This window comes from Chiloscyllium plagiosum, unplaced genomic scaffold (assembly GCF_037043375.1).
Source record: "Chiloscyllium plagiosum isolate Xiang-an unplaced genomic scaffold, Cpla_swu_hap1 HiC_scaffold_42, whole genome shotgun sequence".
NCBI classification, from domain to species: Eukaryota; Metazoa; Chordata; class Chondrichthyes; order Orectolobiformes; family Hemiscylliidae; genus Chiloscyllium; species Chiloscyllium plagiosum.
The window spans coordinates 10,034,538-10,167,181 of record NW_028270180.1 but is presented as its reverse complement, the minus strand read 5'-3'; the positions used below and the strand labels follow the sequence as shown (position 1 = coordinate 10,167,181).

The window sequence follows — 132,644 nt, the reverse complement described above, 5'->3', positions numbered from 1 at the left end:
GTGTTACTTACTCAGTTGAAGAACTCTTTTCCAAATTGATCATCCCATTAAAAATTATACAATTCATAACGTGAGATTGCTCAAAATGGAATATTGTAATAATGTTTTTAAGGAAACAGGTATTTTGGAATTCTAATGTGTTTTTGAGAACTGGGTGTTCCTACTCTCCAAAACTCAATGTATTCTTCGTTTGAAGTTTCATGCAGTCTGTCCCTACCCTCTACATTCACACCTAGCCAGCACTCACCTGCCAGTCATCTCCTTACACTCGAACAGAGTGCCAGTCCCTCGCCCAAGATTGTTGTCCATTCTTAAGACTCAATCCATAAGCATTTCTACTCTCACAAGTCTATGGATTCCAAAGCAGATGCTAAACAATCATGAGTGTGTCTATAGCTACGCTAATAACCCATAGAAGATAATCAATTGAGATTGTAATACAGCTCATTCAGGGGAGGCCATGGCTTAGTGGTATCATAACTAGAATATTAATCCAGAAACCCAGGGAATATTCTGGGAACCAGGATTTGAATCCCACCATGCCTAATGATGGAATTTGCATTCACTAAAAATCTGGAGCCAAAAGTTCATAGAATCCCTAAAGTATGGAAGCAAGCCATTCAGCCCACTGAGTCCATACTGACCCTCTGAAGTGCAGCTCACCCCCTATCCTAATCCCTGCATTTCCCATGGCCAATCCACCTAACCTGCACATCTTTGGATTGTGGGAGGTATCTAGAGGGAACCCCTGGAGACATGGGAAGAATGTGTAAACTCTACACAGATAGTCACCTGAGGCTGGAATCGAACCCAAGTACCTGGCACTGTGAAACAGCAGTGCTAACCACTGAGCCATTGCTCCACCCCATGTATTGCACATCCTTAATTGTTGCTTGAAGTGAGTGGCTTTCTAGGTCACTTAGGCAGTCAGTGAATAGTCAACCCCATTGCTGTGGGTCTGCAGTCACATGTCGGCCAGACCAGGTAAGCATGGCAAATTTCCGTCCCTGAAAGACATTATTGAGCCAGATGGGTTTTTACACCACTTGACAATCAATGATGGCTTCCTGAAGAAGGGCTCATGCCCGAAACGTCGATTCTCCTGCTCCTTGGATGCTGCCTGACCTGCTGCGCCTTTCCAGCAACACTTTTTCAGCTTCATTGTCACCTTGACTGGGACAGATTAATTGAATTTAAAATCCACTCTGGTTGGGTTGGTGGGATTTGAGCTCATGTTCCTGGAGCATTAAACTGGGTCTCTGGCTTCGTAATCCAATGCTTCCCCCCTAATTGGAATAGGGCAGTTTAAAGAGAGACTTCACAGAATCACAGAGCTATTCCAGTGTACAGTAGGAGGCCATTCAGCCCATCGCGCCTGCCCTGTCTCACCAAATGGGCATCATGAGTTAGTGACATCTGAAAAAGTGTTCTAAATCATGTCAGATTTAGACAGAGCAAACAGGGAGAAACTGGAAAGAGCCTTGTTAACTACACGTGACATATAGATGGTAGTTGGTCACTCAGAAGAGAGAGGAGAATTCCTACACACTCTCCGGCATGTGCTGCCTAAAAGGGCAGTGAAGCAGTTTCAATAATGACAGTTTCAAAGAGGTGTCAGAAGGGGATAAAGCAATGAAGTGGGACTAATTGGATATTCCACCATTCACATAAGATGTTAAATCAAGCCAGGCCTCTCAGATCGGCAGAAGTGAGGACTGCAGGTGCTGGAAACCAGAATCTAGATTAGAGTGGAAAAGCACAGCAAGTCAGGCAGCATTTGAGGAGCAGGAAAATCGACGTTTCAGGCAAAAGCCCTTCATCAGGAATGCCATATGAAATCCCATGGTACTGCTTTCAGGAAGAACGAGAAATCCTCCTTCATCTCCTGCATGTCCCTTTATCGGCATCAGTGAGAACCACATTGTCTAGTCATTATCACATTGCTGTCTGTGGGAGGCTGTGTGCAAGCTGACTGTGGAGTTTCCTACATTACAATATTAGCACTCTTGCCTCTGAGTCATGAGATTCTGGATTCAAATCCCACTCCAGGACTTGAGCACAAAAGTCAAGACTGTTCCTTCCACAGCAGCACCAAGGGAGTGCTGCACTGTCAGGGAAACCATCTTTCAAAGGAGCTATTAAACCAAGGCTTCATCTGTCTGCAAAGGGGTTCCCAAGACAGGATTTGGGAAAAGGATCTCCTGGCTAATATTCATCCTTGAATTGACATCACAAAGTGATAATCTGGACGACATCACATCATTATTAGTGGGATCTTGCTGTGCACATATTTGACACCACAATTCTGACATTACAACAATGACTGTGCTTGATTCCAGATTTTCAAAAAATTGAATTCAAATTCCACCATTAGCTGAGTTTCTGGATTAATAGTCTAACAATAATACCATTAGGCCATCACCTCCCCCTTAATATGGGTGCTGACTGTCGGGAGGATTTTCCTTCAAACACAAAGTGTCAGAGAGTCCCCGCCAGACAGTGACGTAATCTAATGTGTGTCTGGGACATTGTGAGTCTGACTATGGCAGGCTGTTGCTTAGTCTGTGAGACAGCTCTCCCACTGCCTGTAAAACATGTTGAGATGTCCTGAAGTCATGATAAGATGCTGTAAAAAGTGCAACTCTTCCAGTATCTCAAAGAGCTAGCACAGGTATGATGGGCTGAGTTAACTCCCTGTGTGCTGTTAGCTTGCAGATACTTTCTAATCGAAGTGTTCAGTGATGTGACAACGCAGCTCTGGAGCAGGTGGGACTTGAAGCCAGTCTGTGCAATTTGATTGTAAAATTCTTAGAATGAGCACCTCAGGACAGGAACAGGAGAAAATTGTAAATTAAGAGAGGGGAGAAAAAACACAGGCTTGGTGAGTCATTTGCCACTGGCAGAGGTTTCTGGCATCAATTACTGCTCTGTGTTACACTAAAGCCTTTATAGCTCGCCCACAGTGAGCTGTCATCTTGTACACATTCATCACAATTCCATTGAACAATCAAGCACATTAATAGACAGGAAATGGCTTGAACTGCCATGGAGACCACTGTGAATGACATCAATGCTTAAAGATCTTGCTGGGGAAGCATGTCATAAACTGATTGGAATTAATGAGCCCTTGTTACTGCATTAGCAGAGCAAGGGAGATTCACAGAGCGTTAGCCCTACTGCATCAGGGCTCTTGATTGAGCTGTCAATGTTCTATCCATTTGTTCGTTTCAACACATTACTGGGTTCAAATTCATTTCAATTACTTTGTAGCATGCTATGTTTGTCTGCGTCTTGCCTCTTGGCACTGTCCAAGCAGATAGCAAAAGTATTGGAAGTACAAAAGTATTGAAGGAGGAAGTCTTTTGAGCAATGATAATGTCTCAAGATGCAGACTGCAATAAACAGGTCAATACTTTGCATTCTGGTTCTATTCAGAAGCAAATCAATAAAGGGAAACTTCAGTAACTGATAGCATTAGTATCAACAGGTCTTTATTGATGTGTGTGTATGTGTATGTGTATATGTGTGTGCTACTGTGATCCCAGCTCATTAATAGACCAGACAAGTCAGATCCCACAATATATTCCATTTAATATGATGGCCAGTCATTGAAACTTCGTCACACCAGGCTGCAGAAGCTCCTTTAACACCAGGACAGAAGCTCATTACATTTTTAAAAAAACAAAATTAAAACAAAAACAAGCTATCTAAATACAGAACACAATTCAGAAAAAAAAAGAATATACTGAAGAACCACCTGATGAAGGAGCAGCGCTCCAAAAGCTAGTGCTTCCAATTAAACCTGTTGGACTATAACCTGGTGTTGTGTGATTTTTAACCGAAGATCAAAGGTTTCCATCTTTTCCGAAGACCATTAAGTTATAGGTATACTTATCCAGACGAAGTACATCACATCTCTCAATTCCTTAAGTTTTAAATTAACTTCCTCCTGGACGGGTTGGACCGGAGGGTCTGTTTCCATGCTGTACATCTCTATGACTCTATGACTCTATAACTCTGGGTCTATACTCAATGGAGTTCAGAAGGATGAGGGGGGATCTAATTGAAAATTACAATGGTCTGGACAGAGAGAGTGTTGGGAAGGTGTTTCCATTGGTAGGAGAGACTAGGACCTGAGTAGAGTAAAAGGAACACCTTTTAGAATGGAGATAAGGAGAAACGATTTCAGCCAGAGACTGGTGACTCTATGGAATTCACAGCCACAGAAGGCTATGGAGGCCAGTTCACTGAGTATATTTAAGATGGAGATAGATAGGTTCTTGAGTATCAAGGGGATCAAGGGTTACGGGGAGAAAGTAGACGAATAGGGTTGAAAAACTTATCAGCCATGATTGAATGGCAGAGAAGACTCAATGGGCTAATGGCCTAATTTCAGCTCCTATGTCTTATAGTCTTATGGTCTTAATTTCTTAGCTATGGACTGTGGAGACAATTTAATGGGTCTTTTGCCATCAACTCTTCCACAAGTCTGAAAGCCTAAGCTTTCTCAGTTATAAATCACCTGCAGATTTTGAAACAAACTCTCCAGGTTTGGAGGTTTCACAAACTATCTTCTGTGGGGCTAACTATTTCCTGTATTGTATTACTTTTAACTGTCCTGCACTGTTGTAGGGAGAAAAAGCTTTGAACATCAGTCAGGTCACCTCCAAACTGCTCTAAACCTTACGATCTCTGGGTTTTCTAAACAAAAATCACTGATTATATTGTACTTAAAGCAAGCACTGTCTTCTCTATCAGTCAGAAATCCCATAATATTTAAACTATATTTAATGGACATTTCAGGGATGTGCTATCACCTGACAAACTTTGGATTCTGTTCTGATCCAGGGAGGAATCTCTTACATGTCATTTTTAAAGAAAATCCTTCATGTAGTCAAATATGCCACTATTTTGAAATTGAAATTCAGAAATTATATCAGTATGCGTGTAAATTATACAGCTTTCATCACATTTCCCTCCAAAGAATGGAAATTGGTGAATGAACAGGAGCCATTTCCATTTCCATTTCCATTTCCATTTCCATTTCCATTTCCATTTCCATTTCCATTTCCCATCGAAAAGTTATTTTTAACACTTCTTTACATGCTGCGTCAGATCCAACCAGGGATCAGACTATTTTGGATCCAGTAGTGTGGCTTAATAAACGATGATGTGGAGGTGCCAGTGTTGGACTGCGGTGGACAAAGTTAAAAATCACATAACCCCAAGTTATAGTCCTACAGGTTTATTTGGAAGCACTAGCTTTCAGAGCGCTACTCCCTCATCAGGTAACTAGTGGGGCAGGATCATAAGGCACAGAATTTAGAGCAAAAAATTGCACGACAATGTAATCTTTTTCTATAAATTCTGTGTCTTATGATCCTGTACCACTGGTTACCTGATGAAGGAGCAGCGCTCTGAAAGCTCGTACATTACTTTCAGATAAACCTGTTGGACTGTAACCTGGTGTTGTGTGATTTTTAATGTAATAAATGATCTCAGAGTTAAGGATCCAAAAAGGTACAGTGACAATAACATAGCAGAATTTAGCAGTTAGTTTTTGAGCAGGAGAAACCTGGGTCAGAAACAACTATGTTAAACTTAAATAAGATGAATTACAAAAGATTGAGGGTAAAAAAGGCTGGAGTGAATTGGGAAAGGACTTTAGCAGAAAAGACAGTAGAGGAACAATAACTATCTAAAATAGGAAAGAAGGACTCTGGGAAGACAATAAATGAATCATAGTTGAAGAGAGGTTGAGTAGGTTAGGTTTATTTTCACTAGATAAAAGGAGTTTGAGGGGGTACCTGATTGAGGTTTACAAAATCATGAAGGGTATAGACAGGGTGGATAGAGACAAGCTTTTTCCCAGGGTGAAGGATTCAACAACCAAAGGTCATGCTTTCAAGGTGAGAGGTGGAAAGTTCAAGGGGATACATGCGGCAAGTAATTCTCACAAAGGGTGGTGGGCGTTTGGAACACGTTGCCAGCAGAGGTGGTAGAGGCAGGCACAGTAGATTCATTTAAGATGCATCTGGACAGATGTATGAGTAGGTGGGGAGCAGAGGGATACAAATGCTTAGGAATTGACCAACAGGTTTAGACAGTACATTTGGATCGGCTCAGGCTTGAAGGGCTGAAGGGCCTGTTCCTGGGCTGTAAACTTGCTTTGTTCTTTGTTCTAGTTAACAAGGGAAATTAAGGATAATATCAAGTTAAAATAAAAAGGCATACAGTGGAGCAAAAATTAGTGGAAAACCCGGAGACTTGGGAAGTTTAAAAAAGGTGATTAAAAACATAACCAAGAAGGAGAAAATAAGCTATAAGGGTAAAATAGCAAGGAATGTAGAAACAAACAGAAAGTGCTTCTTTAAACTTCTACAAAGGAAGTGAGAGGCCAAAGTGAACATAAGCATCTTTGAGTTTGAGATTTAGGAATTAGTAAGGGGGAAACATGAACAGAAGTTGAATAAGATACAAAATAATCAAAGGGCTAACGTAGGAGGTGAAAAAACACTCGGGAAATGAATTAGACTAAAGGCTGATAAGTCTCTTAGACATGATAGATTACATCTTAATATTTTAAAGAAAATAGCTGCAGAGATAATGCATGTACTGGTAGTAATCTTTTGAGAATCCTTCATTGCTGGGAAAGGTTCCAGAGGACTGGAAAACAGCCAAAATACTCCCTTTATTTAGAAATGGAAGGAGACAGAAATCAGGTAAGTATAGGCCATTTAGCTTAGCATCCTTCATTAGGAAAATGTTGGAGACTATTATAAAAGGATGTTATGGCAGAGCATTTAGAAATATGCATTCATTTTTTTTCTGAAGAATAACTGACAGGTCATTTGTTTCACTTGCTTGTAGTAAAGCAGCACTCACACAGATGTTACTGAGATCGACAGCTAATTTGAATGAACCCTCATAGTTTGTTGGTGTTTGCACAGCTTTCACGTTATCAAGTGCATTCTAATTCTTAGGTTCATTCAAATTTTTTGCATTTATCTAATTGATCAAAGGAGCCATTACAGTGCTGAAATTATCAACAAGCCTCCAACAATAATCATGCATGATAACATTTGAAAAAAAATGTTTAAGTTTCGGCTTTAGGGTTGGGAACAATTCCAGAACAGCCCTTACTTTCGCTGGTTGCAATTATTTCACCTTGTCCCACAATGTGGCCCAAAGGAGTCACTTTTTTTTTTTGGAAAACACACTTATAAACAAATTAGCTCCTTTTAACAAGTTTAGATGATGGAAAGGCTCTTATTAGGCTTGGTTGAACATAGCCAAGTAATTGATGTAAACCATGAAGTTATATAGTTCCTCGTTGACTTTAGTGATTACTGTTGCTGGTGCATTTTTCATTCCAAACAGCACAACTTTGCATCTAGTGTTACAAATACTGATACTACACTGGCTCTATCAGTCAATGAAACTTTCCAATATCCCTTCAACAAGTTAATTTTGGTGATCATGTCCACTTCGTTAAATTCAGTCCTCATCATGGAATACAATAATACGTTTTTCCTGATTTTCTCACTCTGTATTTAGAACATAGAACAATACAGTGCAGAACAGTCCCTTCAGCCCTTGATGTTGTGCCAACCTATGAACCAATCAAAGCCCATCCCCCTACACTATCCCATCATCATCCATGTGCTTATCTAAGGACTGTTTAAATGTCCCTAATGTGGTTGAGTTAACTACTTTGGCAGACAAGGTATTTTTTGACTGTGTTGACTTTGCAATAATCATTACAGAATTTATTTGATTTCTGTACATTCATGATAGGTGAGCACCAGTAACTATGACTCAGTTTAATAATTAAATTGTGCATCATAAGCTTAATCTTATCCTTCACCTGAGCTAATCTCTCTGAATTGAGTTAGTAAGGATGTTGTTTTACAGGTAATGCATCCCTTACATTTGCATCATGAGCAGCCAAAGAAATTTCTCTGTGTCTACTCCCACCAATTGATTTATGAGTCTGTAAGAGTCTTAGTCACTTGTACAGGCATCTGGAAGATAAAATATCATATATTTTAAGCATCTCTATATTATCTAATCCAAATGCTGGAAGATCAGAAATTTAGTTTTCAATTTCCCCAATTATTCCCTATTTAATTTCACTCCCTATCTTCTCCAGTTCCATAAATATGATTTTCTCTTGGCATTATAATACATATGTGAATATATGCGTACATCTACCATATATATGTAAGCCTAGGTAGGTTTGATGGAAGATTAACAAAAACCTGGTACCTGTGAGATTTTCCTAGGTTCTACAACAATGTTATGACATAGGATGAAGGAAGAACATGCATTTATATAGCACCTTTCAAGGCCAATTTTTTCCCCAAAGTATTATTGCAGCAGTTTTATAGAAAGTGTGGTACCCAATGTGTGCACAGCAAGTATCTACAAACTTCAATCTGACTCATTGTTAAGATGAGCAGGAAGAGTTGGTGAATAGACAAAGTAAGACAGCAATCACAGTAAAAAAGATGTTCTAGTTTCCTTTTTGCAATACCATATTTTGGGCCAAGATTTACAGGCCCTTCTTTCAGATAAGGATCACAAATCAATATATGTAGAATCTACAGCACAGGAACAGACCATTCAGACCAACAGTTCCACGTCAGTATTTGTATTCCATACAAACCTCCCCTCAGCTTATGTCATCTCATTCCATTGACATTTTCTTCAAATCCATTTTCCCTCATATTCTTACCGAGCTTCTCCTTCAGACACCTATTTAATTTCCTCAACCACTCCTTCTAGTAGCAAATTCCAAATTCTAACCATTTTCTTAGCAAAGAAGTTTTTCCTGAATTTCTCACTCTGGATTTAGAACATAGTACAATACAGTGCAGAACAGGCCCTTCGGTTCATGATGTTGTGAACCAATCTAAGCCCATCCCCCTACACTATCCCATCATTGTGTGCTTATCCAAGGTCTGTTTAAATGCCCCTAATGTGCCTGACTTAACTATTTTGGTAGGCACGACATCCCACACCCTTACCATTCTCTGAGTAAAGAACCTGCCTCTGACATCTGTCTTAAATCTATCACCCCTCAAATTGCAGCTATGCCCCCTCATACAAGCCGACGTCATAATCCTAGGAAAAAGACTCTCACTGTCCACCCCATCTAATACTCTGATCATCTTGTATGTCTCTATTAATTCCCCTCATAGCCGTCTTCCCTCCAATAAGAACAGACTCAAGTCCCTCAGCCTTTCCTCATAAGACCTTCGCTCCAGACCAGGCAATATCCTGGTAAATCTTCTCTGCATCTTTTCCAATGCTTCCACACCCTTCCTGAAATGGGACGACAGAACTGTACACAATATTCCAAGTGAGGCCACGCTAATTTATTTATCAGTGACTAACTTAAATTTGTGGTCCCTAAGTGCTAACATCTCTCGAGCTCAACCCTGTCAAACCCCTTCATAATTTTAATGTGGTCTACAGGATTACCCTTCATCATTCTCTTTCCTAAAGAAAAACATGCCCCAGATATTTCATCTGCTCTGAATAGTTCAAAACATTTCAGTTCTAGCATTGTTCTGGTGGCTCAATGGTAAGTTCTGCTGCCTCACAGCACCAGGGATCCGGGTTCAATTCCACCCTTAGGTGACTGTTTGTGTGGAGTTTGCAAGTTCTCCCTGTGTCTGCGTGGGTATCTGCTGGTATGCCAGTTTCCTCCCACAGTCCAAACTTGCTAAATTGCCCATAGTGTTCAGAGGTGTGTAGGTTAGGTGGATTAGCCATAGTCAAAAAGTATGATGCTGGAAAAACACAGCAGGTCAGGCAGCATCCAAGGAGCAGGGGAATCAATGTTTTGGGCATAAGCTTTTCATCAGGAATGCGCCATGGGAATTAGAAATTTTCGGCTTAGCCATAGGAAATGTATGCTTACAGGATAAAGGGAAGGGTCCAGGTGGGATGCTGTTCGGAGAGCTGGTGTGGGCTTGTTGGGCCGAATGGCCTGATTTCATGTATGGATTCTATTCTATGGAAAATAGGACGAAACTGAACTTGTCAAGACATATAAGTACAAATAGTTACATGTCTAAGACTGGGAATTCTGCAGTGAGTGACTCACCTCTTAATGGCCCAAAGCCTCTCCACCATCTATAAGGCACAAGTAAAGAGTGTGATGCAATACTTTCCACTTACCTGAATAAGTGTAACTCCAACAGCATTCTAAGAGCTCAACACCATGCAAGACAAAGGAAGTCCTGAGAGTTGAAGTTGGAAATCCTTGCACACCAAGGTGTGAAAACGGTTGTATAAAGTCTCTGGGACCCGAGAGCGACTTTACAGTGATATCAGAGAGCTGCTCTCCACTGGCCATAAATGGCATAGTGTGGGCGGAGTTAAACGTTTCTGTGAGATTGATTGAGAGAAGCCTATGAGATCATGCTCTTCCGATAATGTAAGATTACGTTAAGTTTTGAGAGTTTGGTGTATCTCAGATTAACATTATTTATGATCCATATGCAAGTTGTAAAGAAACCTAAAGGTGAGGACACTTCTTAACTTCCCTTGTCCTTGACTATTCTGTCTTGAACACCCACTTGTGGATGTGAGCTTAAAACCACACAACAAAGCATGGTCAGGATCCACTGAAGAGAAAAATCTGGAAATAGTGAGATTCAAAAACAAACCTGAAATTATTTGCAAATGAGAAGAACTCAAAACCATTTTCTCCAAAAACGAATCGTTGGTTCAGCTTTATGACTAGCCAGAAGAACCCCAAAGCTGAACAGCTCCTGAGAAGGGAACACTATGAACAGATAAAGCATGCAAGGAAATAATAAAAGATAGCGTAAGTCAGAAAACGCTTTTGTTTAACAGCCAGTAATAGGGGAAGTAAATTTTTAAAGGTAAAGAAAAACAGTGGGAGCAGTAAAACGTCCACCTGCAGGGAACAGGCACCCACAAAAAGAAGCAGATTACTAGATACTCAAAGCCGATTTAATTCTTTAGGGGAAAATGTTAAAAAAAACTTAGACTGAAACAAAGTTAAGCCTTGCCATTTAGCAGTTTAGACAAATTACTTGATGGTAAATTTGTCAACAATTAAGTTAAGAAAATTCTTCAGAATCAGGTTTCAGGTACACTGGGTGGGGAAAAATTGCATAAGAAACATTTTTTTTGGAATTGCCTATTTCAAACCTCTAACTGTAACGTTAGTTAAGTCTTTAATATTTTGACTGTTTAGAATTCTGAATTCTGAAGAAACTATGATGGACTCAAGATATTATATCTGTTTCTGTCTCCACAGATGATGCTGGACCTGCTGAGTTTCTCCAGAAGTCTCTGTGCTTGTTCCTGATATCCAGCTTTGCAATATATTGTCCTTTATAATGACTTGTGTGCACGTGTAAACATGTTTGTGCATACATTTGTGGGCATATTTGTGTGCATGTGCATTTGTACAGGATTGAGCATGTATACTTGTAGATGCATGTGTGGACAAAGGTGTGTACTAGTATGTGTTGTTGAGTAGATGTATATACACACACACACATATGTATATACATGCAAATGTATACATGCAGGCTGGGGGGAAGACTGGTCTATAGAACACATGTAGGGGCAGCATGGTGGCTCAGTAGTTAGCACTGCTGCCTCACAGCAGCAGGGACATGGGTTCAATTCCACCCTCAGGCGACTGTGTAGACTTTGCACATTCTCTCCTATTTCTGCATGGGTTCCCTCTGAGTGCTCTAGTTACCTTCCATAGTCCAAAGATGTGCAGGTCAGGTGGATTAGCCATGCTAAATTGTCCACAGTATGCAGGGTGGGTGGGTTAGCCATGGGAATACAGGTGTAGGGTAGGTCTGGGGGGATGCTCTTCGGAGTGTGGGCCTGGCCTCAATGGGCCAAATGGCCTGCTCCACACTGTAGGGATTCTAGGACACAGCAAGTTAACCACTTCTCTCAATATCTGACAACAATGAGGTATCTGGTGGAATATGAGTTATGTGTGAAGAGGAAGGACAATTGGTCTATCTCGACTTCTTTACCCAACATACACCCTGCGGAGATTAAAATGAAAATCTGAATGTGCAGCGAAAGGAAGTTAGAATTCCAATTTCCAATACAGCCCACTTTATATGAACTGTAATTCTAACACACCTCCTTTTCGAATGCTTTCATCCCTGTTTTGTATATCCATCATTTTCTATTTTATGCGCAGCCTCAGGCTACCTTTTTCTATAAAGAGTCCAAAGCCACCTGATTAAACAAACACCTCATGGACCAGCGTACCAAGCTGAAACCCTTTGTCGACAGCCTTCTGCAAAGAGGCAGGAGATAAAGGTGTGATTAATTGAGGTTAGAAAATTCATTCCTAGGAGGGATAAGTGAATGCGGTACTTTCTGGCCCCTACTTTTCCCATCGGAGTGTTTCCTCTGAGCAAAGGAGAGAATGGGTCGGGGAGAGGGTGAATCATACTTTGCTGTTTATCTAAACCTCCCACAGGTTTCTCCAAATCCCTGCTGTAAAAAGCTACTGAATGAAAATCAATTGGACACAGTCAGGCCACAACACCATGGTGATCGGAGGCACTAGCTTCTTTTGAGTTTGCCTCTGATACATCAAAGATATATTTACTCAGGGAAGCAGAGGTGGATGTCTCCATGGACTGGTTACCCCACCCCACCCAAGCATTCGCTGAAACTGCGACTTTTCCTTTTACATTGCATCGACTCCTGCTCAATTGAAAGCTGGAAGATTGAAGTTCAGTTAACTGCAGCAGCTCCTTTGCACCAACGATGAGTAAGTACCTGAACTTAGATTTCTGCTGGCATGTGCCTTAACTGAAACAGCTGAATTTTAAAATTCTGACAGATTTGTAATGACAGCTTGGGACCTACAACAAGCTAGAATTTCCATAACTTATTTGAGTTTAAACACATGTTAGCTGCAGTTCATGTGTATAGGGACATCGCTTTCTGCAGTAGTGACTATGTGGAATGTATGCATAATTATTAACCGATTTTGTGTCCTCCATAATAATCTATCTGCTGCTTCACAATATCTGTTGCAAAGTTCTGCATATTTAACTTTGCTTATTTGAGCAGAATTACAAGACTCAGTAAATTATGCATTATATTTCTAGTAATAGCTTTTAAGCCTGCATCTCATAGGTGACTGTTTTTTTCATAGAGGTGCAGTGTTTAACTCTTTCACTGACATCCTTTTTTACTTAGGCATTGTATTTAACTCTTACACCCATTTGGCTTAGTTTTTTTTTTGCTGTTGTCATTCAGCTTAACTTAAGGTGGAAATTTCCTGTTTGAACAAAGGCATTTGACCTGCTACAGGATAGCTGTTGTGAAACTTGAAAGGGTTCAGAAAAGATTCACAAGAATGTTGCCAGGGTCAGAGGGTTTGAGCTATAGGGAGACACTGTATAGACTGGGGTGTCGGAGGCTGAGGGGTGACCTTATAGAGGTTTATAAAATCATGAGAGGCATGGCTAGGTTGAGTAGCCAAAGTCTTTTTTTCCCACCGTAGGAGGTCCAAAACTAGAGGGCATAGGTTAAGATAATGGGGAAGGATTTAAAAGGGACATGAGGGGTAACTTTTTCACACAGAGGGTGGTACGTGTCTGGAATGAGGAAGTGGTGGAGGCTGGTACAATTACAGCATTTAAAAGACATGTGCATGGGTATATGAATAGTAAAGATTTGGAGGGATATGGGCCAACAAAGGCAAATGGGACTGGTTAAGTTTGGAATACTCGAACACCATGGACAAGTAGGACTGAAGGGTCTGTTTCCATGCTGCATGACTCTATGACTCCATGATTACCAGGTGCCAATTTCTGAACATTAAAAAAACGATATGCATTAAGAGTTGGAATAAATTTAACCATCAGCATTTGAAAGGAAAATGTGGGTTTGAAGGGAGGAGGCTGATATCTCTGATGGTGAAAGGGAGGGACGACGTGCTAAGTATCCATTACAAGCACACAATCTCCAAAAGATCAATGGTATTTTCAGGAATGGCATTAAGAAACATGTAAAACTAATAATATGTCAATTTTAAAAATCATGTGTCTGGGTGGCTTGATACATGAATCATAATACCTTAACATGCAGCAAGTGATCAGAAAGGAAACGAGAATGTTGGCATTTATTGCAAGGGGACTTGAGTGCAAACATAGGGAAGTGCTGCTACAGCAATCCAGAACCTTGATGAGACCACATCTGGAATATTGTTTACAGTTTTGCTCTCGTTATTTAAGGAAGAATATAATTGCATTGGAAGCAATTTATACAGGGTTTATGCAATTGTTTCCTGGAATTTAAGAGTTAATTTATGACCAGAGATTAAAGAGGTTGGGCTTATCGCTACTGGAGTTAGGAAGAATGAGAGATGTTCTGGCTGAACCATAAAAGATGCTGAAGGGGGGTTGACAGGACAGATGTTGACAGGATGTTTCCATTTTGGGAGAATCTAGAACTAGAAGACATTGTTTAAAAATTCGGGTCTCCTATTTGAGACTGAGGTGACAAGAATTCCTTTCTCCAAGTCAGTAATCGGTGGATTTCACTTTCCCAGACAGAAGTCGAGTCTGGTTCATTGAGTTCCTTCATGGTGAAGGCAGGGTCAATCGAGCCAAAAGAGAATCAGATGGTTACTTGAAAAGGAGCAATGTGAAGGGTTACAGCAGGAAAGTGGCCCAAGGTGAGATGTTCATTCAGGTAGCCGGTTTAGACACGATGGGCTGAATGGATGTTGTCTGCTCTGTAACAATAGGCAGCCTGGTGGCTCAGTGGTTAGCACTGCTGCTTCATGGAACCTGGGTTCGATTCCAGCCTCATGTGACTGGCTGTGTGGAGTTTGCACATTCTCCCCATATCTGCGTGAGTTTCCTCCGGGTGCTCTGGCTTCCTCTGCAGGAATTGGTGGATTGGCCACGGCAATTTTAGCCAGTCCAATTTTTATGTGTCCTAACCCAGTGTGACCACAGTGACCTGACTCCCCACATTAAGATCACCAGCTATAGAAAAGTGAGAACCTCGCTTTACATTCACTCGGACTGTAGCAGATTACAATGTGGCATGGAACAATATAGCATAGAAAGATGTCATTCAGCCCATCATGTGCATCTGTGCCAGCTCTTTGAAAATGTTACCTTATTTATCCCACTCCCCTGCCCTCTCTCCACCAGTCTGCTGAGTTAACCTAATCCTTTTTCAAAAAAGTATTAATTCATGGATGTGTGCATGCCTGGCCAGGCCAGCATTTATTGCCCATCTCTAATTGTCCAGTGGGTAGTTAAGAGACAAGCACATAGCTGTGGGTCCAGAGTCATATGAAGGTTTAGATTATAAGAGAAGGGAGGTGATAATGCAGCTCTACAAAACTCTAGTTATCCCACAGTTGGAGTACTGTGTGCAGTTCTGGTCACCGAACTATGGGGAGATGTGATTGCACTGGGGTGGGTGCAGAGGAAATTCACCAGGATGTTGCCTGGGATGGAACATTTTAGCTTTGGAGAAAGGCTGGATAAACTCAGATCGGTTCTTATTGTAGCAGAGAAGGTTGAGAGGGGACCTGATAGTGTGTACATTGTGGACTGGAAACTGATCCCTTTAATTAAAGGCTCATTAGAGGGCATAATTGTAAGGTGAAAGACAGAGGGGATTTGGGAAAAAAAATCATACCACAACAGAAGGTGAAGGGAATCAGGAATCAAGAGCATGAGAGATGGGAAACTTCGCAATCTTTAAAAAATAAATCCATGGATGAGCATTTGAAATGTCATAACGTTCAAGGCTATGGGTGGAATGCTGGGTGAGTGTGGATAGATGCGGAAAGGGCAGACCCAATGTGTGGAAGGGTCTCTTCTCTGCTGTACAATTAGGTAAGGATTGCTGATTTCCTTCCTTAGAGAACATCACTGAACCAGATGAGTTTTTACAGCAATTGGTTAGATGGATATCGTGAGGCCAGATTTTTATTCCTCAGTTTTTAAACTGAATTCAAACTTCACCATCAGTTATAGTGAGTTTCAGAACCCAGGTCTCCAGAACATTAGCCTGGGGTTCTGGATTTCCTGTTCAGTGATGTTACTACTTAATCAGTACCTTCCCTCTTGCAGACTGCTATTAAATGGTGCCTTTCAGGCAATGCATTCCAAACCATAAGCTGGCAGTAAGAAACACGATTCTCTGAACGTAGAGGCTATTTTCAAATTTGGAGGCTTTGTTTTAGCAGCTTTGACGTGAGCCTTGTGGTAAAATTAGTGTGCTTTTATACACTTCACCTTTTATTGGAGCGAGAGTCTTTTAGAGAAATGAATGAAGGAAATGTCAGAGGATAATTAGTAATTAGTTACAGAAAGCACACACCTTTGTGAGATGGAAATATCAAGCATTAAGGGATACGAGAATGGCTTTCTAAAAATAGACTCTATTCAGAGAGACATGTCTTTCCAATTGTTCCCGTCAATTATTGTAAAAACAGAGGCAGCTGTCAGAAGCTAAATTCCAAGGAAAGGTTTCTGAAGTTCTGGCTTTTTCTTTTTGGAACGAGATATTGTGTGGTTCAAGTTAAAAACTGTGAAGGAAATTTTTTTTGTTATGTGATTTAATGCCAACACTGAGGAGCTTAGATCCAAGACAGACTGATCGAAGAGAAGGCAAGAACTGTCTTCAGACTTGAGCTTATTTCTAACACTTTCCATAGAATCCCTGCAGTGTGGAAACAGGCCATTTGGCCCAACGATTCCACACCAACCCTCCAAAGAGCATCCCATCCAGACCCATCCCCATCTCACTATCCCATGCCTGTAACCCTGCATTTCCCATGGCTAACGTACCTAACCTACACATCCGTAGGCACTATGGGTAATTTAGCATGGACAATCCACTAAACTTGCAAGTCTTTGGACTATGGGAGGAAAGGGGAGCACCCGGAGGAAACCCACACAGACATGGGGAGAATGTGCAAACTCCACACAGACAGACACCCGAGGCTGTGATCCCACAAGCTGCTGGACAAAGTGCGTATATGAATGTTAGACTAGATTCATCTTCTCCATTATGCTCACTTGTCAAGATAACGGATCCTCTGGTGAGTAGCCTGAGCACTAGAAAGGGAACAACCCTTTCAATGAAGGAGAAATGTAACAAGGGTAAGATTATTCTTAAATTTAAAAAGTCACCATTGTTCCACTGAACCATGAGGCTCCTGTCTCATCAGAGAGAAGCAACTGATGGTGGTTTAGCCTGAGGGTCACCACACTACAGGTGAGGGGAGAGGTTGAGAAGGTGGGGACCTTCATGTTAACCTCAGCCAGTGCGGGGAATTGAACCCAGGCTGTTGGCATCACTCTGCATCACAAACTAACCATTCAAGCCACAATCCCCCTTGTTTAAAGATAAGCCGTAGGAAGTTATTGTTCAATGACAGCAAAGGATAACATTATTATGGAATGGATATAGGTTTACTCATTGCACTGGAAAGTTCATTTCAGATGTTTCATCACCATACTAGATAACATCTTCAGTGAGCCTCCGGATGAAGCATACAATGGTGTAGCCTGCTTTCTATTTATGTGTTTGGGTTTCCTTGGGTTGATGATGTCATTTCCTGTGGTGACATCATTTCCGGTTATTTTTCTCAGGGCGTGGTAAATGGGATCCAAGTCAATGTGTTTGTTGATAGAGTTCCAGTTGGAATGCTATTCTTCTAGGAATTCTCGTGTGTGTCTCTGGCTTGCCCTAAGATGGATGTGTTGTCCTAATTGAAATGGTGTCCTTCCTTATCTGTATGTAAGGATACTATTGAGAGTGGGTCATGTCTTTTTGTGGCTAGTTGGTGTTCATGTAACCTGGTGGCTAGTTTTCTGCCTGTTTGTCCAATGTAGTGTTTGTTACAGTTCTTGCAAGGTATTTTTTTAAATGACATTAGTTTTGCAAACTAAAGTGTAAAAGTGTAACTTATCTGTCCAACTGACTGCTGTATCTTCAGTGCTCCAGTATGTTAACCTATTAAACTGCTTGAAGTCAATGCTTTATAAGCAGTTAATCAGGTCTTGCTCAGCTTAAATGTATATTTGCTTCTGGCTGCACCTTTTCGCAGTCTGGTCAGTTCTGGTCTCCATCTTATATAATAGATACAGAGTCATTAGGGAAGATGTGAGAAAAAACAACGGATACACAAGGATGATCTTGGAAATGAAAGATTGAACTGACAATTTCAGTCAGTTGGTGCATCGAAGAGTAGGTACAGAGCATAATCACAGAAACATCGAATAGAATCCATACAGTATAGAAGCAGGCCATTCCATCCATCCCAATCCTCCACAGAGCACCCCACCCAAAGCCACGCTCCTACTCTGTCCCTGTCACCCGACGTTTCCTCATGGCCAATCCACCTAACCTGCACATCTTTGGACTGTGGGAGGAAACTGGATTAGCTACAGAGAGAATGTGCAAACTCCACACAGACAGTCACCCAAGGTTGGATTTGAACCCAGGTCCCTGGTGCTGTGAAGCAGCAGTGCTAACCAGTGAGTCACCTTGCCACCCTGAAAACTGCTGATCTAAAAATTAGAACCATATAAGAGTGGATTGCTTGGTGACACTGGGTTTGTTTTTAAGAATCAGAATGAGTTTTGAAGAATCAGAGGTGATTTGGTTGAAACATAGAAGATCCTGAGGGGACATGACTAGGAGGATGTGGAATGGATGTTTCCTCTTGTGGGAGAATCTAGAACGAAATGTCACTGTTTAAGAACAAAGTGTCACCGACTTTAAGACAGAGATGAGGAAGCTCCCAGAGAGGTGAGAGCCTTTGGGATTCCTTTCCCCATAAAGGAGTGAAATCTTTAAATAGTCTTAGGGCAGGGGTAGATAAATTCTTGATGACCAAGGGTATGAAAGATTAATGGGGATATGCAGGACAGAAGAGTTGAGGGTAAAATCATGATCTTGTCGAATGGGGCAGGAGGGTTGAAGGGCCAAGTGGCCTACTCTTGCTTCTTGTTCTTTCAGGATCCAAGTCAGGAAAAATTCCCATCCACAAAGCTCAGTGGTGGTCTGGAGCTCTCTTTTGAAAATGAGTGATATTAAATCAATTTTAAATGTAAGACCAATAGATTGTCGTTATCCACAAGTATTAAGGGCTATCGGGCAAAAGCAGGGCTCTCGATAGAGTTTGGAGATCAGCCATGTGAATAGACAACTCCTACCTTCCCATCTGATCTGACAATGGACAAGTTACTTAATCGAGTCGTGTCAATTAAGGGACCGTTGTTGTCCCTGGATGTCAGGGGGAGAATTCTATTGCTTTGCTTTGATGCAGTGCCATGTCATCTTGTATCTCCATAAGAGCAAACTAACATAATCAGCACCAAGCTAAATAAACAGCGACTTCAGTTGTCATCATCAAATCAGGACAAAATATGTGAGTAAATGGAGACACTGTGGATAGCATGGTAGCTCAGTGGTCAGCACTACTGCCTCATAGAGCGAGGTTTGATTTCACACTCGAAATAGGTTTTCACGTTCTCCCTGTGTTTTTATGGGTTTCCTCCGGGTGCTCCAATTTCCTACCACAGTCCAAAGATGTACAGGTCAGGTGCACAGGCTGGGAAGTTGCCCTGTCCAGGTAGTCCTTCCAATAACACGATGATTGTGTTCTTGTACGAACCTTCGCTACATAAAAATGGCACTTAAAATGTTGATGATGCAGTTGCGTTATAGCCAACACCTGTTTTAAACAGCATCCCCTATTCGTCAATCGCCTTCGAGCAAATTTGCATTGACGTAACGCGTGTTACAGCAGAATGGCCTGTAGTGGTTTAGCCATGGGAAATGCAGGATTATAGAGAGGGGGAGGGTCACCAGAGAGTGTGTGTGGTTTTGATGGGCTGAATGGCCTGCGTCCACTCTGTAGGGCTGCTATGATTCACATTCGTGGGTGGGTGTGTCATGAATGGGTGGGGAACTGTATGTTCGTACTGCAGGCTTACCTGCACATTGGCTCAAATGCATAATTTAGAGACATTCCCTCAACAATCATAAGCTGACCATGTATCAATTGTTTCAATCAGCTCCTGTTACGGATATAGATCATGGCATTTATTTACATGCTGCAGTTATAGCTCCTTTATGGTCAATCTCTGGTCACTAAAACTTCTAAAAGTAATTCACTGTAACAGTGTTAATGCTACCGCAATCCTACATATGACAAAATACACAGAGATTGCAATAGTGCTATTCAAGCCCATGACAACAAAAAACCCACTAAAGTTAATTAATTTTGAACATCGGAAGTGTGTATTCGTTTCAGATTCTGTATAAATCCGAGTACAAATCATTTAGATTAGATTACAGTGTGGAAACAGGCCCTTCGGCCCAACAAGTCCACACCGACCCGCCGAAGCGAAACCCACCCATATCCCTACATAACACTATGGGCAATTTAGTATGGCCAATTCACCTGACCCTGCACATCTTTGGACTGTGGGAGGAAACCGGAGCACCCGGAGGAAACCCACGCAGACACGGGGAGAACGTGCAAACTCCACACAGTCAGTCGCCTGAGGCGGGAATTGAACCCGGATCTCTGGCGCTGTGAGGCAGCAGTGCTAACCACTGTGCCACCGTGCCGCCCATTTCTTACCTTCTAGTTGCAAAGCAGAATTATCTGTAATTCAATGCTCTCCATCCATTTGCATGAAGAATGGGTTCTGAATAAAGGTCATTGGGCCTAAAACATTAACTCTGATTTATGTTTACAGAAGTTGCCAGACCTGCTGAGTTTTTCTGGTAATTTTTGTTTTTGTTTCTGATTTGCAGCATCCGCAGTTCATTTTTTTTCTTGTTTACACATATTTATGACCTGGTTCTTTGAATTACCCCTGAGTTATGATACGATTGTCTGTAGAGTCTCAAAACTTCTACATTAACAAATAATGCCCTTGATTAATTGATGATCTGGAATGTTGTTTTTGGCTCTTTCTGCCCTTCTCCAGTTGATGAACCAATTGTTTTCTGAGCAGATTGCTGACAGATGCATTTCTTCCTTGACTTTTTGGAATGCGAGCCATCCTCTTGGTCTCTTCCAGAACTTGGTTTTATTCTTGATGTTTAAATTGGCACTGCTGGCAGAACAATAATAATCAATTTGCTACACCATCATGTTGGCTTTAGTAGTAACAGCAAGGAGGTAGTGGACAGATGGTAGTGTACTCTGGAGCACTTTGCTGTCTGCAGTAATTTGTTTCTACATTATAATGATAACTACACTTCAAAAATGCTATAAACTGATATCCAGCACAGTTGGATAAATGCAAGTTTTCCTTCTTTTCCTATATAGTCATAGAGATGTACAGCACGGAAACAGACCCTTTGGTTTGACTCGTCCATGCCGACCAGATATCCAAGATTAATCTAGTCCAATTTGCCAACTCAGCCCATATCCCTCTAAACCCTTCCTATTCACATTAATCTCATCCCATTTGCCAGCATGTAGTCCATATGCCTCTAAACTCTTCCTATTCATACACCCATCCAGATGCCTTTTAAATGTTGTAATTGTACCAGCCTCTACCACTTCCTCTGGCAGCTCATTCCAAACATGCACCACCCTCTGTGTGAAAACATTGCCCCTTAGGTCCCTTTTAAATGTTTCCCCGCTCACCTCAAACTTATGTCCTCTAGTTCTGGACTTCCCCACCCCAGGGGAAAGACCTTAACTATTCACCCTATCCATGCCCCTCATGATTTTATAAACCTCTATAATGTCACCCCTCAGCTTCTGCCACTGCAGGGAACACAGCCCCAGCCTATTCAGCCTCTCTCTATAGCTCCAAACCTCCAACCCTGGCAGCATCCTTTTCCCAACCCTTTCATGTTTTACAACATCCTCCTGACAGCAAGGAGACCAGAACTGCACAGTATTCCAAACGTGGCCTAACCAATGTCCTGTAAAGCCAGAACATGACCTCCCAACTCCTATACTTAATGCACTTACCAATTGTTACCTATGCATTAGCAATTTATGAAGAGGTGAATTCCCTGTGGGTGATAATGTGCCTCACACTGTGACAGTTCTGATGGAGAGTCATCCAGATCCAAAATGTTAGCCTGTTCTGTCTCTATGGATGCTGCTTGACCCACTGGGATTTCAAACTTTTTTTGTTTTCAGTACATTATTCAGTTTTTCACTGACTTAAAAACCTATATTCCAGACAGGGAAGGGATAGTAGGATGATTTCCTCTTCCTTCCACCTCTCAACCAACCACAGAAACATGCATTTAAAAATGAAATTTTGAACCCTTGGGTGCTGTGACTCAAAGGAACAAATACATGACAGGTTTTCTCATTAGATTTTTTTAGAAAGAAAGAATGGACCTTTATTTCTAAACACCCGAACATATTTCCCACAGCACCTACTCACACTTGCATATGAGACATATGCACATAAGAGTGATTAGCACTTCTGCCTCATAGCACCAGGGACCCAAGTCTGATTCCAGCCTCGGGCGACTGTGTGTGTGGAGTTTGCACATCCTCCCCTTGTCTGTGTGGGTATCCTCCAAGTGCTCCGGTTTCCTTCCACAATCCAAAGATGTGCAGGTTTGGTGGATTGGCCATGCTAAATTGCCCATAGTGTTAGGTGCATTAGTCAGAGGGAAATGGGTCTGGGTGGGTTACTCTTCAGAGGGTCGGTGTGGGCCAAAAGGGCCTGTTTCCACTCTGTAGGGTATCTAATCTAATCAAATCAAAAAGAAAAGGTGATGACAAAAGAAATAACATGCAATGAAGTTTTCTGAATTAAAAAAGTCCTGTAAGTTCAGCCACAAGTTGCAAACATTGCAGGCCCAATAATTCACCTGGCCAACTGAGGATTGGTGGTGATGGATACGATTGGCTTATTCCTTGCAGCGGTCGGTTTCAATGTTGCTCCAATTGACAGAAAGTTATCCCCGAGATGGTGGCAGAGTAGGGACAGTTCCACTGGGGTTTGTCAGCTCCATCCGCTCCAATTCATCCCTTTCTTCTCTTCTTTTCCTCCTCTTCCCTTGTCTTCTCTGTACTTTTTCCCTCCATTCTATAATTTATTCCTGAATCTGCAATGCAGGACTTTTCTAACTTCTCTATTTTTTCCAAGAACTATAACTGAACGAGTTGTGCCTGGGGACCTTTGTATCTAAGATGGTGCTATAAGTGGCAACTTGCACACTTCTCACTGCACCTATTTGACACAATAAAGCTAATTCATTAATCGTGATGATTTGGCTCGGTTCTTCAAATTGGTAAGTAAATAGTTAGCCCCACTTCCCTCCTGTCAGTGGATTCTGCAGAGAGTTATTCATGTGATGCAAATGATCAATTATTCCATGGCCCCCTTTTCTCCCAGACTGATTCACATGGGTTTCTGTAAAAGAAAATCTTAATAAATGCTGTTGTTAAAAAAATTCAGAAAAGATCTATAAGGCTGTTGCCAGGATTGTAGGGTTTGAGCTATAGAGAGTCTGAATAGGCTTGGTCCCTGGAACATCGGAGGTTGAGGGGTGACCTTATAGAGGTTTATAAAATCATGGAGGTGAATAGAGTGAATAGCCAAGGTCTTTTCCCCAGAGTAGGGGAATCCAAAACAAGAGGGAACAGGTTTAAGGTGAGAGGGGAAAGATTTAAAAGGGACCTAAGGGGCAAATTTTTCACGCAGAAGGTGGTGCATGTATGGAACGAGCTGTCAGAGGAAGTGGTGGGGACTGGTACAATTACAACATTTGGATGGGAAATGAATAGGAAAGGTTTAGAGGGATAAGAGCCAAATGGGACTAGATTAATTTCAGATATCTAGTCAGTATGGATGAGTTGAACTGAAGGGTCTGTTTCGGTGCTGTGTATCTCTATGACTTGAAATGGCGCTCATCAAAAGTTGACCATAATTATTGGTGTTTCCATTGTCTAATGCAAGGTCATCATGTTAGGATAAGAGATAGCAGATTTAGCGATGAGGAGAAGTTACACCTCTTAAAGGGTTGTGAATCTGTGGAGTGCACTACCCAGGGTGTGGCAGATGCTGGGATATTGAATAAATTTAAGGAGGAGATAGACTTTTTTTAAATTAGTAATGGGCTCAGGGGTCATGAGGAGAGGGTAGGAAAGTGGTGTTGAGGCCGAGATGAGATCAGCCATGATTGTGTCAAATATTAAAGCAGTCTCAAGGGTAACAAGTTTTTATCACAACAAGTCAGGCAGCATCCCTGGAGAGAGCAGGTCAGTGTTTTTCATCAGAGCTGTGATGAGGAGTCATCCAGACTTGAAACATTAACCTGTTCTCTCTCTCCAGGAATGTTGCCTGACCCACTGTGATATCCAGCATTTTTTTTCTTTTCAGTCACGATTCCAGCATCTGCAGAAATTTGCTCCTCCAAGTTCTTATGTTGTAATGTTCCAATAATGTGAGCATTGAGACACATGGAGTTTGAACCTAGACTATTGCAGCATGGTGGCTCAGTGGTTAGCACTGCACCCACACAGTACCAGGGACCTGGTTCGATTCCAGCCTCAGGTAACTGTCTGTGTAGAGCTTGTACGTTCTTAGATTAGATTCCCCACAGTGTGGAAACAGGCCCTTCGGCCCAACCAGTCCACACCGACCCTCCGAAGAGTAGCCCACCCAGACCCATTTTCCTCTGACTAATGCACCTGACACTATGGGCAATTTAGCATGACCAATTCACCTGACCCGCACATCTTTGTGACTGTGGGAGGAAACCGGAGGAAACCCACGCAGACACGGGGAGAATGTGCACACTTCACACAGACAGTTGCCCGAGGCTGGAATTGAACCTGGGACCCTGGTGCTGTGAGGCAGCAGTGCTAACCACTGAGTTCTTCTCTTGTCTGTGTGGGTTTCCTCTGGGTGTTCTGGGGTTTCCTCCCACAGTTCAAAGATGTGCAGGTTAGGTGGATTGACTACACTAAATTGCCTTTTAGGAAATTCAGCCTCTCGTCTGACCACAAAGCGAGACACCCCGGTACCGACGGGTCAGACAGAGCATTACCCTCGCAGATGAAAGGGTGTGAAAGCACACGCCAGCCGAAACCAGCCGTGTGCGCGAGCTCAGAGGAGAGAGTGGGAGCTCCACCACTAAATTGCCCATAGTGTGCAGAGATGTGTAGGTTAGGTGAATTGGCTACACTAAGTTGCCCATAGTGTGCAGAGATGTGTAGGTTAGGTGCATTATTCAGGGGAAATGTAGAGTAAGAGGGTAGGTGAATGGGTCTAGGTGGGTTATTCTTGAGAGGGTAGGTGTGGCCTGATTCCACACTGTAGGGGTTCTATTGCATCTCCTTGTGATAGAACAGCTTTTCCTCATGTCCATGTTTTGGAATTTCATTCTGTGGCCACCGACATCATTGTGCCATGTGGACCTTTGGTACAATGGCAGCCAATAAATCCATGGGTGACATTGTCTTGTTGCATTTTTAACATTTTCTCTCAATGTTTCAAAAGGTAATTTACAATTTAATGTCCAACCAGATCAGCAAGTTAATTCCTGCCTCAGGGAGATTGCTATACATCGACCTTAGAACTGTATGACTTTAAATAATACTGATCGTGCTAATGTTGATTGTGACTAGAGCAAGTCCTGTGCGATGTAACTTTTGTACCTCTTTCTAAATGTTTTTCATCCTATGATCTGTATGTCCTTGCTTATTATGACCAGCCTGTACTGCTTGTAAACAAAGCCTTTCACTGTACTTAGGTACGCATGGCAATAATAAATCAAATGAAATCAAATCAAATATTTTTCATTCTGCTTAGATAAAAGCAAAATACTGCAGATGCTGGAAATCAGGAACAAGCACAAAGAATGCCGGAGAAAGTCTTGATCATTTTCCATGTTATTTTTAACTCAAGAAATGTTCACAGATAAACCTGTCTGGATGAGACACCTATCAGTGACTTCCTATCTACAATCAATTTGTCAACAGTTCTGTTTAGAAGGAATCAAATAACAAAAGTTACTCAGCCAGATTATTTGGAAAAAAACCCCACAAAAGTGCTGGGACCCTTCCTGTTCTGAGGAAGGGTCACTGGACCCGAAAACATTAACTCTGATTTCTCTCCGCAAATGTTGCCAGACTTGCTGAGCTTTTCCAGGAATTTCTGTTTGTGTTTCTGGACAAACTCAATGGGTCAGGCAGCATCTGTTGACAGGGAAGCAATTAATGCTTTGAGTCTGAGATGTCTCTTTATTGGAACTTAAGTTGAGACCCCAGCTTTCTCACTATATTTTTCAGTTATTAAAATGTGAACAAATTGATTTCCTACAGGGACAAACATTAAGCAATCAATGATAGTGAGTTTGCTTTAGTTACTCAGCAGAACTGTGGCAGTTAAGAGAAGGCTATTCCTGGCAAGGAATTAATATTTACAGGGAGTTCACAAGAGCATGCTAATGTTAACTGGAAACATTTGAAAGTAAGTTAATATTTGAAGGTGTATTCTAGACAGGTGTTAATATTTAGAGGAAGTTCTGGAGAATTTGAGAATATTTACAACTGGTTTTTGGGAGTATATGTTTGCAGTAAAGACTAATATTGGTCAGTACCCTGGGATTAGTACCTCAATTTTGCAAAATCATTCCATGAAACCTTTCTTGCCCGCCTCAGAATATAAGTAGGGCCCCAATGTAAAGTTTTATCTGAAAGATGGCACCTCTGATAATGCAGCACTTCTTTGGTCCTGCACTGGATTGGGTCTTGAACCCTCTAACTCAGTAGCAAATATTCAGCACAATGAATTCCAGTTAACACTATAATCCTTTCAGTTTTGTCAATCTGCTTTACTACACAGAGACTTCTTCCATTTCCCTGTCAGAGAACTCCGAAACAGTCACTCCTTCATTAATACAATGCAATTTATAGCAACTACTTTATCTATGGCGCTGCATTATATTTTGAGTTTGGAAAGTTCAGTTGGATTGTAATGTGGAGTAGCACAAACAGCAATGGGTTCAATTCCCGCACTGGCTGAGGTTACTATGAAAGATTCCCCTTTTCAACTTCTCTCTTGTCTGAGACATAACCTCAGGTTAACAACTACCAGTCGTTTCTCTCGAATAAATAAAGGAAAGACCCTTTAGAACAGAGATAAGGAGAAACTCCTTCAGCCAGAGAATGGTGAATCTATGGAATTCACTGCCACAGAAGGCTGTGGAGGCCAGGTCATTAAGATAGGTAGAAGGATAGGTTCTAGATTGTCAAGGAGATCAAGGGTCACAGGTAGAAAGCAGGAGAATGGGGTTGAGAGACTTATCAGGGAGGAGAAAGTGAGGACTGCAGATGCTGGAGATCAGAGTCGAGAATGTGGTGCTGGAAAAGCACAGCAAGTCAGGCAATATCCAAGGAGCAGGAGAATCGACTTTTTGGTCATAAGCCCCTCATCACACCTGGCCTGCTGTGCTTTTCCAGAACCACACTCTCGACTAGAAACTCATCAGCCATGATTGAATGGCCGAGCAGACTCGATGGGCTGAATGGCCTAATTTCTGCTCCTATGTCTTATCGTCTTATGAGCGAGCAGCCCAATAGTCCAGTAAGACTACAGTGACCTTACTTTTAATATAATAAAACATCAAAGACATTTCACAGGTGCATGAGCAAAGTCCAATCCTGAGCCATTTACTGAGAAATTAAGTCAGATGACCAATAGTTTGATTGAAGAGATAGGTTTTAACGAGTATTTTGAAGATGGAGAGGTGGAGAGAGGGGACTCCAGAGCTTTGGACCCAAGCAGCTAACGGTGTGGCTGACCATGGTGGAATGATTAAAACAGGGATTTCACAACAGTCAGAAACAGAGGAGCACAGAGATTTCAAAGCCCCATCACCAACAAACTGGGCCTTCATTAGATGTGAACAGAAACTGGACATAGGACCCAAACAAATGCTGTACTCTTGCAATATCTACTTCACGACACACAGTGCCATTTTCCAATAGTCTTATGTTGGCCCAGATGGAAAGAATAAAGACAAGAACAGGGTCTAGGTGAAGAGAACCCTGTCTCCTGCTCTGTTATCACCCTGTCTCAAGTGTCCCTTTCTTTCCAGTTGATGTCCCATTCATATTGTGACCTTATGCACCCCTTCGAACAATTCGCTCTGATTACTATATAAACGCTGCAGTGTCGGATTTAAATAGGGTCTTCTCTCAGCTCTGTAGGACTTGGAGTGATGCAAGATTGAGAAGTGTGTGGTCCAAACCCAGTGAAACCACTAACCTATGAACCAAATGGCTTGTGCAAGAAAATAACCTTTCATCGACAACTGAATACAAGGTGCACCATCAATTACAACAAAGCCCTTGTGGCTGACTTTAACCACGGAATAACTGATTGAAATAAAAATATATAAACAGTTGTTAAAACAAATTGATGGGTAATGGAAATGACTGAATGACGTAAATGTGACAGGGTAATTTACTCCTATTAGGGATGGTTTTGATTGTTTGTAATCGGTATGTTTGCACTAAGTTAGCCAAAATAGTTCTGATTGTTTGAAGACTGCAATTCCTTTCCATTTATAGGCAATCATGACGAGCATTTTTACGGCACCTCTTCCTTGCAGGACTTTCAGAGTACAAAAACAGCGGAGTTTATTGCTAGGGGGATTATACATAAAAGCAAGTGTTGCGACAGCATTATGATCAGCCTCTGACGTAAGCTGTAACCTCAGTTGTCATGAGAGAGAACGATTGTGGGAAAAATGGATCTAAAGAGCTTACAACAGAAATATCCGCTGCAAATTCCCGATGTAGGGTAAAGTTGCCATAGCCTTACTGGGCGTGGGGCAGACTGGTGGCGGTTTGACCTGGAGGACACCATACCTCAAGCAACAGGGAGAGACTGAGAAGGAGACACCTTTATAGCAACCTCAGTTGGTGTGAGAATTGAACCCACATTGTTAGCATTACTCTACATTAAAAATTCTTCATTGCTAGAGGGATGGAGTTTAAAAACAGGGAGGTTATGCTGCAGTTGTATAGGCGAAGTCACACCTGGAGTACTGCATAGTTTTACTCTCTTTACTTGGCAAAGGATGTAGTGGCATTGGAGGGGGTGCAGAGGAGAGGGAATATGAGCCAAATGCTTGCAAATGGGACCAGATTGAGGGGATGCAGAGGTTCACTAGATTGATTCTGGCGTTGAGAGCGTTGGCTTTTGATCTGAACAGCCGAACCCAATCTGCTGGAAGAATAATTATGAACAGTATAGTAAAACATGGCATGTTTGAGAAAGGCAACAAAGTTGATGAGCCTCTGTGACCAGCAATAGGGTTAAGTGGAGCAAGCAGCAGTGAGGAAAACTAGAGAATAAAATGATGCCTTTGTATAGTCACTCCATCCTGTGTACACCAATGCATGTCACACTAGTGTGCACCGTCTACACTGCAGAAGGCTCCTTAGGCAGCACCTTCCAAACGCACAACCTGTGCCTTTAGAGGGACAACCTACACTTCCAAATAAACCTGTTGGACTATAACCTGGTGATTTTTAACTAAGAGGGACAAGGGCAGCAGATACATGGGAACACCACTCGCTGCAAGTTCCCTTCTAAGCCACTCACCATTCTAATTTGAAAAATTATCGCCATTCCTCCAGTGTCACCAGGTCAAAATCCTGGAACTCCCTCCACCACAGCCCTATGAATGTACCTGCACCAAATGGACTTCAGTGGCTCAAAAATGCCTCTGCCAGCTCAGTTGGCTGAAAGGCTGGCTTGGAACGCAACATGATGTCAAGAGCATGGGTTCAATTCTTTCACGTAGAGGGCAAATAGTCAAGGTCTTTTCCACAAGATAGGGGAGTCCAAAACTAGAGAGCATAAGTTTAAGGTGAGAGGGGAAAGATATAAGATGGACCTAAGGGGCAATCTTTTCACACAGAGGATGGCGCATGTATGGAATGAGCTGCCAGAGGAAGTGGTGGAGGCTGATACAATTACAGCATTTAAAACACATCTGGCTGGGTATATGAATAGGCAGGGTTTAGAGGATATGGGCCAAGTGCTGGCAAATGGGACTAGATTAATTTAGGATATCTGGTCAGCATGGATGGATTGGACCGAAGGGTCTGTTTCTGTGTTGTACATGTATGATACTGAATGACTCCTGCATTGGTTGATGTTACCTTCTCAACTTTGTCAGAAGTGTATTGAGCCACGGGTTAAATTCACTACCAGACATCTAACTGATGACAGAGTGGAACTGTGACTTTACCTACCATTGCAGCAGTTTTAAACAATTTGAATTGATAAAAGCTAAACTTAGAAAAACTGTAGCTATTTATTTACCCATTCATAACTACAAGTTTGCAATGAAATCAATTTGGCTAACCTGTAGAAGAATATTTGTAAAGAGATGAGAGGATGCAGTATCTAATGAAGAATCTCACCCATCCCATGAAAGGCACGTAAACAATAATTTGTTTTATATTTAGCTTCTGCAGGATTCTGAAAAATTGGGATTTGATCCAAGGCTGAACTTTCCGTAAGAGATATGAGAAAGAAGGCAAACTTTGAAACCAAAAAGATCATGGGCTCATTGTTACTTGATTCTTATACAGTCTGTAATTTATGTAAAATTACTGTTTTAAAACAGCCGGCCTGAAATAATCTAGATCTCAAAATCTATTACTTTAGATGCATTACAGAAAGATGATGTTTCCTTTTCCTGTCCAACTTTCTCCCATTTCCAGAGCACCCTGACACAGTGCCAAATGGACCATTCTTTGTCTGTGAATTCAGTGATTCAGCCTTCATCCAGGCAATGTCTAATCTGTCCTCTCATGTACTTTATAGTTCCAGGTGGAGGATAATGTTGGCACTTCTCTCTGCTTTATGTTGCAGAGCTCTCTCTCTCTCTCTCCACCTCCAAACCATCTGAGGTGCTGCTTTGTCATCCTGTGTTTGTGGTGGGAGGGAGCTGAGCCTGTTGTCTTGTTCCTTACCCTGGTTGCACACAGCAGGACACAGTTGCCACTCGCTCTAACCAGAGCCCCTTATTAAATTACCTGCGGATACAGAGTCATTCAGGACACTGTTCCAACTCTCAAGTTTCTGAAAATGCGTCATCCGGAGGCTGGCTTGTCCTATAAATCTGGAGAGTTTTTTTTCTCCACATGATGTGTAAAATCGGGAACTCCATGCATCCAGCCTGCTCCCCGCTTTTCTGAGATTCCTTTCAGATGAGGATAATTCTGCAGAGCCTTTTGCGTGCGACAGTAAGTCTAACTCTCACTTTTACCTCGCTATCCTTCTTCAGGGCATTATCTGATTGTTTTTCCTTTAAGGGGTTATTACCTTACAGCTTAACAGAAATGTACACCAGAGAAAGAGGGCATTCAGCCCATCCTGGCTGTGACATCCACTAGCCACCTCATCCCACTTGGCTCCTTACCCTTGTAGCTTTTTCTTCGTTAAATATCCCTGGACCTTTTTTCTTTTCGCCCAAAAGTTTATTGCCTCCACCAACCTTTCAAACAGCTCCCTGCCATCCTCAAATCTTACAGTCTAAATCCGTGTGTGATATCAGGGAAGCCAAGAGTCTGATAATGGGGATTGCACTTTCTAAAATACAATCCTTGTTGTAAAAGCTGGTGGATCCTCATAGATCTGCCGAGAACACGCCCCGTGGTCCAGGATAATCGGTACAACCCAAGTTAGGAAGTTTCCGATGCTCCGTGGGCACTGCCCGAAGGTGGACCCTCTCACCCAGACCCTACTCCCTCAGTCTGAAGTCGTCCTTACCTGATTGGCTGGCCAGGAAATGATGGAAAAGTTCAAATCGACTCATAACTCCTGCGTAACTGTGGAATTTAGTCCCCTTAGCAGATGCGTTTCCTTCCTTTAAGTTTTTTTTCCGCTTGAGAATTGGTGTCTAGTTTATGCAAAGCTGCGAGAAAGGGAATTAAAGGGGAGATTATGACGATCAGAGGACAGGGACTGTTTGCCCCATGGAATCCCTACTGTGCAGAAAGATGTCTTTAGGTCCATCTATATCAACACCCCCAAAGAGCACCCCAGCCAGATCCCATGCTTTTACCTGGCACTTGCCATGGCTAACCCACCTAGCCTATACGTCCCTGCACGCTCTGGCTAATTTAGCATGACCAAACCACCCTAACCTGCACATCTTTGGACTGTGGGAGGAAACTGGAGCACTCAGAGGAAACTCATGCTGACACAGAGAGAACATGCAAACTCCATACAGTCTGCCAAGGGTGGAATCAAACCCACGTCCCTGGTGCTGTGAGGCCACAGTGCTAATTACTGAATCACTGCGCTGTCCACCTGGATGATGCTTCCAAGGAGTTTCATGAGCAGCAAAAGATTATTCAAACTGCCTATTAAATTATCTTACTTTTCTTTGCCTTCACCACCCTTATGAAGAAGGCTATGAGCTAGTAACTGGCTCAGTTGGTACAGCTCTCACCTTTGAACTCCAATGCTAGTGAGAATAAGCACAAAGTAAAGGTTAGCATTGCAGTGTAGTATTGAGGCTATTCTGGATGAGAGGCTATTCTGTGAGGCGCTGCCTCACAGCACCTGAGGCCCGGGTTCAATTCCCACCTCAGGCGACTGACTGTGTGGAGTTTGCACGTTCTCCCCGTGTCTGCGTGGGTTTCCTCCAGGTGCTCCTCCCACCTGGGTTTCCTCCCACGGTCCAAAGATGTGCAGGTCAGGTGAATTGGCCATGCTAAATTGCCCGTAGTGTTAGGTAAGGGGTAAATGTAGGGGTATGGGTGGGTTGCGCTTCGGCGGGTCGGTGTGGACTTGTTGGGCTGAAGGGCCTGTTTCCACACTGTAATGTAATGTAATCGAATCTAATCTAAAAAAACACGTACAAACAGATCTTAAACCGAGGCCTTGCCTGCTCTCCCTGGTAGGTGTACAAGATTCCATAGCATTATCTTCAAGAAGAGAAATTGTACTCAATATTTATTTCTCAGTCAACATGGCAAATGTTTGAACTTTCAACTTATATTTCATTATTTTTCTACTTAAAACTAAGAAGGTCTGCAAATTTAACCTTATATTGTATGTTTTACACTGTACGATAATTACTGCAACGTTTAACTTTTAACTTTGTTCTTCCTTGTACCTGCAATGGTGCCTTGTGTGGGACATTATACATTTTTCACCAGACTCCTGTACCTTGAGTACATGTTACAATAGAATCTAAATCAAATCAATCGATCAATCAAACAGATGAGACAAAAAACAGAAATTGTTGAAAAAGCTCAGCAGGTCTGGCAGCATCTGTGGAGAGAAATTAACATTTCGGCCGAGTGATCCTTCCTTCTAAGGAACTGAGGAAGGGTCTGCGTTCTGAGGAAGGGTCGCTGGACCCGAAAAATTAACTCTTGCTTTCTCTCCACAGATGCTGCTAGACCTGCTGAGCTTTTGTGACAATTCCTACTTTTATCTCTGATTTACAGCTGCCGCAGTTCAATTGGTTTTTAATCAAACAGATGATGTGGTAATTATATTGTTGTTTTGGGTGGTCCTCCTGTCTATACGTTGGCAGACTCTGTTTCCCATCTTACAACACCTCAGAAATAGTTTGTTTTGGCTGTGTAGTTGTGTTGGATGTCCTGAGGTTGTGAAAAGTGCTGCATTAATATAAATAATTGCTTCCTTTTTTACCCAAATATCTCAACAATCAAATGTAATAAATATTTTGAACCAGTGGGTGGATCTCTCCAGATATTGCTGTGTGTAATCAGGTAATTTTAGCCTTGTGTGTTATTTGTGTACACAGCACACAAATATAAGGAAATCATAATGCAGTCAGTGAGCAGTTTATGTGCTCAAAGGTACCCTGCCAGTGTAAAAGATTGTTTGACCTTTACAAAGGTATAACAGGGAAGCTCCCGCGCTCATTCGTTCATATGTTGAAGTCCACATTCTGTATAAGGTTCCAAAGAAGCTGGACTCAAAAATTTAACTCTGTTTCTCTCTCCACAGATGCTGCCAGACTTGCTGAGTTTCTCCTGCATGTTCCATTATTATTTCAGCTTTCTGGCATCTGCAGTATTTTATGTTTATTCCACATACCGTCTTCCTCTCTGACATCACTTCCCAGGAACTCCAAAATGTAGAATTCCGTACCTCCTCCAGTGTGTCTCTCGTCCTGGATATGGTGAAATACCAGGGAAAGGGGCTGGCCAAACCAACAAAACCTCCCCCCTTCCAACCAGCTATCCCATCAAACCGACTGTACGCTGTCCATTTGAAGACTCAGTCTCCTAGTGGGTTTAGTTATGACTATCTCTTGAAGGCAACAACACCAACATTGTCTGAACTCTATGAATGCTCTACGCACCACAGAATCCTTACAATGTGAAGCAGGCCATTTGGCCCATCAGATCGACACTGACCCTCCAGAGAGCATCCCCACATAGACCCAACCCCCTTGTAATCCTGCATTTCCTACAACTAACCCATCCAGTCTGCCCATCTTTAGATCACATGAGGAAATCCACACAGACGTAGGGAGAATGTGTAAACTCCACAGAGACAGTCGCCTGAGGGTAGAATCAAACCCATGTCCCTAGTGCTGTGAGGCAGCAATTCTAACCACCATGCCATCACAGAGACAAATAATACATCACCTCCCTTCATATAGATCACTAAGTCAAAACCTGGCACTATTAGGTAGAGCTCTGAGGGCCAAAGGCATCAAAAGGTATGGGGACAATGTGGGAGTAGGGGCTGAACAGGATAATAGCCATAATCCTATTCAGTCCTCAAGGGTCCATTGGCTTGATCTTGCTGCTATTTTCTATGTTTCCTATGCTCCTGACTCCCTTAGTGACAGCCTTGTCAGTGTTAGCCACATCAACTGGACTGATATGATTCAACAAGGTGGATCACCTCCTCAAGGACAATGAGGCCCAGCTGGTCTAGCCAGGGACACTGTCCAATTTTTTAAAACATCTCTTTCAGAATACATTCAACATTTTAACACCACATTCAGCTGTTGTTATAGAAGACAATGGCTTCAGGAACATAAATAGAAGCTCAATGAACGGCAACTAGATAAATGCGAGGTGCTGCATTTTGGAAAAGCAAATCAGAGTAGGACTTATTCACTTAATGATAAGGTCCTGGAGAGTGTTGCTGAACAAAGAGACCTTGGAGAGCAGGTTTCATAGTTCCTTGAAAGTAGAGTTGCAGATAGATAGTGAAAAAGGTGTTTGGTATGCTTTCCTTTATTGGTCAGTGCATTGAGTCCAGGAGTTGGGAGATCATGTTGTAGCTGTACAGGACATTGGTTAGGCCACTTTTGGTATATTGTGTGCAATTCTGGTCTCTCTCTTTTAGGAAGGATGTTGTTAAACTTGAAAGGGTTCAGAAAAGATTTACAAGGATGTTGCCAGGGTTGGAGGGTTTGAGCTATAGGGAGAGGTTGAACAGGCTAGGGCTGTTTTCTCTGGAGCGTCAGAGGCTGAGGGGTGACCTCACAGAGGTTTATAAAATCATGAAGGGCATGGATAGGGTAAATAAACAAGGTCTTTTCCCTTCGGGTGGAGGAGTCCAGAACTCGAGGGCATAGGTTTAGGGGGTGAGGGGAAAGATATAAAAGAGACCTAAGGGGCTCAGAGGGTGGTGCGTGTATGGAATGAGCTGCCAGAGGAAGTGGTGGAGGCTGGTACAATTGCAACATTTAAAAGGCATCGGGATGGTTATATGAATAGGAAGGGTTTGGAGGGATATGGGCCAAGTGCTGGCAAATGGGACGAGATTAGGTTGGGATATCTGGTCGGCAAGGACAAGTTGGACTGAAGGGTCTGTTTCTGTGCTGTACACCTCTATGACTCTATGACTCAATGATTTCCTCACAAAAATTATCTGATTTCCAGTGACATTTGCAGCATGCTTACTGTCCATCCCGAATAGAGAAAGTCTTAGAGATGAACACAGAAACAAACCCTCCAGTCCAACTTGCTCATGCCAACCAGATATCCTAAATTAATCTAGTACCATTTTCTTAAATATCTCCATATTTAAGAAAGGATATATCAGCATAGGGGGGAATTCAAAAGAGATTCACTAGACTGATTCCTGGGATGAAGAGGGTGATTTATCAAGAATGGCTAAACTGGTTCGACCTTTATTCATTAGCATTTAGAAGAATGAGCGGTGATCTTATTGAAAAATAGAAGATTCTGAGGGGTGTGTTGGGATAGATATTAGTCAGGGACATGAAACTATGGGATGTAGCTACACAATGTGCGGGCACTCAGTTAGCACAAAGATACAAAGAATTGTCTCCTCCCAGGTGTCACTGAATATCCGCAGAGTTGAGAAATTACATTCTGTATGGAAATAGATGGATAAGAAAATTCCAGGCAACTTTTCTGGAAGATCAGAAGAAAGACCTCAGCCAGTCATTGGAATTTTAGGAATAGGAGCAGAGTAGGACATTCAGCCCCTCTATTGTGCTCTGCTAGCCAAAACGATTACGGTCGATCTGATTAACTCAACTGTCTCTCTTGTCTCCCCTCCATGTTTGAGTCCCATGTCAATCCAAAATCTGACCGCCTCCTCTATGAAGATATTCAATGACTTAGCCTCCACTTCTGCCCAGAGGGAAATAATTCTGAAGATTAGATTAGGTTCTCTACAGCATGGATACAGCCTGTTTGGCCCAACAAGTCCACACCAACTCTCTGAAGGATAACCCGCCCAGACCCATTTCATTCTGAATAATGCACCGAACACTATGTGCAATTTAGCATGGCCAATTCACCTGGCCTGCGATTCACCTGGCCTGCAATTCACCTGGCGTGCAATTCACCTGGCCTGCAACTCACCTGGCGTGCAACTCACCTGGCCTGCAACTCACCTGGCCTGCAATTCACCTGGCGTGCAATTCACCTGGCCTGCAACTCACCTGGCCTGCAATTCACCTGGCCTGCAATTCACCTGGCGTGCAATTCACCTGGCCTGCAATTCACCTGGCCTGCAACTCACCTGGCCTGCAATTCACCTGGCCTGCAACTCACCTGGCCTGCAACTCACCTGGCCTGCAATTCACCTGAACGCAACTCACCTGGCCTGCAATTCACCTGGCCTGCAACTCACCTGGCCTGCAACTCACCTGGCCTGCAATTCACCTGGCCTGCAACTCACCTGGCCTGCAACTCACCTGGCCTGCAATTCACCTGAACGCAACTCACCTGGCCTGCAATTCACCTGGCCTGCAACTCACCTGGCCTGCACATCTTTTGGGCTGTGGGAGGAAACTGGAGCAAACCCATGCAGACACAGGGAGAATGTGCAAACTACACAGACAGTTGCCCGAGGCTGAAATTGAACCCAGGTCCCTAGCACTGTGAGACAGCAGTGCTAACCACTGAACCACCAAACCACCTCTAATTAACTAGTAACCACTGGAAGACAAGAAATACCTCCTCATCTTTGTCTTAAAAGGGAGGTCCCTTATTTTGAAAGGCTACAAGAACGGATTTGCAAGAGATGAATAAAGCACAGGGTTATCCGATGTACCAACAACACACAGCCCATAAAATCCCTGCTTTTGTTTTGACAGCTAATGCAGCAACAGCGAGGGTTGACTCACATCCAATACATTAATTAATAACCCTGCAATGACATTTCTCTTTAATGCTGGCCAGAATTGCTAATTGCATTGGAATAGCTCGTCAGTGAAGCATTCAGGAGAAAACTCAAAGTGGAGCAACCTTTGATTTCGAGTGAGGAGATAACACATTCAGAGAGATGAATCGAGTTGACATGAAAGACAATTGGTGCAGCTGATGATGTGGCCCAACACATGATGTGCAGGTGTAACATTTGCTCATCTTATTATTGCGTATCAGAAACGTTTGAACATCCTGCCACAGATTCAGATTGACACCCATCCCCACATTTAACACTTTAAGTGCCAGTGTCGCTTTTCCTTTCAAGATAGAAAATAGTAAAGATTCAAATAATACCAGAGCAAGTTTTGCATTTATGTAGCCCGAAAAGTGTGGCGCTGGAAAAGCACAGCAGGTCAGGCAGCATCTGAGGAGAATCGACTTTTTGGGCATCAGCCCTTCATCAGGAAGTTTTCCTGCTCCTCGGATGCTGCCTGACCTGATGTGCTTTTCCAGCGCCACACTTTTCGACCCTGATCTCCAGTCCTCACTTTCTCGTAGTCGCATTTATTTAGCACCTCTCAAGATCAAGCACTTTTCGAGCTTTTGCAGTGCCGTCACTGTCCTACTGTAGGAACCACGACACCTGATATGCACATAGCAAGTTTCCAGCTGTCAATCAACAGGGAGGTTGCTGCCTGTGGGACAAATGTATGCTCAGACTCAAAAATTGCTGGAGAAACTGGAGTTAACATTTCCACTGACCTTTCAATCTGGACTCACAATGTTAACTCAGCTTTCTTTTTGCAGGTGCTGCAAGGCTTGCAGAGTTTCTCCAGCAATTTCTGCTTTTGTTTCATGGAAGCCCTACAGTGTGGAAGCAGGCCATTCTGCCCATCAAGCCCACACTGTTTCTTTGAAGAGCATCCCACCCCCTACCCTATCCCTGCATTTCCCATCTACACATCCCCAGACACTACGGGCAATTTAGCATGGTCCCTCCACCGAACTGCACACGTGGGAAGAAACCAGAGCAAACCCGTGCAGACACGGGGAGAATGTGCAAACTCCACACAGACAGTCACCTGAGGTGGGAATCAAACCTGGGACCCTGGCGCTGTGAGGCAGCAGATGCTAACCACTGAGCCACCACACTTCAGACCTTTAGCATCCACAGTTCTTTCTTTGAATCGCCTGAGCTCCCTGGCTTTTGTTTACATAGCGCCAATGGATTTTTTACAGCTGACCTGAAAGGATAGACTGTGTGCCTTGGATTAACATTTGTTCCAAAGGGCATATCTTCAGACAGGGTCTCTAACCGTGATCCTACTCATCTGATTTAGATTAGATTACTTACAGTGTGGAAACAGGCCCTTCGGCCCAACAAGTCCACACCGACCCGCCGAAGCGTAACCCACCCATACCCCTACATTTACCCCTTTACCTAACACTACGGGCAATTTAGAATGGCCAATTCACCTGACTTGCACATCTTTGGACTGTGGGAGGAATCCGGAGCCCCCGGAGGAAACCCACGCAGACACAGGGAGAATGTGCAAACTCCACACAGTCAGTCGCCTGAGTCGGGAATTGAACCCGGGTCTCTGGCGCTGCGAGGCAGCAGTGCTAACCACTGAGCCACCGTGCCGCCCACGAGGAGACGAAGCTAGCCACAGCACCATGTTCACACTTTATCAGACCCCCTTCCTGCCTATTTTTAATCACTGCCTCTTTTCTCATATTTCCCTGGATAACGAGATTGACTCCAGATATCAGGGGTTTGTCTATAGAAGAGAGATTAAGCAGGTTAGGTCTGTACCCTCTGGAGGTTAAAAGAATGAGAGGAGATCTAATTGAGGTATGTGAGACACTCGTGGGGATTGAATTGAATTTATTATCACGTGTACCAAGGCACAGTGAAAAGCTTTGTCTTGTGAGCAATACAGGCAGATCACAGAGTTAGGTAGCAGATAGTAAATAATAGGTAAGCAGTGGAAAAAACACAGGTAAGGGCAAATGTTCAGAGTTTCAGAGTCCAATCAGTATTCTAACAACAGTCGGGTAGAAATTGTTTTGAAACCAGCTGGTGTGTGTTTTCAGGCTTCTGTACCTTCTCCCCGATGGTAGAGGTTGTAGAAAAACATTGCCAGGGTGGGATAGATCTTTGAGAATGCTGGCAGCCTTTCCTTGACAGCAGGCCTGGTAGATGGACTCAATAGATGGGAGGTTGGCCTTTGTGATTGTCCAGGTCGAGTTCACCGCTCTCTGTAACCATCTCTGGTACAGTTGCCATACTAGGAAGTGATACATCCAGACAGAATGCTCTCAATGCCGCATCCATAAAAGTTGGCAAGGGTATTCGCCATCATGCCAAATTTCCTCAGCTGCCTGAGGAAGAAGAGATGTTGTTGGGCCTTTGTAACCAGTGCGACCACATGAAGAGTCCAAGAATGCTTGTTGTAGATGATCACTCCCAGGAGCTTGACACTCTCCACTCGTTCCACCTCTGTGCTGTTAATGTGTAGGGGGCATGAGTAACATCCCGCCGAAAGTCAATAATGATTGACAAAGTTGATGTAGAGAGGATATTTTCACTTATGGGGCAATCTGGAACGAGAGGTCATAGTTTGAGGAGAAGGGTTAGCAGAGATCAGGATGAGTTCCTCTCTCCAAGGGTAGAAATCACTGCCCCAGAATACGGTGGATGCCGGATCATTGAGTAAATTTATGGAGGAGGTGGGCAGATAGTAATGGGTGGGAAGGGATATGGAGACCGGGCAGGAAGGTGGAGTTGAGGCCAGGATGAAATCGGCCATGATCGTGCTGAGTGGAGTGGAGGAACTAGAGGGGCTGTATTACCTCCTCCTTCCTCTAATTCTTCTGTCCTTATGTTCTGTATTTCACACATTACCCAGCCCACAGGCACGCTGGCATGCAAGCTGCGTGGGAGATGCTGGTTGAATTGCCAACTCTTACTGTCACCCCCCCCCCCCCCCCCCCCCCCCCCGCCAACAGCTTGGCAAATGCATGGGAATTATGGCAGAAATTAGAATCTTAACTATGACTAACAGCAATCTTTCACAACTGGAATAGAAGCCTTCAAACAAGACTTACCTTATGTAGGGTGAAAGCGAAATACTGCGATTGCTGAAGATCAGAAATAAAAACGGGAAGTGCTACAGAAACACATGATACTCGGACTCTGTTCCTCCCTCAGGCCTTTCGTCAGCACTTTCTGTTTATGCTAACTTACTGAGGATCCAACTTTCTGAACTATTCAACTCTGAATTAACATCTTTTTCAGATCTCTTGTTTCCCAGTTCACTGTGGGAAACAACAGCGGCACCTCCTAGTTATTTTCTCCATCTGTTTTAAGCCCATTCTGTCTCCCATATGCTGCTGCTGCCAATTGCAACCATTTCCCTCTGGATCCATGATGATATTTCATGCTTTATTCCTGGCAGGGCTGTGTTTGACTGTGCATCAACATGTAGTAGGTGCCATGGACTCTTGTGATGTAATGGTAATGGAGGTCTGTATTCGAGTCCAGAGGTGTGCCGTGTTCGAACAGGTTGGTGAACAATATTGAAAGTAGGTGTCAGTGAGTTATAGAGTCACAGAGATGTACGACATGGAAACAGACCCCCTTGGTCCAACTCGTCCATGCTGACCAGATATCCGAAATTAATCTAGTCCCATTTGCCAGCATTTGGCCCGTATCCCTCTGAACCCTTCCTATTCATGTCCCCATCCAGATGCCACTTAAATGTTGTAATTGTACCAGCCTCCACTACTTCATCTGGCTGCTCATTCCATACATGCACCACCCTCTGTGTGAAAAAGTTTCCCCTTACTTTCATTTTACAACTTTTCCCTCTCCCCCTTAAACCTATGCCACCTAGTTTTGGACATCCCTATCCTGGGACAAATACCTTGTCTATTCACACTATCCATGCCCCTCATGATTTTATAACCTCTGTAAGGTCACCCCTCAGCCTCCAGTGCTTCAGGGAAAATAGTCTCAGCCTATCCAGCCTCCCAAGTCCTCCAACTTGGCAACATCCTTGTAAATCCTTTTGGAACCATTTTAGGTTTCACAACATCTTTCCTATAGCAGGGAGCCCAGAATTGAACGTGGTATTCCAATAGTGGCCTAACTAATATCCTATACAGCCACAACATAACCTCCCAATTCTTATACTCAGCTTGGCAGTGCAATTTCCATCACAACCCACTTGTATATTCATTAACTTGGACATGACATATGGAAGGAATGTACATTAGGTTGCCTACTCACCCTCAACCACTTTATATTATTGGACAGCACCAAAATATACTTGAGTACTCTCTCTCTCTCTCTTCCACATTCCTATTTACTCCTCCAGGGTTCCCAAGCTCCAAATTTTGCTGCTCAGCCTTTTCCTGCATTTCCCCAGTGAGAAAAATCAGGGATGAGTCTGGAAGGTGAGTTAGAACATAGAACATAGAATGCAGACCAGTACAGCTCAGGAACTTAGTCCATGATGTTGTACCAAGCATAAGCTAATCGGTTCTGCCCGCCCTTGGTCCATATCCTTCCATTCCGTTTATATTTATGTGCTTATCAAGAAGTTCCTTAAATGCCCCTATTGTATTTGCCTCTACTACCACCCTCCTGGCAGTGTGTTCCAGACTCCTAATGCTCTCTGTGTAAAAAGATTGCCCCTCACATCTCCTTTGAAGTTTCCCCCTCTCACCTTAAATGCATGCCCCCTACTATTAGACATTTCAACTCTAGGGAAAAGATTCCGTCTGTCAACCCTATCTCTGCATTTCATCATTGTATCAAGTCTCCCCTCAGCCTCTGCTGCTCCAGAGAACACAACCCAAGTTTTTCTAGCCTCTCTTATACCCCATACCCTCTAACCTGTTACCTGAGATTCCAATCACAAGACGTTCACTCATTTTCAACCTTTGGTATTTTTCATCTCAGAAAGCGAACAATGATTATTCTAACAGATGCAGCCACAGCAATACATCCCTGAGTGCAACTATTTAAAAGTGGCTGCTTTTTTCTCCTCTGGCCCCACCAAGACACTCCTCCCCAAACGTACAAAAATGCTGTAAATGATGGTCAATTTGAGGTCACCCAAAATTCTACTGCCCACATTCCAACTCACACCAAGAATCCATTCATCCTCCTGAGTTTGTTGATCTACATTCACTCCTGATTAAACTTCTCCTCTCTTTCTCTCTTATGCCTGCTTTGAAATCTATTTCTTTGACCTAGCCTTAATATGGCTTCAGTGGATCAGTACTATGTTCTGTTTTATAATGGATCAGTGGTGCTGGAAGAGCACAGCAATTCAGGCAGCATCCGAGGACAGGCAAAATCGACGTTTCGGGCAAAAGCCCTTAATCAGGAATAAAGGGCTTTTGCCCGAAACGTCGATTTTGCCTGTCCTCGGATGCTGCCTGAATTGCTGTGCTCTTCCAGCACCACTGATCCAGAATCTGGTTTCCAGCATCTGCAGTCATTGTTTTTACCTCTGTTTTATAATGCATCTGTGGAGAGCTGTGGGATCAAAGGCACTACATAAATACAAGGTTTTGTTGTTTCTTGTTTGATATTATAAAGTTAAATATGGTACAGTGCTTTCCAAATACATTTACAATTCTATCCTGTTTCAAAAGTAAACATTACTTGGGTATGTGTTACTGCCCTCAAGTAACCTGTGCTCCACAATAAATGGACAAGACCCAACAAATTATGAAAGTTGGCAAGACTCTACTGTCTTAGTCTTTAACTTAACTGTGAGAAATAGCTGGTGTGCAGTGGAGTCTGCTCTCCTCCTTGCAAACAGTGTAATGCCTTTCTTATTTTAACTAACAGAAAGGGATTATATCACCATAGTATCTGGTCAAACTGTTCTCGTTTTTCCGCCAGTCGTAGGCTGAAGGTGTGTTTAATTGTCCACTTTAGCAAACAAACAACTGTCAAGCAACTAATGCAATCATTGTCATGTGTGGCAAGTTGGCAGGAATTTCTGATTTCCCAATCTGTTTTATGAGTTGATCTTAAAAGTGTCTCAGAGCTGAACGTGGCCAATTAAATAATATTGTGACCATAAAGCACAGCGCTGGCAAATTGATAACTGTGAGAGTTGTATTTGTCTTTGAAGGCAATGCTGTAATTCCAGGTTCCCTGCATTTGTGCCTTCCATTCAATTAAGATCACACAGCTCCCTCCCCCCACTCCCGCCACTCGCATTCTGCCAACTCCAGAGAGGCCTGGTCAATTCCCCCAGTATTCCTGATCACCTTTCCATGTTGCAGTGTAGATAAGAGCTGAAAATGTGTTGCTGGAACAGCGCAGCAGGTCAGGCAGCATGCAGGGAACAGGAGAATCGACGTTTCGGGCATAAGCCCTTCTTCAGGAAACAAATGCAGCTTCCCAATGGCAGTTTAAATTTTGCTGCTCATTTCTCAAAACCTTTCAGGTGGGTTGGTGTTCCTGACTGTAGGAACTGGTTTCCTGTTGTGAATACTCTCCAATGCCCCAGCTCACTGGAATTACATTCATGGGTGCAGTGTAGATAAACCCTCTGCTGAATCTCCTTTGTTATTCTCCCATGTTCCACCTCTATCATTCCTGCTCAAAGGGGCAGGTTTACATATTTCCTAAGCAGGGATGTAAAGAGTGCAGTTATAAATGATGGAGACCAATGTTACGCAAATCTTCAGAGTCATAATAAATCAGCTATTCGTGGGAATTCATCAACTCATTGTGTAACTCACCCACACCTTCGGCACACAGGCTGTTTGGTTTGGTACTAGTTGCATGAAAGAAACCAAACAAAGCTTGGAGTGGGCTGCAGCTGGAAGCATTTACAAATAAGGTTGAGTGGCCATCACTTTGGGAGCCATGTTGCAGATGCTAGCAGACTGCCTGTGATGTTACAGCATTACAGGGGGGGGCTGCAATATATATTGTGATAAAGGTCACTGCAGTCTTACCAGACCGTAGAGTAACTGTCTGATTGGAGAAAGAGATGACTACTGGTGGTTTAAACTGAGGGTCCCCACATTATCAGGTGAGGAGTGAGGTTACCTTTATGGTAACCTTAGCCGATGCAGGAATTGAACCCCTCACACTACATCACAAACCAGCCATGCGAGCTAACCGACCTCCCAGTATGCTGTATCACATTCACTTCATTGACTTTTTGAGGAACTAAATGTAAAATCTCTTCACACTCATGTTGTTTTTGATTCAGTTCAGTTTAGTGTACAGCTTGTAATTCTCATCTGGACCGCCATCTCAGCATCTCGCCCCAGTATCCTGTCTGATGCTTCAGAGTCACATTGTGTCATCTGAGACTGTTCATAGCAGGGGTGTGTGTGTGTGTGCATTGTGTTGTACAGTACAGTACATGTATAGTACATATTTTAGTTGCTGGGTATGAAACACAACATTTCCCTAAGTCACAGGCCCAATCCCTATACGGTCATAGAGTCACACAGCACGGAAACAGACCCTTCGGTCCAACCAGTCCACAATCCCAAACTAAACTAGTCCGACCTGCCTCCTCTTGGCCCACATCCCACCAAACATTTCTATTCACATACTTATCCAAATATCTTTTAAATGTTGTAACTGTACCTGCGTCCATCACTTCCTCTGGAAGTTCATTCCACACACGAGCCACTCTCTGGGTGAAAGAGTTGCCCCTCAAGTCTTCTTTAAATCGTTTTCCTCTCACCTTAAAAATATGTCCCCTCATCTTGAAATCCCCCACCCTAGGAAAAAGACACTACCATTCACCTTACCAACTTTTTCTATTTCATTCCATTATTTTGCACAGCAAAAATTGCCCCAGTGTGAGACACTGTAATGCTTTTACTGTCCACATTCCCTCATATCAACATTATTCTTATGAGTAAAAGGTCCACAATATAAGTAGTTTTGATATAAGTTGCATATTTCTGGGACATAACCACATAGTTTATCAATAGTCCCCTGTATAATGTGGAGACAGTGTTCTACAAGTGATGTTACTGGATTACTAATCCAAAGGATGAGCAGCCACTGAGGTGTGGGAATTGTGCCCAGCAGTGTATTCATTCCCTGATCTGGTATGTTCACACAAGAATTAGACATGGGTAATGTGATATTGAAAGATTCTACAGACGTTTGTTATAGCTGCTGGTACATGCCTAGATTACAGACACTTCACTGTCTTGGTTAAAACTAAGATATTTGCTTATAAACAGCAGTATGCCACACTTGTAGTGGCCCCAGTTAAAATGGAGTTTGAGATCTTACCACTCTCAGATCACAGTGTATGACACAGTGATAATATCATGAATATGTCTCTTAATGGGATATTGGTTTGAGCCACAGGGAGGGTCCCAGAGGACTGGAAAATCGCTAATGGAACACCCCTGTTTAAAAAGGGAGTAAGGCAAAAGAAAGGAAATTACAGGCCGGTTAGTCTGACCTCAGTCACCGGTAAGATTATGGAGTCCATTGTGAAGCATGAGATTTCTGAATACTTGGAAGTGCATGGTAAAATAGGGCAAAATCAGCATGGTTTCATCAAAGAGAGATCATGCCTGATAAATCTGTTAGAATTCATTGAGGAAGTAACGAGCAGGTTAGACCAAGGAGAGCCAATGAATGCTATCTACCTGGAATTCAAGAAGGCCTTTGACAAGATGCCGCACAGGAGGCTACTGAGTAAGATAAGGGCCCATGGTGTTAGAAGCAAGGTAATGGATAGAAGCCTGGCTGTCTGGCAGAAAGCGGAGAGTGGGGATAAAAAGATCCTCCTCAGGATGGAAGCCAGTGACTGGTGATGCTCCACAACTTTTCACTTTATACATTATTCATCTTGAAAGAAGATTTTGAGATTTGAAAGAGGTATTCAAAATTCATGAGGGTTTCGATTGAGTAAATTAGGAGAATTTTTATTAAGTTGTTGGTAACTAGAGAACACCAGTTTAAGATAACGGGTAAAAAAAAACTAGAGAGTGCTGAAAAGAGATTTCCGGTTAAATCTTGATGATGAGAGAGTGAATATCATTCTGTTTTTAGCTTCGATTGGTAAAATCATCATTTGCAACTCAAGTTCTGTTAGAATTAGCAATTTGAGGTATTTGCAAGTTGATAAGACAAGATTTAAGCTTCATACTGACTCACTATGAGCCCACCATCAGTGTGGTAGCAGTAGACTACAAATTGACAGGGTAATGGGGAAAAACATAGGACAATGGATTAATTCAGTAGCCTTTTGAAAGAGCTGACACAACCACAATGGGGTCAAATTGCTGTGAGATTCTATGATTAGCACAATTTAATTGATCTAAAGGTAAAATATTGATATTGACTCATCTTGAAGGCACTACAGTGTTCATTGAGTACATCTTATTTGTTAAGTGAGTCACTAGTATTAGAATCTATTTATTTTCCATCTTTCATCTTCACACAATGGGAGTCACTTTAAGTGCTAACCTGGTGATTTTTAAAACATCTTTCCACAGGATGTAGATAATGTTGGCCAGGTCGGATTTTATTGTCCAGCTCTAATTGCCCTGGAGAGCTAGTGAGATGCTTCTTGAACCGCTGCAGTCCTCATGTGGTGTGGGCACATTCTGCCCGTGCGAGTAGGGAGAGCATTCCAGGACTTGGACCCAGCAATAGCGAAGGAACAGCGATACACTTTCAAGTCAGGATGGTATGAGACTTGAAGGAGAACTGGCAGGTGCTGGTGCTTTTCTGTGTGTGCTGCCCTTCCCCTTCTATGAGGTAGAGGGTGTGGGTTTGTCAGGTGCTGCTGGAGGAGCCTTGGCGAGTTGCTGCAGTGCACCTTGTAGATTATACATGGTACTGTTGCTCAGCATCAGTGATGAAGGGAGTGAATGCAGAAGCTAGTAAGCAGGATGTTTTGTCCTGGCTGGTGTCGAGCTTCTTGAGTGTTCCCGGTGCTGCACTAATCCAGGCAAATGGGGAATACCCCCTCACACTCCTCAGTTGTGCCTTGTGGTTGGTGAACAAGCTGTGGAGAGTGAGAGGTGAGTTACTCATCACAGAATTCCCAGCCTCTGATTTGTTCTTGGTATTTGCAGTATCGTGTCTGGTCAATAATAACTTGCTGAAAGTTGGCAGATTCAGCAATGATAATGGTTTTGGCTTCTGTAGAAACAGATTGTAACCCTGTTCAGTCTAAAGCCAGGTGTATGTACACACTTCATACGTAGAAGCCAACAATGAATAGAACAAGCAACAGTGACTTCCATTTTAATAGCCTCTTTACTGTAAGGAAACACTACAGACCATTTCACATGAGCATACTTAAACTAAATCTGATATCAACACCACAGGAGCAATCTAAGACAGCAAGCTTTCTAATGAGGGGGTTTTAAGGAGAATCCTACAAGAGGAAAGAGTCATAGGTGGAAAAGGAAAATGCAAATCTGTAACACCTGTAGTAGAATCAGGCCATGATTAGAGTGGTGCTGGAAAAGCACAGCAGGTCAGGCAGCATCCGAGGAGCAGGAAAAATTGATGTTTCGGGCAAAAGCCCTTCATCAGGAATGAGGCTAGGGGCCTCCCCGTTCCTGATGAAGAGCTTTTGCCAGAAACATCGATTTTTCCTGCTCCTTGGATGCTGCCTGACCTGCTGTGCTTTTCCAGCACCACTCTAATCTTGACTCTAATCTCCAGCATCTGCAGTACCCACTTCTGCATAGAATCAGGCCATACCAAGAACCTTCTGAAACATGGGCATGGTTGTAATGCCACCAGGTAATGTAGTCAGTTTTCACAGTGCAGAAGGTAATGGCCCAGTGGTATTATGGCTAGACTATTAATCCAGAGACACAGGTAATGTTCCAGGGAATGGTGTGCAGATCCCACCAAGTCATGGAATTTGAGTTCAGTACATTAAAAGCAATCTAAAGACGGCCACGAAACCAAGTGTTGGGGAAAAGCCCACCTGGTTCACTAATATCCTTCAAGGGAAGGAAATCAACCACCCATATCTGGTCTGGCCTACATGTGACTCCAAGCACACAGGAATGTGGCCAACTCTTAATTGTCTGCTGGGCAATGAATAATAAATGCTGACCTAGCCAGTGGTGCCCACATTCTGTGAATGAATGAAAATAAAATGGTATTGACAGGAATAGGATCCAGCCTGGTGGAGCGGTCCCTCCAACCCAATGTGGCGGTCTGTTGGCGGCCCGGAATGGCCTCAGCATGGGCCTCCAGCCTCAAGGTGATTCCAGCATGGTCACCAGGCCTCGAGAGCCTTGGGGTGGAGTCTGGCACGGTCTGGAGCCAAGGCCTGCTGCGGACTGGGTTAGATGGACCGTTGGTCTGAACTTTTTACTTCGCATTTTCTAATATATTCCTATGACCTGTAATGCTGGGCTTCTTATTTCTTTATTTTTCTAAGTTCTTTTCCTGAAGAACTTTTATTTAAGAATTTGCACCCAAGTACTTTGTACCTGAGCTGGAACAGTGAGTGGCCATTTATAAATTTTTCACTGTACGCATTTGAGTACATGTGACAATAAAGCTCATTCTAATTCTAAATGAATATTAATTGAACACCAGGAGAAAGTGAGGGCTGCAGATGCTGGAGATCAGAGCTGAAAATGTGTTGCTGGAAAAGCGCAGCAGGTCAGGCAGCATCCAAGGAACAGGAGAATCGACGTTTCGGGCATAAGCCCTTCTTCTTCCTGAAGAAGGGCTTATGCCCGAAACATCGATTCTCCTGTTCCTTGGATGCTGCCTGACCTGCTGTGCTTTTTCAGCAACACATTTTCAGCATTAATTGAACACCAGACCAGCACACACTGGGAAATCTTCCCTCTCGGAAATAACAGCCCTTGGAACTGTTATGCACAACTGAGAGGGCAGACGTGGTTCAATACCTCATTTAAACAGCTGGCACCTCTGACAATGCAGCACTCCCCTGGTATGCTGCAGGGAGCATCATTTTTCAGGCAGTCTCTGGGTGGGATTGGTGCTCCTGGTGTGCTGTCTCAGAGCCAAGTGCCAACTTGACTCACAGCTGGCCAATTCCGAAAGACTCTGATGAACCCAGTGGCTCTGGGTTACTTGTGAAAAGGTTTAGGGAGGGAGTTCGAGCAGCTGAAGCCATCACTGTCAACAGTGGAGTGATTAGAAGCACAGCCAAGCTGGAATCCAAGAAAAAGTAGATATTTGGAAGGATGCAGGACTAAAGGTGATTATGGCAGTAGGGAGTGGTGAAACCATAGAAGACATTGAAGGCAATGTGGAGAATTTGAACCTGGAGGCTGTGCCAGAGCTGAGCTCTCACACACTCAACCATCAATGGAACTAATAAATTTAAGCGTTTGAAATTAGTTTACCCTAGATTTGATCTGTAAATATTAACACTCTGTTTTATGGACACAATTACATAATAGAATGATAGTCATATTTATCATGTGCATGTCAAAGAAAGGTCAAAGCTGTATTAGAACCTCCTCCAGCTTTCATTTCTCTCTCAAACCAGAAGAGAAAATAAAAATTCACGTTCATTGTTCATTTCAGTCAAAATACAGCAACAGGTACCCGGAGCATGTTCCTTTGAACCGCAGTTATACTTTAATGTGTTTTCCTTTTTGTTTTATTTCCTGCGATTGTCAGTGGAATGTGTTTCCAAAGGCTGTGCTGATATGAACAATATTCAGGAGTAACAGCTGAAGATTTTCACAGGAGCTGCTGATGTAATGGCAGGTTAGTGTGTGAGCTGTTTGCCGTTAGCTAAGGTTTCCTTCAGTCTCATCGGCCCACATCCCTGCCACTTGTACTTGCTCTCCTGCACTACGAGACCGCAAGGTGATGGAAGACACAGTGTACCTTAACACTGCAGGTAGGAGATTGAGCGACCACATATTTCTGTGCTTAGGAGCTCAGGAGGTATCACTTCTTCAGTACGCTGATCAGTTTTTGAGATATGAGTTCATTTTCATTTTGTACTTACCAAAAATGCTATGGGCCCAATCCCTACTCCAAACGGAGCACAAAACTCAAGCCTGGGCTGCACTGTTAGACGTTCCCTCTTTTAAATGCGATGCTACTTGAGTGCGTTTGAACCACTTGTGGTGCTACTTCAATGAAGGGCAAGGGATGTATCCCCAATGTCTTGGTTAATATTTATCCCTCAGCCAACATCAGGTTATTTGGTCAGTACTTTTTTATGGGAGTTTGCCGTGCCCAAATTGGCTGCAACGTTCCCTACATGGAGTGAAGGTTCTGGACAGTGGAGTTCCAGGTAGACAGGGTGATGAAGAAGGCATTTGATACACTTGCCTTTATTGGTCAGTGCAATGAGTAGGTTATGTTGTGGCTATACAGGATATCTGTTAGGCCACTTTTGGAATACTGCATTCAGTTCTGACCTCTCTCCGATAGGAAAGATGTTGGGAAACTTGAAAGGGTTCAGAAAAGATTTATAAGGATGTTGCCAGTGTTGGAGGGTTTGAGCTATAGGGAAAGGCTTGTTCGATTAGCTGGAGCATCAGAGACTGAGGGGTGACCTTCTAGAGGTTTATAAAACCATGAGGAGCCCATGGATAAGGTGACTATCCAAGATCTTTTCCCCAAGAAAGAGGAGCCAAAACTAGATGGCATAGGTTTAAGATGAGAGGGGAAACATTTAAAAGGCACCTATGGGACAACCTTTTCATGGAGGAGAAAGTGAGGTCTGCAGATGCTGGAGATCAGAGCTGAAAATGTTTTGCTGGAACAGCGCAGCAGGTCAGGCAGTATCCAGGGAACAGGAGAATCGACATTTCGGGCATAAGCCCTTCTTCAGGAAGAAGGGCTTATGCCCGAAACGTCGATTCTCCTGTTCCCTGGATGCTGCCTGACCCGCTGCGCTGTTCCTGCAATACATTTTCAGCGACAACCTTTTCATGCAAAGGGTGGTGTGTGTATGGAATGAGCTGCCAGAGGAAGTGGTGGAGGCTGGTACAATTACAGCATTTAAAAGGCATCTGGATAGAGACATGAATAGGAACGGTTTGGAGGATATGGGCTAAGTGATGGCAAATTAATTTAGGATGTCTGGTCGGCGTGGACATGTTTGACCAAAGAGTTTTATTAAAACAGTGTACAACAGCATACACTTCAAAAGTACTTCATTGGTTATAAAACACTTTGAGGTGGATATGGTCAGAAAAACCACTATTTAGATGTAAGTTTTTTTTGGTTTCTTCATTAAATTAGGGAATAAAATGAAAACATTTACAGCAACTTTAAGGTAGAAAATTACATGGGGAAACACTTTATGGAAAACACATCCAGAAAAAATGGGTGCCAAGAGCAAATAAGGAGATGAGGGTTGGTCAGAGAATAGATTTAAGGATGGCCCTAAAGGCAATAGAGAGGGTTGAGGGGAAAATCCATATCCACAAAGCCTAGGCAAAAAAAGGCAAGGGCATTAAAGATAGGGTAAAAGAAAACCTGAAGAGGTAGTGTTTGGAGGGATGGTGGGAAGGCTACAGAAATAAGGAGGTTTGAGTTTGGAAGGGAATATGCAAGGCTGGAAATTTTACAGTGAAGGTGTCAGGAAAATGGGGGTTGATACAGGCTGGTGTGGAAGGGGTGGGGTGGTGGGGTGGTGGGGTGACAAGTGAGCGGACATTGGTCCAGACAAGACTGTGAACAGCAGAAATGGAATGGACAAAACTTGGAGAGAGACTGGGGATAATGCCCAAGCCCCACTGAGTTGATTCTGCAATCAGCAGCAAGGTGGACTGTCAGACATGACAGGGGGAGACAATGGCCTGGTAGTATTATTCCCTCGTGGACGGGTAGAGATAAGGTGAATGGCGGGTGTCTTTTCACAAGGGTAGGGAATTTCGAGATTTCAAGACCAGGGGGCATACTTTTAAGGTGAAAGGAGAAAGATTTTAAGAAGACATGGGGGCAATTTATTTTATACATAGAGTGATTCATATGTGAAATGTACTTCCAGAGGAAGTGCGGATGCAGGTGCAATTCTAATATTAAAAGACATTTAGGTAAGCACATGAATTAGAATTGTTTGGAGGGATATGGGCCTAGGCGGGACTAGTTTAGTTTGGGATTATGGTTGGCATGGACTGGTTCCATGCTCTATGACTCTAGATTGTAATTCTCCTGGCTATTGTAAGAGCATAGGAACAGGAGGCCATTCAGCCCCTCAAGCCTCTTCTGCCATTCAATGACTGGGTCTGGATGAAACTCCTCAGTAGATATTCCCGCAGCTTGAAGAGAATAGCAATTGGATTTACTGAGTATTGGATGCACATGATTAGATGTGACAACTTCAGTTTTACTGATATGTATAAATTCATTATGATAGGAAAGCATGCAAATTGGTGGCTTAGGAAGGGGTTTGGTCAGCTCAGATGGGTGGTTTGCAATGCAGAGTGACGCCAAGAATATGGGTTCAATTCCCACCACCGGCTGAGGTTAAAGTGAAGGACCCATCTTCTCAACCTCTCTCCTTCCCTGAGGCAAGGTGGTCCTCAGGTTAAACCACCACTAGTCGTCTCTCTCTAATGAAATGGCAGGCACCTTTGTACAAAGAGTGTAAAATCCAAAATCTAAATAAATTTCAAAAAGGTAACCAATTATTATTTACACGGGAGAATCCAATGTTGAAATTTTACCCATTACAGATCCAAGAATCTAACAGAGAGGAAAGAATCTCCAACGAACATTCAGCAGATCCCTGAAAATGTGAGGAATCGCTCAATTCTGAATAAATCTTAAGGGAATAACTCCAAATTATTCAAGTTATTTTGTGACATTTAGCATGGATATTTTTGGTGTTGTATTACTAATTAAATACTTAGTGCATAAAATTAATCAACAATCAAATTAATAAAATTGACAGTGCGATTGTACTGGGTAGGGTAACAGAGGAGATTTCTCAGGATGCTGCCTGGGTTGGCAGGTCTCAGATTGACAATTGGATAGACTAGGGTTGTTGTCCTTGGAAGGCAAACAGAGATGTTTAAAGCTATGACAGACACAGATAGAATGGGTAGGAAGTTACATTTTCTGGGCGGCACGGTGGCACAGTGGTTAGCACTGCTGCCTCACAGCGCCAGAGACCTGGGTTCAATTCCCGCCTCAGGCGACTGATTGTGTGGAGTTTGCACGTTCTCCCCGTGTCTGCGTGGGTTTCCTCCGGGTGCTCCGGTTTCCTCCCACAGTCCAAAGATGTGCAGGTCAGGTGAATTGGCCATGCTAAATTGCCCGTAGTGTTAGGGGTAAATGTAAGGGTATGGGTGGGTTGCGGGTCGGTGTGGACTTGTTGGGCCGAAGGGCCAGTTTCCACACTGTAATCTAATCTAATCTAATCTAATTTTCCACATGGAGGTAGTCAATAACTAGAGAGCATTGATTTAAGTCAAAAGGCAGAGGTTAAGAGGAGAGTTGAGAAGTCATTTTGTCACTCACACGTTATCAGGAGACTGGAAAGCCCCTTTTTCCACTAGTAGAGGGGTAAATACAGAGGCATAGACTTATGGTGAGAGGTAGAAGACATATTGAAGAGATTTTTCACGTATGAGGAGGTGTGAGTCTGGAACTCACTGCTTGAAAGGGTGGTTGAAGCAGAAATTCTTGCGACATTGAAGCAGTATTTGGATTGGCATAACCTCTAGGGCTATTGGCCAAAAGCTATAAAATGTGATTAGTGTAATCAGACTGACACTATCCGTCCGAATGTCCGTTCTCCTTCAGTCCTGTAAACATCCATGAGCTATAAAAGGTGATGTGCAAAATAATCTTTCAAGCCACAAACAGAGACATGGTGAAAATTAAGCTTATTTTACAGATCTTTTACCAATATTAACATTCCCTTTATCTTTTGCTCTGGGCACCATCACAATCTGTTCCTCCTCCCTCTCTCTGTCAAAAGCGTAAAAAGCGTAATTTTCCAGCTCATTTTATAGAGACATAGAGTCATAAAGATGTACAGCATGGAAACAGACCTTCCGTCCAACTCATCCAACCCAATCTAGTCCCACCTGCCAGCACGTGACCCATATCCCTCCAAACCCTTCCTGTCCATATACCCATCCAGATGCCTTTTAAATATTGCAATTGTACCAGCTTCCATCACTTCCTTTGGCAGCTCATTCCATACATGTACCACCCTCTGCATGGAAAAGTTGCCCCTTAGGTCTCTTTTATATCTTTCCCCTCTCACCCTAAACCTATGCCCTCTAGTTCTGGACTCCCCAACCCCAGGGAAAGGACTTTGTCTATTTATCCTATCCATTCCCCTCATAATTTTGTAAACCTCTATAAGGTCACCCCTCAGCCTCCAACACTCCAAGGAAAACAGCCCCAGCCTGTTTAGCCTCTCCCTGTAGCTCAAATCCTGCAACCCTGGCAACATCCTTATAAATCTTTTCTGAACCCTTTCAAGTTACTTCCACTGGGGAGTCATATTGGACTCAAAGCGTTAACTTTCTTTCTGTTTCCACAGATGACCAGCTGAACTTCTCCTGCACTTTCTGGTTTTATTTCAGATTTCCAGCATCCTCAATATTTTGGTTTTATTCCAGTATCGTACTTTTAGTGCAAAAGTCATTGTAAGAAAACCCAGGACGTTGCACGTAATTTTTGTCAGCATCTTGATATTGTTGCAAAGAGGGCTGAATGTGTTATGCTTGCAAGCAACACGTAGACTTTGTCGAAAACTGTGTTTGCTAAACGTTTTGCTAAAAAGCAGCTTTGGAACTTGGTTTCACCATCGCAATCCCTTTGGAACTTGATTTCGCCATCTCAATCCCTTGTGCTTTCTTTGAACCTTATTTCTCGGACAGAGCGGGGGGAAATTTCTGGATGGAATTTCAGAGCTTAGAGCCCAGGTTGCTAAAAATAATGCCAAAGGCGGCATTATTAAAATTGTTAATGATGGGGTGCTTGGAATTGGACGAGACATCTTCTTACAGTTCAGGATTACACATTTCAAAATTAGCTCTAACCTGCGATCTCCTCCAGGCATATAATCCTCCAGAGTATCTGCAGTTCTCCCAGTCTGGTCTCCCGTCCTGCTCTAACTTGTCAATGGGGAGTGTGTTGTCACCTACCTGGGCCCAAAGCGCTACAATTCCATCCCTAAACCTCTCCACCCGTCTAACTCTCTCTTCTTCCTTTATGACACTCGATAAAGCTGACCTCCAGGCTTTAAGTTCCTGGTTGTCGGGCTGTAATGTGTCAAGACATTGTTTGCTGACATTCCACTGCAGCACTCCCTGTCCCTTTCCCCGCTGTGAGCCTCCTGTCAGGGCTTATCACAGAATCCATATGCCACGGAAGCAGGCCATTCAGCCCATTGGCTGCACACTGACCTTCTGAGGAGCATCCCGCCCAGACCCATTCCACCACCCTCCCCGACCCGATAACTGCATTTCCCATGGCTAACACACCTAGCCTGCACATTCCTGCATGCTATAGGCAATTTCCCATGGCCAACCCACCCTAACCTCCACATCTTTGGACTGTGGGAGGAAACCGGAGCACCCGGAGAAAACGCACACAGACACGGGGGTGGAATCGAACCTGGTTCCCTGGCAATGTGTGGCAAGAGTGCTACCCACTGAGCCACCGTTCCGTCTTGTGGAATATATATTGTCGCAGCCCTTTGGAGAGCGATGGGGAAGATGGAGAACGGAAATCAAAGCAGGTAGGGAGGGGGTTAGTGTTGGCCATTGCTGATGTGGAGCCCAGGACCCCAGAATATCAGATTGTGATCCAACTTCGAGAATCCCTGCATGACAGTGAAGCACCTTGAAACAGTTTACTGTGTTAAATGTGCTGACAGAATTGCAAAGGTAAAATCACCATGGCCTTACCAGACCATTGGGCTACTCTGTCATTCAAGAGTAAGAGACGACTGGTGGTGGTTTAATCTGAGGGTCGCCAAGCCTCAGGGCGAGGGCAGACGTCAAGAAAGAAGGTCCTTCATGGTAACTTCAGCTGGTTTGGGCAATTCAACCCATCTGTGCATCACAAACCAACCGTCCAAGCTAACCCACCCCAATGTAATTGCAACATGAGTCAAAGGCCAGGACTAGACCAGCATATCGAGGAGTACATTTAGGCCATTTGGCCCATCGGGTTTGGTCTGCCATTCAAATATGGCTTATATATTTCTCAACCCCATCCTCCTGCCTTCTTTCTATAACCTTTGATCCCCTTACCAATCAAGAACCTATCTATCTCCATCTTAAATGCACTCAATGACTTGACCACCACAGCCCTCTGCAGCGATGAGTTCCACAGATTCACCACCCTCTGGTTAAAGAAATTCCTCCTCATCTCAGTTCTAAAGGGTCATCCCTTCACTCTGAGGCTGTGCCCTCGGGCCCTGGTCTCTCCTACTGGTAGAAAGGTCTTCCCCGTGGTCCACTCTATCCGGGCCTCTCAACAAAGTTGTTTCCAGTATTGGCGGATGCAGTAAAGGTTCCTTTTGAAATATGTGAAGCGCTTGGGATGCCTATGTTGCCATTTCTGTGTTGCCTAGCGCTGTCGTGTGAGCTATCTTTTGCGGTGCATTAACGCCTCGCTCTTGACTCAGTGCCTCTGCAGGTCCTCCTTGGAGTGGGTCTGGCCTTTCTCTGCTTCTGCCTGACGCTTGGCTGCACCCTCTGCTGGCGGAAAAGGAAACGTCGGGGCGTCCCCTTTGGCAAGGACCCAGCCTCCGAGCGGATCATCATGGACCCCAGCTCGCCTCTGCCAGGGGGCGCCAGTACGCCCATCAAGCAGCAGTACGAGGAGGTGCGCGGCTTGGTGCTGGACTATCCTACGGGCATCGTGACCTCTCTACCTGACAGAGAGCCCGATCCCGACTACAAGCACAACCCCCACGGCAGAGCGTCGCTGCCCTTTATCCCCGTCGTGCCGAGAGCCAGCCTGGCCGGCCGAACCAAGAGGATCCTGGAGAGGCGCTGCACCGTCTCGGGTGACTGCTCCGTCTACAACGAGCACGGCGCCCACCCGAACCCGGGCGCCAGGCCCTCGGTCCCTAGCCTGATGGGCACCAACTCCCTCACTGCAGCGCCCGACGACACAGTGGGCGCCAAGTCCAAGCCGAGACCCGTCCTGCGTTTCACGCTCTTCTACTTGCCGCGCGAGCTCACCTTGACGGTGACCGTTCTGGGCGTCTCTGGCCTGCCCAAGAAACTCGGCAGTGGCTGCGACTCCTACGTGAAGGTCTACCTGCTGCCCAGGTTCATGGAGCCGCGGCAAACCAGCATCTGCAGGAAGAGCCTGAACCCCGAGTTCCGGGAGAGCTTTCAGTTCTCGGGCTATACCCTTGAGGAGATAAAGTGCTTCACGCTCCGCTTCACCGCCTACGTCAAGGAGTTCCACAACCTGAAGGACACCTTCGTTGGCGAGGTGCTGTTTGCCTGTGAGCAGGGTGACTGGCAGCCCCATTCACCCTCGGCTTATACAAGAGAGCTCACCACCACCAAGACAAAGCTCAAAAAGGTAAGAGGCTGGCGGGGCTAGGTTTTCAGGCTAACTCTTGAACGTCTGGGTGGAAGATCTCTGCTGTTTTCATAGAGTCATAGAGATGTACAGCATGTAAATAGACCCTTCGGTCCAACCCGTCCATGCCAACCAGATATCCCAACCCAATCTAGTCCCACCTGCCAGCACCCAGTCCATATCCCTCCAAACCCTTCCTATTCATATATCCATCCAGATGCCTCTTAAATGTTGCAATTGTACCAGCCTCCACCACTTCCTCTGGCAACTCATTCCATACACGGACCACCCTTTGCGTGAAAAAGTTGCCCCTTAGATTTCTTTTATATCTTTCTCCTCTCACCCTAAATCTATGCCCTCTAGTTCTGGACTCCTCAGCTCCAAAGAAAAGACTTGGGAGTGAGATACAAACTATCAATGTGCAAACCAGAGAGGTGGTGATGCTAGTCCCAAGTGAGTCCTGATGGTAGTGTCCGGACCTCTGAATCAGGAGGCTCAGGTTCAAGTTCCACCTGCTCCCGACCTCTCTATACAGGCTGATTGGTAAATATACCACAGACTGTGCATACAGCCCATCCCCTTTTTATATCTAACCTTTCAGTTTACAACTAGAGCTCAATTGGAGCTAGCATTATTATCTCTCTGGTCAGCATGTTGTGAGGTCACATTCCACTTGAGTCTCTCTTCTCCGTTGATGTTCTCCATACTGTACCAAGAGAATGCCGCACTGTCAGAGGTGATATTTTCAGAATAAGACATTAGAATGAACCATCTGTCCTTCATCTCAAATAACAGACCCCCTCCCCTAGCTTGAAGGATCATAGGAACGTTCTCCCCATTGTCCTAATTAGTGTTCCTCAAGAGTCACTTGGTAAAACAGGACTTGAAGGTTACTGAAAAGTGAGACTTGTTTAAATATTTCATTTCCAATCATCAGGACAATTGCAAGAATGCCAAATTCCAAACAATCCCAACAATTAGTATTACAGGAGAAAACAGTGGTGTTTGGTTGATAATATGTGTGTACAGTTTTCATCAGCAATTTTATGATGTTGCAACAGAAGTTGACCACATTAAGCTTGCAAGTTACCCTTGTCCAACTTTAATAAGCCAAGGCATTGCCATGGAGAATGTAGCAAGGGACTGTCGCCTCACTGACTTCCTGCTGATTGATAAAAGGCACAAGGTGTGATCATATTCCTTTTGTTTATGGAGAACAGTGCCTACTATAATGTCACTTCCAGGAAGCATAAATGAGCCACATCACAATACTAGGGTACAGGGAAGGGCACCCTGTCTGCCCTCTGCAGTACGAGTATAGGTAACAGAGCAACAATTCTCACTTACACCATTTTCCAAATGATAAGTACCTGACCAGCATTTAATAGGAGCATAATGGGCTGCACCTTGAGAAAATGAAAGTCAAGACATGATCAGTGAGATGTTTTATGAGGATTTATAAAACCTACCCATCTCTTGACAGAGTTCAAAATGAGTTCCTAACAGTAGAGGAGCAAGTACAACAGTAGTGGAGGGCTCTGAGGAAGAATTCTGCACCAAGGATTTTGTCATTAATACTCTGAGAAAGAATAACTTTGGCTTTTTTGATCTCAGGATGTCCTCAAGCGCTTTACAAACAATTAAGTACTTTTGGAGGCATCATTATTGTTGTTGGAACAAACGATAAGAAATAGGAACAGGAGTAGGCCATTTTGGCCCCTCCAGCCATTCAGTAGAATTATGGCTAATCCGATATACCTCAATCCACTTTCCTGCCCTTTCCCTGTAACCCTTGATTCCTCAACTGATCAAGATTTTTCCATCTCAGCCTTAAATATACACAAGGACTCTGCCCCCACAGCTCTCGGTGGCAAAGAGTTCCAAAAACTCTCTGAGAGAAGAAATTCCTCCTCATCTCAGTCTTAAATTGGCGCCCCTTAATCTGAGACTATACCCTCAGCTCTTAAACTTTCCCATTTGGGTTAGGGTTAGCATTTACCTCTCAGCATTGACCCTGACAAGCCCTTGAGAGTCTGATATGCTTTAATGAGGTCACCTCTCATTTGCCTAAACTCCAGTGAGTAGAGCCCCAACCTATTTACCTTTGCTCAAAAGACAATACCTCCTCAGTCAAGGGATGATCCTAGAGAACCTTCTTTGAACTGCTGCCAATGGAAGAATATCTTTGCATTCAACAATGCAAGAAAAGCCTATTTGTGCACAGCAAGCTCCCACAAACAGCAATGTGATAATGCCAGCTGAACCACATTAAGTATTGAGATGCTCCATCTTAAACTGTATCATGAAATTGTTTAGGTTTGATGTTAGACCAGACACAGAGTCATGTTTCATCTGAGCAATGGGACCCTGAAAGTCCAGAACTCAGGCAGTTCTGCACTCCCTCAGCGCCGCACTAAAGGGCCCGTTTCTTCCAACAGGAACCTCAACCTTTCACCTCGGAGATGAGAGAGCTAACCCCTGAGCCACGTCTGAAAGCTGCCGAAGCTTAGCAAGAACTGTGTTTGCAGAAGCCATCTTAGAGGAAAACAAACCAAGGTTGTAAGAATGAAAGTGAGAGAGCAAACAACTTTCAAATTGACAGATAGGCAGAAGGGCCAATTCTCTGATTAAATGACTATAAGACCATAAGATGTGGGAGAAAAGTAGGCCATTCAGCCCATCAAGTCTGCCATTCAATAAGATCATGGCTGCTCTGATAATCCTCACTCCTTCCTGCTCCCCACAGCCCCAATTCCCTTACTGTTTAAAAAACTGTCTATGTCCGCATGAATATATTTAATGTCTCAGTCTCAACAGTTCTCTGCAATGAAGAATTCCACAGATTTACCGTCCTCTGAGAGAAGGAATTCCTCCTCATCTCTGTCTTAAATGGGTGACCCTTTATTCGACCCTCTAGTCATAGACTCCCACACAAGGGGAAGCAACTGCTCTGGATCTACCGTACAAGTCCCCTATGCTTCAATAAGGTCACCTCTCATTCTTCTGTACTCCAATCAATACAGGCCCAACCTACTCAACATCATAAAGCAGCTGCTCCGTACCTGATGTCAACCCAGTAACCTTTCCTGGACAGCCTCCATTAGCCCCCAACAAAGAGAGAAGGCTTTCCGAGGAACTCCCATTGGGAGACCCTCAGGCTGGAGCTCATCATCCATTTTAAACAGACCAGGAGCCAGCAATGCTCAAACGGGGAATCAGTCTGATGGCCCCAAGTTATAGAATGGACCTTAGGAAAGAATCGTTTCAATGTATATTCTGTTATTGGTCACGAGGTCTAATAATGTTTGTGTTCCACGAGCTGGGAAGTTGATTTGCAGATGTTCTGTCCCCCGTCTAGGTGACATCTTCAGGGCCTCCTGTGAAGTGCTACGTCTTCTGGAATTTATTTGGTTCCATTCCTGCTGCCTCTGGTTACTAGTTCCGGTTCATCGTTGTAGTGACCGGTCCAGACCTATGCGTTTGTTGTTCGAGTCCATGGTGAGTACCATGCTTCTAGGAATTCTCTGACGGAACTCTGTTTAGCTTGTCCAATGATCATTGTGTTGCCCCAGTCGAATTTGTGGTCCCACTCATCTGTGTGTGTGGCTACTAGGGACAGCTGGTTGTGGCGGTTAGTGGCTAGTTGGTGTTCATGGATGTGGATTGCTAGTTGTCTGCCTGTTTGTCCTATATAATGTAGCCACACACACAGATGACAGGGACGACAAATTTGACTGGGACAACACAATGATCATAGGAAAAGCTAAACAGAGGACAACCCAGAGAATTTCTAGAAGCATGGCACTCAGCCACGGACTCGATCAACAAACACAACAACCTGGACCCAATACACTGGCTACTACAACGACAAACCGGAACCAGGCAGGAATGGAACCAAATAAATTCCAGAAGACACAGTACAGCAGCGCTTCACAGGAGGCTCCAAAGCCCTGAAGATGTCACCGAGACAGGGGGAAGGTCTGCAAATCAACGTCCCAGCTCGGGGAACACACCCACAACCACGGCAGCCAACGCCCGAGCTACAAATCTTTACACAAACCTTGAACAAGGTGTCATTTCCAGTCACCCAGGAACACCAACATTGAATCCATGTGTTCAACATACTGATTCATCAAACCCCACCAAACAATCTTACATCAAAAATAACTTGTATTTCAAGAGGATAGTAAAATTCCTTCATGCTTTGAGCCTTGAGTATAGGAGTTGGGAAGTCATGTTGAGGTCGTACGCAACATTACTTCTTCTGGAACACTACCTCCAGTTCTGGTCGCCCAGTTATAGGAAGGATATTATTAAACTGGAGATAGTTTGGAAGAGATTTAGCAGGTTATTGCTGGGTATGGAAGGTTTGAATTACAAAGGAAGGCTGGATAGGCTGGGACTTTTTTTCACTGGGGCACAGACGGTCGAGAGGTGACCTTGTAGACGTATATAATATAGTGAGCAGTAAAGATAGAGTTAATAGTTGTTGTCTTTTCCCGAGGACGGGGGGATTTCAAGACTAGGGGGGCATTGTTAAGGTGAGAGGAGAGAGGTTTAAAAAGATATGAGGAGCAAAATTTTTACACAGAGGTGGTTTGTGTGTGGAATGAACTTCCTGCAGAAGCAGTGGATTTGGGTCTATTTACAAAATTTAAAAGACATTTGGATAAGTACATGGATAGGAAAGGTTAGGAAGGATATGGGCCTGGAGTGGGCAGGTGGGACTAGTTTAGTGTGGGATTATGTTCGGCATTGATTAGTTGGACCCAAGGGTCTGTATCTGTGTTGTTTGACTCTGAGTGGCATCAAACAATGTTTGACATGGAGATACGCAAGGCAATTTTGGAAGAGGATTTAAAAGTTCAGTCCAAGACGTCAGTCTTAAGGAGGTAAGAGTGAAGTTTACTGAGGGAATCCAGGGCTAAAGACCCCAAACAGCTGAAGGCATGGCCATCAATAGTGGAGCGATGACAGTTTTTAATAGAAATATTTGCTTATGGAATGTGGGCTGCAAAGCCAACATTTGATGTCCATCCTTATTTACCCTTGAACTGATACACTTGCTGAGCCATTTCAGAGGGCATTTAAGAATCAAATAATTTGCTATGGGCCTAGAGTCTCACTTTGGCCAGACTAGGTAAATTCAGTAGATTTCCTTCCCCAAAGGAGAGAGTGTTTTTGTAACAATTAGCTGGGGTTACACGCTGACAATTGGACTGCCCAATTTTTTCTTGAAATTCCATTTAGTTCCAGATTTTTATTAATTTAGAATTTGACCATCTGCCATGATGGGATTCAAGACTACAGTCCCAGATTGTTAATCGAGTGTCATCACCACTACCATTACGTAACCCTAGCCCTAACCTTAAACACAACGCTAACCCTAAAAACAATCCTAACCCTAACCCTCAACACAATCCTAACCCTAACCCTAAACATAATCCTAACAATAACCCTAACAAACCTAATCTTAACTCTAACCTTAACCCTAACTCTAACTCTAACCCTAACCCTAACCCAGACCCTGCAGGAATTGGCAAAGGGACAAGACCAAGGAAAGATTTGAACACCAGCTGAACAACATAAAAACTAAGTTTTCAACTGCCTATAATTTGCAGTTAAGTTACATGCTTGTCATTGATACCCTTGTTGACTGTGTTTGCAAGCAAACATTTAATGTTTATTTAAGCCACATTGTTCCCTTATTACATGCCACTCCACTGGGGCAAACAGGATCATAAGTGCGAACATAACATGAATTATTAGCCTCTGACCGGATATTTTTGGAAAGCACACACGTTATCTTTTATCAATTGACCTGAGTCATGCAGGCAGCAGTAAGTTGATAACAAGAAACATTATTTCTCATTTGTGACGCACTTGATTTGAACCCTGGTTGTGTTCCAGTTCTGCTTCAACGCATTTGAATGGTCATTTATCTACGTTAATGTTGGAACTTATCAAAGTGATGGGCAATGCAATACTTGTTTTCCGGCACTCGGTGTCAATCTGAAGTATTGTTATTGTCTTCGCTACAGCGTGGTCCAGGAAAGAGTTGAGTTTCCTGTATTCCACTGCAGCTATACCGACCTCAATACTGGATTATTACTCAGATTTTCTGCTTCCTCCATCAGCCGCCCTTCAATTGCGAAGATTGTGGATTTTCAGATTAAATTAGACAAGGTTTCGTTCATGTTTTAGGTTCAGGCCTTCTCGGCTCTGAATTGAAATTGAAGTAACATGTGGCATTGGCATTTATTGCCCACACGGGAATAGTTGCCTCTGTGCCTTTGTCCCTCTTGGCGCTACAGGTCACGGGATTGGAAGGTCCAGTCACAGGGGTTTTGATAAGTTGTAGCAGTGTGGCGTCTATATGGCACACACTGGAGCCAGAGTACCAAAATATGTGTTGATCCTGGAAAGAGTTTGAGTAGGGGGAAGTAATGGCCTAGTGGCATTATCACTAGATTATTAATCCAGAGACTCAGGTAATGCCCTGGGGACCTGGGTTCGAATCCCACCACAGCAGAGGGTAGGATTTGAATTCAATAAGCATCTGGAGTTAAGAGTCTAATGATGACCATGAATCAATTGTCAGGAAAAACCCATCTGATTCATTACTGCCCTTTAGGGAGGGAAACTGCTATCCTTACCTGGTCTGGCCTAGATGTGACTCCAGATCCACAGCAATATGGTTGACTCTTAACTGCCCTCTGGGCAATTAGGGATGGGCAATAAATGCTGGCCTGGCCCATTAATGTATAATTTTAAAAAACTTCTGGGTGGCACGGTGGCTCAGTTGTTAGCATTGCTGCCTCACAGCGCTAGTGATACAGGTTCGAGTCCAGACTTGGGTGACTGTGTGGAGTTTGCACATTCTCCCCGTGTCTGTGTGTGTGTGTTTCCTTGGGTACTCTGGCTTCCTCCAACAGTCCAAAGATGTGCCGGTCAGGATGGATTGGCCATGGGAAATTGCCCATAGTGCTCAGGGGTGATGTAGGTTAGGTGGATTAGCCATGAGGAATGCAGGGTTACAGGTATAGGGTTGGGGAGGGGGGGGGTTGCGGGCGAAGTCTGGATGGGATGTTGTTCAGAGATTTGATGTGGACTTGTTGGGCCAAATGGCCTGTTTCCACACTGTTGGGATTCTATTTTTTTTTAAGTTTTGTTATTCACTATGATATTTTTTCCAGGCAGAGTTTTAATATTCCCAGTTACATTAATAGTCATATTCTATTTTTCTCCCTTCTCAGTTTTTTTTGTGGTCCTTTGCTGGCTTCTAAGATACTTGCATCTGCAAAAATTTAAAGCTGTCCTTTTAATCCAGTGCAATCCTTAGCTTTCTTCTTTCTCGGTCATCACGGTCCCACAGAAGATCAGAGGTGACCTAACAGTGTTTTGAGGAGAAAGTGAGGTCTGCAGATGCTGGAGATCAGAGCTGGAAATGTGTTGCTGGAAAAGCGCAGCAGGTCAGGCAGCATCCAGGGAACAGGAGAATCGACATTTCGGGCATAAGCCCTTTCCTGAAGAAGGGCTTATGCCCGAAACGTTGATTCTCCTGTTCCCTGGATGCTGCCTGACCTGCTGCGCTTTTCCAGCAACACATTTCCAGCTCTAACAGTGTTTTGAGGATGGCAAGATGGTTTAATTGAGCAGATGAAGAAAAAAATGTTTCCCCGTGATAATTGGGACAAAAACTTGAGGTCATGTATTTAAAATCATTGACAAAAGATCTGAAGGGGGATAAGGTGAAAAGATTATGCTTAATTGTGAGGATTTTGAACCTACTACCTAAAAAGGCAGTAGAAACTCATTTGATAAATACATTTAGTAGTCAGTACTACTGAATGCAGCTGAACAAAGACATTTTATTGAAGCCTTCATCCTGGAGTCATAGAACCCCAGTGTGGAATCAGGCCATTTGGCCCATTGAGTCCACACTGACCCTCCGACGAATATCTCAGCTAGACCCACTTCCCTACCCTATCCATGTAATCTTGCATTTCCCGTGGCCAATCCACCTAACCTGCACATCTTTGGACTGCGGGAGAAAACCAGAGCACCCAAAAGAAACCCACACAAACACGGGCAGAATGTGTAAACTCTCCACAGGCAGTTGCCCCAGGCTGGAATCAAACCCAGATCCCGGGCTGTGAGGCAGCAGTGCTAACTACTAAGCCACCCTACCACCTCCCGCAGACGATTTTTAAGACATTTCTGTGTAGGTGGAAAAATACATGCACATACACTGCGTATGTTATAACTGAACACAATTATCTTATTTATTTCCCAAGCAAGTGCCTCAACCAATCAGAGTCAACCTATTTTGTATAAAATCTAAACAAGATTGGAAGTTAACTGTCAGTTATTGTCGAACTGGTGCATTCTCCATGACAGCGCCTTCGTCAATATTCATTATTATGAACCAATCAGCACTCAACTCTCATACGGTATGAATGTCATTTTCCCTTTACGTTGGTATTTCTTGCAAATTATCCTAAAGAGTGTAAGACAAAGTGCTTCAACAAATGTGTCCTTTCTCACCCACACAAAGTAATTTCACAAGCAGCTTCAGAGGGTGAAGGTAACAGACAACACATAGGTTTAAACATGCTGGACGTTTGAAGGATCCATCACAGGCACACAATGGGCCAAATGGCCTCCTTCCTTTAAGTTTCAATGCTTCTCTGATAACTAATCAGTCTTGCCTTATTTTCAGTGTCTCAGCTCCCAAGATGTGGTGGGACCCTCGAGCGGCACAGGTCAAGCCAAGCTGTTGGGCCAGCTCTTCATCCTGCTCCAGTATCAGACCCTGGCTAACCGGATCAAGGTGATGGTTCGAAAGGCCGAGTCTTTGGCTAGACTGACCCGCATGCCAGGGTCACCAGGTGAGATGGCACAGGGAGATTTAACCATTGGGAGGGGTTGGGGGGGTTTACATCCTTAGAGGTCGTCCATAACATTCCTCATTCCACACATCTACATGGGGCATTGTGAATTGTCCTGAGTCCCTTACGTGGAACTAGAACGAAAATCAGAGAAATGTTTTGGGCTGTTTGGCTTTGACTCACTTACACTCGCTTTTAAAATGTCGATGCTGCAAAATCCAAACCCCTTTGCCAGAATTCTGTCAGTCAATGGCCAGGAGCTGTGAGTGGCTCACCGGTCTTAGGTCAAATGGATCAGAACAAACCCTTTCAAAATATATCAAGGAGATACCCTGGACCCCAACATTTATCTTATTTACAGAATGTATTCCAGATTTGATTTGATTGATCAAATTATTAAGCTTTAACCAAAACGCACTTTATTTACAAACAAAAGAAAGAAGAATTGATCTACCTTTAACTCAAATGGAAAGTTTTACAGAATTATAAATTACTTAGGTACTGTTCCAATATAGTAACACCGCATAAACATAATTCCCTGGCCCATCCTCCACATTTTCACTCTGGGGACACAAGCAGAAAATGATCTACAAATTGGTGACTGAGGAAGGGTTGTCCCCTTCCTGACTTTGGGCCAACCCTTTGTTTTTGTCGCAAAACATAACTCCTGCATTTCAAACTTCTCAGCAACGCAGATAGAATATCATGGAAGGTCATACCCTGCTTCATGAACGTGAAAGGCAACTTAGTTCAGTCAAACATCCCAGGGAAGTTTCACAGGAACGTTATCAAGCAAACTCTGAGCCTAAGGCACCTCGGGCTGTCTGAGGACTGCGCATCCAAATGTTTGGTACTAGGGTTAAGTCTTAAGGACAGGTCAGGTCTTAAGGAGAGGCCACACCAGCAAGAAATAAGCTCTTCCTATCCACTCTACCAAACCCTCAATGCAGTCAAGTCTCCCCTCAGCCTCCTCTGTTCCAAGGAGAACAATCCCGATGTGTCTATTTTTCCTCAGAGCTGAAGTTTTCCAATCCCGGTAACATCCTTGTTCATTCCCTCTCTAGTGCAGTTACATCCTTTCTCTAATGAGGTGATCTGAACTGCACATAGGTCTCAAGTTATGGGGCCTAGCAATAAATCATGCAACTCCAGCCTAACCTGCCATCACCTCAACACTTCTATCATTCTATTCCAATTGTCTTCTAAACCACATCATCGACCTCTCCTGCCACATTCTAGCAGATGTGAACATTCACTCCAAGGCCCCTCGCTCCTTCCACATCTCTCAGTAATATCCCATTAATTATGTCTTCCTCCATCTTCATCACTCTCATGTGCCCGTTCTCACATTTGCAGATCATTATGTCATTATAAGCCTCTACCAAGATGATAAAGTTCTCTCAACCAAGGAAACCAAGACATCAAGTGGCTATAACCCAGTGTGGAATGCACCATTTCTGTTTGATGTTCCTTCAGGAGATATTGAAAACCTACAGCTCTCTCTGGAATTTATAGTCATGCAGGTAAGGGCAGTGCAAACCTCGTACTTTTGACTACTGTTATGGACCAGGCCAGATCCCCTCAAAACATTTTAAGAAGGTCGTGTTTGGTGCTGGAAAAGCACAGCAGGTCAGGTAGCATCTGAGGAGCAGGAGAATCGATGTTTCTGGCGTAAGCCCTTCATCAGGATCTCTTCGGATGCAGCCTGACCTGCTGGGCTTTTCCAGCACCAAACTCTCAACTCTGATCTCCAGCATCTGAAGTCCTCACTTTCTCCCATTTTTAAGAAGGTAGCCCAGTCCCTAACTTTATGAGTTGTTTTAAGAAGATGTAAGGTGAGTATTCCAGGAGCGACACAGCTGGTCAAACCACTCCTCTTTAAACAAAACAGAATTTATTTACACACGAACAAAAGAAAACCAGATTTAGATTAACATAACTATTTGAAAACCCGACCAAATCAAAAGCGCAACTGAACAAAGAGCTGTTCCGATTTCCTGCAACTTCCCAGAAAAACGCCCCTGGAAAATTCAAATACACGTTCTTACAGGAGAGAGAAGTCAGAGAGAGAGAGAGGATCAGCATAGAGCTGTTTCATTGACTCCTCAGCTAAAAACTAACCCAAAACTAGAAAAATCCCTGAACTGGGAGAACTGGCCACTCCCCGTTCATTTTACAAGTGTTTTAAAAAGAAACCTGAAAGCCTTTTCTGATGGTTGACTTAGACAGCATCTGTTAGCCATTCTTAAAGTCACGAGTTCAGACATTTCAGCACCTCTGCCTTTACGACCCCTCATGAAAAAAACAAGAATAGAATAACCCTGGTAAAGGAGCAGCATTGTCACACATTAACTCATCACTTCCAACAGAGTCAAGCCCCATTACTAGGGCTTTACAGCAGAGGTGATCTGCTGAGGCCAAAGCACTTGACTCATTAAGGGGTACATGTAAAGGAGAGATGTTGAGCCTGACATTGTGAAACCCCCACACTCACGTTGACCTAATCCGCTTTTTGCAAAAGCCCGATGAGTGGAACCCTGCAACCAGCTCTCGCCCTTTCTCCATCTTAATATTACAATCTGATGCAGACTGGTTAGGGCTGAGAACTGAGTTCAGAAATTTATCTTCAGAACGTGAATCTTGGTGAAATGGGAGATGGGTTGCTGAAGCTTTTACTCTTGCACTCATTAGGACAAATGACACATTTCTAATGGTCACAGCAATGTACTCGAGGGAGTAAAGGATGCTGATCAGTTGGCAATTCGACTCTGATTTAGGCAAGCAGGAGGCTGGAAGAACACAGCAAGCCAGGCAGCATCAAAAGGTGGAGAAGTCAATGTTTCAGGACTGAAGAAGGGTTATACCCAAAACATTGACTTCTCCACCTCCTGATGCTGCCTGGCTTGCTGTGTTCTTCCAGTCCCCTGCTGGTCTACCTTGGAATTCAACATGAACACTTTTTTTTTGTCTCTAACCAAGTTAATTCTGAATGGCTGAGCTATTGTAATAGAGAAAGCAACAGGTAATTATAGGCTCCCCAAGCTCCTGGGTAATTGAAAACGTTGCAAGATTTTCAACTTGTATTTACAAGGTTATGAATACATTCTCTTTTTTTACATCCCTGGGATGTGGGCATTGCTGGCTTACCCATCCCTAATTGTCCAGAGGGCAATTCAACATCAGACACATTGCTGTAGGGCCTGGACCCAAATGTTTTCATGATTAATGAGTCTGGAGTTACGTGTAGGTCAGTCCAGGTGAGGATGGCAGCTTCTTTGCCTAATGGACATCTGTGAACCAGATGGGTTTTTCCCTGATAATTGATTATGAATCTTCGATCATCATTAGACATCAGTAGAGAAGGGGCACGGTGCCTCAGTGGTTAGCACTGCTGCCTCACAGTGACAGGGATTCGGGTTTGATTCTACCCTCGGGCGACTGCCTGTGTGGAGTTTGCACATTCCCCTCGTGTCTGTATGGGTTTCCTCTGGGTGCGCCGCTTTCCTCCCACAGTCCAAAGATCTGCAGGTTAGTGTGGATTGGCCATGGAAACTTGCCCCGTATTGTCCAGGGATGTGCAGGCTAGGTGTGTTAGCCTGGGAAATGCAGGCATTAGGGTAGGGAGTGGATCAGGCTGGGCTGCACTTCAGGGGGTCAGTATGGTCTCAATGGGCTGAATGGCTTGCTTCCACGCTGTGAAAATGAACTCTTGACTTCAGATTTTTCATTAAATGCAAATTACATCATTAGGCATGGTGGGATTCAAATCCTGGTTCCCAAAATATTCCCTGGGTTTCTGGATTAATAGTCTAGATATTATACCACGAAGCCATTGTCTCTCCGAATGAGCCATATTACAATCTCAATTGATTATCTTCCATGGGTTATTAGTGTAGCTATAGACACACTCTGGATTGTTTAGCATCTGCTGTGGAGCCAAAACCAATAGCTCACTAGCAATTAGTTCGGTATTATCCTGTCTGTTCTGTGGAATGCAAGACAAAAAGCTATAGCAACACATCACTTTTCAGTAAGATTCAAACAGTGTTACCATATTACAATCCTGAAAGAGTAAAGGTCCTAGATGGCAGGATGCAGAATAGCTAATGTAATGGAATTACTTGGGGTCGCTCGGTGATTAGCATTGCTGCCTCATAGCACCAGGGACCCAGGTTCAATTTCCACCTTGGGTGACTGTCTGTGGAGTTTGCTCATTCTCCCTGTGGGCTTCTCCTGGGTGCTCCAGGTTCCTCCCACAATCCAAAGATGTGCAGGCCAGGTGAATTGGCTATGCTAAATTGCCCATGGTGTTAGGTGTATTAGTCAGGGGTAAATATGGGGTAGGGGAATGGGTCTGGGTGGGTTACTCTTCTGAGGGTCAGTGTGGACTTGTTGGGTTGACTGGCCTGTTTCCATATTGTAGGGAAGCTAATCTAAACTAATCCCATAATAGTGAATGAAAGATATAGGCTTTTCATTAGGAATCTGAAACAGTCAAGAAAGCGAGTCACAGCAGACACAGTTTGGTGGTTTCATACGGTCATTTTCCATCATGTATCAGATTATTCTTGACGGAGTATTACTGTACAGCTTGGAAACAGACTCTTTGGTCCAACTCGTCTGTGCCCAACCAGATATCCTAAATTAATCTATTCCCATTTGCCAGCATTTGGCCCATATCCCTCTAAACCCTTCCTATTCACATACCCATCCAGATGCCTTTTAAATGTTGTAATCATAGCCATCTCCACTTCCTTTGGCAGTTCATTCCAAACACGCACTACCCTCTGCATGAAAAGTGAGACATGCAAGTGCCTTTTAAATCTTTCCCCTCTCATCTTAAACCTACGCCCTCTAGTTTGGGACTTCCCTACCCAGGGAAAAAGGTCTATTTATCCTATCCATTCCCCTCGTGATTTTTCTAAACCACCAGAAAAGGTCACTGCTCAGCCTCTGATGCTCCAGGGAAAACAGCCCCAGCCTATTCAGCCTCTCCCTGTAGCTCAAACCCTCCAACCCTGAAAACATCCTTGTAAATCTTTTCTGAATCCTTTCAAGTTTCCCTTCATCTTTTCTACAGTACAGAGACCAGAAGTAGGCACAGCATTCCAAAAGTGGCGCCACAAATATTCTGCACAGCTGCAATATGATCTCCCAACTCCTATACTCAATGCACTGACCAATGAATGTCGATGAATTTTGTTTTTAAATGTTCAGAGTCGCATTTACACCCGAAGTGGAGTCCTGGGCCGTGTGGTAATTGGGGGGAATGCTTCAGAGACGGGGAGAACACACTGGAGGGAGATGTCGAATCGAGGACATGTGGAATCTGCCAGGTGGCATACCATTCAACCAGACACTTTCTAGACACCCGCAAACACATCTGTTCTGTCGCTCCTCCCGCTGTCCCTTAACTGTTCAGTGAAATGTAATAAAATGTACGAAAATCCCAGTGTCCTTTAGGAGCTTGGTGTTGCCGGAGCACAATCAGTGGTCCCAGATATTACCTTCCCATTTCTGAGACCTAGCACAAAACGTAGCCATTTTTTCACAGATGGCCTGTTGCTAAGGGATACATGATAAGTTGAGGTGGATTCAGCATTGATCCGAGAGTCTCAGTGTGAGCCCATATACCTCATACTGGGACAAATGAAAGTTCCTGAGATCTGTTTAAAAAGACTTTTTAAATAGCGTGAAGTACGTATTCTTCCTACAACAAAGCTGCAGCATCACAAACTGACTCAACTTATTAAAATATTTCAAGGGGCTTAATATGCAAGCATTATCAACCCACATTGACACCGAATCACAACTGGAGATGTCAAGACAGCTACAAACAGGTAGGTTTTTAGGAGTATCTTAAAGGAACAAAGCAAGGTGAAGAGGTTTAGGAAGGGAAATTCCAGAGTTTGGAGTTTACGTAACTCATAGCCTGGTGAGATGATAAAAAATAAAGGGCTTTGGAAGTGTTGCAGGAGCATTTTGTTGTCACTGTACCTAGGTACTGTGAAACGTTTTGTTTTGCGTGCAGTACAGGTAGATCATACCATACAACGACCACAGGGCGATTGAACAGATTTGATACAACGTTGCGGATGCAAAGAAGGTGCACAGAGAGCAAGATCAACATTAGGTTCGAAACTTGAGAGGTCCATTTGGAAGTCTAATAACATCGGGGAAGAAACTGTTCCCGAACCTGTTGGTTCCATTGACGTTGCCAGGTTTAGAGGGAGATACTAAATAGGCTGGGGCTGTTTTCGCTGGAACATCAGAGGCTGAGGGGTGACCTTTTAGAGGTTTTTGAAATCATGAGGGGCATGGATAGGTTGGATAGCCAAAATCTTTTCCCCAGGGTAGGGGAGTCCAAAACTAGAGGGCTTAGGTTTAAGGTGAGAGAGAAAAGATTCTAAAGGGAAACTTTTTCACGCAGAGGATGGTGCATGTGTGGAATGAGCTGCCAGAGGAAGTGATGGAGGCTGGTACAATGACAGCATTTAAAAGGCATCTAGATGGGTACATGAATGATAAGGGTATAGAGAGATATGGGCCAAATGCGGGCAAATGGGACTAGATTAATTTAGGATACCTGGTCAGCATGGATGAGATAGATTTAGGGTCTGTTTGTATGCTAAACAACTCTATGTCTCTATGATCTGGAGGTGCCGGTGTTGGACTGGGGTGTACAAAGTTAAAAGTCGCAAAACACCGGGTTATAGTCCAACAGAGTCATTTGGAAACACTAGCTTTCGGACCACTGCTCCTAATTAATCACCCAGTGAAAGAGTAGCACTCCGTGCTTCCAAATACACCTGTTGGCCTATAACCTGGTGTTGTACGATTTTTAACTATGACTCTATGGCCGTATGTCTTTAAATTTTTGTATCTTCTGCCTGATGGAAGAGGTCAGAGAAGAGATTATATGGGGTGGCAAATGGTGAGGATGACACAAAGAATCTGCAGACGGATATAGACAAGTAATGGAAGTGGCCAAAAACTAGGCAGATAGAATATAAGAAAACGTGAGGTTATGCAATTTGACAGCAAGAGTAGAGAAGCTGTCTATTATTTAATTGAAGAAGAACTGCAGTAATTTGCAGCAAAGAGAGATATGGGCATCCTTGTACATAAGTACCAAAATGCTAGCATTGAAGTTCAAAGGTAAATGGGGCAGTTCGTATGGGGCCTTAATTTCGAAAGGAATGGAATGTGAAGTTAGAGAAGACTTGTTAATGCTATACAAAGCACTAGCTAGACCTCACCTGTGAACAGTTCTATTTGTCTAAAGAAAGATATATTGGCATTGGAGGCAATCCAGACAAAGTTCACTAGTTTGACCCTGGGTATAGAGAGATTTTCTTATTAGGAGAGGTTGAGTCCGCACTCATTGGAATTTAGAAACATGTGGGCCAACCTTATTGAAATGTACAGGTCACCTGCAAGGGTAGCTGCAGAAAAGTTGTTTCCCCTGCGGGAGAGTTTAGGATCAGAATGCATAATCTCAGGATGAGGGTTTCCCCTGTTCGAACAGAGATGAGGAGGAATTTCTTCTCTGAGTGAATCTGTAGAATTCTTCACCACAAAGGGCTGTCCAGGTTGACACTTTAAGTATATTCATGGCTGAGATTCACAGATTTTTAATCAGGAGGTTTATAAGGAAAAGACAAGAAAGTTGAATTGAGGATTCAGATCAGGCATGATCTCATTGAATGGTGGGGCAGACTCAAATTGAGTGACCAACTGCTCCTACATCTTTAGGATCTGTTCTGTTATAGGCTTGGAGGAGATTAGAGAGTCAGTGTTGTGGTAGGGGTGAACAAGCTATGTAGAAATGTGAATAACAAAAGTAATATGAGGAATGGTTGAGGACTCTGGGTCTGTACTCGACGGAGTTAAAAGGATATGGGGGAGATTTGATTGAACTTTACAGAATACTGTGAGCCTGGATGGACTGGACGTGGAGAAGATATTTCCACTAATAGGAGAGACTAGGACCTATGGCACAGTTTCACAGTGAAGAGAGGACCCTTTAGAACTGAGATGAGGAGAAATTTCTTCAGCCAGAGGGTGGAAATCATTGCCGCAGAGGGCTGTAGAGGCCTAGTCACCAGGTGCATTTAAGACAGAGATAGGCAGGTTCTTCGTTAGTAAGGGGTACAGGGAGAAGGCACAAGAATTGGTATTAGAGACATATCAGCCATGATCGAATGGCAAAGCAGTCTTGATGGGCTGAATGTCCTGATTCTGTTCTCATATCTTATGGTCTTATGGTGTTGTGGGGAAAAAAAAAGTTTAATTTGAGGCATTGGGAGCCAATGTAGCTTAGCAAGAATAAGGGCAATGGGTGAGACTTGGTGGATTCATTCCAGTCACTGAACTCAATCTTACTTCGGGCAGAAACTGAGTGACCGGCCAGGGGATTGGCTCAACTTCCTGAGATTCTAACCCTAATCCCAACCCTATTGCAGGGAAAGAAGCCCCATTGAAAGATTAATGCCATTACAACAACAAGTAGGTAAAAGCCTAGTGGGATTATCACTGGACTGTTAATCCAGAGACCCATGTAATGTCCTGGGGACCTGGGTTTCAATCCCACCATGGCAGGTGGTGAAATTTGGATTCTCTTAAAATCTGAAATTAATATTCAAATGATAAAACCATTGTCAGGAAAACCCATCTGGTTCACTAATGTTCCATAGGAAAGCAAACTGCAATGGTCGGGCCTACATGTGACTCCAGACCTACAACATTACAGCAATTAGGGATGGGCAATTAATGTTGTCCTGTCTAGGGACAGCTTCATCCTGTGAATAAATAAAAAAAAACTTTGACATGGGGGAGTGTTCCTTGGCTCTTCACAGAAGGGTTCCCTTTTAATACCTGATACCAGACTACATTATGTATCATACTACTGAGTGCAGGAGCAATGCACCCCTGCTTCAGTTGGATAGAACACTGGGGGTGAGACTGAACTTGGAGGGTTGTGTGTAGTTTTGGTCCTCTTGCCTATGGAAGGATGTACCTGCCCTAGAGGAGTACAGCTGAGGTTCAGCAGATTGGTTCCTGGGACTGCCCAGCAAGGCCAAATTCAGGAGACTGGGCCTATCTTTGAAAGATGACAAACAACTTGATAGAATTCTACAAGAATCTTAAAAGGGGCAGACAAAGTGTAGTTTCCCCGGTTGTAGGATTTAGAACCAGTGGGAGACAACCTCAGAATAAAAGACTGAGACCGAATAAAAGTCAGTTAGGCCAGAGGCAAGAAGGAACACTTTCTCTCAGAGGATGGAATTCTCTACCCCTGGGAACTATAGAGACTCAATCACTGCATACGTTTAAGGCAGAGACTGAGAGATTTCTAGCTACTCGTGCCGTGAAGGGATATATGGCAGTACAAGAACATGGCGTTGAGGTGGGTGATCATCCAGGATAAAGAATGACAGAGCAGGCTAGAGGGGCTGAATGGCCTGTTTGCTATGTCCAACTGACCCGAGATAAACACTCATTTTTATGATCAGAGATTGCACACACATCTGAGCATGGAATATCATTCTCTCAAATCTCAGTTTATAAACGAATGAGAACATTTTAAGGTTTTGTGTTGCAAGCGCAGGTGCACGTTTCCATCAATCTCTTCATTCCAAGCGGCGACATTTGGGTGGGTGTAAGTCTGTCATCAACTGTAGCAACTTAATCGCATCAGTCAGCATCACAATGGTGTGCCTTAGATACAGTGTTTACTACACTGGGGTTTGCTTGTGTTTAATGTGTGTCTCCTGTGCTATTTCAAGTGAGATCATGAGCCCTTTAAATTGGTGTCAGAAATTGAACACAAAAATGTTTCACAAAGTCAGTAACACCTTGTACTAATGGAAACATAAACAGACTTAACAGGAATATAGATACCAATACCAGCTCCAATTGCATTGTAAAGTTGCTATTATCCAAAGTTGGAAGTCGCAGGCCACCAGGTTATAATCCAACAGGTTTATATGAAATCACAAGCTTTCGGAGCACAGCCCCTTTGCCAGTAACCTTCCAACCCATCCCCCCCCAGTCATCTTTCCAGCCCCACATCCTCCCTTCCATTCCACCTGCCAACCCTTCCTTCCAGCTACCAATTGGATTCATCCCTCCCATGGACCAACCAGGTCTTACCCACTACCCGTGTTCACCTATCACTACCTCACCATTCCGTTACTCTTTCCACCTCCCCTCTCCGCTTTATCTGTAGCTCCCCTAGCCCCACATCCAGTCCTGAAGAAGGGTTATACTCAAAACGTTGACTTCTCTACCTTCTGATGCTGCCTGGCTTGCTGTGTTCGTCCAGCCTCCGGCTTGTCTACTTTGTATGGACTGCATTCACAACTCTCTGAAACTGATGGTCGCTAATACCATCCAAGTTAGTTCCATTGACATGAAAAAGGTGTATCAAGCAGATGGCATTACGTTTGAATCTGTACTGATACTCCTGTTACTTTACCAGATGAAAATTCCATCATAAGCTGCCTCTGAGGCCCAGTTACATTAAATACAGAGACCTCTTTTGACAATGACATATTTACTGGAGGATGCATTGTCTGAAAGCATTTTTGGGAGGAGTTGATCGTATTACTGGACAGAGTCACAGAGAGTTCCTTGTGTTCACAGCCTGTACCTTCGTCCAAGTCTTTTAATACCAGTTACAGTGTGAGTGAAGTGCTTGGTAACGTGCAAAGTTAATGATCTGTTCCACATTAGGCATAAACGACAGGCAATGCAATATCACAAGCTTTGCTAGCGCACAAACAGAAATATCTGCTGTGTTTTTGGTTCGACACTGATACCTAGGAGTCTTTCTTTGTGAACCTGAATATCTCAATTAATAAAGTGCATGGGTGTAGTTGGTCTAAGTATGTACATATTTTTGGACACTGGCTTATGTATTGCTTTAAATTAATATTTGTGTAAATGTTGTCTCCTAAATAAATCTTTTGATTGCAAACAGATGCTGTACTCTTTTGTTTGTGCACAGAAGTCTCTGTGTAATTCTCGTTCCCTCTTCTCCAGGAGGTGCTGAGTCACATTAGGAAGTAGGTCCATCATGATTATCTCTGTTCCTCTGAAAGGGGGTACATGGAAGTGAACATTAAACACAAGCTCATCACTGCTTGTGCTGGAGATGTATTGGGTGGTGGCATGGCAATGAACTCAAGGCTAATGCTCTGAGAGACATAAATTCAAATCTCCACCATGGATCATGATGAAATTTGAATTCAATAAGATTCTGGGATTAAAGCTAGGCTAATGCCAACCATGTGGAAACTTATATGGTTCACCATTGCACTTTAGGGAAGGAAATCTGTCTTCTCACCTGGTCTGGCTTACATATAATCCACCAGTAATGTGGTTGATAGCCAATAAACTACTCAGTTAAACAGCAATTAATGGTGACCTTGCCATGATTATTTTTTTTAAAAATGTCTTCCTGCAGAAACCATCTTCTATAAGGATGTGATATCACTAGAGGGGGTACAGAGGAGGTTCACTAGGATGTTGCCTGGGATGGAGAAATTCAACTTTAAGGAGAGACTAGAGAGGCTTGGATTGTTTTCATTCGAGCGGAGAAGACAGAGGGGGGGGACAAGACTAAGGTCATAGAGTCATAGAGATGTACAGCATGGAAACAGACACTTCGGTCCAACCCGTCCTTGTCGACCAGATATCCCAACCCAATCTAGTCCCACCTGCCAGCACCCAGCCCATATCCCTCCAAACCCTTCCTATTCATATACCCATCCAAATGCCTCTTAAATGTTGCAATTGTACCAGCCTCCACCACTTCCTCTGGCAGCTCATTCCATACACGTACCACCCTCTGTGTGAAAACATTGCCCCTTAGGTCTCTTTTATATCTTTCCCGTCTCACCCTAAACCTATGCCCTCTAGTTCTGGACTCCCCCACCCCAGGGAAAAGACTTTGTCTACTTATCCTATCCATGCCCCTCATGATTTTGTAAATCTCTATAAGGTCATCCCTCAGCCTCCAACACTCCAGAGAAAACAGCCCCAGCTTGTTCAGCCTCTCCTTATAGCTCAAACCCTCCAACCTGGCAACATCCTTGTAAACCTTTTCTGAACCCTTTCAAGTTTCACAACATTTTTCCGATAGGAAGGAGACCAGAATTGCACGCAATATTCCAACAGTGGTCTAACCAATGCCCTGAACAGCCGCAACATGACCTCCCAACTCCTGTACTCAATACTCTGACCAATAAAGGAAAGCATACTAAATGACTTCTTCACTATCCTATCTACCTGCGACTCCACTTTTAAGGAGCTTTGAACCTGTACTCCAAGTTCTCTTTGTTCAGCAACACTCCCTAGGACCTTACCATTAAATGTGTAAGTCCTGCTAAGATTTGCTTTCCCAAAATGCAGCACCTCGCATTTATCTGAATTAAACTCCATCTGCCACTTCTCAGCCCATTGGCCCATTTGTTGAAATCTGAGGTAACCCTCTTCGCTGTCCACTACACCTCCAATTTTGGTGTCATCTGCAAACTTACTAACTGTACCTCTTATGCTCACATCCAAATCATTTATGTAAATGACAAAAAATAGAGGACCCAGCACCGATCGTTGTAGCACTCCACTGGTCACAGGCCTCCAGTCTGAAAAACAACCCTCCACCACCACCCTCTGTCTTCTACCTTTGAGCCAATTCTGTATCCAAATGGCTAGTTTTCCCTGTATTCCATGAGATCTAACCTTGCTAATCAGTCTCCCATAGGGAACCTTGTCGAACGCCTCATTGAAATCCATATAGATCACATCTACTGCTCTGCCCTCATCAATCTTCTTTGTTACTTCAAAAAACTCAATCAAGTTTGTGAGACATGATTTCCCACGCACAAAGCCATGTTGACTATCCCTAATCAGTCCTTGTCTTTCCAAATACATGTACATCCTGTCCCTCAGGATTCCCTCCAACAACTTGCCCACCACTGAGGTCAGGCTCACCGATCTATAGTTCCCTGGCTTGTCTTTATCACCCTTCTTAAACAGTGGCACCATGTTTGCCAACCTCCAGTCTTCCGACACCTCACCTGTGACTATCAATGATACAACTATCTCAGCAAGAGGCCCAGCAATCATTTCTCTAGCTTCCCACAGAGTTCTTGGATCCTGGGGATTTATCCACCTTTAACCATTTCAAGACCTCCAGCACTTCCTCCTCTGTAATATGGACATTTTGCAAGATGTCACCATCTATTTCCCTACAGTCTATGTCTTCCATATCCTTTTCCACAGTAAATACTGATGCAAAATATTCATTTAGTATCTCCCCCATTTTCTGAGGCTCCACACAAAGGCCAACTTGCTGATCTTTGAGGGGCCCTATTCTCTCCCTAGTTACCCTCTTGTCCTTAATATATTTGTAAAACCCCTTTGGATTCTCCCTAATTCTATTTGCCAAAGCTATCTCATGTCCCCTTTTTGCCCTCCTGATTTCCCTCTTAAGTATACTTCTACTTCCTTTATACTCTTCTAAGGATTCACTCGATCTATCCTGTCTATACCTGACATATGCTTCCTTCTTTTTCTTAACCAAACCTTCAATTTCTTTAGTCATCCAGCATTCCTTATCCCGACCAGCCTCCCTTTCACTCTGACAGGAATATACTTTCTCTGGATTCTTGTTATCTCATTTCTGAAGGCTTCCCATTTTCCAGCCGTCCCTTTACCTGCGAACATCTGCCTCCAATCAGCTTTCGAAAGTTCTTGCCTAATACCGTCAAAATTGGCCTTTCTCAAATCTAGAACTTCAACTTTTAGATCTGGTCTATCCTTTTCTATCACTGTTTCAAAATGAATAGAATTATGGTCGCTGGCCCCAAAGTGCTCCCCCACTGACACCTCAGTCACATGCCCTGCCTTATTTCCCAAGAGTAGGTCAAGTTTTGCACCTTCTCTAGTAGGTACATCCACATACTGAATCAGAAAATTGTCTTGTACGCACTTAAGAAATTCCTCTCCATCTAAACCTTTAACACTATGGCAGTCCCAGTCGATGTTTGGAAAGTTAAAATCCCATACCATAACCACCCTGTTATTCTTACAGATAGCTGAGATCTCCTTACAAGTTTGTTTCTCAATTTCCCTCTGACTATTACGGTGTCTATAATACAATCCCAATAAGGTGATCATCCCTTTCTTATTTCTCAGTTCCATCCAAATAACTTCCCTGGATGTATTTCCGGGAATACCCTCCCTCAGTACAGCTGTAATGCTATCCCTTATCAAAAACGCCACTCCCCCTCCTCTCTTGCCTCCCTTTCTATCCTTCCTGTAACATTTGTATCCTGGAACATTAAGCTGCCAGTCCTGCCCATCCCTGAGCCATGTTTCCGTAATTGCTATGATATCCCAGTCCCATGTTCCGAACTATGCCCTGAGTTCATCTGCTTTCCCTGTTAGGCCCCTTGCATTGAAATAAATGCAGTTTATTAGTCCTACCGTGTCCCTACCTGCCCTGACTGTTTGACTCACTTCTGTTCTCAACTGTACCAGTCTCCGATCGATCTCTTTCCTCACTATCTCCCTGGGTCCCCCCACCCCCCACCCCCCACCTTATTAGTCTAAATCCTCCCAAGCAGTTCTAGCAAATTTCCCTGCCAGTATATTAGTCCCCTTCCAATTTAGGTGCAATCCGTCCTTCTTGTACAGGTCACTTCTACCCAAAAAGAGATTCCAATGATCCAAAAATGTGAATCCTTCTCCCATACACCAGCTCCTCAGCCATGCATTCATCTGCTCTATCCTCCTATTCCTGCCATCACTAGCTCGTAGCACTGGGAGTAATCCAGATATTACTACCCTTGAGGACCTCCTTTTTAAATTTCTGCCTAACTCTCTGTAATCTCCCTTCAGAATCTCAACCTTTTCCCTTCCTATGTCATTGGTTCCAATGTGGACAATGACCTCCTGCTGGCCCCTCTCCCCTGTGAGAACATTCTGCACCCTCTCTGAGACATCCTTGATCCTGGCACCAGGGAAACAACACACCATTCTGCTTTTTCTCTGCTGGCCACAGAAACGTCTGTCTGTACCTCGGACTATAGAATTGCCTAACACAATTGATCTCTTGGAAGCTGACGTACCCCTCGTTGCATTAGAGCCAGTCTCAATACCAGAAACTTGGCTGTTCGTGCTACATTCCCCTGAGAATCCTCCTACATTTTCCAAAACAGCATACCTGTTTGAAATAGATATATCCACAAAAGACTCCTGCCCTAGGTGCCTACCTCTCTTACCCTTCCTGGAGTTAACACATCTATGTGACTGTATCTGAGATTTCCCCCCTTCCTATAACTGCCATCCATCATATACTGTTGCAAATTCCTCATCGCTTCTATCTGTCTCTCCAACCGATCCACTCAATCTGATAAGATTCGCATCCAACAGAATTTATGGCAGATATAATCTGCAGTAACCCTTAAACTCTCTTTAAACTCCCACATTTGGCGAGAAGTACATATCACTGCAAAGGCCATTTTTGCTCCTTCACAATCTACAGACCCAGAAAATAACACCGTCTTTTTCCTCTACAAAGACTGCATCAGGTTAAATTAATAGCTATGGCTTATATTTGAAGTTTAATCAAGAGACTTATCTCCAAAAACATATAATCAAGAAAGAACCCACTGTACTCACTAATACAGCCTTTCTCTTGGACAGACTTAAAACAACAATTAACTTATCTGATTCTGTGCTGTGAACTTCGCCCAAACCGGTTCCTCCAAGATTAGTTGTGAAATTCACTGTTTGTTAATTTTCCCAGATGCACTACGATGTCCAGCGACACATGAATTCAAAAACAGCAAAGGCAGTAACTGCGCAGGTTCTCTCTTTCTCTCTCCTGCACTGTCCTCACCATGTGCTTCCTTTGTCTGCTCTTCTCCCTTTTAAACCTGCTGTTGTTTTGACGTTCTTTTTCCAAAGTTCCAAAACAATGCAACAGCATATAAAATAGTAATTGCTGCTCCTGGAATTCGAGGAAATCACCTCCAGCACCTAAAATACCTCAAAAAAAGGAGCAGCTCTTACAGCCAGAAACTTTTCCCATCCTGTATTAGATTATGAGGGGTATGGACAGGGTGAACAGAGAGCAGCTATTCCCCTTGGTTGAGGGGTCAATCACGAGGGGGCATGGTTCTGGTCTGAGGAGCGGGAGATTCAGAGTGGATTTGTGGAAAAAGCCTTTTCACTCAGAGGGTAGTGGGAAACTGGAATGCACTGCCTGGGAAGTAGTGGATGCTGGAATCCTTACAACCATTAAAAAAGATTTGGATGAGCACTTGAAATATCATAAGATTCAAGGAACAAGTGCAGAAAAGTGGGATATGAATGCATTTAGTGGTAGTTCAGTCAGTGCAGACTTAATTGGCTGAAGGGCCTTTTCTGCACTGTATGACTCTATATAGGAAGCTGGGAGATGGTGGTATAGTAGAGGTTATTAGAATCATAATCCAGAGGCTATGCTCAAGGATGCAGATTCACTCTGCTCCCCTCCCCCCCCCACACCCCCAATGACAGCTGGTGGTTTTAAATATAATGACTAAAACCTGAAATTTAAAGCTAGTCTCCATAAGACCATCAGAAATTGGAACAATGGACCAGGCCATTCAGCCTCTTGAGCCTGTTCCACTGAAGTCTCAGTAATAGTGACCATGATGACTATCACAAAACCATGGTGGTTCACTAATGTCTTTTAGGGAAGGGAATCAGCCATCATTACCCATTCCGGCTACATGTAACTCCAGATCCACAGGAATATGATCGACTCTTAAGTGCCCTTCAAAATGGCCAAGCAAGCCATTCAGTTCTAGGGCACTTAGGGATGGGCAACAAAGGCTGGTCTTGCAAGTGATACCCACCTTCCATGGTAGAATAGTTGATAGTATCTTTTCTTTTCCCCACCCCCTTTCTGGTGTCTATGTTAGCCTACATTCCCTTTCTCTACATCATCACCCCCATCCCCCGTCACCTTTACATCTCCACGCTGTATAATACAGAGTTCTCACAACAAATTAGTGGATCAATCGGTATTTCGAGTGCAGGTCAAAATGAATACACTCCACTGAGCCAGCCTTACGCTGTAAAAGATTTAGAGTTGCCCACAGTTGGAAGTCTGATGAGGAATCATTGGACCACTGGGTCAGTTAGACAGCCAATCCCTTACCTATACAATGAGTCTTGCCTGACAATTGTACCTCCTTTCCCAATATTGATTGGAACCTCCTTTGAGCAGATGGTTTGGAAGGAGCTGTTTTTGTAAGGTGTGTTCAGGAGGGTTTCCTAACTCAGTATATTAACAGGCCGACAAGGGGAGAGGCCATTTTGGATTTGGTGCTCGGCAATGAGCCGGGGCAGATGTCAGATCTTGCGGTGGGAGAGCATTTTGGTGATAGTGACCACAACTGCCTCACATTCTACATAGCTATGGAGAAGGAGTGAAGCAGGCACAATGGGAGGATATTCAATTGGGGAAAAGGAAACTATGATGCTATCAGACGTGTGTTGGAAAGCATGGACTGGGAGCAATTGTTCCACGGGAAGGGCACTATAGACATGTGGAGACTGTTTAAGGAACAGTTGTTGCGAGTGATGCACAAATGTGTACCTCTGAGACTGGCAAGAAGGGGTAAGATAAAGGAACCTTGGATGACGAGAGCGGAGGAGCTCCTCGTCAAAAAAAAGAAGGCAGCTTATGTAAGGTGGAGGAAGCAAGGGTCTTGCTCAGCTCTAGGGGATTACAGGCAGGCGAGGAAGGAGCTCAAAAATGGTCTGAAGAGAGCTGGGGGGGGGCACAAAAAAGGCTTGGCAGGAAGGATTAGGGAGAATCCAAAGGCACATGTATGTGAGGAATAAGAGAATGATCAAAAAAAGTAGGGCCGATCAGGGATAGCATAGGGAACTTGTGTATAGAGTCTGAGGAGGTAGGGGAAGCCCTAAATGAGTTTTTTGCTTCTGTCTTTGCTAAAGAAAAGGACCTTGTAGTGAATAAAACCATTGAGGAGCAGGGAAGCATGCTGGAATAGATAGAGATTGAGGAAGCTGATCTGCTGAAAATTTTGACAAACATTAAGATTGACAAGTCGCCAGGCCCGGACCAGATTTGTCCTCAGCTGCTTTGGGAAGCGAGAAATGTGATTGCTTCGCTGCTAACGAAGATCTTTGCATCCTCCCTCTCAACCGGAGTCATACCTGAGGACTGGAGGGAGGCAAATGTAATTCCTCTCTTCAAGAAAGGAAATAGGGAAATCCCCGGCAATTACAGACCAGTCAGTCTCACGTCTGTCATCTGCAAGGTGTTGGAAAGGATTCTGAGGGATAGAATTTATGACCATCTGGAAGAACATGGCTTGATTAAATGCAGTCAGCACGGCTTTGTGAGGGGCAGGTCATGCCTCACAAATCTTATTCAGTTCTTTGAGGATGTTACTAGACAAGTTGATGAGGGTCGAGCGGTGGATGTGGTGTGTGTGGACTTCAGCAAGGCATTTAATAAGGTTCCCCATGGTCGGCTCGTTCAGAAGGTCAGGAGGAATGGGATACAGGGAAATTAAGCTGTCTGGATACAAAATTGGCTGGTCGACAGAAGACAGCGAGTGGTAGTGGAAGGAAAGTATTCTGCCTGGAAGTTAGTGGTGAATGGTGTTCCACAGGGCTCTGTCCTTGGGTCTCTACTCTTTGTAATTTTTATTAATGATTTGGATGAGGAGATTGAAGGATGGGTTAGCAAGTTTGCAGACGACACAAAGGTTGGAGGTGTCGTTGACAGTATAGAGGACTGTTGTAGGCTGCAGCGTGACATTGACAGGATGCAGTGATGGGCTGAGAGGTGGCAGCTGGAGTTCAACCTGGATAAATGCGAAGTGGTGCATTTTGGAAGGTCAAACTTGAAAGGTGAGTACAGGATTAAGGATAGGATTCTTGGCAGTGTGGAGGAACAGAGGGATCTTGGTGTACAGGTACATAGATCCCTTAAAATGGCCACCCAAGTGGACAGGGTTGTTAAAAAAGCATATGGTGTTTTGGCTTTCATTAACAGGGGGATTGAGTTTAAGAGCCGTGAGACCTTGTTGCAGCTCTATAAATTTTTGGTTAGACCGCACTTGGAATACTGTGTCCAGTTCTGGTCGCTCTGTTATAAGAAAGATGTGGAGGCTTTGGAGAGGGTTCAGAGAAGGTTTACCAGGATGCTGCCTGGAATAGAGGGCTTATCTTACGAAGAGAGGTTGACTGAGCTCGGACTTTTTTCATTGGAAAAAAGAAGGAAGAGAGGGGACCTAACTGAGATGTACAAGATAATGAGAGGCATAGATAGAGTTCATAACCAGAGACTTTTTCCCAGGGCAGAAATTGTTAACACGAGGGGTCATAGTTTTAAGCTATTTGGCAGAAAGTATAGAGGGGATGTCAGAGGTGGGTTCTTTACGCAGAGAGTTGCGAGAGTATGGAATGCGTTGCCAGCAGCAGTTGTGGAAGCGAGGTCATTGGGGATATTTAAGAGACTGCTGGACATGCATATGGTCACAGACATTTGAGGGTTAGTACATTAAGTTTACCTCACACATGAGGATCAATGGTCGGCACAACAGCGTGGGCTGAAGGCCTGTTCTGTGCTGTACTGTTCTATGTTCTTTCAAACCTCCAGTTCCAACTTCAAATTGATCACAATAAAATCCCACGACTTTTGTTATTGTCCCTACGGCACACATCAAATCATTTACTTTCTGAATGGAAGCAATTCAGTACTTGAATTTTGTCACCTAAATCATAGAATCCCTACAATGTAGAAAGAGGCCATTTGGCTGATTGGGTATACACCCAATCCCGGCACCCCATCCAATTCCTGTATTTCCTATGGCTAATCCACCTAGCCTACGCATTCTTAGACACTATGGGCAAGTTAGCATGGCACATCTTTCGGGCTATGGGAGGAATCCGGAGCACCCAGAGGAAACCCACACTGACATGGGGAGAATGTGCAAAACTCCACACAGACAGTCGCCCGAGGGTGGAACTGAATCCAGGTCCCTGGCACTGTGAGGCAGCAGTGCTAATCACTGAGCCACCCATCACATAGTCACTGTCACATAAACCAAGGTACAGAGAGAAGTCACAGCAATGAGGTCACATCAAATGCATCAAAATCATTGAAAACTGGAGAAACGTGTCCTGTTTACCTCATGGAGGTGGAGGGAGGGGCATACAATGTAATAAATGGAATAGAGGAGGTACAACTAGGAAATCCCTGACACTTCATTATAGATTACCCTCCATCGCACCTCAGATCCAAGAGGAGAAATAACAGTTTGGAGAATTCCTCTTTGACACACACCCCTTTGGTCATCACAGTCCATCCAGGAGATGACAAAGATGCACCTTCTGTGCTCTTGCTCTGAAATGTCTCATGTCAGTCAAAAGCCTTGAGGTGTTTAGCTTTCCACAGCAACGTTGTAACTTGCAATTCCACACGGAATCAACGTGTGAGGACTGCACTGGTCTAGATATATCCAACTCACCATGATATAACAGAAACATTCAACAACTGACATCTGTTTCAGAGAAACATCACAACAATTAACCCAGGTACTGAAAAGATTGAAATACAAAACAGGAAATGAAATTGAGAAATTTGAGCTGTGTTAGTCTTGAAATGTAATGGCAGGAAGATGTTAGAGGATGTTGAGTGATACAGGAGGAGTAGGTTAACTTTAAAATATAGAGCCGTTGATTAAAGACCTTTTTCCATAAGATTACCCGACATGTACAAAACACAGAAACAAGTCCACAAGCCTCCTCTCAGCCCTCAACACTGACAGACCGCAGGAGGAAATCTTAAAACAGAAAGTGAACAGGACAGTGAAATCAAACAACTGTACATCTCTAAATGCAGGTACTAACCAAATGCTGACTTTCAGTCTTAAATGTTACATGCCAAACACAAGACACTAGACAGTCACACTCCTTCCCCAGGAGAAAAGGGAAGTACAATGAAATTATTTGCATTTAAAAAGACAAAGTCTGGATGTTCTTTAGTATTTTATCATATAAGAAACAGCATTCCAGCAAAACATAATTTGACACATCAATATAGATACAGCTCTGGTTATTATTGTTACATACATATCACAATCCATAAAAGAATCTCATGCTAAATATGTATCTTTACAAAATTAGGAATCAAACCCTATTAGTATGATTGTCACAAATCATGATTTCTCATTAGTGGACAGAACATGCTTGAGGAGCTCAATGGTCTACTCCCATATCTTCTGCCAGTGTGTTTTGCAAAATACACAAGTGCAAACTCAGCACCAGACTGTGGTAAATTAAAATAAATTTATAATTCCTGATATTATGCTTTCCTCAGTGACAGTTCCTGCAGAGTGTATGCACATATCACAATAATTCCTTTTCGATCAGAACTGAGAGACCCTTTATTTAGAAATAAAACTGACAAATTTCCAAACTCAGCACAACCTACATCTTTGGCACTGCACAAATATCGGCAACAACTTTCATTGGAAAATGCCCGATTATTCCTGGGACTTTCAACAAGCCTTTTACGGAATTGCATGCTTTAGGACGAAGAATACTCTCAATATTATTAATGTGCAGCTAATTACAGAGAAGAAGAAACACTGAACTTCCTTTTCCTGGCTGAGACGCTTCATCGCAATCTGTTAAATTGACCTGCACTGAATGTTCAAAATGAATACTGTTTATAAGGAAAGGTGGTTAGGAGATTGTGGGAGGTGATGGGTCCATAGTTTTGTCACTAGGCTAGTAATCCAGAGACCCAGGTAATGCCCAGGGGAACAAAACAGAAATTGCAGGAGAAACTCAGCAAGTCTGGCAGCATCTGTGGAGAGAAAGCAGAGTTAACAGTTCTAATCTGGTGATCCTTTGACAGAACCTCTACTAATTCTGATGAAGGGTCACTGGACCCGAAACGTTGGCATTACTTTCTCTCCCCAGATACTGCCAGACCTGCTGAGTTTCTCCAACAATTTCTGGTTTTTTTTCAGATTTCCAGTTTGTTTTAACGTCCTGGGGACCCAGGTTTAAATCTTTCCATGGCAGATGGTAGAATTTGAACATAATGAAAATTTGGAGTTAAAAGTCTAATGATGACCATGAAAGCATTGTTGGTTCGCTAATGTCCATTAGGGAAGAAATTTGCTGGGTCTGGACTAGTGCGATTTCAGATCGACAGCAACATGGTTGACTCTTAATTGCCTTCTGGGTAATTAGGGAGGGGCATCAAATGTGATCTAACCAGCTTGTTGATGAATTCAAAAAAAGTGAGATATTTTTAGGGTGGGAGGAGAAAGACTTTAAAAAGACACGAGAGGCTTTTTTCTTAGACAGAGTGTGGTTCACGTGTGGAATGAATCTCCAGAGGAAGTGTTGGATGCAGATAGTTACAACATTAAAAGGCAGTTAAATAAGAACATGAATAGAAAATATTTGGAGGGATATGGGCCAAGCGCAGGCAGGTGGGACTAGTTTAGTTTGGAATTATGGTTGGCATGGAGTGGTTGGACTGAAAGCTCTGTTTCTGTGCTGTATGACTCTGACAGTGAAATTAAGAACTAACCATAATAATATCCTTACAACAGCTGGGAAATCGGGAAGAAGAGGGCATCAGTTTAAGGTTAGAGGGGAAAGAATAAAAGGGAATCTAAGAGGGCAACTTTTTTTTTACACAGAGGGTGGTACGCATATAGAATGAGCTGCCAACAGAAGTGGTTGAGGGGGGAACATTAACAACATTTAAAAGACATTTGGACAAATACGTGGATAGGAAAGATTTAGAAGGATATGGGCCAAGTACAGGGAAGTAGGGTAAGCGTGGATGGACATTTTGGTCGGCATAGATCAGTTTGGGCCAAAGAGCCTGTCTGTGTGCTGTAGGACTCTATGACTCTAACAGTGACTGATCATTTGTACATGGAGCTGTACCATCATGCTGCTGTTGACACAAAACTGACACCTCGTGAAACCCAAGTCCCACCTACTTATGCGCACAGTTTGTAAGCAATGAATGTCAACAGTTCACACCAGCATAGTGCTTGGTCTTTGGATATTTCCAGGTACGAATGGCAGTTACTGGATTCTCTGAGGGGGTCAAGTCATATCCTGTCATTTATGATAAAGAAAACTGTAAGATTAAAATAGTTAGATATTTAGTTGGATGGTACAGTTTTTGACTGGGAGCTGAAATTTAAAAAGCAATGCAGTAGGAATGAAAACTAGTTTAATAGGCTGGAGCAACTAACAAGGTATAGTTGTTCAAAAAATACAGTAACCTAAGCAGCATCAAGGTTGTCTAATCTCCCCTGCCAATCTATCCCTGGCACTGTGAGGCAGCAATGCTAACCATTGTGCCACCCATGTACACTAGTTCATGGCTCCCCTAGTAACAGAAATATCTTCTGAATACGTACCCCCTGTCAGATCCCCTCATAACCTTACATGGGCAATCAAGGCCTAATCAAATACCTGTCCAATAGGAAGGCGCTCAGGTAGTAACTAGGACCAGTCAATCAACTCAGAATATAAGCAAAGTGCAATGCACCCAATGAAATCAGGAAAGCACAAAGTGTGCAGCAGAGACTGCTCGGACAGATTTGGGGTATTGCCGGTAGCAGTATGCTTTATTTCACCTCCGGCATCCCCCCTGCACAGTAGGAAGAAAGATAAGTGTAAATTCTCTGCAGATTGCAGCTTTCTTTGATCCCAAAGCTAAGTGTTTAATTGTTTTAAAATAAATCATTTGCTTATTACTGAAATGGAATACACGTTGACAAAACTTCTTGACTTGCTCTCATCAGGGCCAATGCAAGAATGTCAAATTTGAAACAATTTATACTCCAGGAGAAAAAGGTTGGAACCTAAATAATTGGACGAAATTAATTTGGCATATAAAGTTCAGGAATTGTAAATGAGGAAAGCATGATATGTCTAATTACACATTGATTTTACCACAGTTTATAGGCTGCATGCACATATGATTGACACGCTGGCAATACATGAACTGGAAGAGGGCTCTAATGGTGCAGTGGTATTGTCTCTACCTCTGGGTCAAGAGGTCCAAGTTCAAGTACAACCTGCTCCAGAGGTGAGTCCTAACATCGCTGAACAGGACAATTAGAAAATATCTATATGAACAGGAGGAGGCCATTCAGCCCCTCAAGCCTGATCCAATATTCACAGTTGATCTGTTTCTGAGCTCCCTCCAGCCAACTTGTCCCTCAGTTGGCTAGGCTAGCAAGAACGCTATTGATAGGTAGGGCAACCTACACACCTATAGACTGCTACCATCCAGTCAGCTGGCAGAAAAGTCACGTGTGAGGCAATCGCACTGACTTCACAGATATTATTACACAGAATCTTACAGCAGAGGAGGAGGCCACTCAGCCCACTGTACCTATCCAACTCATCAACAGAGTTCAAGCATCTGCTAACTTCCCTTTCAAGGATTTATCCTGTTCCCATTTGGAGCCTCCTATTGTGTTGAGTCCATTTCCACCAAGGTTTCAGGCAGCGCATTCTAAATCACATCAGCTCCTGTATAAACCTGGTTCCCATCAGCCTCCCTCCCAGATGCTGCCTGACCTGCTGCGCTTCTCCAGCAACACATTTCCATCTCCCTCATTCTTTCGCCAATCAGTTTAATGTTGAGTCCTCTGACAGTTTAAATATCTTATCCTAATTGCTCTATCAAAACCTCTCATAAATGTACACACCTCTGTTAAACCTCCTCACCTTCTCTGTTCTACAGAGAGTGCTTCCAGCTTCTCACACTTCATTACTGAAATAATGATGCACTTGAGACAAAATCACTGATTTTATTCATCCGATTCTGGATTTTGAAAATTCTAGACTGTATGGCTTCCTGTATCAAAGGGATAACTAATCTGTCCATATATGTAAGATTTTTTATTCACTTGTGAGATGTGGGCATCGCTGGCTGGGCCAGTGCTGTTCACTGGCCATCCTCAAGAAGATGGGGTTGAGCTGCCTACTTGAATCACTGCAGTCCATATGCTATAGGGACACCCACAATGCCCTCAGGGAGGAAATTCCAGGATTTTGAGCCAGTGACACTGAAGGAATGGTGATATATTTCCACGTTAGGATGGTGAGCAGCTCGGAGGGGAAATTGGAGGAGGTGGTGCTCCAATGTATCTACTGCCCTTGGCTTTCCAGATGGCAATGATTGAGGGTTTGGAAGGCGCTGTCTAAAGATCGTTGGAGAATTTCTGCAGTACATCTTCTAGATTGTACACACTGCTACTGAACGTCACTGGTGGAGGAAGTGAGTGTTTGCGGATGTGGTGCCAATCAAGCAGACTGCCTTATGCTGGATGGTGTCAAGCTTTTTGAGTGCAGTTGGGGCTGTACCCATCTAAATGAAGAGTATTCCAGCACACTCTTGACGTCCGGCTTGTAGGTGATAGACAGACTTTGGGGGAGACAGGACATGAGTTACCTGCAGTATTTCTAGCAGGAAGTGAGACTGCAGATGCTGGAGATCAGAGTCAAGAGTGTGGTGCTGGGAAAGCACAGCAGGTCATGCAGGAGAACCGACGTTTTAAGCATGAGGATGAAGAGCTTATGCCCGAAACGTCTGTTCTCCTGCTTCTCGTATGCTGCCTGACTGGCTGTGCTTTTCCAGCACCACACTCTCAACCAGTATTTCTAGCCTCTGACCTGCTCTTGTCGCCACTGCGTTTACTGTATATGGTGAGTCCAGGTGAGTTTCTGGTCAATGGAAACCCTATGTAAATCTATAATTGTAACTGAGGGATTGTCTGGCATTAATTCAGTCATCAACTTCCATTTCTTGTACTTTGGAGATCTGTTCTCATCAGGAAGCGCATTCCTGCTCCTTGCAATGCATCATGGGGAAGTGGACATGATCAGAAGCAAGCACCAAGAATCAGGCTGTGCTCCCTAAAATGAAATCTCGCACAAGCTTTTATTGGGAAGGAAGGGCGAACTTGCATTTCTATAGTGCCTTTCATGTCCTCAGGACATCATTTCGCAAGGTATCCACCTTGCCCCATCATAAACATGCAATGAAAGCACCTTCTGTTCACAAGAAGTCCGTCGTGGGTGCGTCTTTAAATTTATTCAAGGTTGAGTTAGAATGGTGGAGCAGGCTTGATGGGCCGAATGGCCTGCTTTTGTCACTCAGTCCTATATAAGGTCCAGGTGAGTTAAAAGGCAAAGGAACCAATTAATGGAAAGGATGGGGAAAACTATACTGAACATTTGGTGGACAGATGGGAAAAGTGCTTTGGGGTTTTCATGTCCATCTGAACAGGGTAACTACAAAATGGTACCGATATACCTTCAGAAAACAGCTATGCCCCTTATATCTTTGCATAGAGTTACTCAAAATGTGGGGAAATAATTATACCCTTTTCAGATGATGGGGAGGGTAGGAATATTAAACATATCAGTTTTATTCATATTGGACTGGCCATGTTTGGTCTCAACTCATCTATCCATAACCAGTTTTTACATTGAGAATGACTATTCAGAAGTGACAAAGATTCATCAATTAATAAGGAATTGAGCAACCATGCATTTAACATTGTAAAACCATTATTCCACCCATTGGCACCGCCCTCTGCATTGCCAAATTTTGCAAAATAAGCCATTTTGAGATAAAGAGAAAAGACCTTTTCCACACGGTGAGTGGTCCCAGTTTGAAACGCGTTGCCCGGAAGTGAGGTGGAGACAGGATCAGCCGAGGAATTCAAGAGGAGGCATTGGATGATTATTTCAGCGGAAACAGGGAGATGGGAAACGGGAAGGAATTTGGCACAAAGTCAAAATGCTCAGAGAGTCGGTGCAGGACTGAATGGTCTGAGATTCTGCGAACATGCAATTTATCAAAGGTCGAGCAACCGAGATGGAGGAACATTTCCCAAGCCTGTCTCACTCATAAACCAACCAACTTGCAGCACACTGATGTGTGGAACCATTCATAATTGTGTCCTTAAACATGAGCAATCCTTTCCAAAACAAAATATTCCAGCACATTAATGCCACATAATATTACACAAAGGCAGTGCGCCCTTTAAGAGTATTGAGTTTCGATCATTTTTGGTTCTTAAAAGGATGCAAAGGTTTGTCTATTTAAAAATAATTTGGTTCTTCACCAAAGGATGTCATTTTTTATTCCTGTTCGACCTGTGCAATCTAAAAGGCCGAGGGGATAGCAGAAGCGAACACTTCATTGCAGGAGTCATCACTGTTCCCTGCGACTTCTCGTCCTCACTCTGAGCTTCTGAGGAGAAATCACGCGGTGACTTGCTAGTATTCGGTGGTGCATCTGGACAGTTGGGTCTGGGAGGAGATGGAGTCCTGCTCTGGGTCATAGCAGGAGATGACCAGTCTGGCGAGCCAGCCCGTCTTGAATGCTTGTTGAACCTTGTCGACATACCGCTGAGCCAGGTCTCAGCGCAGGGAGCACCGGGTGAGGTGCAACCCACGTGCCGTTGCTCACCCTTGTCACTAGGGGTCGCTGTGGGTGAGATAGAGCCCCCCATCCGACAGGGAGATGGCTCCCTCATTCCTTGGTTACCGGGTTGGAGGTCCTGAAACAAGTGCATCGCCCAAGGGTTGCAGTGCTGCCCATCGGATGGCCTCGGAACTGCCCCCAGGATGGTGGTGATCAATGAGTCATGACTTTGCTCCCTCAAGCCCTGGACCTGTTGCCAATCTTTCATGTTTGCTGTTGGGGAATGGGGTTAGGGATGAGGAGGATAGCGTTAGAGATCAGCACAAGCCTTGAAAGGAACAGCGGCAATGGACGAGAATAGAGCGGCTTTACCTGTCATGAGACATTCATTCTTGTGTCTTAGCGCCTCCATTTCACAAGCCATGGCAGCCATCTGCAATGCAATTATGACAAGTGTTAAGCAAGTCAAGAAGCCAACTTAACAGAATCACTTAACAGAACTGGAAGAAGAAACATTTTTTAATTGATGGAATCTTTTGCTTACTATGGCGAAAGTGCAGAAAAAGGCCATTCGTCCTGTCGAGGCTGCACCAATCCTCTGCAAGGCATCCCAAGCAGACCCATTCCCTCCCCCAAAAATCCTTGTAACCCCATATGGGGGTTTTTACTGTGGCTAATCCACATAACCTGCACATCCCTGGACACTATGCAGCAATTTAGCATGGCCAATCCACCTAACCTGCACAACTTTGGACTATGTGAGGAAACTGGAGCAACCAGAGGGAACCCACGAAGACACAGGGAGAATGTGCAAACTCTACACAGACAGTCCCTGGTGCATCAAACCCAGGTCCCTGGTGCTGTGAGGCAGCAGCACTAACCACTGAGTCACCATGCTGAAGTGATACCATTGTAGCTTGGAGGCTAATGCTTATTCAGTCTGTAAATAAATGTAGGTATGAGTAAGTATTGATTCCAATACTGAATGTTTTGGTTATAACACTTATGTACATGAATTCTGAACTCCTGCCAAGATTTTCATATTTAAGTTCTTTAGTGAGAACTTTGTTCGGAAGATTCACACTGTTAACTCCCAGCAAGGACAGATTCTCTGTCACAATTACACGCAACCTTCACTGATCGCAAGGCAAGCTGCTGAGACGGTTTGCGGTTACCTTTTCCGTTTTCACATCCAGGTGTTGCTGCAAGCTCTGAATCTCCTTTTCCAGCTTCTGGAAGCTTTGAAAACCAGGGTCTTCCTTCAGCTTCCGATTCTCTTCCTCCAAGTGCAGTTTCTGATCCTCCTGGGACTTCACCATTTCAACCACGTTCTGTGACACACAGACAGCAGCAGGTTAATCCAGTGAGATTTGCGCAGATCAGACAGACGCCAATCCTAATCGCTGGACACTAACTCAATGACTCCTGGTAAAATACATGAGCCTGAGTGGCGTTGGCAATTATGTTTCTCAGTTGTGATGCCTTGCACAGTTGAATAGCCCACAGTGAACAGGGATGAAGAATCAAAGGTTTTTTTTAATAGAATCCCTACAGTGTGGAACCAGGCCCTTCAGCCCAACAAGGCCATACCGACCCTCAGAAGAGTTACCCAACCAGACCCATTCCCTTACCTCTGTATTTACCCCTGACCAATGCACCTAGCGTACACATCCCTGAACACTATGGGTAATTTAGCATAGCCAATTCACCTGACCTGCACATCTTGCGATTGTGGGAGAAAAGCAGAGCACCCAGAGGAAACCCATGTAGATGTGAGGAGAATGTGCAAACTCCACACAGACAGTCACCCGAGGCTGGAATCGAACTTGGGTCCCTGGTGGTGTGAGGCAGCAGTGCTAACCACTGAGCCACCATGCTGCCCAATCGTTATGATCATCATGAAACAAGGGATAGATTCAAATGCTGTTGATAGAGAATAGGAGCCTATTTCTTGTCGTCAGGAGAATGAGTGGGTTATGACTGAACACCGGATGGAATCTTTTTGATGGACAAGTCAGAAGACCCGCAGTGGAATGATTGGAGAGGTAGTGAACATCATAAATTAAACGTGGATGGTTAATCCAGAACATTAGGTAAAAGAGATCCAAACTGTAACTTCTGGGCTGATATCAAGAGGTTATCATGATGCAGAGAGCAGACACTGGACTTGAGTGTAGGTGAAAACCCTGGATGCATTTAACTACTAGAAAACAATTTGATTTCATGGATCAAGCAGAAGCAAGCCTTTGGACACCACGTGTTTATGTTTTTGTATCTAAATTAATCTTCATAGCCCTCTCGATTCCCCTCTCCCTCAAATGTTTTGATTTAATTAAATTTATTATTACCACATGTACCGAGGCACAGTGAAAAGATTTGTCTTGCGTGCAGTACAGGCAGATCATACCATAAAAGATCAGAGGGTGACGCATCAGAGCGAGGAATACAAAGTTATGGCTGCACCAAAAGCAAGATCAACATTAAATTTGAAATTTGAGAGTTCCATTCCGCAGTCTAATAACAGCAGGGAAGAAGCTGTTCCTGAACCTGTTGGTATGTGTGTTTAAGCTTTTGTATCTTCTGCCTGAAGAAGAGGTTGGAAGAGATTATAACTGGGGTGGGAGGGATCTATGATGACATTGGACGCCTTTCTGAGGTAGTGAGAAGTGTAGATGGATTCAATGGATGGAAACTTGGCTTCCGTGATGGATTGAGTTGTGTTCACAGCTCTATGTAATTTCTTACAATCCTGGGCAGAGCAGTTGCCATCCCAAGCCATGATGCATCCAGATAGAATGCTTTTTATGGTGCATCCATAAAAGGGCTCTTATGGCCATAAGAGTTGGAGAGGGTACTTATACATGCTGAATTCCCTAAGCCTCCTGGTGGGTGTAGAGGTGTTGTGCCTTCTTGACCATCAAGTCAGCGTGGGTGGTCCAGGACAGATTGTAGGTGATCGTCACTCTGAGGAACTTGACTTTCTTGAGCATCTTCACCTCAGCTCCATTGATGTGGATGGTGGGGGGGGGGGCGTGTTTCCTCCTCCTTTCTTTCTGAAGTTGATGACCAGCTCTTTAGTTTTGCTGACATTGAGGGAGAGATCATTATCTTTACACCACAACACAAAGCACTCGATCTCATCTGTATGGCTTCACCTTAAATGTATCCATAGTCTTCACTGCAATTGGCAAATGAAGAAAGGCAAATGCAACAGTACCACTCATTTCCAGAAGGCTAGAATACAAGAACAGAAATATACAGCAGCTGAATAAGGCCGCTCCTCAGACCGCATTTGGAAAATTGAGAGCAGGTTTGGGCCCCGTATCTAAGGAAAGGGTGTGCTGACCTTGGAGGGGAGGCTTACAAGAAAGGATGATGGTCTTGTCATGTGAGGAGCAGTTGAGGACTCTGGGTCTGTACTCGACGGAGGTTAGAAATTGAGTGGGAGGATGGGAATCTCACTGAATACTGAAAGGTCTGGAAACAGTGGACATGGAGAAGATGTTTCAACTAGTAGACAAGATTAAGACCTGAGGGCACAGCCTCAGAGAGAAGGGATGACCCGTCAGAACTGAGATGAGGAGGAATTTCTTCAGCCAGACGGTGGTTAATCTGTGAAACTAATTGCCACAGAAGGCTGTGGAGACCAAGTCACTGAGTGTATTTAAGATAGAGATAGGTTGGTTCTTGGTTAGTAAGGGGATCAAAGATTACAGGAAGAAGGCAGGAGAATGGAGTTGAGAAACATATCAGCCATGGAGCAAACAGCGTAATTCAGCTCCTATATTGTACGGCCTTATGCTTTAAAGGCTGAGACAGGACCCGCTGGAAGGGTATAGAGTTATGAGGAGCATGGACAGAGTGGATAATAAGCAATTGTTCCCCTTAGTTGAAGGTTTGATAACAAGGAAGCAATATTTTACAGCGAAGGGCAGGAGGTTCAGGGGGGATTTGAGGAAAGGTTTTTTTCACCCAAAGAACGCTAGGAATCTGGAATGAGAGGGGAGTCAAGGCAGGAAACCTCACAACCTTTAAAAAGTACACGGATGATCACTCAAAATGTCATAAAATTTGAGGTCATGGGCCAAGTGCTGGGATTAAAGTAGATAGGTCGGGGCAAGACATGATGGGCCGAAGAGCCTCTGCTGTGCTGTGCTGTGCTGTATGACTTTACGATTTCGCAAACACTAAAGGTGTGAAGAGAGAGAGAGAGAGAGCAGGTGTATGGCATTGAGATAGAGGATCAGTCATGATCTTGTTGATGGCAGTGCAGGCTCAATGGGCCAAATGGCCTGCTCCTGTTTTTCTACACCTCAGCAAGAGCTGGCGGTACCAGCTGGCCTTACAGATGCTACGTTGAGTAGCGCTGGAATTTGATCCAAATCCGTCCTGGGCAAACCTGAATTTGACAATAACTGGTTCAGGAGCGTTCACACAGTATTGTAAACCCATTAAAAGAATATTGAAGTTCCTGAGACAATGGGCGACTGTCTTCAGCCAACATCAGAATGTAATTTAGCCTCTCTGTCCTACTTGTTGCAAGCAAAGTGAGGCAAGTCATTGAGCTCGCACAGACTGTGCTAAACTCTCCGTTTGGTCATTTATCCTGCCGGCGGGACTAATGTACTCATTCACTTTTCAGTCACGTCATTCTGAAAGTGAGCTTTTCTTTTCAATTTACCGTCACGTTAGAATGCTCTTTGCTTAAATTCACTAAGGAATCATTATAAACATGTTTACCTGCACAAGGTGTGATCGGGGCACCCAGTAATCAACAGAGGCATTCCCTTTCCTGCTCTCTGGGAGCTTACTGTAAGCTTTTGTCAAATCTTCTTGCTCTTTTACCAGAGTGGCCAACTGTTGAAAGGCACAGAAATTATTACAGACTCCTGGTAATGTCCTCTTGAAAACAGATACAAAAGAATCAGTGTGCTCTCCCTCTACACAGAATGAAATAAAGACTTAATTACATCCTTGACTGATCGTTGTGCCCCTACATTTGAATTGAATCTAGTTTGTCATGTTTATAACACTCCGAAGGTGGCCATTCATCCTGTTATGTCTGTTCTGGCTTGTTTCTGAAGCAAACAACAAAAATGTAAGACATAGGAACAGCAGCAAGCCATTCGGCCCCTCGAAGCTGTTCTGCCACTCAGTGGCATTATGGTTGATCTGAAGGTAATCTTCCTGCCTGTCCCCTTGATTCCCTCGTAGATCAAAAATCATTCTGACTCAACCTTGAATCTATTCAATGACCCAGCCTGCATTGCTTGAGGAAGAGATCTACACTGTGTGTAATATCCTGTGAGGAAGGAAATCTGGCATGCTTATCCTGTCTGGCCTACCATGTGGTTATAATCAACTAGGATGTGGTTGACTGTTAACTGTCTCCTGGACAAGTAGGGACGGGCAGTAAATGCTGACTTAAGTCAGCTTCACCCACATCCTATGAATGAATATCTTCCTAAATAATGAACAATAAAGACCACATTGGAAGAGCAACTTGGTCCTTTTACAATGTAAGAATGCAACTCCAGGCTTGCACAGCTCCTACCTTGGTCTTATCTTTGGAATAGCTCCCTCCATTACCATGCCTCTCGATTACAGAATTACTTCTGCTATTTACCTTTCACCCTTTCCTTCAAAACCTCAATCTCCTGTTTCTTTGGCCTTCACCTGCTCTTTAAATTTTCACTCCCCCACACCCCAAATCTCCACTTCTTCCCTTTCAGAAGGAGGATGCGGAGGATTCTGACACAGGGGAGATCCACAGATGGAATGCAAGTTACCGACGGAATGTTAACACAGCTCAGTCAAAGTTCACATATTTCACCCGATGGTAGGTCGAGAAGGATCAATCAGCCTGGCAATATTCCCAGAATGCCCTACCTGTTCAGTCATTTCTTGGCTGCGTCTGCTGAAGCTATGGTTCTCCCTCTGAAGAGTTTGAGACAACTGGTGTTCAAGCTTCAACGTCTCCTGCAGTCCCTTCAAAACAGATGACTACAGTATATCATCATGTATCAATTAGTCAGAGGCTGAGGGGGTGACCTTATAGTGGTTTATAAAATCATGAGGGGCATGGATAGGATCAATAGACAAAAATATTTTCCCTGGGGTGGGGGAGTCCAGAACTAGAGGGCATAGATTTATGGTGAGAGGGGAAAGATATAAAAGAGACTTAAGGGGCAACTTTTTCACACAGAGGGTGGTACGTGTATGGAATGAGCTGCCAGAGGATGTAATGGAGGCTGGTACAATTGCAACATATAAGAGGCATTTGGATGGGTATATGAATAGGAAGGGTTTGGAGGGATATGGGCCAGGTGCTGGCAGATGGGACTAGATTAGATTGGGATATCTGGTCAGCATGGACGGGTTGGACCAAAAGATCTGTTTCTGTGCTGTACATGTCTATGACTCTATGATAATTGCTCACTCACAGAATATCCTAAACTATCCAAATTCAAAAGGTGAAAGTCACTTTTTATTTCATTGTCTTTTCAGTGCACTGTACCTTTGCAATGTTTCATGGTGTACTTTCAAGGGAACGGCTTGTGGTCAGACTGTGCTGGAAAGTCCACCTTGGTTCATAGCCTGTCTACAGGAATATACAGGTATCCCTCACTATCCAAAAGTAGAGCGTTCCTATGAAACCTTTTTTAAGCTGAAATGGTGTAAATCAAAGAAGTATTAATTTATATGGGAGAAAATTTGCGTTTTCTCATAAAAGCGAAAATCCTCATCGGATTTCTTTCGGTTAGCAAAAACAGGTACTAATACCGGTCTTTCGTAAAAGCAAAGTGGCATAAAGCGAACTTGCAAAAATAAGGGGATACCTGTACAATGCTTCCCCGTGCGGGAGAGACTAGATCTAGGGAACACTGAATATAAAGGGATCACCCATTTACGATGTCAATGAGAACTGTTTTCTCTCAAACAGTTGCCGGTCTGTGGAGTTCACTCCAGGATGAAGGACTTCCAAAAGCACAACTTTTGCCATCTAGACAGACGGGGGAGGGGAGGGGGGGTGGGCAACAGGTACATTTGCAAGCTCCCCTCCAAGACATTCACCATATTGAGTTGGAAATAAGGAGTCGATCCTTCACTGTCACGGAGTCAAACTCCCTCCCCCCCTGCATGGTGGGTGTACCTACACCAAATGGAATGCAGCGGTTCAGGGACTTCTCCAGGGGCAATTAGAGATGCACAATAAATAGTGACATTCTTTACTGCTGAGGGCTGTTGATGTTGGGTTATTCAGTATATTCAAGGCTAAGACAGACAACTTTTTAATCTATAAGGGAATCAAGGGTTATGCATAAAGATGGGAATGTGGAGTGGAGGATAATCAGGTCAGCCAAGATCTCATTGAATTCAAGAACAGACTTGATGGGCTGAATGGCTTACTTCTATGTCTAATGGTCCATAAATGCTGGTCCAGCCCATGACACCTATACCCCGCAAAAGGATAAAAAGAAACGAACAAGTTCAACTTCTCGACTCGCTCAAAGGGATAGGGCACCATGGTGGCTCAGTGGTGAGAACTGCTGCCTCTCAGGTGAGTGTGCAAAATCCACACGGACATTCTCCCTGTGTCTGCATGGGTGTCATCTGGGTGCTCTGGCATCTTCCCACTGTCTAAAGATGTGCAGGTTAGGTGGATTGGCCCTGGGAAATGCAGGGTTACAGGGATAGGGTAGGTGGGAAGACTCTGGGTGGGATGCTCTTCGGAGGAGCAGTGTAGACTCGATGGGTCTCTTTCCACACTGTATGGATTCCATGATAGTGCCGAAAGTAAACTGGTCACAATGGCAGTGAACTGCAGGATTAAAAATACGCAGCCAAAGCCAAGTGTCTCGCCTCTGGGACGCATCACTGAAATCAAACAACAGATTAACCTTTCCAGGTACTCAATGTACTTTTGAAATTTGCACAATCACTAACGACTAAACAAAAAGATTTGCCTTCACTGTGTAACTCAGTGACTTGGATCTGATCACTGAGGAGAAGTGATTAAAGTGGAGGAGTTCTCCACTGCTCGGTGCTTTTCCCTTGAAGTTAACAAATAAAAAGTTTGCCCAAAGCTTTAAGAACTTGAAAACCTGCTCCATGGATCATTTAATCTGAAACATGGCAATGAATATAGATAGTTCGATGTTCACTTTCTGGTAAATAATTGGAATTCAATTTGATTCTTTGAGTCATTGGGTGAGTACTTTGGTGAGTCATTTGAATCAGCCCATACATCTCTCTAACAGACTGTCAATCTGTGAAGACACAATGCAATGACTAATTGCAGCAATTTATTCGTCAGATATTCAAAAAACATTACACACAACTATAAAGCTGCTCTGATGACCCAAGTTGGTGAAAGGATTATTTCCTGCTGAACTAAATCTGCTACAGGAGAGATGTTGTGAAACTTGAAAGGGTTCAGAAAAGATTTACAAGGATGTTGCCAGGGTTGGAGCTAGAGGCAGAGGCTGAACAGGCTGGGGCTGTTTTCCCTGGAGTGTCAGAGACTGAGGGGGTGACCTTATTGAGGTTTATAAAATCATGAGGGGCGTGGAGAGGGTGATTGGTCAAGACCTTTTCCCCAGGACAGGTGAGTCCAAAGCTAGAGGGCATAGGTTTAGGGTGAGAGGGGAAAGATATAAAAGGGATCTAAGGAGCAACTTTTTCACACAGAGGGTGGTGCATGTATGGAATGAGCTGCCAGAGGAAGTGATGGAGGGTGGTACAATTACAGCATTTAAAAAGCATCTGAATGGGTATATGAATAGGAAGGGTTTACAGGGATATGGGCCAAGTGCTGGCAAATGGGACTGGATTAATTTAGGATATCTGGTTGACATGGACGAGTTGGACCAAAGAGTCTGTTTCTGTGCTGAACACCTCAATGACTCTATATTTACAGAAAGATTCCAGATTCAACCTCGGTTGAAATTTGGGTGAGCTTGCTCCACCTGAGAGGCTCAAACTAACATAACAGTCAATGTGAGTGAAAATTAAAATTGATGCAGGACTCCCTGTTGCAATGTGCAGGTAGAGGGTGTCCTCAGCTACCTGCTAAAACGGATCCTTAATAGAGTACAATCACTCAGTGGGTAGCAGACTCACAAGGTTCCGGGTCTAATCCTGCAGTCCAGGGTTCGAGCACAAAAATCTCGGCTGACAGTCAAGCAACAACACTGGGGGGGTGCTGCACTGTCAGAGGCACTGTCTTTTAGATTCCCATCTGCCCACTTGAGTGGATATAAAGCATCCCTCAGCACTATTTTGACAAAGAGTTATGCCTATTATTCTGGGCAATACTCATCCATCAATGAACATGTCCAAAAAACAAACAGATTACCTAATCACTATCACGTTGTTGTTTCTGGGAGCTGACTGCGAGTAAATTGGTAGCTGCAATTCCTACATTATCACAGTGACTGCACTTCAAATGTGCCTTCCTGGTTATAAAGCATTTTGGGATGCAAATAATTGCCCATTTAGCAGGATACTTCAAAAAAAAAGGAGGAAGCTATAGATCAGGAATTGGGAGGGGATTGGAAAGCCAGGCTGAACAGATGAGTTTTCAGTGTCTTTTTGAAGATGGGGAACAACATGAAAAGAGAGAGGAGTCTTGGAAGACAGAGCAAGGCAGTGATGGCTAAAGGTTTCAGAACAGACAACTGGGCAGAGGGAGAGTTGGTGGTAAACATGATCAACCTTAGCATGCTACAGTCACATAGCCTGCACTCGATCACAGTGTAGGTGCAGCCTTAGACTCTCATTTAGGGAAATAACTGCAGAAAAGCTAACGCCCATGGAGATCCATCAGGAGAGGCGGAAGGGACATTGCAAGTTGATGCGGATGAGGGAAATCATTTACAGCGGCTTTGACATACATTGAAATTCACTGCAGGTCACAGAACAGCAACATAAAATGTCTGAATAGTAAAAGTTCCTCCTGCCATTGCACAATAACTATACTAATTAACTGCAGTTAAAATTGTGCCATTTAATTTCCAGTTAGATTAGTGAATCAGTCAGGTCAAAAGAGGATTGAAATGTCAACATTCTCATTTACGATCACAAGACTCGGCTGCATTATTATAGCTGTCAGTGTGAATCCATTATCAAACCACCCCCATGAGTCCAGAAGTTAAGCTAATGTGCAAAACATCTTCCACTGATGGTCTATACAATATAAGAGCATACACATAGACAGTAGAAGCAGGAGCAGACCCTTTGAACCTGCTCCACCATTCTCTATAATCAGGGCTGATCGTTCGCACTTTCTCCCCATACCCTTTGATCCCTTTAGCTCTTAGAACTATATCTAACTCCTTCTTGAAAGCTTTCGAAGTTTTGTTCTCAACTGCTTTCTGTGGCAGAGAATTCCACAGGGTCACCACTCGCTGCGTGAAGAAATTTCTCTTCACTCAGTCCTAAATGGCCAACCCTGTATCCTCAGTCTGTGACTTCTGGCTCTCCTCTCCCCAGTAATCAGAAACATCCGTCCTGTGTTTACATTGTCCCGTTGTATTAGAACTTTCTAGGTTTCTAGGATATTCTCCTCTTTAGTCTAAATGTCAGTGAATATTATCCGAACTGATTTCTTTCATACGTCAGTTCTGCTCTCCCAGGAGAAATGAAACTTGCTCTCTAATTACCAATATAATGCTATTGTTGTTGTTTCCTGAAGCATCCCAATCTGAAATGACTATGATTTTTGTGATGAGCATTTTGCAGCATTATTGAAAGCCGCATTGGAATGATTAACCCATTCTATACGGAAGGCAAAAGTGAGGACTGCAGATGCTGGAAATCAGAGTCTAGATTAGAGTAGTGCTGGAAAAGCACAGTAGGTCAGGCAGCATCCGAGGAGCAAGAGAATCAATGTTTTGGGCAAAAGCCCTTCATTAGGAGCCGCTAAAGCCTTTGCTAAGGGGCACTGGAACAGTCTGGGCCCACACACACGGTACTGAGAACACGCTGAGAGACACAACCTCCAGTCTGAGCAGTCCCTCCAGGGCTAAAATAAAACAAAGAACTGCAGATGTTGAAGATCTAAAACAAAAACAGAAATTGCTGGGGAATCTCAGCAGGTCTGGCAACATCTGTGGAGAGACAGAAACACACTTAACATTTCTTGCCCAGTGAACCTTCAGTTCTGAAGATGGGTCACTGGATTCCAAATGTTTCTCTCTCCACAGATGCTGCCAGAAATAGATGCTGTCAGCACTGAAATAAACCCTTCAGTCCAACTCATCCATGCCAACCAGACATCCCAATCTCACCTAGTTCCATCTGCCAGCATTTGGCCCATATTCCTCCAAACCCTTCCTATTCATATACCCATCCAGATGCCTTTTAAATGTTGCAATTGTACTAGTCTCCACCACCTCCACTGGCAGCTCATTCCAAGCACGCATCACCCTCTGTGTAAAAAAGTTACTCCTCCATTTCTTCTTAAATTTGTCCCCACTCATCTTAAACCTATGCCCTTTAGTTTTGGGCTCCTCCAACCTTAGGATAAAGAGCTTGTCTAATTATCCTATCTATGCCCCTCATGATTTTATAAACCTCTATAAGGTCACTCCTCAGCCTCCAATTATCCAATGAAAACAACCCCAGCCTATTCAGCCTCTCCCAATAACTCAAACACTCTGGTTGCAGCAACATCCTTGTAAACCTTTTCTGAACCCTTTTCTGAACAGGAAAGATATGGACACTTTGGTAGAGGGAGCAGAAGAGGTTTACCAGGATGCTGCCTGGATTGGAGGGTATGAGCTATAAGGAGAGGCTAGAAAAACCTGGGTTGTTTTAGCTGGAGAGGTGGAGACTGAGGGGAGAGTTGATAGGAATCTATAAAATTATGAGATGCGTAAATGGGGTTGACAGTTGGAATCTTTTTCGAGTTGAAATGTCTAATATTAGGGGGTTTTCCTTTGATACGAGAGGGGGAAAGTTCAAAGGCGATGTGAGAGGGAAGTGCTTTTACACAGAGAGTGGTTGGAGTCAGAAAGGCACTACACCAGGAGTGGTTGTGGAGGCAAGTATCATAGGGGTGTTCACGGGGCTTTTAGATAAGCAAGGAATGGAGAGATAGGGGCCAAGAGCAGGCAGAAGGAATTCATTTAATTTGCCATCATGTTCAGCACAACAATGGCTGAAGGGCCTGTTTCTGTGCTGTACTGTTTCAAGTTCTAAGCACCTAACGGGTTAAAAGTGGGATATAAGTAGCAAAGACTATCTGAGCAACAGTGGGAAGGACAGAGGCAGATTAAGAGCAATAGCAATGGCTAACCAGCAGGGTTATCATGCAAAAGGTCATATATCTGATCTGATTATTCAGCTTTAAGCATCTAGCTGACTGGACCTCCTCCAGCGGTTAGGAAACTTCATAAATTTATTGGAGCTTCGCATGAATTTCAAAGAACAGCAGGTGGAGAAAAGTCGTCATCCATTCACTTGGGAGTACGAGACCAGGATTTCCACTGGGTGTTTAAATTGTGAGGTACAGGCGTAGGAATTCAAAGTTAATCAGAAAATCTCATACACAGGACAAAATCTCCTCGGTCTAATGCTGAGTCACAAGCCAGGGTGATAACAAGATTAAAAGCACAAGTTCCTCTTTAGTCAGTGCCTCAAACATTTTCATTACTTTGATCTCCTCCTTTTGTAACAAGTGGGAAGATATAAGCAAATGCACATTAAAGCCACTTTTAACTCAGTCAAGAGAATATTCATCGCAAAACAGTGCAGGGACACAAAACAGTTTCTTTCAGATTTCAGTCGCTACCAATTTTACAATACCTTTGACTTTGGTACAGAGGATCTTAAAATGACAATAGCTAAGAGAGAACCAAAGCCAAGGGACTGGACTACAGTTTGCATTTTATATGGAACCTTTACAGGAATGCAATTAGAAAAGAAGACCAGACGACACAGTCAAAAGCTTGATCAAGTGTGTGTGTGTGTGTGTGTGTGTGTCTGTGTGTGTGTCTGTCTGTGTGTCTGTGTGTGCGGGTGTGTGTGTCTGTGTGTGCGGGTGTGTGTGTCTGTGTGTGTGTGTGTGTGTCTGTGTCTGTGTGTGTGTGTCTGTGTGTGTGTGTCTGTGTGTGCGGGTGTGTGTGTCTGTGTGTGCGTGTCTGTGTGTGTGTGTGTGTGTCTGTGTCTGTGTGTGCCTGTGTGTGCCTGTGTCTGTGTGTGTCTGTGTCTATGTGTGTCTGTGTCTGTGTGTGCGCGCGCGCGCCTGTTTGTGTGTCTCTGTCTGTGTGTGTTTGTGTGTGTGTGTGTGTGTGTGTGTGTGTGTCTGTGTCTCTGTGTGTCTGTGTGTGTGTCTGTGTGTGTGTCTGTGTGTGTGTCTGTGTGTGTGTCTGTGTCTGTGTCTGTGTTGGGGGGGAATGGTTTAAAGAGGTAGCGTTCTGTGGTGTTAATGATGTCAGGCCCAGTTTGTTCCTATTCTTTCAACGTCTCGTGTTTGCGAGAAGAAGGACAATCTTTGCCAAATGGAAGAGACAGGGACCTAAAACTTGGAGCCCAAAACACAGATCAATGGGTGCCACCATTGAACTCCCGCGTTCTGATGTATTTACAGCCTCCTTGGCTGATGGTATTGGCACAGGAATGGGTAGTTTCTTTCATTCACTTACAGAATGCTGGCTCAGTCAGCATTTATTGCCTATCCCTAGTTACCCTTGTCCTTGAGAAGGTAATAGAATCATCAAATCCCTACAGTATGGAATCAGGCCAGTTCGCCCATCAAGTCCTCGGAAGAACATCCCCCCCCAGTCGGAACCACCCACTCTCTCCTTGTAACCCTGCATTTCCCATGGCTGGTCCACCTACCCTTCACATCCCTGGACACTATGGGCAATTTCACATGGCCAATCCACTTAACTTGCACATCCTTGGACTGTGGGGGAAGACCAGAGCATCTGGAGGAAACCCACACAGACACAGGGAGAACGTGCAAACTCCACACAAACAATCGCCCGAGGCTGGAATCGAACACGGGTCTGTGCTGTGAGGCAGCAGTGCTAACCACTGAGCCACCGTGCCGCCCCTGTGGTGGTGAGCTGCCTTTTGGAACTGCCGCAGTCCCTGCGCTGTCGGAAAGCCACAATGCCATGAGGGATGGAGTTCCAGGATTAGCCAAGTCAAGATGGTGAGAGACGTGGGAGTAGACATCGGAGGGAAGAGATCTGAGCCTTCCAGATGGGAGTGAGTCTACCCACCAGTATCTGTCAAGCAACAGTCTCGTAGCTGGAACCACTGGTTTCTCTTGATGGCTGCTGGCCCTTACATAGAAGCAGGGCCAGCTTAACCTGTTCGAGGTCTCCATTGAGGAGCTACAATGGAGTTCAACATACCTGGGTGAGGGCCTGCACCTCATTCAGTGAATTCAGGGCCGTGTCCCGCTGTTCCTGGAGCTCGCTGCTTCTGGCATTGTAATCTAAAGAGCAGAAACAACAACATCTGCTTTTAAAACGGAAACACGGATTCATGCACGACACATCCCTACTGCTGGCTGCAAGTGATGTGCACCCAGAATTTAGATTGTAAATCTCTGGGGCTGGTGGAAGTGCAGACCTCCTACTGGATCTACAGACCTCAGCTACAAATTACTCATGCCACAGATTATACCTCGGATAGATGACTCATGATTAAACATTCATTTGCCTGGCATTGACAGTCCTAGGCTCTATGCAGCAATGACTTACATCTATGTAACAGCTATAGGAACTGAGCAACCCAAGTCATTTCATAAGAGCATTATTGGAACAGATCTTAAAAACACAGATAAGATGGAATGGACTGGGTCAAATAGCATCCTCCTAATAAACATTAGTTTTATGTCTCTGTTAAACATACAGATATCATACTGTTAGAGTGACAGTAATGCAAACCCTGCCAAATTAAACATACCTGCACAAAAATTAACTAATGGAGGCACTATGGTCAGGAAAGCAGAACAACAAATCTACTTCCTCAGGAGGCTAAGGAAATGTGGCATCTCCGTAAAGACACTTGTCAACTTTAACTTTGTTCACTCCAGTCCAACACTGGCATCTCCAAATCACAACTTTTACAGATGCACCATGGAAAGCATTCTATCTGGATACATTAAAGTTTGATACGGCAACTGCTCTGCCCAGGACCATAAGAAACTGCAGAGAGTTGTGACCACAGCCCAGTCCATCACACAAACCAACCTTCCAACCATCTACACTTCTCACTGCCTCAGGAAGGCAGCCAACATCATCAAAGACCCCTCCCACCCCGGTTATAGTCTCTTCCAACCCCTTCTGTCAGGCAGAAGATACAAAAGTTTAAACACACATACCGACAAATTGAAGAACAGCTTCTTCCCCGCTGTTATCAGAGCTCAGAATAGACCTCTCAAATTTCAAATCTAATGTTGATCTTGCTCTTTGTGCACCTTCTCTGCAGCTGTAACATTGTATTCCTCACTCTGTTCTATTACTCTAATGCACTTTGTATGGTATGATTTGCCTGTACTGCACACCAAACAGAACTTTTCACTCTACTTAGGTACAATAATAGATCAAATTTCACATCCTTGATATATCCTTGAAATTGCATCAGCCAGCAAAACTTCCCTGTTAAGATCTCAAAGTGAAAGAAAAACTAACAAATCAAAAGGGAGAGAAAGGATTTGCATTTGTATAGTAACTTCCATAAGCTCAGAATATCTCAAAGAGCTTTATAAGCAATGATGCACTTTACTGGAGTAGCCTCTATTGCGTGTTGGAAAAGTGGCGTCCGATTTGTGTGAGGTGTTTCTTCAGTGCAGTGTTTAAGATGTTTTTAATCAACCTGTTCGGAGATGCTATGACACACTTCTGGAGTAGGTGGGACTTGAACCCAGGCCTCCTGACTTAAAGTACAAACACTACCAACTGTGCCACACTTCCCAGTGCAGTGTTCAATGCTTCTGCCCTTGATTATGTGAGTCTATTTACAATTGATGTGCACTGTGCTTGATTGGAGTGGACTGTGACGAAAGTAACCAAAGCTGTAGAGAGAACCAGAAGGGAAAGCAGTAGCATGGAACAGATATTGTGAGCCATTGTGACTAAAAACTATTACACACAGAGGCTGGAAAGTGAGACACATATAGATTTAGTATACTTTTGGCCGAACAGACTTGATGGGCTATAGGGGCTTTTCTGTACTGTATGATTCTATATCAATCAATGTCATCTCTGTATTGCTATGTGACCTAAAACAGACACCATAATTTACCAGCAGGGTGGATAACCTGGGGAGGCAAGGGCCTAGTGGTATTATTGCTGGATTGTTAATCGAGGTAATGTTCCAGGCAACTGGGTTCAAATGATGCCATGGCAGATGATAGCACTTTATTTCAACAAAAAATTTGGAACTAAGAATCTAATGATGACCATGAAATCATTGCTGATTGATGGTGAAAGTCCATCTGGTTTATTAATGAAAGAAACTGCCATCCTTATCTGGTCTGGCCTACACATGACTCCAGACCCACAGCAGTGTGGTTGACTCTTAAATGCCCTCTGGGCAATTAGGGATGGGCAATAAATGCTGGCCCAGCCAGTAACACACTCATCCCGTGAATGAATTTAAAAAAAAAGAATGATCTACCATAACATGGAGGAAGGTACATGTCCTCATGTCATTTCATTGGCCTCTTACTCTGCTACTACAACATATTAAAACAGAATTCATGATGGAGGCACCCAGTAACAGGGACTATTGAGATCGTGATAGGATGGAAGTTAGCTTCAGGTGAAAGAGACAGAAGCAGCCGATAAATTTAAGAAATAAAGACAGCAGGAAGGACAGGTGACCAAAATAAACAATGATCAGCAGGAGCGAAACAGGCGATGAAGGAATAATGAAAGAAAGAGCGAGTGAGAAAACTAAAGGGAGAAAGAGAGCCGCAACAAACATCAGGAATGAGAGAGGTGGTTAATAATGGAAAAACCAAGAAAGGGGGAGAGAAAGAAATAACAAAACAAAAAATCAGGGAAAATAAAAAGACAAAACCAAGGAAGAAGATAACAAGCATTCGATAAGAAAGGTTTAAAAATGAACCAATAGTAGGGACTTAGAAACCACAACAATCAAGCACCACTATCATCTCTCATTGGCTGAACAGATCACCCTTCAGCCAACCTCATTCAGGGGAAAGAGGGACAACGATAAGAGATTACTATCCAGGGAATAAATCACACAGGGAGACCACAACAACACGGTGAACTGTACCTTGCAATTTGGAGCTTATTTCTTCCAGAAAGGAGTCACAACGAGCACATTTCCGAATGGGAGAACTGCAACAGAAGAAGGGGAAACATTAATAGTTTCTGAAGCGCTAGCCAGCGACATTACCAGACAAATGTTTTCATATCCAACTCCTTTTCACATTGAAATTTGAATGTGGTTATTTAAGAGGGCAGTGCCTTTAATGTGTCTAATTGCATGTGTTATAGCTCAGGGGGAGCCTGTGTTGCACTTTTCCCTGCATGTTGCAACCTGGAGCTGTGGATGATGAAGGTACAGAGGGTCCAACAATATTTTCATTTCATGGCTGACCAAGAATTCATCTGGCTCATACCGTTTGCCACTAGCTTGTGTTGGAAGGATTTGCAGGGTGTTCCGTAACCAAACAGGTCGAGTAGATAGTGATGTAGAGGGTGGCGCTGGAAATGCACAGCAGGTCAGGCAGCATCCAAAGAGCAGGGGAGTCAACGCTTCAGGCACAAACCCTTCATCAGCAATGTGATGAAGAGCTTATGTCCAAAACATCAACTCTCCTGCTCCTCTGAAGCTGCCTGACCAGCTGTGCTTTTCCAGCACCACACTTCTTGACTCTGATCTCCAGTATCTGCAGTCCTCACTTTCTCCTAGATAGTGATGTAGTGTGACAATACTGTGGCTTTAAAAGGTGTATTTATGGCGGCACAGTGGCTCAGTGGTTAGCACTGCTGCCTCACAGCACCAGGGTCCCAGGTTTGATTCCAGCCTCGGGCAACTGTTTGTGTGGAGTTTGCACATTTTCCCCATGTCTGCGTGGGTTTCCACTCGGTGCTCCGGCTTCCTCCCACAGTCCAAAGATGTGCAGGTCAGGTGAATTGGCCATTCTAAATTGCCCCGCAGTCTTAGGTGCATCAGTCAGAGGGCAATGTGTCTGGGAGGGTTACTCTTCAGAGGATTAGTGTGGACTGGTTGCGCCGAAGGGCCTGTTTCCACACTGTAGGGAATCTAATCTAATCTTATTCCTCGTTTTTTTTAAGACAGAGGTAACGAGCAGTCTACCAGAGTCATGAGAATATACAACTTGTAAGACCATTTGTTTTAACATTGGAACAACAGAAGGAGCCTGAATGGGTGGGGTCAAGCTCCCAGAGAACCAGGAGTTTTAGTTTCGCTTTCCATAGTTGCTATTAGGGTCTTGAAGAGATGGAAGCTTTTTTCTCCTGCTCTCTCTCTCAATTACAGTCAAAACCTGGGGGTCCCCTTCCTGCTGGGATTTGCATGTGAAACAATCTGTTTTCTGCACGTGGCTTCTTGCCAAGGGTGTATTTATGGAATGTTGCTATGTTGGAACAGTTAATTAGCAATAGTTACTGTATTTATTATTCTGTTAAGTTTTCCAACAGAGTTAAATTATTCAAATTCTTTGTTTCTTTTGTTGTATTTTAACTATAGTGGATGAATAAACCGTGTTTTGCTTTAAAATTTGATAGCTTGAAAAATCTGGAATGTAACACCTTTTATTTACCTTTAAAATAAGAAAATGTTGGGGTCCAGGTTATCTTCTTAATATTTTGAGAGGCTTTGGTCTGGTCCATAACATATGGAGACAGGGGCACTGGACTGATAATCAAAAGGACTCAGTTGGTGCTCTGGGATTATGGGCTTAAATCCCAGAGCAGCACTCGGTGAAATTTAAATTCCTGGAATGGAAAGCTAATCCTAAAACCCCATCTGGTTCACTCACATCCTTCAGGGAAGTGAACTTCCATCCTTAGCTAGTCTGGCCTACATGGGACTCCAGACCCACAGCAATGTGGTTGACTCTTAATTGCCATCTGAGATGGCTGAGCAAGCCATTCAGTTCAAGGACACTTAGGGATGGGCAACAAATGCTGGCCTTGCTAGCGATGCCCACATCTCACAGAAGAATAAAACGGAAACAAAAACTTGCCAAATCAAATCCTGAATTGAGACTTGAAGCCAGAATGCCAGGCTGAGAAGCAGGAATATGATGAACTGTGTCCAGTGTATTTGTTTAAATTTCCACATGAATGACAGTAAGGGAAGGTTGGATGAGCAATCTGGAGTTCAGATCTCATAATAGCAAAAACTAATCGTGATTATTGTCATAGAAACCCAACATCAGAAAAGGGAACCGCATAACTCGTTCCTAATCCAGCCTCCACATGGTTCTACTTCGGACAATCAGCTTGATTCGATAAAAGACAATCCTCTACAAATAGCACGTACAGAGGGGAACTCAAAGTACATCGTAGGCAGTTTGTTCCTTTGGAAGGGTTTTGCAGTCAAAACCCTGCAGCCATGAGGCAAGGTCAGGTTGTGAAGGTTGAGGGAGAAACATTACGTCGAACACCAGGGAGAATTCCACCGTTTTTCAAACAGTGCCACATACTGTTTTGCATTCACCTGAGAAAGTGCAATGAGATGTTGGTGTAAGTGTCCATTGAAAGAAGGTACTCCAACAGCACAGCACAATATACTGAAGGCTAAACTAAACTGGAAGCGGAGTTGGAAGTGCCAGGTAAAATGCACATTGAAGTGGCCTTGTGTCTCAGGCTGGTGAACATTAGCAATAAATTCGGCTGTGCTACATGCCAGGTTAGGGTGATCTGCTCAAAGGGATGACGTGGTGGTGCAGTGGTTAGCACTGCTGCCTCACAGCGCCAAGGACCTGGGTTTGATTCCAGCCTCAGGTGACTGTCTGTGTGAAGTTTGCGCACGCTGCCAGTGTCTGTGTGGGTTTCCTCCGGGTGCTCAATTTCCTCCCATAGTCCAAAGACGTGCAGGTTAGGTGGACTGGCCATGCTAAATTGCCCAAAGTGTCCAGGAATGGGCACGCTAGGTAGATTAGCTTAAGGATCTTGCGAAGAGTTGTAGCTTGGGTTGTGGAGTTGGTTGTAAGTTTGTTCGCTGAGCTGGTGGGTTGTCATGCAAACGTTTTGTCACCGTGTTAGGTAATATCATCGGTGTGATTTCCATGAAGTGTTGATATTCTATTTTGGTTGATATCGAGATGCCCCAGTCTGTTAAGGTGGCTGGTATCACTTCTGGTTTTCCTTTGTTGTGGTTTGTATATGGGGTCTATGTCAACATACCTGTTGATGGCATTGCAGGTTGATAATTAGGCCTTAAGGAATTCCCGTGTATGTCTCCGTTTCGCTTGTCCTTTATGTTGTCCCAGTCAAATTGGTGGTCCTCTTTGTCTGCACATACTGAGATGAGGGAGACCTGGTTGTGCCATTTTGCTGTTAGTTGGTGTTTGTGAATCCAGATTGCTAGTTTTCTTCCAGTCTGGCCAATGTAATGTTTGTGACAGTTGTTATATGGGATTTTGTACATCACGTTGGTCCTGCCTGTTATGGGCATGGGATTTTTCATTCTTATGAGTAGTTGGCATAGTGCGGCTGTGGGTTGGTGTACTGTCATGATTCCTAGTAGTCTAATTGTCATTTCTGATTAGACATGGGAAATGTGAGGTTATGGGGATAGAGTAAGAGGTGGGATTCTCTTCGGAGGGTCAGTGTGGGCAGAATGGCCTGCTCCCACACTAGGGATTCTAAGGTGGATGTCTTGGTTTATCAAGTCAAGAACAGACTTTGTTTTTTCCACTTGCAGTTTGAGCAAATTGTGTATCATGAATCAGTAATTGGTTCAGAGGTTATGGTTTCAAGACCAACTCCACAGATCTAAGTCAGCAGGAGCGAAACAAGCAATGAGGGAATAAGTGAAAGAGAGAGAACATTGCAGGAGGAGAATTGGAGTGAGAAAACTAAAGAGAACTGCAAGTGACATCAGGAATACGAGGGCTGTTTTATTTAGTCATTAGATGAAGGCATCGCTGGCAAGACCAGCATTTATGACCCATCTCAGAAGGCAGTTAAGAGTCAACCACATTGCTGTGGGTCTGGAGTCACATGTAGGCCAGACCAGATAAAGATGGCAGTTTCCTTCCCTAAAAGACATGAGTGATCCAGATGGCTTTTCCTAACAACGGATTCACTGTCACCATTACACCTTTTCTTTCAAAAATTGAATTCAAATTTCACCATCTGACTTGGTGGGATTCCACCTTGGTTTCCAGAACACTCCCTGCATCTCTGGATTAACAGTCCAGCGATAATACCACTAGGCCGTCACCTGCTTGGGTGGTTAATAATGAAGGAGAAAGTGAGGTCTGCAGATGCTGGAGATCAAAGTTGAAACTTTATTGCTGGAACAGCACAGCAGGTCAGGCAGCATCCAGGGAACAGGAGATTCGACGTTTCGGGCACAGGCCCTTCTTCAGGAATGAGCAGAGAGTGTTCAGCAGGAGAAGATAAAAGGTAGGGAGGAGGGTCTTGGAGGAGGGGAGTTGGAAATGTGATAGGTGGAAAGAGGTCAAGGTGAGGGTGATAGGTCGGAGTAGGGTGGAGGCGGAGAGGTCAAGAAGAAGACTGCAGGTCAGGAAGGCGGTGCCGGGCTGGAAGGATCCGGCTGAGACAAGGTGGGGGGAGGGGGGATGAAGAAACTGGTGAAGTCCAAGTTCATCCCCTGCGGTTGGAGGGTTCCCAGTCGGAAGATAAGACGCTCCTCCTCCGACCGTCGGGTTGTTGTGGTTTGGCGGTGGATGAGTCCAATGACCTGCATATCCTCGGTGGAGTGGGAGGGGGAGTTGAAATGCTGTGCCACAGGTTGGTTGGGTTGGTTCGTCCGGGTGGCCCAGAGGTGCTCCCTGAATCGCTCCGCAAGTAGGCGGCCTGTCTCCCCAATATAGAGGAGGCCACACCGGCTGCAGCGGATGCAGTAGATGATGTGGGTGGAGGTGCAGGTGAATCTGTGGCGGATATGGAAGTTTCCCTTGGGGCCTTGGAGAGAAGTGAGGGGGGAGGTGTGGGCGCAAGTGTTGCACCTCCTGCGGTTGCAAGGGAAGGTGCCGGGAGTGGTGGTTGGGTCGGTGGGGGGTGTGGATCTGACAAGGGAGTCGCGGAGGGAGTGGTCTCTACGGAAAGCTGATAGGGGAGGGGAGGGAAATATATCCTTGGTGCTGGGGTCTGTTTGGAGGTGGCGGAAGTGACGGCGGATGATGCGCTGTACATGGAGATTGGTGGGGTGGTAGGTGAGGACCAGTGGGGTTCTGTCCTGGTGGCGGTTGGAGGGGCGGGGCTCAAGGGCGGAGGAGCGGGAAGTGGAGGAGATGCGGTGGAGGGCACCGTCGACCACGTCGGGGGGGAAATTGCGGTCCTTGAAGAAGGAGGCCATCTGTGTTGTACAACACAGATGGCCTCCTTCTTCAAGGACCGCAATTTCCCCCCCGACGTGGTCGACGGTGCCCTCCACCGCATCTCCTCCACTTCCCGCTCCTCCGCCCTTGAGCCCCGCCCCTCCAACCGCCACCAGGACAGAACCCCACTGGTCCTCACCTACCACCCCACCAATCTCCATGTACAGCGCATCATCCGCCGTCACTTCCGCCACCTCCAAACAGACCCCAGCACCAAGGATATATTTCCCTCCCCTCCCCTATCAGCTTTCCGTAGAGACCACTCCCTCCGCGACTCCCTTGTCAGATCCACACCCCCCACCGACCCAACCACCACTCCCGGCACCTTCCCTTGCAACCGCAGGAGGTGCAACACTTGCGCCCACACCTCCCCCCTCACTTCTCTCCAAGGCCCCAAGGGAAACTTCCATATCCGCCACAGATTCACCTGCACCTCCACCCACATCATCTACTGCATCCGCTGCAGCCGGTGTGGCCTCCTCTATATTGGGGAGACAGGCCGCCTACTTGCGGAGCGATTCAGGGAGCACCTCTGGGCCACCCGGACGAACCAACCCAACCAACCTGTGGCACAGCATTTCAACTCCCCCTCCCACTCCACCGAGGATATGCAGGTCATTGGACTCATCCACCGCCAAACCACAACAACCCGACGGTCGGAGGAGGAGCGTCTTATCTTCCGACTGGGAACCCTCCAACCGCAGGGGATGAACTTGGACTTCACCAGTTTCTTCATCCCCCCTCCCCCCACCTTGTCTCAGCCGGATCCTTCCAGCCCGGCACCGCCTTCCTGACCTGCAGTCTTCTTCTTGACCTCTCCGCCTCCACCCTACTCCGACCTATCACCCTCACCTTGACCTCTTTCCACCTATCACATTTCCAACTCCCCTCCTCCAAGTCCCTCCTCCCTACCTTTTATCTTCTCCTGCTGAACACTCTCTGCTCATTCCTGAAGAAGGGCCTGTGCCCGAAACGTCGAATCTCCTGTTCCCTGGATGCTGCCTGACCTGCTGTGCTGTTCCAGCAATAAAGTTTCAACATGGTTAATAATGAAAGAAACCAAGAAAGGAGGGGGAAAGAGATAACAAATAAAATCAAGGAAAATAAAAAGTCACAACTAAGGATGAATATGACAAACACTGGGTATGACAGAGGTTTCAAAATGAACCAATCGCAGTGACTCAGGAACAACAACAATCAAGCACCACTATCATCTCTCAGGGCTGATACTGCGGTGCAATAATTGAGGGAGTGCTACACTGTCAGAAATACTGTTGCTCAAATGAGATGTCAAAGTGAGATCTCCTCTACGTTCTCGGTTGGTGTAAAATAGCCCAGGGCACTTTTGCGAGGAAGGTTTCACCAAATTGTCCTTGTCAACATGGATCCCTCAACCAGAAACAGCAAAAAGCTCTCATCTGTTCACGGTCCCATTGCAGGATCTTGCAGTGAACAAAATGGTTGCCAGGTTTCCTACAGCATTGGACCCTCGTCCAAGGGGTTACCAGTTACAACTCTCAGTCTCACCTCTGGTGCTTTTCGGATTCTTCACGCATGCTCCTTTGCTGGTGAGGTTTTCCCAAAACTTCCATTTCGGCCATCTGCAAAACATCAACAAGAGTAGAGGGACTGTATTCAGGACCATGGACCATCAACTACAACAACTCACATTGACATAGCAGCCTGAACTTTGGAAAATCTCCAGGTGCTGCACAGAAACATAATTTTCCATTGGCCCACGTAAGGAGATGTTAACAAAGGTGATCATTAGCTGGGTCACAGAGATCTGTTTTGAGGAGTGTCTTAAAGGAGGAAAGGAAGAGAGATTCAAAAACTAAATTTCACAGTTTAGGTCCCAGACAGCTGAAGGCATGAGCACCAATGGTAGGCCCAACTTGGACGTGTGCAGAGATTCCAGACTTAGAAATCTTCAAAGACCCCTAACAGACCCAGTGAGAGTTACATTGTTCCTGGAGTAAGCCTTTCCCGTGAGCAGGAAGTTGATACTCCATGAAGAATGCCGATGGGATCCACCAATGAAGTTGTTTTTTTACCTGGAATCACAAATTCTGTCCCAAATTCAGACAGTGATGTGTCAAGACTGGAAGCCTGGGCTATAATTGCCACTGCCCTGTGGCCATATGCTTCATATACAATTAATTAATATTATTATTTTATACGCAAGGTTGCTCGCAGCAATTGGCCAATTCAGAGAGGTCTCCCATTGGAGACCTGTGATAGCAAATCCTTTTGTGTGTCAATAATGTTAGAGTGGTAAGTTGAACTTGAATCACAGCACGTAGAAACTCGACAAGAGAGAGGAAGAAACCTTTAATTAACAAACCTTCAGTTCCAGTGACGAAATCTTAATTTCAAGTTCAGTCTTCTCTGTCTTTCGGAGCCTTTCAATTTGTCTTAATGCTTGTTCCCTGGAAACAGGCCCAGAAACAGTTAGGGGAGTCATAGAGATGTACAGCACGGAAATAGACTCTTCACTCCAACCCGTCCATCCCGACTAGATATCCTAAATTAATCTAGTCCCTTTTAGAGTTATAGAGATGTACTGCACAGAATCAGACCCTTCGGTCCAACCCGTCCATCCCGACTAGATATCCTAAATTAATCTAGTCCCTTTTAGAGTCAGAGAGATGTACAGCACAGAAACAGACCCTTCGGTCCAACCCGTCCATCCCGACTAGATATCCTAAATTAATCTAGTCCCTTTTAGAGTTATAGAGATGTACAGCACTGAAACTGACCTTTTGGTCCAACCCGTCCATGCCGACCAGATATCGCAACCTAATCTCGTTCCATTTGCCAGCACCCAGCCCATATCCCTCTCAACCTTTGCTAATCATATACTCATCCAGATGCCTTTTAAATAATGCAATTTTACCAGCCTCCACCACTTCCTCTGGCAGCTCATCCCATACACATACCACTCTCTGCGTGAAATAATTGCCCCAGAGGTCCCTTTTTAATCTTTTCCGCATCACCTTAAACCTGTGCCCTCTAGTTTGGACTCCTGACCCCGGGGAAAAGACCATATCTATTTATCCTACCTACGCCCCTCATGATTTTATAAACTTCTATAAGATCTCCTCTCAGCCTCCGACCCTCCAGGGAAAATAGTCCTAGTCTATTCAGCCTCTCCCTACAGCTCAAACTCTCCAACCCTGGCAACATTCTTGTAAATCTTTTCTGAACCCTTTCAAGTTTCACAGCATCTTTCCTATAGGAGGGAGTCCAGAATTGAATGCAGTATTTCAGAAGTGGCCTAACCAATGTCCTGTATAGCTGCAACATGACCTCCCAACAATCCTGGAGCAGTATAGCATCTCTTCAGATGTACCCGTGTCCCTCAAAATACTTTGGCCAAGGCAACAAACTAGTCCCAAGAAGGTTAGCATATTTATACTGGAGTGTGGGAGTCCCTGGTCTTTATTGCCCATCTATAAAGGAGGCGATATTGTGCCAATTTTTCGTTGCATTCCTTGCACTGAATATCTCCCTGGAACTGTCCGGCAGGGAGTTACAGGATTCTGACCCAGTGACGATGAAGTAACAGGCTGCCCAGGAGCACTCCAGTTTCCTTCCATTTCTCCCTCGACCTGCCTATCAGAGACTTCAGTGTACTTAACAACCAAGCCTCTAAAGAATTCCACACATTAACTCCCCTTGGAGAGAAGGAATTCCGCCTCATCTCTCTTAAATGGGAGACCCCTGGTTCTGAGATTGTCCCCTCGGACCCTCAACTCTCAAATAAGGCGAAACAACCTTTCCACATCTACCCTGTCCAGTCCCCGAAGAATGTTTTAATAAGGTCGCCCCCTTAATTTTCTAAACTCTGTGTTTAGTGAGTACGGGCACAACCCATTCAAACTCTCAAAAGAAAATTTTCCCATGAGCAGAACCAACATGGAGAATCTTCTCTGGACTGCCTCCGATATATGTTCCCTGACATAACGGAACCAAAACTGTCCGGGTTTGATCGGACTGGTGCCTTGTCTAATTTAAGCAAAATGTCCCAATTTTGCAGGGAATTCTTTCAGTGTGGAAAGAGGCCATTCAGCCCATCGAGTCCATACTGACCCTCCAAAAGAGCATCCCACCCAGACCTAGCCCACCCCACCCCCCCTACTCCATCCCTGTAGTCCCACTTTTACCAACATTAACTCGCCTGGCCCGCATGCCTCTGGACTCTAAAGGAAATTCAGTGTGGCCAATCCACCCTGACCTGCACATCTTTGGACTGTGGGAGGAAACTGGAGCACCCTGAGGAAACCCACGCAGAGTATGTGCAAACTCCACACAGACAGTCACCCATCGAACCCAGGTCCCTGGTGCTGTGAGGCAGTTGTGCTAACCACTGAGTCACATACCACCCATTAATACTCCATTTCCTTTGGACTGCAAGCCAACAGTTTGTTTGTCTTCCCTTTTATGCAGTGAACCTAGATGCGAGCTCACTGTGATTCATACATAGGGACTTCCAGATCCCTGGGTGCTGCAGCTTTATGCAATCCTTCCCCATTTTCCCTCAAGAGGTTAACATGTGGATATCTCTCCCCAGCATAACTGTTGAGACTGGGTAATTGAATTGGATCAAGGTTGAGTTAGATTTTAATCAATAGGAAAGTCAACCATTTTGGGGATCAGACAGATCAGTGGAGTTGAAGTCACAATCAAATCAGATCTCCTCGACAGGCAGAGCAGGATCAGTGGGCCGAATGGCCTACTTTTGCCCTTAAATCTTGTGTCCCTGTAGATCACAGTAAGGCAGATAGAATGCCAATTTCTAAGTGTGCAACAGGTTTATCTATTGTGCTTTAAAAAGTCACTACACACACAAAATGTTTGTACTTATCACTATCTCAGTTTCAGTATCTGGCAGCTTCTGTGCTGTCTGATGACTTTGGTTCTGAGTCAACTCTAAGTTTTAAGCAATCAAGCACCATGAACATTGTTTCTGAGAGTCTGGTCACTGATCTAACAGTGAACAAATGAATACCCAGACCTCTATATCACATCACATCTGTTGTACAACTAACCAATAATAAGCAAGCTGGATAATGGATACCGCCCTGCCCCTTCCTCCTGTGAGACATTTCAATCAGCCTGGTACTTAGAGCTAGATCACCCATTCTATCTGCCTTACTGTGATCTGCAGGGACACAAGATTTAGGGGCAAGAGTAGGCCATTCGGCCCACTGATCCTGCTCGGTCTGTCGAGGGGATCTGATTTGATTGTGACTTCAACTCCACCGATCTGTCTGATCCCCAAAACTGTTGACTTTCCTATTGATTAAAATTGGACATAATCCTGAAGGTTTAATTATACGTCCTCATGGCTCCAACCTCATAGAGTTAAAGAGGTTTACAGCATGGAATCACCCTTTGGCCCAATTTGTCCATGCTGTCCAGTTTCACAATTAATCTAGTCCCATTTGCCTGCATTTGGTCCATATCTCTCCATACCTCCCTTTCTAAATGTTCCTTAAATGATGAAATTGTACTCACCTCCACCACTACGTCTGGCAGCATGTTCCAGATACTCACCACCCTCTTGTGAAAAATTGCCCCTCTGAACCATTTCGTATCTCTCCCCTCTCACCTTAAACCTATGCCTTCTAGTTTTAGACTCCCCTGTCCAGGGTAAAAGCTGTAGGCTTTCTATTTTATCTATGTCCCTCATGATTTTACAGACCTCTATAAGGTCACTCCCCAGTCTCCCATGCTCCAGGGAAAAGACTCCCCGCCTATCCAGCCTCTCCTTATAACTCAAACCTTCCAGTCCAGGTAACATCCTAGTAAATCTTTCAGCACTCTATTAGGTTAATTACTATCCTTTCTATGGTAGAGTGGCCAGAACTGCACACAGTACAGGTAGACAATCCTTTATCCGAAATGCTCGGGACCAGCTGTTTTTCGGAATTCAGAACTTTTCGGTTTTCAAAATAAGTGACAGTTTAATGGTGAAATTTTAAAAACATCTTACCAGAGGAGCAGACTTCTAAGTAAGAATGTGTTTGGCCACACCCCACCCCCATGTCGCATCTGAGTGACACGCATCGAGTGGGTGTCTACTTGGATTAACTGTTTGCAGGCCAAACCCCCTCTTTAATAAGAAAATACTTTTTAAAAAAACTTCAGATTTTGGAACTTTTCGGTTTTTGTATGTTCGAGTAAAGGATCTTCTACCTGCACTCCAAGTGTGGCCTCACCAATGTCTTGTAACCTCCCATTAAAACTACCATTCACTCCATCTCCAATATTTTTGTTGACAACGAAATGTTGTCAAGAAATTGAAAGGGATATTTTGTTTTTGTGCCATTAGTTTAGATTCCCTACAGTGTGGAAACAGGCCCTTCGGCCCAACCAGTCCACACTGACCCTCGGAAGAGTAACCCACCCAGATCCATTTCCCTCTGACTAATGTACCTAACACTATGGGCAATTTACCATGGCCAATTCATCTGACCTGCACATCTTTGGACAGACAGGGGGAGAAAATGCAAAACTCCACGTTGACAGCTGCCCAAGGCTGGAATCAAACCTGGGACCCTTGTGCTGTGAGACTGCAGTGCTAACCACTGAGCCACCGTGCCACAATGGATTGTCTCTTTTATTTGCTCAATAACTCTGAGCAGGAGCTTAAAGTTAAGAATCTGGAGAAGCTGGCGAAACTCAAATCTTTACAGAGCTCCTGTACAGACACAGACCAGCCCATGGCTCAAACCCAAACTGCTTGCCACCAGAGATACAACTCCTGGAGAGCATTAGCAGTCTGTACTTTATCTACGTTGATCCCAATAATGCAACTTGATGGAATTAGAAGGAACTCAAGAATAGGAAAAGTGCTATGGAAAATTACTGCGAGCAAGAAGGCCTTTCAACCCATCATGACCGTGCTGACGGACAATGAGACTTCAGCTAAATCCCGTTTTCCACCTCTTGGTCAGTAGCGCTGTGGGTTATGTCACTTTAAGGGTTTTTCCAAGACTTCCTTCACTGTGTTGTGTCCTGCCTCTGCCACCCTTTGAGACAGTGAGCTCCACACCTCTACTACCCTCTGGATTAAAGAACTTTCCCTTGAATCCTTTTGTCCTCAATCAGAATCTAACTTTCGTAAAAGGAAAGAACTGTCGGGGCTTGAAATATGAAACAAAGCCAGAAACCCCTGGAGAAACTCAGCATCTGTGCAGAGGGGAAGCAGAGTTAATGTTTCCAGTCCAGTGACCTTTCTTGAGACCCAGACACTGGTAACTGGACTCGAAACGTTAACTCTGTTTTCTCTCCACAGCTGCTGTCAGAACTGCTGAGTTGTTCCAGCAATTTCAAAATCAACATTGTTTAGTTGTGGAACCCTCAAAGAAGGGGAAACAGAATACTCATCTCCAACCTGTTGTAATTTTATGCACTTTAATTCAATCCCCACTCAACCTCCTCAGTTCAAAAGAAGACTCTTTATTCTGACAACTTGAAAGTCAGCCGGGTCAAACTGCAGTGATTCACTCACTGGCATTATAAGAAACTGTTCCTAAAAGGAGACAATTGCCAAAGAAAAACGTCATTTCTCCGTGACCTGTATTCATCTTTGTTTAAATCAACCCTTTTCAAATCGGAAGACGACAGCACGATCCACTTGCTAATCACAATCACACAGCCTTTTCTGAAAAAAAAAACTCAGGGCACTCTCCATTTAATGTATGGGCGATGGGGGTGGAAGGAGATGGCATGATTCACGCAACTTACTTTTCTGCAATTTCTTGCTTTAATGAAGTGACCAGGAGTTCCAACCTTTGATTCTCCAAGCTACATTCAGAGTACTGTGGGAGAAAATGTGCACTGTTAAGTTGTGCAAGACGATGCAACACAGAGCCTGATACTTTGACCTTGAAGTGAATGTATGGTTTTAGCAAAATGAACTGTCTGTCACCTCCCCCTGCTGGTTTGATTTGGAGTCATAGAGCTATACAGCATGGAACCAGACCTTTCAGTCCAACTGGTCCATGCCAACCAGATATCCTAAATTAATCTAGTCCCATTTGCCAGCATTTGGCCCATATCCCTCTAAACCCTTCCTAGTCATCCCTTTTTTAAATTCATTTACAGGATGAGGGCATCTCTGGCTGGGCCAGCATTTATTGCCCATCCCTAATTACCCAGAGGGCAGTTAAGAGTTAGCTTGGATGGCTGGTTTGCAATGCAATGCAGAGAGGTGCCAACAGCATAGGTTCAATTCCTGCACTGGCTGTGGTTACTGTGAAAGATTCTCTTTTTCAACCGCTCCCCTTGCCTGAGGTGTGGCGACCCTCATATGAAACAACCACCAATCATCCTTCTCTCACTAATGAGAGAGTAGGCCTCTGGGACTATGGTAACACTAGCTTTTTGTTTTGTCGCAGCTTTATGAGTGATTAATTCAGCTCAAGGAACCTTGCTGAATCTAAATAGGTTCACGGTTGTAAGTCTGGGAAAAGAACAGTTGGAGGTCTCAAGGCTTCAGAGAAAGGAGGGAGCCCCCTGTCTGCAGTCATGACTTTTAACATTATCACTTAGGACCACCAAATTACATCACACACGCATTTGCAGACCTTCCTAAAATCACCAAATACTTTTTGCAAACTCTTCAGGAGCCAAAGTGCCTCAGATCACCCATTTCCAAACTGATGATCACAAAACTTCCCGTGACTTTTAATCCGCTACTGACTGAAGTGATTCACTGAATAAGCTGATGCAGTCCCCACAGTTCAGTGAACAACCAAGGCAAATGTCCCAGCTGAATTGTAGATCATAAATATGCAGTGGAATGACAAAATGATTCATTATGGATTTGATACATTAGAAATAAGTGAATTGCAACCACACGGCACACAGTGCTCTGCATGTTAAGGGAATGACCACAAGATATGCAATGTCAAGTGAGGACAGAAGACAATATTAATTATTGGTACGTTGTCAGTGCTGATTGAAGGAAAAGGTGAGGGAAAGGAGAAAAATGGTGGAGAGGGTGAAGGAAAGGGAAGAGATAAATGGGAAAGAGTGGAGGAAAGTGAAAAAGAGCAAGAAAAAGTGAGAAGGAGCAAGAAAAGGAGGGAAAGAGCACGAAAAGGAGGGAAAAAGTGAAAAGGGAAAGAGTGAAAAAAGAAAGAGCTAGAAAAGGAGGGAAAGAGTGGAGGGAAAAGAGGGGAGGAGTAGAGGGAAAGAGTGAGAAAAGGAGGGTAACAGCGAGAAAAGGAAGGGAACAATGAGAACAGGAGGGAAAAAGTGAAGGCAAAGACTGAGAAAAGGAGTGTAAGAGTGGAGGGAAAGAGGGAGAAAAGAAAGGAAAGTGCAGTGCAAATGAACAAAAAAAAGGGACAGAGAACGAATATGTTAAGACACACATTGGAGTAACAATATTTTTAAACAAACTTTTCTTTGCACTACACTCAGTTCTGCTCCGATGAGAAAAATATTGGAGAAAAAAATGAATTAAACACAACAGTAAAATTTCCTTAAACAAGTGTGTCGACTGAAATATTTCCTCTGTAGTCGGAGGCAGAAAAAAGACGTTAAAATAGCAAACAGCCAACACTTCTGAACAGTTCAACATTTCCGGCAATATTAACACCTAAACAGAATTGGAAAAAATGACGAATTCCGTTTTCACCATCATCAATATATTTCGATAATAACACGCTTGACTCATGCATCTTGGTGATGGGGAATTGAAGTGGTTATAGCAAGTGAGGAAATTATGAGGAGTTGAAGCCAGAAAGAGGAGTAAAGCAGGTTTTTTTGGGTGAGAACTGAAACGGCAGGAGTCCATGTTTGCTGTTAGTTTGGAATTCATGCAGCAGTTTGCGACTATAGCAGCAGAGTGGCTGCTTTTGACATTATGCTGGCATCACAGTGTAGGTTATGGAGAGTGCGAGTCAAAGAGCTTTACTTATAATGGAATCTCACTGTGCACTGGGGGCCATTCCTGGCTGTCATCAATGGCCTCTTCACCAACCAAGAATCAACCTGATGAAGGAGACCAGACATGAGAGATGGAATATTTTATTTCCTTGCCTCATTATTTTATCCTAATAGTAATATCATCAAAGAGCATTCAAGACATCATGGTGCATTGCCATGTGAAACCAGAACAGTTTATTGGTTATATGCACCACACACCACCAAAACATTATAGAAGTTAAATTGCGAATGCTTTGGGCCCATGGAGCGAAATCTCAGTGAGCTGTCAGTGTATGGAAGAGAAGCGAATATCACAGCTATTACAGAGATATGCTGCAGCACTGAACTTTGAATGGAACTGGACACCTAGGAATGACAGGACACTAGGAAAAAGTTGGGGGGGGGGGGGTGCTCTGTAAGTTAATGATGGGTTTCGCACAATGGAGAAGAATGACCTAGGTTCATAAAACCAAGAGGTGGAAACGGTTTGGAAACTGTGGTAACAGAAATGATGACAGCATGAGTCACTTGTGGGAGTGGTGTACAGGCTCCTAACAGTAACCACATGGTAGTTGGGAGCTTAAAGGAAGAAATTATGATAGCTTATCAAAAAGGCACAGCAGTAACCATGGGAAATTTTGATTTTTATAAAAGCTGGACAAACCCAATGGGTAAAGGTAGCCCAGAGGAGGAGCAGATAGAATGGTGTCAGGATAGTTCTAGGCTTCTTGATGAAGGGCCTTTGCACGAAATGTCAACTTTCCTGCTCCTCGGATGCTGCCTGATCTGCTATGCTTTTCCAGCATCACTCTCATCTTACTCATAATTCTAGGCTTGACTGGAGACCACATTTGACCTGGTATTGTGCGATGAGTTAGGACTGATTAATTATCTCATCATCAAGGTATTCCTAAACAGCAGCAAACAAAATATGATTGAATTTTATAGTCACTTTGAGGGAGAGAGGAGTGGATCTTATTTGCTTAAATTTAAACAGGAGGACATTAAAGCAGAGTTGGCCAAAGTGAATTGAGGTCAAAGGTTAGGTCAGTAAGAAGGCATCATAGTCCCACCAGACCATAGGGCTGCTCTCTCATTAGAGAGAGGCGACTGGTGGTAGTTTAACCTGAGGGTCACTGTGCCTCAGGTAAGGGGAGAGTTTGAGAAGGAGAGTCCTATGAGGTAACCTCAGCTGATGCAGAAATTGAACCCACGTCACTCTTGTGTTTAAGTGGGTATTACAGACTACACTCCAATGAGAAAGCATAGTTCCATCATCCGTGATTGGCTAGAAATGCTAAAGACAGCATCGAACTGAAAGAAAAGACAGATCACCTTGCAATGGCAGGCAACGGGTCAGACCATTGATTTTTAAAGAAACCGCAAAGAACCACCAGAAAATTAAGAAAGTGGGACAAATGAGAGAATCCAGGGTTAGCTAGCCAGAAATATAAAAACAGGCAGTAAGAGTTTCTATGATTATTTAAAAAAGAAAAGAGTTAATAAAATTAATGTTGATTCTACAGAAAGTGAGACTGGAGAATTAATCATGGAAAATAAAGAGTTGGCAGGAGAAATAAACAGGTATTTTGAATCAGTCGTCTCTACAATGGACACAAGTAACATCCTGGATCTATCTCAACTGCCCCTCATATCCCCAAACATCATTATTGTAAACCTCCTCCAATGCCAGCACATCCATCGTTAGGTACACAGCCCAAAACTGCTCACTATATTCCAAATGGAGTTTGACCAGAGCCTTATACAGCCTCAGCAGTACATCCCCGCACCTGTATTCTAGTCCTCTTGAAGTGAATGCTAACATTGCATTTGCCTTCCTAACTGCTATCTGAATCTGCATGTTAACCTTCAGGGAATCTTGAACTAGGAATTCCAAATTCTTTTGTGCTTCAGATTCCCAAGACCTTTTCCCTAATTAGAAAATGGTCTACACCTCTGTTCTTCCTGCCATAGTGTGAAATCTTACAATAGAAACATAACCTGAACATAGGAACAGGAGTAGGCCATTTGGCCCTTGAGCCTGTTCCACCATTCAATGAAACCATGGCTAAACTGTACTCTAAATCGATATATCTGCCATATATCCCTTAATATCTTATTATAGATCCAATATGTAAAATTAAAGATGATATATAAATGTGAGTAGGTGGTGAAAATAGGATCTCTCCTGGAATCCCAGTGAAACAGGATTCTGATGCACTTGGAAACAATGTAAATTGCATTTAGATATCCGTCAGTCAGTCACTGACTGAGGCCAGCGGCACTGGCATTGTCGTAAGACCAGCCTGACCCTTTTGCAAACCTACAGAAGACCCAGGCTCGAGCCCAGCAATAAATGAGCCACATGTCTCTAAATCTGTGGGCAACTGTGGGAAAGCAGCTGTGCAACATGTAACATAATCTGATCAAACAAAAACTCGCATCAAGAGGAAGTTGGTATAATGTATATAAATAAACACATTGGTGCTCCGCTCCCACAATTCATCCCTGTTTACACTGAGCTCAAAAGGAGCCCCTTCACGAAAGGAGAGAGAATAATGGCCATTCTGTAACATAATGTGCTTCACATCCCTTTATGTGCTGCTAGTGTCGCTCAACCATTCATCAAAAGCAACATTAAAACAGGTTTAGTCACGTCTGTTCCATGTATCTGTGATTTGGTCTTGGAGGTGTTTGCTCTGCATTATTACAAAATTATAAGAAAGCTGCTTAATTTTGTTTACCAGCTCAGCAGCGAGTTGGGAGAGTAGGTTAATGCTTGAACTGACTACCATGTTGGTAAGTAGATTCAACAACCCCCCCTCCATATCTGCTGCTCTGTCCTTTAAGAGGGCTGTTGTACAAGAGGTGATGGGAGTTATATGACTGGTACATATGCTCTGATCAGACCTCATTGGGGGAACCGCTTTTAGTGCTGGACCCTACACCCTTGGATACAGAACTGGCTTAGTCATAGGAGACAGAGGGTAGCGGTGGAAGGAAGCTTTTCAGAATGGAGAGTTGTGGCTAGTGATGTCCCATAGGGATCAGTGCTGGGACCTCTGCTGTTCGTGATCTACATAAATGATTTGGAAGAAAATGTTGCTGGTCTAATTAGTAAGTTTGTGGATGATTGGTGAAGTTGCCGATAGTGAGGAGGATTATCAGAGGGTACAGCAGGATATAGATCAGTTGGAAGCATGGGCAGAAACACGGCAGGTGGAGTTTAACCCGGACAAATGTGAGGTGATGCATTTTGGAAGGTCAAGTACAGGTGAAAATTATACAGTGAATGGCAGAACCCTTCGGAGTATTGATATGCAGAGGGATCTGGGTGTTCAGGACCACAGATCACTGAAGGTGACTGCACAGGTAGATCAGGCAGTACAAAAGGCCTATGGCATATTTGTCTTCATTGGAAGGGGCATTGAGTTTAAAGATAGACAAGTTATGCTGCAACTTTATAGAACCACATTTGGAATATTGCATACAGTTCTGGTCACCACACTACCAGAAGGATGTGGATACTTTGGAGAGGGTACAGAAAAAGTTTACCAGGACGTTACATGGTATGGGGGATTTTAGCGATGAAGAAAGCTGAGATAGACTGGGTTTGTTTTCAGTGAAATGCACGAGGTTGAGAGAGGTTTGTCAGATTATGCATGGCATGGATCGAGTTGGCAAGTGTGAGGCTTTTTTCAAGGGTGGACGGGGTCAATTACTAGGTTCAAGTTGCAAAGGGTGGGGAGGGTGTAGTTTAAAAGAGATGTGTGAGGCAAGTTTTTCCACTTAAAAAGTGTAGTGAGTGCCTGAAACACGCTGCCAGAGGAGGTAGAGGAAGCAGATACAATAGCAGCATTCAAGAAGCACCTGGATGAATATAGGAATAGGAAGGGAATAGAGGGATACGGATCCTGTAAGGGAAGACAGTTTTAGTACAAAGGGCAAAGTGTGTCGGCGTTGGCTTGGAGGGCCGAAGGTCCTGTTCCTGTGCTGTATCGTTCTTTGTTCTTGTAAAGGCCACTTTTCTTTTTTTGTACTGCAGGTTGCAACATATAAAACCATACTGCTTTAGACCAAAGGAGAGGATGTTGCAATAAAAAAAATCAAGTAAGCAGAACTTCTTGTGAGCTGCATTGACAAAGTTACCTTGTTCAAACAGTGGGGGAGGTGGCTACATATCGCAGTTCAGGGGCTGGACATTGAGGGCAGTTTTGTCCAGTGTTAGAACCATCGCTGAATTTTTATTCATTTTACTTTTAATTATTTTATTGATTTTTGGTTTGGTTTTGAAGATGTCTTGTGGATGTTGTGAAACAATTTGTGGGGGAAAAGAAAAGAAGGGACCAAATAAGCTATAGTTTGTTTGACAAGTCAGGTTTGGAGGTGAATTGCAGACAGTGCTTTGATAAAAAGGATTCTTACAGCCACAGCAACTCCAAAAATTGTGTTTAAACAGAAAGCAGAAGTTGGCATTGAACGAGTCAGTGCCTAGGAAATTGGTTCCAGCAAGTCTGGAAGAGACCCTATCTTCAAGCAGATGGCAGCTGTTGAATGGTAATTGAGGCTTTAGGAAGAGATGTTCAGTGGAATCACAACAGAAGTTGTCTTTTATTTAAACTATGTTTTCTGGGAGAGCACAGTGTAAAGATTTAAAAGCTTCCTGCCGAATGTACCATTTCAGCTTGTGAATGAGTAGAAAGCCGAATTACAAGGAATCCTGCCTTAGCCTGGGGGAACTGAAAAGCTGACCCTAATCTGCAGTTTCAGGAAAGCAATCAACGAATCCTTGATTTATATCTATGATACAATGCATCGCTAAAAGCATTTATGGAATGTGACCAGTTTTATTATTTATTCCTTAACTGTGTTTATTTGTCTTTCTCTGTGAATAGGAGCTGAAAACAAATGTTTCGGGTTGAAAGTTTAGACATTAATTAGCCTCCCTTGTTATCCAATTTTTTTCCTATGCTAAGGTTATTGTGCATTTAATAAATATTGAAGTCTTCTACAACACCAGTGTGTGGACTCAATTATCCACAAAGTCTGAAATTGGTTCTCAAAAGTCTGCTTACGAACAACTGGAGGATTGCTTGGGGCTTTAGTTGTACGGGTGGTGAATACAGAGGTAGATAGGCTGACTTAGTTTGCTGCCTGCCCTGAGTCCTAACACCAGTGACAGACTTTGGATTTGTTGTCATCAAGGAGAGTGAGAATGAGAGTGAGAGTGAGAGTGAGATTGAGAGTGAGAGTGAGAGAGAGTGAACCAGTGAGAGTGGGAGTGGGAGTGAAATAGAGAAAGTGAGAGTGAGAGAGAGAGGTTGAGAGAGCGAGAGTGAGAGAGGTTGAGAGAGCGAGAGTGAGGTAGAGAGGGAGGGAGAGGGAGAGGGAGAGGGAGAGGGAGAGGGAGAGGGAGAGGGAGAGGGAGAGGGAGAGGGAGAGGGAGAGGGAGACGGAGACAGTGGGAATGAGAAAGTGTGTGCGTGTAAGAGAGAGAGAGCAAGGGTGAAAGAGAGAAAGTGAGAGAGAGTGGATGAGAGAGTGGT

At 43.9% G+C, this 132,644-nt stretch overlaps 2 protein-coding genes across 14 annotated transcripts in view; one reads left to right on the top strand and one right to left on the bottom strand.

Annotated features, from left to right (window-relative positions):
• Window positions 1-12,676: 12,676 nt before the first annotated feature.
• Window positions 12,677-78,065, top strand: LOC122542483 (synaptotagmin-4). Of its 8 annotated transcripts, XM_087981993.1 has the most exons (7): window positions 31,078-31,291; window positions 50,337-50,426; window positions 53,360-53,420; window positions 57,280-58,193; window positions 66,916-67,084; window positions 68,441-68,607; window positions 72,302-78,065. In XM_087981993.1, exons 4-7 carry the CDS (start codon window positions 57,417-57,419, stop codon window positions 72,449-72,451), a joined length of 1,263 nt encoding a protein of 420 aa, XP_087838119.1. In that variant the 5' UTR covers window positions 31,078-31,291; window positions 50,337-50,426; window positions 53,360-53,420; window positions 57,280-57,416; the 3' UTR covers window positions 72,452-78,065. The 8 variants fall into 8 exon arrangements, with proteins under 8 accessions (XP_043536181.1, XP_043536180.1, XP_043536178.1 ...); XM_043680245.2 differs by lacking the exons at window positions 31,078-31,291; window positions 53,360-53,420 and adding an exon at window positions 12,684-12,799; XM_043680243.2 differs by lacking the exon at window positions 53,360-53,420 and having other exon boundaries at window positions 31,076-31,291.
• A 10,098-nt stretch (window positions 78,066-88,163) lies between these two features.
• Window positions 88,164-132,644, bottom strand: part of LOC122542484 (uncharacterized) — a 128,064-nt gene continuing 83,583 nt past the window's right edge. For 5 of the 6 annotated variants that reach the window (XM_043680251.2, XM_087981958.1, XM_087981959.1 and 2 more), the window contains 10 exons: window positions 124,909-124,982; window positions 119,498-119,582; window positions 118,681-118,754; window positions 111,882-111,946; window positions 108,986-109,068; window positions 100,506-100,604; window positions 99,357-99,473; window positions 95,792-95,947; window positions 94,989-95,049; window positions 88,164-94,889 (listed from right to left, as the gene is read on the bottom strand). In XM_043680251.2, the coding sequence (XP_043536186.2) occupies window positions 94,324-94,889; window positions 94,989-95,049; window positions 95,792-95,947; window positions 99,357-99,473; window positions 100,506-100,604; window positions 108,986-109,068; window positions 111,882-111,946; window positions 118,681-118,754; window positions 119,498-119,582; window positions 124,909-124,982 (1,380 nt within the window). In that variant the 3' untranslated portion in view covers window positions 88,164-94,323. Of the gene's footprint in view, window positions 94,890-94,988; window positions 95,050-95,791; window positions 95,948-99,356; window positions 99,474-100,505; window positions 100,605-108,985; window positions 109,069-111,881; window positions 111,947-118,680; window positions 118,755-119,497; window positions 119,583-124,908; window positions 124,983-127,104; window positions 127,165-132,644 lie in introns of all 6 variants that reach the window. The other variant, XM_043680250.2, reaches the window with a different exon arrangement.

Coding starts and splice junctions, on each gene's coding strand:
- LOC122542483 (XM_043680241.2), top strand. CDS start 50,532: ATGGAAGACACAGTGTACCTTAACACTGCAG. Junction 50,563..57,279: donor AGTGTACCTTAACACTGCAG/GTAGGAGATTGA, acceptor CTCTTGACTCAG/TGCCTCTGCAGGTCCTCCTT. Junction 68,608..72,301: donor TGGAATTTATAGTCATGCAG/GTAAGGGCAGTG, acceptor TTAAATGTTCAG/AGTCGCATTTACACCCGAAG.